Below are 124,770 nucleotides of genomic sequence, written 5' to 3'. Positions count from 1 at the left end.
GTTTTCTACGAAAATTCACATTTTCAAAACACACATTCATTTTTCCCAGTTCGCAAGTCGAACCCATTTTTAACCAGAGATTGGTTCTCTAGGCCGGGTCCGGGACGTCGCGACAAAAAACACAATTTTTCATAAGATGGTCTATCGGTCCCTTATGGCGGTTGACCGGTCTTCCCTCATTTTCCTTGTGTTTGGTCTAGCCTTTTTTGAAAATTTTGGCTTGTTTTCCACAATTGACTAGAGATTTTGGGCTAACCACATGTCCTATTGATGTCAAATGTCAATCTCCGACATTTGCAATTGATAGTTGGTGGTTATCGGTAGTTATTTTCAAATTTGAATTTTTAAAATTCAAATTCAAAAAGGATTTTCCTTCCTTCCATTGAAGGTCCATAAAGGACCTTCTATAGGAGACTTTAGGACATGTCCATGGTGGGGATAAGGTGAGGGTTTTGGAATAAATTTGTGGGTTTCGAGGGGATTTTCATTTGAAAGGGCCTTGGAGTGAGATTCGAAGTGAGGGGTATTCCACTCGATCAATAAAGGACCTTCTATAGGAGACTTTAGGACATGTCCATGGTGGGGATAAGGTGAGGGTTTTCGAATAAATTTGTGGGTTTCAAGGGGATTTTCATTTGAAAGGGCCTTGGAGTGAGATTCGAAGTGAGGGGTATTCCACTCGATCAATAAAGGATTTTTCTTCAACAGATCAGTGACAAACCCTTTGCTTCATTCATTTCCATTCATATGATTGATTTTGACATGTTGAAGCATTTATGTATTTTTTTTAATGTTATGATTTTTGTTTCATGATTTCTCTATTTTCCTATATCAAAATTGCATGTTAGGAATAGTGAAAAAAAAAAATGCTAGCGTGTCAAAGTTGCATGTGTGTGTTGAGGTTTACTTTCAAGCTATTGACCAACCTCTCTCATTTTTGAAAATATAATTGTTGGCTATAGGCAATCAACCGACCCTTTCAAATAATCGACCACCACCTCTTGAGAGTGCTCATTTTACACTCTTTCTTAATTTCATTTGTGATTTAAAGTGCCTTAGCGTCTATACACATCATAGAGCATTTTTGATTGATATTGATTGATCTTTTCTTCATAGTTTGCATTGTTTCTTTATAAAAAAAAAAAATTACCCTTTATAAAAAAAAAAAAAAAAGGATTTGTTTGAGTTTTCCAAAAAAAATCAATATGTTTGCAAAGTTTTCAAGTTATTTGAAGTCATACATCCATAAAGCAGCATTTAGACGTTCTCCAATCTTTTCAATGATGATCAAGTCAGATTTGTGGTTCTATGCCCAAAAATCCACACTTTTTCAAATGCTTTTTGTAGTTTTCTCCTACAATAAAGAAAAATGTCCTTTAGAAAATTTAACTTTTTAATGAACCATTCATGATGCAGTTGTTGAATGGATTTAAAAGTCTATTTTCTAAAAAATAACTCAAGGGATTTCAAGTTGGGTTTTATGATTTTCCTCCTAAAAAAACCAAAATTATGCAAATTCCAAAATTTTTTTCCATAAATAACCCAAAAAATATTTTTTAAACTTGAGTTGAAAATATTTTTTACAAAACTACAAATGGCTTGATTTTTTTTTTTGATGATATGTAGGTAGTCTACTTTACAGATTCAGTCATACCACCAAAAAGCCTAAATCCCGCCCTCATCTCTTCTTCATTCTTCTTTGTTGTTTGTATATCATATGTGTGTTATGTATGTTTGCTTGACAAGATACTTAAGTAGTATGACTTTCATAAGAATTAGTCGTTTTCATAAGTTTTATGAAAGCCTTTTCAAAGGGGTAAGGGTCAAACACTTTCTAAAATGAACAGAATCAAAAAAAGGAAAAATTGCAAAGGCCGATCGACTAGCTTCTACAGGCGTTGGACTGCTTGATTTTCAAACTTTAGTTTTCTTCATTTTCTAAAATTCACATGCTTATTTTCATAAAATTATTTCAAAGATGTACAACACACATAATAAACATGGTGACCATCCAAAGGAATAGGTGATTTAGGGTGTTAATATTTTGAATTCTTATTGGAATGAATTTAAAGTGTTACATTCCTTATTCACAATTGTACTCCCGAATTTAATCTATTTAGAAGTATTTTTTTTTTCCATTTTCAAAAATTAAAATAAAGTAATGACTTTGTTTTAAAATATAAAAAAGACAAGTTAGTGGACCAATGATTTGATACTCTACACTTACTTGATTTTAAATGGTCACCAAATATTGGCAAGTCAAACAGGTCCCTCAAAACCCGATGTCAACAGATATTTATCATGTTTTTTAACTTTTCTTATTAAACAATATTTAGTTAAGGTTTTATAACCAAACGACATCCTCATTCCTAGAGAATCAACGTCTCTTGATTTTTTTCCTTTTAGGAATTTAAGATAATCTCTTTCTAAGATCAAGATTAGTTTAACCATTGAGACATTTCTTTGATTTTCAATTTCTAAAACTACTTTTCATAAGTGTTAGCATAATCAGTGTATTGACAAATATCACATAATCATTCCTATAACTGGTTCTCTAATCATTACTACCAAACAAATATAGGATTTGTGCAAGATCATTTAAATTATTTTAATAATTCAACCTTTTTATCTTTTCCCACATCTGATTTTTTCCAACCTTTTAACTAATTCAATACATCTGTCAAAGTTCTAGCTACATAGTCTAAAATTTTTTTTTGGTCCATCTATGCAAATTCTGTGCATGTCAACATTGAATTTATTTAAATTATCTTAAAGGGTTCTTCCCCTTTCATATTTACTTCATCTCATCTAGTAGTTTTTCATAATTTTTTTCCCAAAATATGGCAAGTTTCTGCATCCATTTCTAGAAAATCTAGATCTTCAACCTTTCTTTTTCCTAAAGTTTTTTCTTAGTAGATCTTTTATTTTTGTATATATTTGTTTAGATTTTGACTCTAATTCTTCAAATTCTTATCTAATTTTGAAGACATTTCCATGTTTATTGCATAGAATTTCTCTCTGTTTTTTTTTTTACTCTATCTCCATATTTGGGAATAATCACATTTTTTAAAAAGATTTTCATTTTCTTCATACAAATGTCGCATCATTTTTTTTTTTTTTAAGAAAAGAGGGCGGCACCTCCATTTATTTACTAATATACCCTCACTTTTAGTGAAAGAATACCGTGATTACAAGATAAAACAAAAGGAAGAGTATAGAAAAACTCTCCCAAAAAACCAACACCGGCAACCAACCAAACTAAGTCAACAAAATTAAACATAACTAACAAAAAAGATAAGAACATAAGCACAACCAAAATCAAAACAAAATACACCAAACGAAACTCTAGAGATAAACTATCGACAAACGGAAACGAGAGCCCACCTATCCATCCAAAGAATACCTTTCAGATAACATGGTAGAATATTTATTTCTTTCCTCTACATTGTCTTCTTTCTTATACCTAGAATTCCAATATTCTATGATTTCCGTATTAGCTTTAGCATCTTTATACATTTTATCTTTCTTAAAATCTATTATTAGGATTTCATCAATAGTTTTTTTTTTCCTTTTTTTTTTTCGTCCTTTGGAATTTTTCCATCATCAAGTGAATTTATTTAAGTAACTGATTCTCCAATTTCGCACAATTTTTTATTGGATACAACTTCCAAGATTTTTTTTTTTTTTTGGGTATTTTCTAGTAGATCTATTAGCTCTATATTTTCTATTCTATTTATCATAAACTCTATTATTTTAGTATGTTATATGACATCATAAATACTATCTACCAAGAACTTTAATATTAATGCTATTCCAGTACTACTACACTCTCTTTGTTAAGTGGACGACGTGTCTTTTATCTCCTTCACCAAGATAAAGTCTTTAACTTCCCTAACAGTTTATTCTCAAGGATCTCACCCAAATTAAGGTTCAAATCTTCCAGACACTACCCAACTTGGCTCACAGCAGACTAATAGTGACCTAAATTTCAACATTTATGGTTTCTTGGCTTAAAATTTTTTGGAAGATAGGAAAATTTTTCAACACTTTTATTTCACGTAAAGGTTTTAGAAATATTTGGTCTAACTATAAATATCTTAAAATGTAAGGGCCTATGACATGTGATGGAGGTTCCTATTAGAGGGCAAGTGGTAGTGGGGCTACCTAAAAATTTTCTAGTAATGACTCCTATTTGCATCCTGTTTCATCTCTTGACTTCCATAGTTTGATAAACCATTTCATCTTGACTTCTTGTTATTTTTCTAAAATTCAATAATCCTTATCACAACATAAGAATAAATAAATAAAACAAAATAAAATTTTATTTTTATAACATTCCTATCCGCAAAACCAACATTAGATTACAGTTGCATTGTTCTATCATGAAATATTGAGCAGTAAGGGCTCTGTATTTTCACTCTTGCAAGAAATTTTCTCCTGGTCATCTTCCCCTTCCAAGAAAGAGTATGATGACATGATAACTTGGACAAGGCCATTTTTGCTGGTGAGCTGAATCCAAAATAAACTTACTGCTTCGGTAATTTTCACATTCCCCTACCTTGAGACTCAGAAGAATTTAAAAGGACACCTACAAAGTAGTTCTTCTAACTAAACCAAAGTTTCAGATAAACAGCAATAAAAGCAGAGCACGTGAGCTTCTCCATCAGTTGCCTAAGCACAAGGAGTCATTTTTCCAAAATTCACCATTGTTGATACTTCTTAGATTTATGATCAATTGTGTTTTCTATTTGATAAATAATTCTGACAGTGCATAGCCAAATTATGACTTCCTCTAAGCATTCTCACGTTTTGGTTCAACTTTTTAACATGAAATGCTTGCAAATATTTTCATCCATTCAATTTACATGATAATCTGAATAGATTTTAAATGTCATCCGCCCATAGGGGCAGGAACTTATTCCCCCCACTAATGTTTAAATCTAAGTTGCACTTTGCATGATGATACCATTGAAATTATAGAAATTGTACATGAATTATAATAATTTACAATGCAAAAATTACAGAACAGGAGAGGAAGATGCACTTCCATTTGTAAATTTTGAGAATTAAGATGCTATGGATTAATATATCATTTGCTTCACAATCACAATACATTTTCTTTCAGAAGAAAACATTATATCTCAATACAACTTCTATTTCATTTGCCTTTCTTGCTGCAGTCATGCTTGCTCCAACCATAATTCAGGGGCGGCTGGAGATGAGCTGAACCTAGTAGAATATTGTCTATTGACTTATCCTACTGTCTGAAGTTCAAAAGGAGTCATTTTAAGAGATGCATTCATGAATTTTTTATGTTCTGCCCCATCATTTTTGAAGCAAATATTGACAACAACTCCAATCAAGAAGACTCCATGTTCAAGTTTGAAATACAACAAAGCTCGACAAGAAAGGTTGAGGTACGTATATATAGGCTATCAGGTAGCAAATAGCAACTTCTTTACATAATTATCATGATTATAACAACTCTATTGAACATTAGTGATGTAAGAAATCTGGTTACTCTAAAATTTCAGACTCCTAACAAAATTTTATATTCATGGGCCTCAAGCAAAAAATGGCAATTTCTGCTCACCTGAAGCATATGAAATGATATTCCTTTTTAATGGTGAGATATGGTGTGCCCCGTGGAGTGCAGCAGCTCGTAACAAATTTAGAGGTCCAAAATCAACAGCATATGCCTTCTGAAACCCATCCAAGATTGCCATCATCATAATATTTGCCGGTTTCCTCTCTGCTTCAAATTTCCTCAACAAAGAAATCTGCATAAATGAATAAAGCAACCAATATCATACAGAAGCTTGAATACTTGAAAAGAGTATAAAGTTGGAAGAAATCATACCTCCCCAATATCCGTGCCTAGGGCAATACCATCTGCAATGACTCTTGAAAGAGCTAATGCATCTCCAAACCCCAAATTGACTCCTTGACCAGCCAAAGGATGAACAGTATGTGCTGCATCACCAATTAGAACAACACGCTTTGACGCATAACTTTTAGCATGCTTTAAAGACAAAGGAAATACCATCCTTCCCGGTAACAACTTGACCACTTCTGGTGGAATTTCAAAGTACTCATTAGCTGCTGAGGTTGAATCAGCTCTAAACCATGAGAACATGCCTCCACTACCCAAGAGGCTTGACTGGGGATGAGGGCCATATCCATAATCCAAAGCATGGTTTACAGCCTTCACAAAATCGTCATCATTCATCAATTTAAATTCAGATCCCTCTTTTGGATTCATAGTCCAAACTATATTACTATATCTATCACCCAACGGCAAAAGTGCAATTGGACCAGCGGGTAGAAATCGCTGCCATGCACCCCTGTTTTCCACAGCATGTTCTACTGTACATATGATTGCATTCTGCGAGTAGTTCCATCCAGTTGTTTGGAATCCTGCTAATTCCCTGACACGTGACTTGGCCCCATCAGCCCCAACCTGTGATAAACATCATTTAATTTGACAGCAATCAATATGTGATGGACAATATGTGGAATCAGATAGAACACTAGCACCCCATAAGAGGAATTATATTGCTTCTGTCATCTTTTTACTTAATATGCTAAGTAACTTCATTTACACGTAATTAAAGATTACCACCAGCTTCGCATATAAGTTACTGCCATCACTGAGTTCCAGCTCAGCTAAATGTCCACAATTGTTCAATGCTGTCCTTGATGTGCTGCTTATATTTGTGGGTAAAGAGCTTGGACGTGAAGTCATTGACGTTAATCTTGAAGGGTAGATTGTCTTCTGGAAATCTGTGTTCTGCCAAGGCATAAGTTGCAGAGATTTAAAATATATATGAAAATTTCCAAGAGGAAAAATAAAGCAAGATATGGAGTGTACCCTCCTCATGGGAAGGATTTCTTGGGTTTGGGATTTGGATTTATTGGGAGTTTTTTTTTTTTGATAAACAAAGGATTATATTAAATGATGAAAGAGGGATTACAATCAGGCAAACAGAACAGGAAAAATAGGGGGAAAAAAAGGAAAGAAGAAAGAAGAAGACGAAGACATGGAGGACAAGATAACCTCCTGTTACAATAAGAAAGCAACTAAACATGAAGTAAATACAGAAGGTAGAAACCAAGTGGCAATTCAAGATAGTAGAACCAGGCAATCCCACTGCACATCTTCCAAAGAAACATGTTGGAAGAATCCATTAGCTGAACACCGAAAAGACCACTTTGCTCCAAAGCATATTACAAGTGGCGACTCCTTTAAATAATTTGGCATTTCTTTCCATCCAAAACACCAAATAAAGCCAGAACAGCAAACCTCCCTAGAACTTTCCTCTCCTTTCTCTTACCAAAGCTTCCAAACATAGTAATGCAAAAACAATCCAAGGAAGCCAGACATTTTCAATTTTCTTGAAATATAACAAATAAATTATTCCAAAGTCCTCAGGAGAAGGGACAATGTAGAATCAAGTGAGAGCAGGATGAAAGTTAGGGTGTACTCCCAAGAGGGGGGTGAACTGGGTATTTTAAAATTCTATATGCGGAAGCTTAACCAATTTATCTTAATTTGTTTTTCACAAGTGATCTAAATATTCTAATCACCACAGAACTATTTTTAGCAAACGACAATACCAATTTTAATATTCCTAAATATGAAACCAAATCATAAGATTTACAATATTTACAGCTGATTAATCTTGATAACTAAATGTTCAGCCACACAAAGCTTGATGCTAGGATTTGAATGATTAATATATCAATACAACGCAATTCCAGCAGAGTAAATTAGATTTAAATCTGTAGCTACAGCAGAGTTTGATTGGTATAGGTATTCAAATCATTCACAACATTTGCAACTCAAAGTAAAACATTCATGGCATTCACAAATCAATGTAAATCATTCACAGCACAAACAATAGACATATTTCAAAATAAATATGCATGAAAAGTAAAGGAGGTAAGGGAAAGAGTGACACCGGAATTTTTTACAAGGTTCGGCAATTGTGTCTACGTCCTTACCTCATGCAACTTACTATGAGGATTTTACTATCCCTCATTCTAGGAGGAGATGCCTCTCTCTTTTAGTAGGCGGAGATGCCTTTACAAAAACTCCTTCAATAGGCGGAGACGCCTCTCTTCTTTACGTAGGTGAAGTTACCTCTCTCCTTTGCATGGGCGGAGCACCCCACTCCTTCACTAGGCCGAGTCGCCTCTCTCCTTTCAGTAGGTGGAGTTACCTTTGAAGCAAGAACAACCCTTTTGCTTGCCAACGATTCACAACCGAACCGTCAGTTTACAAATAAATCAATAGCTGATTTTGTACAAGGAAAAACTCTCTCAATAGAGCAGATTTGTACACCTAAAAAGCACTATTGATACTCTAAAAAATATTTGCTATGAAGCTCAAGAGATTGGCTGGGTTTTCTGGATATTGAAAGCTTTGAACTTTGAAGTATAAAACCAGAAAAATATTTTCAGCAAAGGAGAACGGCACACAATAGTTTTTCAAACGTAAATTCGATGTGCTTTCTTGCCCTAACATGATTAGGGTTGGCCTTTTATAGCTAGGTTTGAACTCTAACCGTTTGTGCGAGTTTTGGTAACAATATATTTTAAAATGGAAAGATATCACACTGTTCGCAGAACATATCGCCCACTTTGGTTGACTAAACTAGTACTTCGGTCGTTCAAACCAATTAAAATTATGAATTTCGAAGCAGGCAGTAGCCTTTCGGTCGACTGAACTCTACGTTCGGTCTCCTGAACCCGTTCGGTCAATTGAACCCTTGGGTCGGTCGCCCGAACCAATACTATCTGGACTTTAAACAATGGCAGTAGCCATTCGGTCGAATGAACCATAGGTTTGGTCGCCCAAACTCTCTGATGCCATACCAGTTTATTCAGAATCTTGCATTAGGTCGACTGAGCATAGACCTTAGGTGCCCAAACACCCTGAAATTCAATGTTCTTTTTATTTTTGATTCCAAAACTTATTTGTAACCTTTTGAAATGATATTGGATTTTGTAAAATTATTTTCCAAGTTATTAAACAGGTCTCTAGGTCCAATAATTAATCCTAAGAGCTTCACAACAAACATAAGTTCAAGAATTACTTACATGAGACTTATTTTACAATACACATGGAATATTATCTAAGTCTTCATGTCTTTAAGCTTGATCTTCATCCAAGCTCTTCTTCAATAGCCAATCTTCATTTTACTTGTATTCTTCATGACTTTACATTTAACCATCATTCACTATGCTTGTAAGTGTCAGATTTCTAGGGAATAAATTAGGAAATTCTATTTTTTTAAATCTAAAATTACTATTTCTGTTTCTAATAGATTCAGTTTCCTATTTTCTAGCCTAGAGATCTGCTAATTTGATTTGCTGATTTTGTGGTGATTTGATTTGCTAATTTTGTGGCCTTCTTAATTTGGTGGTCTTCCTCTACTATTTATCTTGTAATTGTGTCTCTTGAAATTCAATAAGAATGGTTATTCTTCTTCTAAAAAATCCTTCATGGTATTAGAGCCTCGTGCTATTTTCTTCTGATGATGTTGTATAAGTTGGCAATGAACGGCGCCCAAAGAAATCCTACCGGCTCTTCTAGTACTTCTGAAACCATTCCACCCAATCCTCTGAAGTCTATATCTGCCGATCACTATTCCCAGAATTCAGACCTTTATCTCACGATTACAAAACTCAATGGGCGTAAGAAACCATGGTGCAAGCATTGCAAAAAACCGTGGCATACGAAGGAGAAGTGTTGTAAGCTTCATGGTAAACCAACAAATTGGAAGCCTAAATCCAAACGTGACAGTCATGCCTACCAAGCCACTGCTGAAGAGACTCAGGAGCCTTCTACCAACTCAGATGCAGTCCCTTTTACCAAGGAGCAGTTAGAAAACTTGTACAAATTGTTTCAATATCCAAAAATGTCCTTAACTCCGTCTTGTCCTTAATTGATTTTGATGCAACTGATCATATGACTGGTTGCTCCAAATTGTTCTCATCCTATAGTCTGTGTGCGGGCAATAAAAAGGTCAAAATTGCAGATGGTTCACTCTCGGTAATTGTCGGGATAAGAACTATTAAACTCACTTCGTTGTTAACTCTCCATGATGTGCTCCACGTTCCAAATTTGTCCTGCAATTTGTTGTCCATCAGTAAAATTAACTCTGATCATCAATGTCAAGCTAATTTCTACTCTTCTTATTGTGAGTTTCTGGAATTGACCACGGGGAGGATGATTGGCAGTACTAAGGAAAAAGATGGACTCTATTATTTTGACAATGGACCTAACTCGAGTAGACAATGTCAAAGTACTTGCTTAAATTTTATTTCTCTTTTCAAAGATAATGATATCATGTTATGGCATAATATATTAGGCCATCCTAGTTTTCAATATTTAAAATACTTGTTTCCCAACTTATTTCAGAATAAAAGTCTATCTTCTTTTCAATGTGAAGTCTTTCAGTTTGCTAAACATCATCGTGCATCCTTTTCCACCCAACGCTACAAACCAACTACACCATTTACTGTGATTCATAGTTATATCTGAGGCCCATGTAGTACATCTATGTATTCTGGCAAAAAATGGTTTGTGACCTTGATTGATGATCACATGAGATTAAGTTGGGTTTATTTGATAAAGGAAAAATATGAAGTGGAAAAATTTTCAAAAATTTTTACACCATGGTACAAACACAATTTAAAAAAAAATATTCAAATATTGTGGAGTGATAATGGTCGAGAATATTTCAAAAACATTTTGGGCCAATTTTTTCTTGAAAAAGGAATTGTTCATCAAAGCTCTTGTGTCAACACTCCGCAACAAAATGGTTTGGCTGAAAGAAAAAACAAACACTTATTGGAAGTAGCTCGAGCATTGCTTTTGACCAATTAGGTATCTAAGTATCTTTGGGGTGAAATCGTTCTTAATGCTACATATCTCATAAATAGAACGCCTAATAAGGTTTTAAGTTTTGAAACACCTTTTGATGTTTTTCATAAGTTTTATCCAACAAATCGGCTGTCTTCTTCTTTACCACTAAAGATATTTGGTTGTACCGCTTTTGTTCCTATTCATAGTCATAATCGAGGAAAACTTGAACCTCGAGCCACAAAATGTGTGCTTGTTGGTTATACTCCTACTTAAAAGAGGTATAAATGTTTTGAACCCATTTACAAAAAAATGTTTGTTACCATGGATGTTACATTCTGAGTTACATCCCTATTTTACGCCTCATCTTCAGGGGGGGAACCAAAACAAAGATTCGGCCGTGTTTCATGATTTTTTTCCAAACTGAAGACTCACAAAATGATCCTTCTCCAACTTTGATTATTCGACTTGAAAACCCAAGCTTTATTATACTAGGAGAAAGTGCGTCGAGTTTTTAGATATTGAAAAGCCAGGTCTTCCTACAGTGCCATCTCATTGTGTTCATGATTCTATAATGACTAACAAAGGAAAAACAGAAAAAAAAAAAAAAAAAAAAAAAAAAAACAAAAAGAAACCGCCACAACGTTCGTACCATTTAACATTGTCTACTGGCGACAGAGGACAACTCGAAAGAAAGGGTCTTCCAATCCTTTACACTATCCAAAATCCATAAACCCTCCAGGTAATGTCCTTACCGTGCCTTTACCTCACGTTCAGTCCATTTCATCTTCGAGTTCTAAGTCCTCTAGTTCTAAACTCGAGTTTGGTTCCAATCCTAATTTCGATGATTCTGAACTTCCCATTGTTGTCTGGAAGGGTGTGAGGTCATGCACCCAACATCCATTGTCCAATTATGTGTCATATGAAAATCTCTCACATATTTTTCGGGCTTTTACCTCACAATTGCCTTGTATAGAGATTCCTAATACTGTGCAGGATGCTCTGAAAGTTCCCGAGTGGAAGGAGGTTGTCTTCGAGGAGATGAAAGCTCTTGAAAAAAATGGCATGTGGGAGTTAGTTGATCTACCAAGAGGAAACACAATTGTAGGGTGCAAATGGGCGTTTATAGTCAAGTATAAATCTGATGGTTCTCTAGAATGGTATAAAGCTTGATTTTTTGCCAAAGGATTCACTCAGACCCATGGCATTGATTACTTGGAGACATTCGCCCCAGTCGCAAAGCTAAACTCTTTACGATTTCTTTTGTCACTTGCAGCTAATCGTGACTGGCCTCTGCAACAATTGGACGTAAAAAAATGCATTTCTTAATGGAGAACTGGAGGAAGATGTGTACATGGATGCACGTCCAAGATTTGGTGAAAAGTTTGGCACAAAGGTGTGTAAACTGAATAAGTCTTTATATGGGCTAAAACAGTCACCAAGAGCCTGGTTTGAGAAATTCACTCAGTTTGATAAAATTCAGGGGTATACTCAAGGGCAAGGTGATCATACGATGTTTATAAGACATTCACAGGATAGGAAGATAGCGATACTGATTGTGTATGTAGACGATATAATTGTCACTGGAGATGACATACTTGAGATGAACCGATTGAAGACTTCCCTCTCATCAACATTTGAGATCAAGGACTTAGGATCTCTGAGGTATTTCCTTGGAATGGAGGTTGCTCGGTCGAAGAAAGGGATTGTTGTCTCCCAACGGAAGTATGTCCTTGACCTCCTTAAGGAGACTGGGACGAGCAGTTGTAGCCTAGCAGACACTCCAATAGATCCCAATCAGAAACTTGAAGATGACAAGGAAGGTGATCTAGTGAATACAACTCGGTATCAAAAGTTGGTGGGAAAGTTAATTTACGTATCACATACACGGCCCAATATTGCTTTTGCTGTGAGTTTGGTAAGCTAGTTTATGCATTCACCCTACGAGAAACATCTTGAAGCAGTTTATCAGATTCTCAGATACTTGAAAAGTACACCCGGCAAGGGTTTACACTTCCAGAAGACCACACAGCAGAACATAGATGCATACACTGATGCAGATTGGGTAGACTCAGTTATTGACAGGAGATACATGTCAAGATACTATACTTATGTCTAGGGAAATATTGTCACATGGCAAAGCAAGAAACAGAATGTGGTTGCAAGGAGCAATTCCGAGGTAGAATAGAGAGCTATGGCTAATGGAGTTTGTGAGATGCTATGGCTGAAGAGAATTCTTAAAGAGCTGCGGATGCCGGTGAACATGCCAATGAAGTTGTATTGTGACAACAAAGCTGCCATAAGCATTGCTCAAAATCCAGTACAACATGACCGCATGAAGCATGTAGAGTTTGACAGACACTTCATAAAAGAGAAGATTGATAGTGGAGCTGTTTGCATGCCTTTTGTTCCTACTACTCAACAAATAGCCGATATCTTCACCAAAGGACTTTTCAGACCTAGTTTTGAGCTCTTTGTAAGCAAGTTGGGCATGATAGATATCTACGCTCCAACGTGAGAGGGGGGGGGGGGTGGTCGGATTTCTAGGGAATAAATTAGGAAATTCTATTGTTTAAAATCTGAAATTACTATTTTAGTTTCTAGTAGTTTCAGTTTCCTATTTACTAGCCCAGAGATCTACTGATTTGATTTGCTGATTTTGTGGTGATTTGATTTGCTAATTTTGTGGCCTTCCTAATTTGGTGGTCTTCCTCTACTATTTATCCTGTAATTGTGTTTCTTGAAATTCAGTAAGAATGGTTATTCTTCTTCTAAAAAATTCTTCAATGAGCTATAATACCTGTAAGTACACTTGAAAGCACAATCAGATACCTTAGTTTGTCATTATCAAAACGAGATTAAGCCTTGTAAGGCCAACACAAGATTCCCTATTCATGAAGGAAAGGACATAAATATCGAGAGATAGGGCCTTGTTGGGTCTTGGCTTCTGAAGTAGATCATTAGTGTTGATTCTCTCAAGAAGGGGAGTCCAGGAAAAGGCCTTGATCTGTGAAGGAAAGTTAGCTTTCCAAGGTAGGGAATAGAGGCCAAATGATTTGACATTAGGGTCATGGATCAAATGAGTGAAAAAATATGCATGAAAAATCCCCAAAAGAAACATGACTCCATGGAAGGCCGCCCTCTTGCAGTATGAGAACAGCCGCAATAAGAGATTCATGAAGATTAGAAAGACGAAACAAATGAGGGAAACAATTAGCCAAGGGCAAACCCCCTATTCAATTGTCCAACTAGAAACAGATCTCTCCCCATTACCCACTTTAACGGATGTTAGAAAAGAAAGACCAATGTATTTGAAACTAAGGGGCCGTTTGGTATCACTATCAAAAATTAAAGAAACGAAAACAAAAAACCTAAAACATAAGCTAAAAACTAAAAATCAGCAACCTGTTTGGTTAACATTTGTAAAACTAAAACAAATTAAAATTTTAATTAAAAAAATATCATTTTCATCTTTAAATCAAATAATATTATAGAAATATGATTAAAATAATAAAATTACAAATAATGCACATTGAAAAAATTGCTATAATAAAAAGAAATTATTTTAATTATTTTATTTAATTGTTCTACTCTCAAATTTTACTTTACAATAAAAATTTTATTGGTCAGGACAATTGGAAAATAGTGAAAGCATTTTGTAATTGGCTTTATTATTATTTTTTGAAATTTATATATACATTTCTTTTAATTATATTTAAATTCATATGATCATTTAATTTTGATTTTAGTTTAAAAGTGTATAAAATGAATAATTTAATAAAAAAAACTATTTCTGGATATTAAAATGTCAAGCAACAGGTTGCCAAAACAATTGAAAACCAGAAAATCTAGTTTTCAGTTTTTTTGACAAACAACTAAAAACTAGCAACAGAAACAAAAATTTGACAACATAAACAAACAAATTTTTATAATCCGTTTCTTCATTGTGGAAAAACAGAAACAGAAAAAAGAAAAAAACAACAATACCAAATAGACCCTAAATTTCCAAGGATTTGAATATGTGATATTAATTCCTACAATAGCATCCCACAAATTTTGTGAAAGACATAGACACCAAGTTACCTAGACCCAAGCCTCCCTCCTTTTTAGACCTACTCACAATGTACCAACCTATTGAAAATGATCTCTCTTTTGCTTGCCATCACCCGATCACAATTCACAGGAAATTCCTTGTCAACTTCTCTAATATTGCAAGCAACTCTCACTGGGATCCCAAAAGGGAATAAATAAGACGAGAATATATGAGAGACAAGCAGGATTAAGAGTAATGTGATCCTTTGAAGTGAAAAAACAGCTCCTTTTCACCTATCTGACCTCCTACCAATACTCTCAAAAACTGGGTAATAGTCCTTGAAACCCATAGCCTGCTAACCAAGCAAGGGGCTCAAATCTAAGCCTAAACCCACCAGCCTGCTCTTAGAGAAATTAAATTTTAGCTGAAACACCTTCTCAGAAACCTGTAGACTAGTGAGCATACTAGAAAAGCTGTCCCTACCCTCCAAAAGAGACTAGTATCATATGTGAGAAATGGACAAGTCCTCATTGCCCACCTTTATCCGTTCCACCAAACCTCTTTCAACCCCTCTATCAATCAATATACTTAAAGCATCTGCCACAATAGTGAAAAGAGAATAGGGGTCACCATGCCTCAGACCTCTAGAAGCTCAAAACCAAGACTTAGCCTCCTAGTTGAGTAAAAAACAAAAGACCACAAAGGAGAGACACCCACAGATCCACTTCCTCCATCTTCCTTGAAAGCCTTTCTATCCATCACTCTACCCAAAAAACCGTAACTAGCTTGATCATTAGCTTTCTCAAAGTCCAATTTCAAACCAAACCTCTCTTTTTTCTTCCAACTAAATCCTCAACCACCTCATTAGCCACAAATGCAGCATCAAGGATTTGTCTTTCGCCAATAAAAGCATTTTGATTATGGGAGATGACATCCACCAAGACCATTACTAATTTCTTGGATAAGAATTTGTTTACAATCTTACAAACACTTGTAATCAAACTAAATGTCTAAAGTTATTAACTCTAGTAGCACCACTTTTTTATGGACAAGGGTAATAGACGTGGAATTAAGACTCTACCAACTACCCCATTGTCAAGAAAAACATGGACTCTGAAAAGATCAACCTTCAAAAAGTTCGAACAATTTCAAAAAAGTCCATCGTGTACCCATTTGGTCTTAGAGCTTTCCCTGTATGGTTGTATCCATCAAACACAACACCCCTAATCTCTTTCACCTCAAAAGGCCTCTCAAGCCAATCCGCTTTGTCCTCCAAGATAGGGCACCAATCTGATCCCTATCAACCATAGCTATTCCAACATCCTCCTCAGAAAATTAGTCAGCAATCAAACCTACAATACAATCTAGATCCCTCGTTGTTAAACCCCTATCATCCTCCAATTCTTTAATAAATTCCATCTTATCATGCCACTCACTACCCCATGAAATAATCTCGTATTACAATCGCCATCCTTAACCCACTTCATCCTAGAATTCTGCCTCCAACTCATATCTTCCTTTAGAAGAAGTTGATCAAACTCAATAGTCAATTGAATTCTTCTACTAACATCTTCTTTGGAAGCACCCCCTTTTGTGAGACCATCTAACATAACAAGCTTTTTGTGAAGAATGTCTTTTTACCTAGACCAAATATCCCCAAAAAATTCCACATTTTGAGTTTTAAGTTTACCTTAAAAAAATTTTTTTTTTCTTTTTTAGATAACAAAAATTCATTAAAAGCAAGAAGAAAAAAAATTACAGAACAAGGAAAAGACATCCTCCATAAAAACAAAAACAAAAAAAGGAGTTACATCAACACCGCCTTCCAGTCCCTATGGATTATCGGGCGTGAGACCCTAAAATGCCCCAAAAGAATGAATCTAGAAGGAAGCCAAAAAAGTAGCCTTCTACCAAATCAAGTTTATAGGAGTCTTGCGGTCTTCAAAAATTCTAGCATTCCTTTCGAACCAAAGCATCCACAAAGTAACATTTCAAGAATTCCAATCTCCTCATAAAACAAAAACCCTCACCTTCCACATTGCCACCCACCAATCTCCAGCCAACCTCCAAAAATTAGGGTGAGTAAGCTACAGAGTTTCAAATCTAAATGAATTTGAACCCCATATTGGAGGATTAGCCTTATAAACTAAGGGAAAAATCATCAAAGACCACTCTATGGCATAACTCTTGAGTCAAATAAGGAAATGCATCCTCCCACTCAGTATTGAAAAGAAATCTATCAAATTTAGTAGCAATAGGCCTGGCACCATCTGCAAATCCATTTTTGAGAAGAAGATCCTATGAAGCACACTCCTTGATAAAGTTATTTAATCTCTTCATAGTAGAAGTATTCCTAGACCCAGCTCCTCCAAAAATTAAGGCCTTCACTTGGTTGGTTGTGCTCAATAAAATTAATACTAATAATGGGCTATAAATTAGGAGACCTTTGAAGGCTCTCTCTGCCAAAGTATGTGTGCTCCATTGCAAAAATTCTAAGATGGCTTCTCATCTTCTTTTGCACTATCAATTTTCTTGGAGGATTTGGAATATGCCTTTTGATATTTTTGGGGAGCTGGGTTTACCCTTCTTCGGTTGGTGAATTGTTAGCTATATGAACCCAGGTTGTATTGAGACAGTAGGGGCGGTCTTAGTGTGAGTTTGCCTCTTGATCGTGTACCCAGGCATTATTGAGACAGTAGGGGTGGTCAACCCCGATTGTGGGGATTTATACATGGTATAGAGTTTGAGGGCGTGTTCTATCTTGCATATTTGTACATTTATGTAATTGTTGTTATATACTATGGGGCTGTTCATATGATGAAAATGGGCTACGTATTTTACAATTATGGAAACGATGATTATATATGTTTATGTTTTTGTTAAACACTTAAAGCATGCTGGCCACACACTGTTATTAACTTAATCATCCTATCCTGAGAGGTGTCTCACCCTATCATACAAACTGTCTTTTCAGGTCCTTATCGAGGTTGAGATTAGCAAGGACTAGGGCATGGTAGCGATCTGTTTTTGAGTAAGCGTCTCCACGAGCTCGATTTTGTAGGATATGTTATAGGTTTTCAAAACTTGTAAAATGTTGTAAGACTCAAGGATGCGTCGAGTATCATACAGTATTGTATATGGATGTTAAAATAGTTGTATGTATCTATCAGGCAGTTACAACTCTGGTAATAGTTTGATGGATGTTTATGTTTTCCGCTGTGTATATATTTGTTGAGAAGTATATCAAGTACACAAACGTCACTACAGTAACACTCGGGCCATAAGTTGGGACTAGGGCGTTATAGAGTCACTTTGAACTCTAGAACCTAAACCTTTCCAAAACTATTGAGAGTTGCATCTTGGTTCCTAAACACAATTTGAACTTTGTAATGTTATGACTATCTCTTAGTAAGGTCTACTAAATAAATTTAAGTTTGTATGGTTACAACCAATGAGAAGTTCACAATGTATAAAATAAAATTCTAAAAGGCTTAATCCTCACCTTGTTTGGGTTAAAATGCATAGCATTACAACTTTGATACATATACAAATACATACATGTGTGTGTGTGCAGAGTGTGCCAAACTATAAACTTTTTCAATAATGTTCAGCAAATAAAATTGTGAATAGGCTGGTATCATGAATACCTGTATACATGAAAACAGAGAACTATGAAGCACCCTATTCTCCACAACACACCTGAATCAAAAGTTCAAACACTTATATAGCCATTAATAACTAAATAATTAGAAAACAAATTCATATCCTTAATATATTTATGCTTACCCTAACACATCTTTATCCGCATCTCTAGCATTGTATCGTGTGTATCCTAACCCAGTATAATCCCAAACCTAACATGTCATAAGGATACAATGTAACCATCTGAACAAAAGACAGGTATGTAATAGTATATATGCATTTTTCATAAGCTAAGGGCAAAGTTCAGCATTAGTAACTGATAATAGAAACAATAAGAACCTGCAAACTGAAGGCGTTATCATGTTCCAAGTTCTAATGAAAAGGTGAAAGTAACTATGATCAAGTCATACCTAAGGGAGCAACATAAAATTTTTACACCACAACATTGGGAATTGTTTAACGGCTTGATATACATTCTTGGCCACAATTTAACAGCTTAAGCTTTTAGGTCAAGTGGTTGCACAACATGGTACTGAAGCCATGTTTTCCAGCAATTCCTGAGTTCTAATCTTGTTTTGTGTTTATTCTTTGTTTGTTAAGAATTTATCTGTTCTCCATAGTAGGTGCTATTAATTAATTGTTTACCTGTCCACATGCAATCATGCTACATGTGCAGGGGAGTGTTAAAGCTTGATATGCATTGTTGGCCCACACCCTAACAACTAAAGCTTTGAAGCGAAGTGCTTAATGGAAACCAAAATTGTAAGTTAGATAAGATGTGCCAACATTATAAAGAAAGCCTACTAGGTCCAATTTTTTTTTCATATTGATCCCCATTTGCATTTTATACATAGCTAATTAAATCCACATTCTAAAATTTTCAATCATAATTAAATTTAAAAAAAAAAATTCAACACTTAGTAATTTAATTAGCCAAAATAAGTGGCGGCACTAAAGACTAAAAAATTTTAACCGTTATATTATATTATTATAACTTGATAATAATATTACTGTAGTAAAATTAGAGATGAGGAGACAAGAAGAAAAGTAGAGAAGATAGGAGGAGAAGACAACAGAGTAGAGGAAAAACAGGGCAGCAGTTTCCTGGAGTCTACGCACAGCTCCAGGTCTGCCCTCTTATGTAATAATAATAATAATAATAATAATAATAATAATAATAATAAAGTGTTAAGGAAAAAAATATCCCCATTAACAATGCAATTACTAAAATAACATATTCTCTTCTAAAGCTCCCCCATCAAGCTGGAGATGTATAAATATCACCTAACCCCAGCTTGTGACAACCATTAGGCAAGGGGGGCTTAAACAAAGGCTTCGTAGAACATTGCCTATCTAATCCATATATTTTGCAAAGGGAGTCTTCACGTTCTTCTTCAACACAGCATCCCTCACAAAATGACAGTCAACTTCAATGTGCTTTGTCCTCTCATGGAACATTGGATTGCTAGCAATATAAACCGCAGCTTGATTATCACAAACATATCTATTGGCTTCCTTATCAAGAATCCCATCTCTAACATCAGCAACTTCAACCACAAAAGCTCACTCACAGCATGAGCCATAGCTCGATATTCTACTTCAGCTCTAGATCTTGCCACGGTAGTACAAGATTACCACTAACAAATGTACAATATCCAGTAGTAGACCTACAATCCACCCCCCATTGCAAATGATATGTCAAATCTAGTGCCACTCAAGTAGATCAACTTACCAACCAACTGCCTATATCAACGTTTGTCTTCAAAGTCTGATCCAACATCCCTAGACAACTTTACATTGGGATCCATAGGAGTATCGACTGGTTTAGCACCCAACAAGCCAATCTAACTTAGCAAGTCCAACGTATATTTTCACCACAATAGTTCAACCCTTTCCTACACCTTACAATCTCAATACCAAGAAAGTAATGCAGCATCCTCAAGTCCTTGATTTGAAATTTTGCTTCAAGCCATTGCTTAACATCTACAATCCCATTATTGTCACCACCAATGATGATGATATCATCAACATAAACTACCATACTGGTCTCCTTTCTGCAGACAAAAAGTAAATAATCAGTGTAACACTGGATAAAGGCAAATGCAAAGACTACAACACTAAATTTGTCAAACCAAGCTGAAGGAGACTGCTTAAGACCATAAATAGCCTTATTCAACCTACATACTTTCCCCTCCTCCCCTTACCCCCCCCCCCCCCCAAAGCAACATACCCAAGAGGTTGCTCCATGTATACCTCTTCCTACAAATCCCCATACAAAAAGGCATTCTTCATATCCAAGGATCCAATTGATACAACTGCCAATCAATATAAAAACAGAATTTAGTCGAACAACAGGAGAGAATGTCTAAAAATAATCAATACCATATGTTTAGGCGTACTACGTGGCAATTATACAAACCTCAAGTCATTCAATAGAGCCATCAGGAAAATATTTGATGGTTTAGACCCAACAATAGCTAATGAACTCCTTATCAGGATGAAGATCCACCATCCCATGTCCCTTGAATAGTCAAGGCACAAGTGCTTCGACATGCAAGGAAGGGATAGAAATGGAGGAAATAGACAAGGGAAAAGAACGCATAGGATTAGGAAGGTGAAGAACTAAAACAAAATGAGCAATATGATTAGCAGCTAATGACTTCTGAGCACATGTTCGACTAACTCTCTAGTGAGCAATGAGCAAATCAAAGCTACACTGGGATGGATCTCCAAAACCAAAAGTTGAAACAATGATCAACAAAGGAGGGACCTCCATGGTGGTAGTGATGTCTATGCTTACTTTCCCTCATTCATAAACCCTCAGTTGTTTCTCAAGATTAGTGACTGATCGATTTGGAAGAGAAGCATAAGATTTCTTAAAAGGGATAAGGGTAGAAATAGGAGGATCAAAACGACAAGGGGGACCATAAATCACTAATGGAATCAAAATAGATTCATTCAAAGAGGATCCGACACTAGATAAATAAGGAGCCGCCTAAGAAAAGGCTACATCAGCGCTAACATATTCCTGTGAGTGTGGGGATCATAACATCTATATGCTTTCTAAGTTCTCGAGTACCCAACAAAGACACAATAGCACGAGGAGAAAACTTGTCTTGACCAATAAGTTGAACACGAATGAAACATGTGCACCCAAAGACAAGCCACAACAGAGAACATGGATGTTTCCAAGTACACAATGAAGAAGGGAATTTGTCCCCCTAGAACACTTGGGGGCATCCTACTGAGTAGAAAATAGGTTGCAAGAAGAGCATCAATCCAAAAAGTTTTTGGAACATGCATATAAAGGAGTAGAGACTGTGCCATGTCAAGTACATGTCTATTTTTTCATTCTGCTATTCTATTCTGCTAAAGAGTATGTATATAGGATGTTTGATGAATAATCCCTTTAGCTAAGCAAAAATAGTGAAGCTCATCATTTTGAACAAATTCAAGTGCATTATCAGATCAAATAATTTGGATACCAAAGTCAAACTAAGTTTTTATTTCCTAGTAGAATTGAGTAAATACATTCAAGAATCTAGACCTATCTTTTCACAAATAGGTAAAAGTCATACGAGAAAATCATCCACAAAGGACACAAAATATTGATGAGCAATCAAATTCTTGACTCTACACGGATCCCAAATATATGAATGAATAAGAGAAAACAATGATTACTACAAGGTTTGACACTAGATGGAAAAGATGTCCTAATATGCTCTCCAACTGACACACAAAACACTCAAAATGAGAAATAGACTTGAGCATAGGAAAAAGTAGTTGTAGTTTTTGAAAGGATGGATGACTCAAACAAGCGTACCAGTGATCAAGAGAAACACCATGAATAGAAATTGAGAAAGTTGTATGACAAGAATTGGATCCACCATGATCACCATCGATATAGTATAGGCCATCCTTCTCAAGCCCTCCATCAATACTCTTCTTTGCCCTAAAATCCTAAATAAGACAATGAGAAGGAAAGAGGATCACAAAACAATTAAGAGACTCAGTAATTGACTAGCCAATAGTGGGTTCAAGGGAAATTTAGTCACATATAACACAAATGAAAGAGAGGAATAGAAGGAATTGAAAGAATGTTGTGAGAACTAGAAATTCATGTAGCGAAACCATCAGCAAGAGTAACCATAGAGTGTAAGTAGTGGGATTCAATTCAAACAAATTAGGACTACTTGTCATATGGGAGGAGGCACCAAATCTATAACCCAAGGTGAAGAGGATGAAAAGGCAAGAAGCCCGGTTGTACCTGAATGGGCCAAAAATAGCATTAGATGTGAAAGGCCGAGTTCAGAGCTTTTGAACAATGCAAAAAAGATTGTTAAAACTCCTCTTTAGAAATAGTAAATGATGTATTGAACTCCCTAGTGGAGTGGCTAGGTGCATTTGAAACATCAATAGTATATTTTCCCTTCGCAAGAGACTTATTGGCCCAAGTGGGTTTCCAAGGAGATCCCAATAGTGATCAATGGAATGATTTTCCTTGCCACAATGTGTGCAAATGTGAGAATTTCCACAAGTTCCTTGTCCTAACACACAATCACTGTCTTGATCACAGTCCAAACCTCACCCTTGTCCTCCAAAACTTCCCCTGCTACAGTTAAGAGGCAATATGCATGGCTAAAAAATCAGGCAGCACACACCAGCACAAAACAGAACTTTGAGGAACTCAAAAAAATAAATAAATAAATAAAACTTACAACACTTTAGACCTTCCAAAAATCCATAACTTCAAGAGGCAGCTATGAATATAGAAATGAACTTCCAATACCCTAGGAGGAATTACTGAACCACAAAGAACAGGGTGGACCTCTTTATTATTATTTTTTGTTTTACTTCTGTCTTTTATTTTTTTTCCAGGTGGACCTCTGGTCTCCTTAGGTTGTAAATTTTCTTTCTCAATCTAATATACCTTCTTTAATTATCTAAAAAAAATAAACATTTAAACAACCTGACACAGTCATTATGGCAGGCAGCAACTGGAAACTAATTCAGGCAAGAACAGAAAATGAGTCTTTGAACACCAATTGAAACCAACCAGCAATTGATACAAGATTGCAAGAAATCAATGATGAACACACAGCAAAACAGCATCATCAGCAAACCACAACCAGAGTACAACTGATAGCAGCCAGTGGAACAGACGAATAACAACAGCAGTATACTAGAATGCTGCACAACCTAACCAAGAGGAAGGGTGCCCTTAAACAACTCTCAAACCAACCAGATAATCAGTTTCCAAGACTGATTAGTGTAGGATAAGAAAAAAAAAAAAAAAACGAAAAAAAGAGTATGAAACTCAATTAGATAAATCAGATTTGAAGGCGATCAATGCTCTAATACCATGTTAGAATACCACTTTACCTAAAAGCTTAAGATGTTAGCATGATTTTAAATAATGGTTGAGACCGTTACGTAACGCCGTTACATAACGGTTTTTTGGGTTCCCGATACCGTTATACACCTCAAAATTGGTGGGAAGAAAAATCACGGCCATAGTGGCCGTTATGGACCACAACTGTCACGTAAAGGCCACTATAGCCATTATGTAACCGCTGTAGGACTATTACACCAAAAAAAATTATTATTATTATTATTTTTCTTCTCACTTTTGTTTTTTCCCCCCTCTTTCATAAATCATTCTCAATATACTATGTGGCGAGAGGGGGAAAAGATTATAATAAGGATAATAATGATACAAAATTTACTATTTTTTTTAAATACTCACAAGAGATGCATTAATTAACAATTTGAAAATACTAACTTGTTAGGAAAATATTTTATTTTGATAACATTAGCAATTTGATATTTATGTTCTATATTTTTCAACTTCAACCTTCTTTCTTTTCTAGTTATTGTATATTTGTATTATTCATGTCTTATGAGTCTAATAGATTAATGGAGTGTAGAATGCATTTTGTTTTAATAATTAAGTTAGCACACATAAGAATTTATCACGCATAAGAACAATGAGAAGTATAAATGTGCACATGCACGTAATTTTCCTGTCAATGGTGGTTTAAAACAAATGTAAACTTCTTGCCTTTATCGAACAACTTAGTTAGTTGAACTAAGAGATTCAAAATACATTAAAACTCTTTCTAAGAAAGGTTAAAAGATTAAAATATTCAAATACACTAATATGCACAAGGTTGCGTGCATGGTCTTAAATTTCCATGAAATTGTCGAAATTTCCGATTTTCGTCACCCTCGAAATCGAAATGGCAGTCGATTTCCGTCTTGCATAATTTCTATCGAAATCTCAACGAATCATTTGAAATTTATCGAAACCTCAAAATTTTAGCGAAATTTGTCAAAATTTTAACCATGCAATGAAATTTTGTCAAAATTCAAATGAGAGATTCAAGAGTGAAGTGAAATTTCTCTTTTAATTTATTTTATTGAAACAAAAGGTTATCACAAGTGCTTTTGAAATTATATGAAAAAATAAACTTATAGTAATATTTTATTTAACCATTCATGTCTAAATTATCAATATTTGTATAATAAATAATTTTTAAATGATTTATGAATTTCATTTGCATTAACTAAATATATTTAATGTACATTATCTTACAAGCATGTTTGATACACATACTATTTTACGACTTTTCCACTTCATACAAAACATAGATGTATTTAATTTGTAATATATTAGTCTTAAAACTTATATTATTATGTTTGTTAACCATTTCTAAAGTTTCACAAATAATTTCATGCTTTACTGCTAGTTTCTATTATTTTTTCAAATCGAAATCGAAATTGACATCAAAATCGAAATTTCCGTAATTTTGGAGCTTCGAAATTTGAGTCGAAATCAAAATTTAAGACCTTGGTTGCGCGTGCTTGAAAAAAATTCACGACTGTTACACCCGCTTCCCATTATGTAAAATCTGCTACTCTCGCTTCCCGTTACACTCGTTACTGTTACATTACGCTACTCACTACCGATATTTAAAAGCATGGCTGTTAGGTTGTGGGCCAACAATGTATATAAAGCTTTAACAAAAATGAGTGATGGATTTTACAACTGGCTTGTAATGTCATTTGGGCTTTCCAATGCATCTAGCACTTCCACAAGGCCTTTGAACTAGATGCTAAGATCATTTATTGGAAAGTTTATGTCTGTCTACTTTGATGACATCCTAATTTACAGCAAGGCTCCTGGGGCTCACGTTGAACACTTGGGACTGTTTTGCAAGTTTTGAAGCAAAATCACCTATAATATGAAAATATGAAAAAGGCATATTTGTGGTATATAGTTTGGAGTTTATTGGGTTTGTAGCCTCTGCTCAAAGCATAGAATGTCAATAGAAGACCATAAATTATGCCTTGTTAATAGCTATTAATCTAGGCTGTATATACTTTCATAAATAGGAGAGAAGATTTAGCTTACCATGTATAGCTTTCTAAGATCACTCTATGTAAATTAGCTGGCTCACCATATATAGCTTCCTAAGATCACTTTGTGTAATTAACATGTACAGATTTAAGTTTCCTTGTGTAACTGGCAGTCTTGCCTTCATAATGAAAGACTTTCTCAAAAGCGAGGACAATTTGAACCATTCTGTGATGTTATCAGAGCCATTCTCTAAGAAATCTCAGTCCTAGTTTTCTCAGTCATAGCCTCAGTACTTATGGAGAAGTCAGATAATGTTTGTGTCAGATTCACTGGCAAAAATTATGCTGCTTGGGAGTTTCAATTGGAGACCTTTCTCAAGGGTAAAGAGCTATGGGGACATATAGATGGCAGCAGCAAAGGGGAATCTACTGCGGAAAGGTCTGTGGCTGAAAAGGCAGCTTGGAATGCCAAAGATAATCAAATCATGTCCTGGATTCTTGGTTCTATGGAGCCACATCTGATTCTTTCTCTGCGTCCTCATAGGTCTGCAAAGGCTATGTGGAATTATCTCAAGCAAGTCTATAACCAAGACAACAATGCTAGGCGCTTCCAGCTTGAGTTGTTCATTGCTAACTATACTCAAGGGGATATATCAGTTCAAGACTACTACTCTGGTTTTCTGATTTTGTGGAATGATTATTCCGACCTTGTTACAGCCATGGTCTCTGCAGAAGGATTGGAGGCAGGATTGGCAATAGTACAACACGTACACAAAACCAGCCAAAGAGACCAATTTCTAATGAAATTGAGGCCTGACTTTGAATCTATTCGTGCCTCTCTAGTATATAGAGATCATGTTCCGACTTTGGAGGCCTGTTTTGGAGAACTCTTGTGTGAGGAACAACGCCTCAATACTCAGAATATTATGGAGCAGTCTCGTCTTGCTTCCAATACTGTCTCAGTTGCCTATGCTGCTCATGGCAAGGTGTCATGGTCCGCCTTTTTCACACCGTTGTGAAGGGCCGTGCGGCGCTAGCTAAAGCACTCTTGCTTAACTAGCCAGCCTATCGTTTACCAACATTCATCCACGATACACTTTCATTAACATTCAATCAGATAGCAGCGGAAATAATAATCAATTCATGAAAGTCGTGGCAACCAAGCAGTAAATATTGAAGCAAACGTAATTCATTAACAAATCCTCCGTTGACATGTTGTACTTAGCGAGGGAGGCAAGTAGGCTAAGCACGTTGACAATTGCTAGTGAGTTTTACAATGACTGATGAACACTCACCCTCCCCTAAAGAGCTTTCTAGGCCATTCTCACTCTGGCACTAGGAAACATCAAAGTGACTGAGGAGTCATACTGCCTTATTTGGCTTACAATGAAATAAATACTAGAAAATAACCCTACACTAGTATTTACATGATGGAAACCCATCCCAAACACACGAGATAAGCGGTCATAGGCAAGCATAATGCCCTGAACAAGCTTAGCCCGTGACATTCTCCCCCACTTATGCGGTCGACGTCCTCGTAGACTTTTGGCGATAGGTACACTTCAACTTTGTCCACGAATGGCTTCAAATCTTCCGCAGAAATCCAGCTGATTTCTTTGTCATCAAGGCACTTCCACTTCACTAGGAACTTCTGCCGCTTCTTCCTTGAGGATATGAGCTTTCTGTCTGCAAGGATCTGTTTAACATTTGGTCTGTCAGGTTGCACTGTCTTCAACTCTGCACTGTTTGACTGACTTCTGCTCAGGTTGTTGGTGTTGGCGTTGAATGGCTTGAGGCAGTTGACACGAGACTGCGGTCTTCTCTCTTGATCTGCCCACTTCTTCATCTGCTCAAAACCTTTCTCCAGATAGGCTTGGGCAAACTTTGCATTCTGTCTCCCTTCACTGGTGAAGATGTACGCCCTGAGACTCTTTCGTTTGTACGGCTCGCCCACTGTGTGAGGTAACAGTGGCAGCTGGTCTGTAACAAGCTCAATAGGGCTCTTGTTTGTAGTTGAGCGCCTTTGGGCGTTGCCACAGAACGGAGCCACCTCAAGTAGTTGCACGCCACTCTTCTGGTTGTCGTTGACACAATGGCACAAGTACTCATCTAGTAGCTCTCTGAATCTCTTCATCTGTTTGTCTGTCTGTCGAAGATAACTCGAAGAGATGTCAAGGGGTGACCTGAATATCCTGAAAAACTCTGTTAAGAAGTTGTCAGTGAACATTAAATCTTGGTCACAAATAATAACTTCGGGAAAACCCCAATTTTTCACAACAGTCACAAGGAACAATTGTGTCGTCCCCTCTGCCGAACAGTACTTTGGTGCGGCCACAAAAGTACCATACTTCTTCCGCTTCCCCTTGTCTTGTTGGCAAGTGAGACAAGTTTTGGTATAATCAACCACATCATCCCGCGTGTGCGGCCAATAATACCTCCCCGGTAGTCCTGTCATTGGAGTCATTCTCCGCGAATACCCCTTAACGAACTTCCTGTAGAAACTAGTAAGGCCAAGAAAGGAACGCAACTCCTTCACTGTCGTGGGGATCTTCCGTTCTTGAATCATCCTTACCTTCTCCATACCCCTCCGGATACGACCTTGTTCAACGACTTGACCAAGGAATTTGTTGCTCCGCCGAGCGAAAGAGAAATTCTCCTTCTTCACATTCAGACTGTTTCCCTTCAGCCTGTCGAACACCTTCCGTAGATGCTCTTCATGTTTCCTCTGAAACGACATCGATGCTCCCAACGATGTTTTGGAAGGGCGAACACATCCCGCTTCCACTTCATCAAGTTGCTTCCCCAACTCTACTATCTCTCTAGGCGCAATCCAACATGGCCTTTCAGCAGGTGGTTTCACTCCTGATAACAACTCGATCTCTTGCTCCACAGTCCGTCGTGAAGGCAAATTTTGAGGCAGCTTATCCGGAAACACCTCCTTATCCTCATCCAACACCGCTTGGATGGTCGTAGGCTCCAGCTCTTGGCCTACTTCTTTGTCTACCACCACCGTGGCTAGACGTGTTTGCTCACCTTGACCCAATCCTTCATTGAGTTGTATGGCTGAAAGGGACTTCCCTTCGTCTCCTTTCGTTGCAACGACTTGCACCATGCACGAGTGATCTCCCATCAGACACAGGGAACCAGCCGAAGGCATCAGCACTGCCCTCGTCCCCATTAGGAACTCCATTCCTAGAATGACTGGATAGTCATCCAATGGCACCACTGTGAAATTCGCATGACCTTCCCACTGTCCAAGCTTTATAACCACTTGCTTGGCTACTCCCAGAGTAGGCTGGGCTACAGAGTTAACTGCTTTCACGCGTCCTGTATCCTTCTCTAAGGATAAGTTGAGTCTTCCTGCTTCCAACTGCGAAACAAAATTATGAGTAGCTCCCGTATCCACCATAGCGCGAGTACTCTTCCCATTTATCCTCAAGTCCACAAACATTAACCCTTTTGCTCGTGTAACTTTCGGTATTTTTTCCTGCTTTTCCAATGCGTTCACCAACCGCACTGAACCCACCCTTGGGGCATCATACTCTTCCCCATCGTCTTCCATTGCCTGTTCTACAATGGAAGCTTGTAAGGCATTAAGTGATGCTTTGTGAGGGCACTCAAAAACTCTATGAGGACCCCGACACAAAAAACACTCAATTTTACTCTTCCCCTTTCCATTGGGTGTGTTGAACCCTTGAGACGACGAAGCTTCCTGTGAGGTTGATGATTTAGAGTCGGCTCCCCCACTCTTGGGTTTGCCATTCTTGAAAAACTTTCCACTGTTTCCCTCTCCGCCAAACCGTTTGGACAAAGCGGTCTCATCACCAGCGTAGTCTGTCAAGCGCTCTGCAGCGGCTTGTGCAGTTGACAAGTCTTGAACCCTTTGCCTATGAAGTTCAGTTCTTGCCCACGGTTTCATCCCCTCTAGAAAATAGAACAACTTGTCCTTCTCCGACATATCCCGAATATCCAACATTAAAGCAGAAAATTGTTTCACATATTCACTGATTGAACAAGTATGCTTGAGATCTCTCAGTTTTCTCCTTGCATTATACTCAACATTCTCAGGAAAGAATTGGGCCTTGAGCTCTCTCCTCAAGTCTGCCCAACTATCAATCACACAGTTTCCATTTTCAATTTCTCTGTACTTGGTACGCCACCACAGTTTGGCATCACCAACCAAGTACATGGTTGCAGTATCCACCTTTGCCTGTTCTGAGGCCATCCTCACAACGCGAAAGTACTGCTCCACATCAAACAAGAAGTTCTCTAACTCCTTGGCATCTCGGGCACCCCCATACGTCCTGGGTTCTGGCACCTTGGTCTTGCTAACTCCCGGAGTGTTGGAGTTCCCCATAGCAAGAACCATCACATTTACCTTTGCATCCAGATCTGCCATCCGGGCTTGCAAAGTTTCCACAGTGTGGCGAAAGTCCTCTGACATGTCGCCTATCAAACCTGCTTGATGTTTTTGTGATCCCCTCACTTCATCAACAAGTTCTCTCATCTGGGCCACCTCCGCGGCCATAGTGTTGGTTGACTCTTCAACCTGTGCTTCCAGCACGCTGATCCTCTCAGCATTGTTTGGTGCCATGGTCACTTACCAAAGCTTCCCAAATCCAACAACGAAGGCAATCGAATTCACGTAGCAACTCAACCTTGGGCTCTCACCAAGTGTCACCGACTTGGGCTCTAATACCAAATGTCACGGTCCGCCTTTTTCACACCGTTGTGAAGGGCCGTGCGGTGCTAGCTAAAGCACTCTTGCTTAACTAGCCAGCCTATCGTTTACCAACATTCATCCACGATGCACTTTCATTAACATTCAATCAGATAGAAGCGGAAATAATAATCAATTAATGAAAGTCGTGGCAACCAAGCAGTAAATATTAAAGCAAACGTAATTCATTAACAAATCCTCCGTTGACATGTTGTACTTAGCGAGGGAGGCAAGTAGGCTAAGCACGTTGACAATTGCTAGTGAGTTTTACAATGACTGATGAACACTCACCCTCCCCTAAAGAGCTTTCTAGGCCATTCTCACTCTGGCACTAGGAAACATCAAAGTGACCGAGGAGTCATACTGCCTTATTTGGCTTACAATGAAATAAATACTAGAAAATAACCCTACACTAGTATTTACATGATGGAAACCCATTCCAAACACACGAGATAAGCGGTCATAGGCAAGCATAATGCCCTAAACAAGCTTAGCCCGTGACACAAGGGGAAGGGTCGTGACATGAGCACCACACAGTGCTATAGTCGCAAGAAATATGGCCATATTGCCCCTAACTGTCATCAGAAATTTTGTAATTACTGCGAGCAGCCAGGGCACATTATTAAGGTACTATTCGTCCTTCACGCTCCAACAAGGTCTATCGCGATGTTGTTACTGGTGACTTACAGCCAGCTATGCCTGCTGCAACTTCTGCTGTTGCTTTACAGCCTCCAGCACCTTTTCTAACTCGAGAAACAGTGCAAGAGATGATTGTGAGTGCATTTGCAGCATTGGGTCTTCAAGGTACTGGTTCTTCATCTCCCTCTTGGATCTTAGACTCAGGAGCTTCTAATCATATGACTAATTCTCTCCATGGTTTAAGTAATGTCAGAGAATATTGTGGCTCTTAACATATTCAAACAGCTAATGGTAGTGCTCTACCCATTGTGGCAATTGGTGATGTATCTTCTTCCTTTAAGGATGTTCTTGTATCGCCTAATCTCTTTGTGAATTTAGTTTCTGTTGGCCAGCTTGTGGATCAAAATTATAATGTGCATTTTACTCATGGTGGTTGTGTTGTGCAGGAACAAATGTCAGGGCAATTGGTAGCGAAGAGGCCTAAGCATGGATGTCTCTTTTCTCTACAACTACCTCTTCCACAAAGCTTACCTTCTTTCTCCGTACTGTCTTTACTTTGTAATAAGTCTAGAGTGTCAAATGAATCGAGCATAAGCGCCTTGGTCATCCTAATTCAAGGATTCTATCTTATTTGTTGAAATCTGGTCTATTGAATAATAAAGAGCATTCTTCTTCCACTACGTTTCCTGATTGTGCAACTTGTAAACTTGGCAAAAGTAAGACTTTACCCTTTCCTTCTTAAGTAGAGCCACCCACAGTTTTGAGATCATTCATAGTGATGTCTGGGGTATTAATCCTATTATTTCTCATGTCCAATACAAATATTTTGTGACATTTATCGATGAGTACAGCAGATATACATGGGCGTATTTCTTGTGGCACAAATCAGAAGTTTTTCATACATTCAAACTGTTCTTAGCTCTTGTTGACACTCAATTTTCAGCTGCTGTTAAAATTCTTCGGTCCGAATCGGGTGGGGAATATATGTCTCATGAGTTCCAATCTTTCTTGCAATCTAAAGGTATTATCTCTCAACGTTCTTGTCCATATACTCCACAACAAAATGGAGTAGCTGAACGAAAGAATCGTCATCTTTTAGATGTTGTCTGGACCATGCTCTTTGAGTCTTTGGTTCCTCCTATATTTTGGGTAGAAGCACTTACCACAACAACCTTTTTTATAAATAGACTTCCTTCCCAAGTTTTGGATTTCGAGTCTCCATATTTCAGGCTTTATCATCACAATCCTACCTATACAAATCTTCACATTTTTGGGTGTGTATGCTTTATGCATCTTCCCCCACCAGACAGAAACAAGCTTTCAGCCCAATTCATCCGTAGCACCTTCTTGGGATATAGTGTCACACAAAAGGGTTATTTATGCTATGATCCAAACTCTAATCGGGTTCGTGTTTCAAGGAATGTGCCTTTTTTTGAAAATCAATGGTTCTTTCCTATGTCTTCCTCACCGGAGTCTTCCGTTGCCTTCTTGCCTTCTTTTTATGACACTTTTAGTGCTCCTAGTACTCACGTTGAAAGGTTCCAACCAGGCATGGTATACCAGCGGAGACCTCCAGTGCTGCCCCCTTCTGCTCCTATCTTGCCATCTGCTCCTTTGTGCTGCTCCTCTAGAGTATCTGGTCCTCCTGACTGTTATTGATTCCCATTACGTATGGCACGTACTACTACTTCTGCATTGTCTGCCACTCTATCTTCTATTGCTATTCCTACTGGTTACTCACAAGCAGTCAAAGAGAAATGCTGGCAGCAGGCCATGCAGGAGGAACTATGTGCTCTTGAGGCTAATAAGACTTGGGAAGGGGTGGATTGTCCTGCAGGTGTGACTCCACTTGAATGTAAGTGGGTCTATTCTATTAAGGTTAGTCTGATGGTAGTTCGGACAGGTATAAAGCTCACTTATTAGCTGTTGGAAATAATCAAGAACATGGAGTAAATTACAAGGAGACTTTTGCTCCGGTGGCCAAAATGACCACCATTCGCACAATTTTGGCTATTTCCACTTCTCAAAATTGGGGTTTGCACCAAATGGATGTGAAGAACGCCTTTCTTCACGGGGATCTCAAGGAAGATGTTTATATGCATCCTCCTGCAGGTTTACTCTCCATCACTACTTCGGCAGTGTGCAAGTTGCGTCGCTCCTTGTATGGTCTCAAACAGGCCCCTCATGCATGGTATGAGAAATTTACTTCTACCCTACTCAATTATGCTTTTCTCAAAAGCAAGTATGATGCATCTTTGTTTCTTCACAAAACTGAGATTGGTGTTGTCATCCTCTTGGTGTATGTTGACGGCATAATCATCACAGGTACTGATTCGGTTCTGATCTCCCAATTAAAGCAGTATTTACAGGACTCTTTTCACATGAAGGATCTGGGATCTCTTACGTACTTTCTTGGTCTAGAAATTACTGCTGGTTCACATGGTATTTTTCAATCACAGCACAAGTATGCCCAGGATTTGGTGGCTACTGCGGTTCTCTAGGACTCTACCCCTCTTAATACTCCCATGGAACTTAATCTCAAGCTGCGCAAAGAAGAGGGTGACTTGTTATCAAACCCTGTAGCCTATCATAAGCTGGTTGGCAGCTGGGTCTATCTTACAATTACTAGACCTGATATTTCTTATGCAGTCCAACAGGTTAACCAGTTCATGGCTTCTCCTCGGCACCTTCATATGGCTGCAGTTCGATGAATCATTCACTATGTCCATGACACAGCTTTGCGGGGACTTTTCTATCCTTCTGGTACTTCACTGAGGACTTTTTTATCCTTCTGGTACTTCACTTGATTATGTAGTGATATGAACCAACAAGCTCCGATTGCACAGGATGATCTACACATGCCAAGCGGACCCATCACCAGAGCTAGAGCCAAGAAGGTCAAGGAGGCTACGCAAGGACTAATTGAGAAGTTGCTTGAGCAAGAGTCAATGAGGGTCATGGAGACTAAAGAAAAGGACTTTCTTGAAGAGCCTAAGATAGTAAATTGTCTAAAGACGTGTGAAGCTGGAACCTTAAGCCAATAAGGACTGTTTGGGGAATTTTTATGGGCTAAATAGTGAGCCAATTGTGTCAATTAAGCATGGCACGTGACTTGCACATGTTTCATTAAATTACATGGCATGCTTAAGGTTATGTGTGGCTATTTTATTGACCAGATTGATGTCATAGCCTATTTTTATTGGCCGAATTGATGTCATGGGTTTCTTTTATGTTCTATAAGTAGCCAACTCTCTGTTGTATTAGGAAGGAATATTTTTTTGGCTGAATACAATTCCAAGTGAGGTTTATTTCTCTTCAAGTTCTTCATTGAACTTTCACCGAACTTATCAAAGGTGCTACCTTTGTGGCGTACATCCATTAATTTGATATTCTTGGTTTGTGCTTCACGTCAAGCAATAGGTCAAGGATCCACTACCATGTCGAATCTTATTTTGGGTTTGGGGTTTTGATAAATCTGATTTGGGGTCTCCGGACGTTCATTCTTGGGGTTTTGCATCATTTGGTATCAGAGCTTTGATTCAAATCATCAGGTTTTATCTATCTTATTTTTCTTGTTTGCTTTTGAAAATTCTTTTATCTTATAATTATTTATCCTTATTTCATATTCTTCTATCATCCGATCTACCAATCTTGTTTTCTTGTTTTCGAAATTTTCCATCTCTTCTTAATATCGTCCATCATCAAGATTGAATCTTTTGTGGCTGAAAATTGCAAGAAACATAGCAACGCCGATTAGAGCACATTATAAATAAATAAATAAATAAATAAAGCCATTTTGGGCATTCAAAAAAAAAAGAAAGAGAAAAGGCAATATTTTGCATTAAAAAAAAAAAAAAAAGGAGACGACGGCTTTAAGGTTTGTGCAATTTGTGGCTACACTTAACTTGGATTCTCCTTTGGCTGTATATTAGTCCATTCTAAAATCTATTCGATTTATTATTATGATTTGTGTTTGAATATATCCTTGGTCGAGTTGGTTATTTTGTTTCATTGAATTTCTTCTTATTTCATTTGCGTCATTATTGTTTTCTTGACTTCTTTTTGTCTTTCCTTCGTTATTTTGTGTCCTGATTTAGTTGTTCTATTGTTATTTTCATTGATATCTTGTTTCTAATTCATTGATTCAATTACTGCGTTTGGTTGAACTATTGGTTTGTTTGGGATTAGTTCATTAAAAAACTAAAAGAGAAATCCTAAGTGGTAAGAGGCACGTGTGTGAGCGTATCAGAGGGGAAAAGCCAAAAAAAAAATTGTGTCAAAACACGAGCGTTGAGTGTCATTTTTTGGAGGGTAAACACGTGAGGGAGTGAATGAGGAATTTTTTTTCTCTCTAATATCCTTTTTGCAGGTTTGAAATCATGAGTAGAAAGGCGGTTGGCGCTGAAACTTCCAACAAAGGTAGCGAGAATGAGAACCCTCCACAAGACTCATTCTTCACCTTACAAGCCATTCAATAGCAGTTTGAAAGACTCAATATGGTTTTTGAGGAGTTCAGAGATAAATTGGATAGACAAGACGCTACAATTGATGGACTGAGAAGAGGGCAATCCAATGAAAGGCGGCGAAGGCCACATACTCCTCTAATTGCTGAATTTGAACATGATATAGGTAGCAATGAAGCAAGTAATGATGAACATGACGGTATGGGCAGATTTGCTTATCGAGGTGCTAGGCAAGAGCGGCAACCTCAATAGGAGCCAAGGGGTCGAGATAACATCGATAGAAACATCGGAAGCATCAAAATGAAGATCCCTCCTTTTCAAGGGAAAAATAACCCGAATGTATACCTTGAATGGAAAAGGAAGGTTGAGCTCATTTTTGAGTATCATAACTACTTCGAAGAAAAAAAGGTGAAATTGGAAGTTGTGGAGTTCACTGACTATGCACTGGTATGGTGGGATCAAATTCTTCTTAGTAGGTGTAGAAACATGGAAAGGCTTATTAAGACGTGGGTTGAAATGAAGGCGGTGATGAGGAAGCGATTTGTACCAAACCACTACTACCGAGACTTACACCAACGTCTTCAAAACCTTACCCAAGGTACCAAAAGTGTGGAGGACTACCACAAGGAGATGAAGATGGCTATGATTTGGACAAATATTGAGGAAGATAAAGAAGTTACAATGGCACGATTCTTATGTGGGTTGAACCGGGAAATTGCTAACATAGTGGAGTTGCAGCACTATGTGGAGTTAGAGGACATGGTGCATATGGCAATGAAAGTAGAGAGGCAACTCAAACACAAGGATGGAAGCAAGCATGCTACAACTTTGGCTTTCCATTCCACATGGAAACCAAATTGGGGGAAATCAAAAGAAGAAAGGGTTGTTTCCAAATCCAAGGAAGAGAAGGAGAAAGGCAAAGACAAAGTGGGCAGCCATGAAAAAGGTACAACTTCTTCTCAACCTAGTATGTACAGAAATATCAAGTGTTTTAGGTGTTTGGGGATTGGCCATATTGCATCACAATGCCTAAATAAAAGAACAATGATTATGAGAGATGATGGTACTATTGAGACCGATGATGAAGAGAGTGATCATGAGTCCATGCCTTCACTAGAAGAGTCTAGTGATGTTGAGTATGCTGTCCATGGCGAGGCATTAGTAACTAAGAGAGCTTTAAACATGCATGTGGTGAAAGATGAAAATGAGGAGCAGCGTGAGAATATATTTCATACTCGATGTTACATCCATGATAAGGTGTGTATCATCGATGGAGGGAGCTGCACTAACGTAGCTAGTACTGCATTAGTAGAGAAGTTGGGGTTGCATTGCATAAAACATCCTAGGCCTTACAAACTTCAATGGTTGAATGAGTGTGGGGAGGTTAGGGTGAATAAGCAAGTGCTGATTGTATTTTCAATTGAAAAATATTCTGATGAGATTCTATGTGATGTGGTCCCTATGCATGCTAGTCACATCTTATTGGGCAAGCCATGGCAATATGATCGACGTGTCACTTATGATGGGTTCAAGAATAGGTATTCCTTTATAAAATATGGGAGGAGTGTGACCCTTGCACCATTGACCCATAAGCAAGTGTATGAAAATTAAGTGAGATTGAAAAGAGCAAATGATGAGAAAAACAAAAAAGAGGCTGAGAATAAAACAAAAGGAGAGGCAGAGGGCATTGAAAAAAAAAAAAGGAGAGAAAATGAGGGCAAGAGAGGAGCTGAAATTAGAAAAAAAAAGTGGTAAAAGTGAGGGAAAAACAGTGAGAGAGGAAAAAGTGAGTTTGTATGCAAAAAAAAAAAAGTGTAAGAAAGCTTTTTATGCACAAAGACCTCTAGTCGTACTCAAGTACAAGGAGGCATATTTGAGCACTAACGAACTCACCTCTTCCTTGCCTAGTGCTGTTGTTTCTTTGCTGCAGGAATACAAGGATGTCTTTCCTGCAGACGTGCCCAATGGTTTGCCACCGATTAGAGGAATTGAGCATCAGATTAACTTCATCCCCGGGGCTACGATTCCAACCCGTCCGGCCTATTGGAGCAGCCCCGAGGAGACTAAGGAACTTCAAAGACAAGTTAAGGAGCTGCTAGCCAAGGGGCATGTGAGGGAGAGCATGAGTCCGTGTGTGGTACCCATGCTATTGATAGCGAAGAAAGATGGATCATGGAGGATGTGCGTGGACTGTAGAGCCATCAATAAAATAACTGTAAAGTATCGATATCCTATCCCTAGACTAGATGACATGTTAGATGAACTGCATGGCTCTTGCATCTTTTCTAAAATTGATTTAAAAAGTAGCTACCATCAAATAAGAATGAAACCGGGTGATGAATGGAAAACAGCATTTAAGACAAAGTACGGTTTGTATGAATGGATGGTTATGCCATTTGGTTTCACCAATGCACCTAGTACTTTCATGCGCTTGATGAATCATGTGTTGTGTGCATTTATAGGCAGATTTGTTGTTGTCTACTTTGACAACATCCTAGTGTACAGCAAGAATCTTGATGATCACTTGGATCATTTGAAAAGTGTAATAGATGTTCTTAGAAAAGAAAAATTGTTTGCTAACCTAAAGAAATGTAATTTTTGCATGGAAAAGGTTATTTTCTTGGGTATAAGGTGAGTGCTAAAGGCGTAGAAGTGGATGAGGAAAAGGTGAAAGCAATAAAAGATTGGCCAACACCTAAATTTGTGACTGATGTACGTTGTTTTCATGGGTTGGCTAGTTTTTATAGGCGGTTTGTGAGAGATTTTAGCACCATTGCTGCACCTTTAACTGAAGTGATAAAAAAGAACATGGGGTTTAAATGGGATAATGCACAAGAACATGCTTTAAAATGCTTAAAGATAGGTTATGTTCTGCTCCATTGTTGTTTTTACCTAATTTCACTAAAACTTTTAAGATTGAATGTGATGCCTCCGGGATTGGTATTGGAGCTGTTTTGATGCAGGATAAGTGTCATTGCATATTTTAGTGAAAAGCTCAATGGGACAGCATTGAACTACTCCACGTATGATAAAGAACTGTATACCTTGGTGAGGGCATTGAAGACGTGGCAGCACTACTTATGGCCTAAAGAATTCATGATCTACTCTGATCATGAATCATTAAAGCATTTGAAGGGGCAAGGTAAGCGACATCATCGCCACGCCAATTAAGTAGAGTTCATCAAAACCTTCCCATATGTCATTCGGTACAAGCAGCGGAAAGAGAATATTATGGCTGATGCGCTTTCTCGCAGGTATGCCTTAATTACTACACTTAGCACTAAGCTATTGGGTTTTGAGTACATAAAGGATTTATATGCTAAAGATTCTGATTTTGCTAATGTGTATGAGGCATGTGATAAAGATGTGTTTCATAAATTCTATAGGAATGATGGATATTTGTTTAGGGAGAATAGATTTTGTGTGCCTAACTGCTCCTTAAGATAATTGCTTGTGCGAGAGTCACATAGCGGGGGTTTGAAGGGACATTTTGGGGTACAAAAGACTTTAGATATTCTGCATGAACACTTCTTTTGGCCAAAAATGCGTAGAGATGTAGAGAGTGTGTGTTCTAGATGCATTTCATGTAAACAAGCTAAGTCTAAGGTCTTACCTCATGGCCTTTATACTCCTTTGCCTGTACCTAGTGAACCTTAGGTAGACATTTCAAAGGATTTCATATTAGGTTTGCCTAGGTCCAATGGGGGTATGGACCCTATATTTGTGGTGGTGAATAGATTTTCTAAAATGGCACATTTTATTTCTTGCCATAAAACTGATGATGCCATAAATATAGCCAATTTATTTTTTAGGGACATTGTGCGATTGCATGGCATTCCTAAGACAATTGTGAGTGATAGGGATGTTAAATTCCTTAGCTACTTTTGGAAGGTTTTGTAGGGAAAGTTAGGAGCTAAGCTATTGTTTTCTACTACTTGTCATCCTCTAACCGATGGTCAAATCGAAGTAGTTAATCGGACTTTAGCTACCTTATTGCGTGCGGTCATTCAAGGGAATTAAAAATCATGGGAAGAATGCATACCACTTGTTGAGTTTGCTTATAATAGAACTTTGCATGCTTCTACTAATTTTTCTCCATTTGAAATTGTTTATGGTTTTAATCCTTTGACTCCATTGGCTTTGATGCCGCTACCTGTGAATGAGAAAGCTAGCTTAGATGGACGACACAAGGCTGACTTGGTGAAGAGGATCTATGAACAAGCACGGCAGCACATCGAAAAGAAGAACCGACAATATTCATCTCAAGCTAATAAGGGGCGCAAGTTCATTACTTTTGAACCGGGAGATTGGGTATGGGTGCATATGAGAAAAGAGAGCTTTCCTACTAAAAGGAAAACAAAGCTACACCCAAGGGGTGATGGACCTTTTCAAGTGCTAGAAAAGATCAACGACAATGCATACAAGTTGGATCTACCGGGTGAGTATAAGGTCAATGCAACTTTCAACGTTCCTGATTTATCCCCTTTTGATGTAGGTGATGATTCGAGGACGAATCCTTTTGAGGAGAGGGGGAATGATATGAACCAACAAGCTCCGATTGCACAGGATGATTTGCACATGCCAAGCGGACCCATCACAAGAGCTAGAGCCAAGAAGGTCAAGGAGGCTACGCAAGGACTAATTGAGAAGTTGCTTGAGCAATAGTCAATGAGGGCCATGGACACTAAAGAAAAGGACTTTCTTGAAGAGCCTAAGATGGTAAATTGTCTAAAGACGTGTGAAGCTGGAACCTTAAGCCAATAAGGGCTATTTGGGGAATTTTTATGGGCTAAATAGTGGGCCAATTGTGTCAATTAAGCATGGCATGTGACTTGCACATGTTTCATTAAATGACATGGCATGCTTAAGGTTATGTGGGGCTATTTTATTGGCCAAATTGATATCATAGCCTATTTTTATCGGCTGAACTGATGTCATGGGTTTTTGATGTTTTATAAGTAGCCAACTCTCTGTTGAATTAGGAAGGAATATTTTTGGCCGAATACAATTCCAAGTAAGGTTTATTTCTCTTGAAGTTCTTCATTGAACTTTCACCGAACTTATTAAAGGTGCTACCTTTGTGGCGTTCATCCATTAATTTGATATTCTTAGTTTGTACTTCACGTCAAGCAATAGGTCAAGGATCCACTACCATGTCAAATCTTATTTTGGGTTTGGGATTTTGATAAATTTGATTTGGGGTCTCTGGACATTCATTCTTGGGGTTCCGCATCATGTAGCATATAGTGATACTAATTATGCCGGGTGTAGTGACACTTAACGTTCTACTACAAGTAGGTGTATGTTTCTTGGTTCGGCTCTTATTTCTTGGAAAAGCATGAAACAAGATTGTGTTTCTAAGTCCTCTACTGAGTCCGAATAGAGGCCATGTCCCAAGCTTGCGCTAAGATACATTGGCTTCGAGGGCTATTGGCTGAACTTGGCTTCTCTCCAAGTGGTCCTACTTCTCTTCATGCAGATAATACTAGTGCCATTCACATTTCAGCCAATCCCATCTTCCATGAATGCACTAAACATATCGAGGTTGATTGCCACTTTATCTGTGAGGCGTTTGAAGCTCAGAATATCTCTCTTCCTCATGTGTCTATCAATCTTCACGTGGCAGATATTTTCACCAAGGCTCTCACACAGCAACGGCATAATTTTCTTACAAACAAATTGATGCTTATGGATAACCTACATCAATTTGAGGGGGGATGTCAATAGAAGGCCATAAATTATGCCTTGTTAATAGCTATTAATCTAGGCTGTATATACTTTCATAAATAGGAGAGCAGATTTAGCTTACCATGTATAGCTTCCTAAGATCACTCTATGTAAATTAGTTGGCTTACCATATATAGCTTCCTAAGATCACTCTATGTAATAAACATGTACAGATTTAAGTTTCATTGTAAAACTGGCAGTCTTGCCTATATAATGAAAGACCACCTCAAAAGAGAGGATAATTTGAACCATTCTGTTATAGAAGTGGGTCCAACTAAAGTCCAGGCAATTGTGGACTGGCCTACACCAAAGATCTTGATTGTAATTAGATGCTTCCATGGATTAACAACCTTTTACAAAGGATTCATCAACAATTTCAGTAACATCATAGCACCAATGAGAGAGTATTTTAAAAACAAGACTTGTTGCTGGACTCCTGAGGTAGAAGAGAGCTTTCCATTTGTTAAGGAAATAATGACACGGGCTCCTGTGCATTAATAGACTTTGAAAAGGTTTTTGGAGTGGAAGTGCTCCATCTAAAGTGGGGATTAGAGCTCTTCCAAATCGAGAAGGGCATCCAATCTGTTATTTTTCAGAAAGAAACTTATTGAGACACAACAGAGTTACTGCACCTGTCATTTGGAATTCTATGCTATTGTCCAAGCCTCAAAGGCACCATTACTTGATTCAGTGAGAGAGTTATATTCAGATCATGAAACTTTACATTCTTGAAACCCTCCTAAAACTGATACCGTAGACATGTAAAGTGGGTGGCCTTCTTGTAGGAATATACTATCATATTGCACTACAAGGCTGGTTCACCAATCAAGGTGGCAGATGCACTAAGGAGAGTATGTTTGCTGGTAACCATGTCCATGACTAACAGTGTTGTTGTGGTGGAAGCTATCAATGATCAATGCATGGAAGATTCCTGTTTCAAAGGCATCTTAGAAAGACATGAAGCCAGGGACAATGTGGTACTTGCAGAATTTGTCTGACAAGATGGATATTTATTCAACAGAAACAAACTGTGTATTCCAATTGGTTCTTTAATAGAGTTTCTATTTGCTGAATTGCATGATATTGGGCACATTGGTTGGGATAAAACGCTGAATTTGGCATTTGAAAGGTATTTTTAGCCTTCTTTACATCGAGATGTTTACAACTATGTGGAAAGATGCTGAACATGTCGAATTTCCAAAGGCAAGCAGAAAAATGATGATTTCCATACATATTTACCAGAGCCTACCGCTCCATGAGTTAGTGGAAGTACGGATTTTGTGGTACGATTGCCAAAAACAGGAAGAAGTATTGAGTCAAAATTTGTCAGGGTTGACTGCTTCTCAAAACTGGGACATCATAGCATGCAAAAAGGAATCGATGTTAGTCATGTGGCGCACATATTCTTCAGAGAGATTGCGAGATTATATGGCTTGCCAAAGACAATAACATCGGATAGAGATATAAAGTTCTTCGGCCACTTATGGAGTTGGGAGATTGCTAGCAACTAAGATGCAGTATAACGGTGCCTGCCACCCCCAAACAAATGGACAAACCGAAGTTGTGAATCAAAGTTTGGGCCATTGGGCAGAGGGATTTAACCCTACAAAGGGCTGAATTTGTTTGTCAACTTATTAACAGGAGCACAAATCAGGTTGTGGAGGTAGATGTTACCAACCAATCCCATGTGAGTGATGATACTATTGCTTATGCTGAAAATGTGAAGGCAGTGCAGAAAGTGGTACACTGAAAGCTGAAAGGGATGAACTAACATCATAAAGAAGCCGCCTATCGTCATCAACAGCACAAAGAGTATCAGGAAACTTGGTGATGGCCTTCCTTAGGAGAGAGATTTTCACAGTTCCTATCACACACTAAAGGCTAAGAAGATTGGACAACACAGAATTTTATGGAAATTAGGGCAAATTCTTAAGAGGTGGAGCTTCATAAGGGGCTTGAATTCTCTCCAATTTTTAATGTTTCTGACATTTACACTTATCATGGTGATATTAAAGATTTTGACAGACTTGAAGATGAAGGAAATGGTACATACTTCTAGAAAGGAGCAGGTGGAGCAAGTAATGAAAGTAAGGCAGGTTCAGACCTGAGGAAAGAAATATTACTGTGTTCTTGTTAAACGAGAAGGGGAACAAAATTCATGGATAAGTGAAGAAGAATTTAAGAAAGATGATCGTGGCAAGTGTGCAGCTGCAAAATTACGCCACTCACACTCTCTTCTCACAAGAAGGGAATGATGCAGAGTAAAATCATAGTGGATATTTTTAGTTGTAATATTTATGAATTACTGTTATCTAAGTACGTTATTATGGTCCAGTCAAGTGTGCCATTCCCTAAGTCAAAGTTTATAATTTACGAAGTTCATTTATGAGACTAGTTCTAAATTTATTTATGAGCTCTTTGAGTCCAGAGAAGTCAAGTCAGCAATAGTCATTTCTAAGCAAATTTAATGTGCACGGCTGTCATGTACTTGTATTTATCTTAGTCCAGATAATGAAGAAGCAGTATAGACTTTTCGGATCTAGAATTTCCTGACAACAGGAGGTATGGTAGAGAATTCACTCAATGGCACCTTCCATTCCCTCTACTGTTGCCTTTCCGCACAAGAGGATCTCCTTTTTCCACTAATATTGCTGCAATGATCTCTAATCTGTTAGATTTCTGATCTGGCTGACTCAACCTAGCCTTCCCTCCACACATGCTGCATCACTAAGCCACTAATATTTGGTCACGTCCTTAAATTACAAAGTACAAACCTCAAAAATGATTGAATGGAGCTGGCACTGTAGCATCACTAACAGTGAGAAGGCAATACAGTTTAAATGTCCCCTTTCACTGTTCAAAGAAATTTCTACAATTGATGAATGTAGTGTTGCCCTATTCACTTTGGCAGTTTCAAAGAACAATTTTGCTGCATTGGTTTAAATTATCAACAACGCATATTAATATTTCTCTCTTGGATGCTGCATGTTTACTATTACATGTTCAGCTCTTAAGTCTGAGAACGTAAAATCATACTGCAATACAAGCACCACAACCAGTTTCTTTTAACAAGACTAGCAATCATGACCAAACCATATACAACATCGTTGCCTTCTTCAACTCAATCCCTTCCCTAGGTTCACAATATATATTGCATACTATGGACTGTTGCGAGATATTCTCCGTGTAGCATCACAACTATCCAAAACCATGGTTTTGAAAACTGAACCAGATTGGCTGGCCCAACCAGGTTCGACCTGTCCCAGTCACCTACCCAGTCCAGTTGAAACATGAAACTCGGAAATGAGGTGACCTGCATCAAAACCAGCCGACCTGGTGTTATGAACTGGCCTGAACTGGGTTCAATGCCAGGTCAGCCTGAAGCAGGGGCAGCATCAAGGTTCTGCAGCGGCAGCATCAAGGTTCTGCAGCAATGGAGAAATTAGAAGAGAAGAAGGGGAAGGAAGGAGAGAGGGGATACCAGGGGGAAACTCACGTTCACTTCAATTCAAATTCATCAACAACTGCCTACAACATGGCTTTCACACACTAGTTATAAGAAAGCCTCTTTACATGAAATTACACATAAACCCCTAAAACTACATTACATTACAAACATACCCCTACTTTTACACAAATATTACAAACAACCCCCAAATACACATAATCTTACACTAATTAATACTAAACACACATAATAAACTACTAACTTAACCCAACTCTTCTCAATTATTTCCAGCAAAGATCTTCCCGAGGTCTTACTTCTTGTCCTACATCAACCCTCCCCCAATTAGAAATTTTGGCCTCAAATTTCGAAATGTTGGAGAATCAAAAGGTAGAAGCAAAATTGGATTCCAGCACTTGAGTGATACAAGAAACCACGATCCTTTGGCAGCATCATAGACTTGAATTGAGAGTTAGCATCAATAAGCACTTCAGGAATGATAAACTCAACAATTGTAATGTCTAAAGAACTCTGGATGTCTTTAAACACATTCATTTCCTCCTTGTATTGTCTTCAATCTGAGTAATTATGACTGATTCTTTGTCTTGGTTCATTGGTAAAGCGGACTTCAAAACGATTTTTTTCCCATTATAGTGAAAGGCATATGTGTTCTCATGTCCTTGAGTCACACCTAAATCATCCAGCCAAAGAGAACGAAGAAGTACACGGCCAATCTTCATAGGTAGGATATCACACCAAACATTAGCCAAATATTCACCCATTTGGAGGGAACCAAACATCTTTCATAAACATGTACAATAGATTTATCAAACCAAGATAAAACATAAGGCTTTGGGTGAGGTTCCGGATGCAGCTGCATATGAATGACTCCATTTATGGAAACCACATTCACTGACATCTTCCATCAGTTACAATTTTGCAAACCTTTTCTCTGCATTAGAGAAAGGTGTTGAAAAGCTTATAATTGCCCCCAAAGTTTGGTAAATGACATTTCTTTTCGCTATAATTTGTCACCATGTTACTGAATTATGCATATACGTATGCAGCATCTATCTATCACAACCCTTTAATAAATTTCCCAGAAGCCTTACTCCCAATTTCTCAAAAACTATCTTTAATCCACCTTGATATTGATTGTCCTGCTGAAATGAAACAAATTCACGAATTACAGCAAAAAAAACCTGTTTTTTTATGCTGGCAGTGACAATTTCTAGGGTTTCATGCCAAATTATCATGCTTGCTTGCAATGTAGTGTCTCTAAAACTAAAATATCTCCTGGCAGCTCAAAATATTGCAAATAAAATCCAAATTATTATGGCTAAGTGATTACGCGCTTAAATTGCGTAGTTAAGTGTTTTAATTCATGCATTGAGGCGTATATTTTTAATTAAATACCTAATTACTCTCAATATTTTAACATTATGTCTTATTTATAATCTTTGGGCTTTATTGAGTAAATTATGAATTTTTGGCATTTTTTTATCGTAGGGAAATTATTGGAAGCTAAAACCGATGCTACATGTAATATGTGCGTAATTTTCTCGTCCGAACTCTGATCGAGACGATTCGAAATGCTGTGAAAAGCTGAGAAAATTGTCTACAACTTTCATATTTTAAGCTTTGAGAGATACGGGCTCTAAGACAATCAAAATTGCCCTCGTTCGCCGGGAAACGGAATTAAGAGGAAAAGAAGAAGAAAAAAAAAATACATTTATTACCTTGATTTGACCCGGCCATGCAGCCGGGTCCTTCAAGTTCATGCGCTGAGTAGGTTTGCTGGGGGTCTCTCCCTCTTTATAAATTCCTTTTTTTTCCTTCTCTACAGCTCCAGCCCCGCCCCCTCTCTCATGCTCTCACTCTCCTCTCTCCTTCCTTTCTCTAACTCTATCCTCTCCTCTCTTGTCCTTCTCTTCCCTTCCTCTTCTCCTCTCTCTCCCTTTTCCTCTTGTTTCCTCTTTTCCCAGCCGCTGTTTCCTGCCTGTGCTGCCAGCCGAGAGCTGTTCTGCTCTCTCCTTTTTCCCCTCCTGCTGTGTGTTGCCGCCACCCTGCTGCGTGTTCCTGGCCACAGCCGCCTCCATTGCCGTGTATGCTGCCTTCTTCTTCTCCATTTGCTGCTGCTGTCATGAAGACCCCCCTACCTGCTGCCCCTGCTTCCTCTGCTGCTGTCGTGAGCACCAAGCCGAGAGACTCCACGGCTGCTGCTGCTGCTGAACCCCCCTACGGCCAGCTCCATATCTTTCTCTCTTTTCCTTTCTGTCTTCTTTTTTCTTTTATTTTAGTTTCCTTTTGTTAATTTCTTTTAATTAATTGAATAATTGTATTTTTTTTAGTAGAATTCTAATTACAATTTTAACTTGTTAATCTTGTTTGGGTATTTTTAATAAAGTCAATTTCGTTTCCTTTTATTCGTATTTAGTTAGTGTTTGGTTGAGTATTAGTTTTAAGTTCGGTTTAATCTCCTAAATACAAAAAGGAAAAATATATATCTTCTTTAGGATTTAGATTAGTTGTCTTTTTAAAAATTGAATTTTTGTTGAGTTTAATTTAATTTAAGTTTAGTTTTATTAAAATCCGATTTTTTTTACCGTGCTTAATTATTGTTTAGTGGTTAAAGTTCTAATTTTGGGTTTGAGTGCTTGAATGCGTTAGAAATTTGGTATTTATTGAATTTGTGTTTGATTGAGTTTTTTTTGAATTGCATGTCTTAATTATGTATTAAAGTTATCATCTTTAATTCTTTTTCCGAAGTCCAAACGCATGTTTCGATTCTTGCTTAGCTATTAGACGTAGGATTTCTATTTCTCATTGTTAAAAATTGGTTCGTGTTAGGATTTAGACTTTAATTTGCGTGATCTTTTAATTCGTAAAAAAAGAATCTCAAACATCCTAAGACTTAGATCTGAACTATGTTCAGTGACTTTTGTGTTTTTATTTTCTGATTGGAATTACGTAAAATTTGGAATTAAACTGCATTCCCTGAGGAGACGATCTAGCATTTGGGCTAAATATTACACGACAGAACTCCTATACTTTGGATAGCTTCCGAACTACTCATTTTTCGAGTGAGTCACTGAGCAATTTCTCGCTAGACTGGAAATAGGAGATTTTGGCAGATACTCTCACTCGCAATCGCCGGCACGTGAGGTGTGTGGGCCACCGGCAATGGTGCTCCAGCGATGAATTTTCAGGCAATGGTAGATTTTGAAGGAGCTGGCAACTGGAGAAGTTTGGCAGGCACATGGAGCCACACGAATGGTCGGATGATGATGAATTTTTAGGGAAAGGGTTTCGTAGGGTTTTGGTTTTGGTGGTGTGGGTGGTGTTGCAGGATGATCGCTGGAAAGTGTTGCAGGATGGTCGCCGGAAAGTGGTGTTCGGGATTTGGGGACACAACTGGAATTTCTGAAAAGTTCAGAAACTGCCTTTCGGTTGTTTTTTTTTTTTTTTTTTTTTTTTTAATGCTGAAGTTTCATAATATAAATAATGAGATGAGAGAGTAACAGAGAAGGAGATATCAATGGAGATAAGGAAGAAAAGCAGAACAGAGGAGGGAGGATTAATACAAAACACAGGGTGATTGAACAGAACAGAGAAGAAAGAAGAAGAAATGAAGAAAGAAGAGAAGAGGAGAAGAGTGAGGGAGAATGGGTGGACTGAAAGCTAGAGAACAAGAAGAGAAGAAAGAAGAAGTAGCAGCAGATAGGAAGCAAGAAGTTACAAAACAGGGGAGAATGAAAGAAGAAGTTGCAGCAGAGGGAGATAGAAGTTGCAGAACCATGGGAAAGAAGAGAAGAGGAGGGGAGAAGAAGAAGATTGAAAGGAAAAGATGGGGAAATTGAAATGGAAGAAATGGATCATGGTTGGGCTCTGCTACCAAATGATGCAGGGGCAGAATCAAGATTCTGCAGCCATGGAGAAATTAGAAGAGAAGGGGGAGGAGAGAGGAGATACAAGGGGGATATTCATGTTCACTTCACTTCAAATTCATCAACTGCCTAAAACATTGCTTTCACACACTATTTATAAGAAAGCCTCTTTACATGAAATTACGCAAACCACTAAAACTACATTACATTTCAAATATACCCCTACTTTACACAAATATTACAAACAAACCCCAAATACACATAATCCTATACTAATTAATACTAAAGACGCGTAATAAACTACTAACTTAACCCCACAATTCCTTAACCCAACTCTTAATAATTTTCCAGCAAGGATCCTCCCAAGATCTTACTTCTTGTCCTACATCACATCCCAGCCTATTTAAATCGAAAAAAATAAAATAAAATTCTAGTGCACGTTGCTCCTGCTCCTCCCTCTCAAGTCATCTGCAGTCATGCTCCTCCCTCCTCCCACAACTTCTTCAGATCAACTTGCAATTCTTTTTTGCCCCTTGCAGATTCAAGCCATAGCTTTCTAGTTATCTCAAGGCTTCCGCATGGCCAGATTAAAAGAGGGGAGGGGGGTGAGGGGGAATCACCTTTTTGCTGGGGGGGGAGAATGGAGAACTTTTTATTAGGAAGACTTAACCTACCCCATGAGCGTTTAGTGTGTTGAAATATTTTAAAATTTTTAATTTATTAAGTTGACAATTAAAAGATAATAAATCCTCTTTTTAAGGTCACGAGGAGCTTTCCTTTTTAAGAACCATGACTTTCTTTCTTTTTAAAAATTTGAATGTAATAATAAATAAAAAATTTACGTTTTTAAATTATCATGCACAGTAGTTGTAGTTGAAAAATTCCTATAATATATTTATGTTCTAATAATTAATATAAAGTATCTATAATTAACTTTACTTATATATATTTACATTTATATTTATATGTAGTTATAATTAATTATATATATGACATTATGCTTATGTCACCGATTCAACCACTAGGTTAACCCACTGGTCTAACTGGTTTGACCAACCTAGTCCGGTCCAGTTTTTAAAACTGTTAAAGCTTGATACACATTGTTGGCCCACACCCCACAACCTAACAGCTCAAGCTTTTAGGTTAAGTGATAAACTAACATAGTACCAAAGTTGGTCACCAAGACATCCTGGGTTCTAGTCTTGTTGCTCATGTTTATTATGTGGTATTTAAAGATTATTGTATTCCCTAAAATGGGTGCTATTTATTGTGTGTTTATCTCTCCACATGCTGTCAGGCTGCACGTGTGGGGGAGTGTTAAAGCTTGATATACATTGTTGGACCACAGCCTAATAGCTTAAGCTTTTACATTAAGTGGTAATCTAACAAAAACCATGTCCAAAACTATTCAAAAATCGATATGGTCTTTTTACATGAAAAGAAAATGTATCAAGAAAGGAAAGGGATAATAACCTAAGCAAGGACAAGAAAACCTCCAAAATAAAAAAATAAAAAATAAAAATTGAACAAGAACAAAACAAGAAAACCCCTCTTTAAACCCTTAATGCAACCTATTTCCTCTTCCTATGAAAACTCAATAACCTCAAGCAGACAGTTTATCCAGTTATAATATCATATAATTCATAGCAGCACCTTAATAAACTATCTAATTCTTGTCATTGCACCCTTACATGGGAAAACATTGGCACCTCATTTGTTACATCTCTTAAAAGTCCTTTCATCTTAATGGGCGTTTCAAGAAAATGACTGATAATGTCCTACAAAGTTGCAAAAGTTTATCTCAAGAAGATTCTGCTGGGATGCTCAGCCCAAACAATGGTAGTGACCTTCTTGTTATTTGTTCATCTAATATATCCACATACATGGTAATATCATACTCCCCAATAAAATACTTATTTGGAGTAATGTCCACTAATAAACTTTATATTGGAACTCAGTATTCTTGTTACTCATTGATTCATAAACTTGCATTGTGCCCTTGTACAGAGGGGAAAAAAATATTCCCACTTAATATATGAGCGTGCAGATTTCTTCATATGAGATTTTTCGCGTATCTCTTAATTTATCTTATTTCGGTACACAGATTTTTTGCAGCGCTACATCAGCAGAACATGGAAGCATGGCTGCCAATTTAATTTTCTACTTGTTATTTTCACCATTTCAGTTCTTTGTCAAGGAAAATTCGTAACATTATCCAACAATGTTCAAACAGGTTGTGACCTCTCTCGACTTTCATCATCAGTAGCCCCTCTCTCATGTGTCCCAGGGGCCCCAGCAGGTTATGTTAAAACGATGGAGGCTAATGGCATTTTTGGAAAACAAAGAGGCATTTCCAGGGTAGAAAATCAAGTCTTTGCCATTATCATATGGAATTGGAGGCCAATACATGGTGATTTAATTACAAATTCCTTCAATATCCTTCTCAAAGATTTTCTAAATATATTGATAAGGAAATTTTTGGATCCAAAAAAAATTAGGAGACAAACAGCTACTTAGCTGTGCTTAGTATAAATAGAATGTAGAAAAATGGTGGGATCTAATGTAAGGAACAACCTTTGGAGTGTTCTAGCATATTTAGATTATATTTAAGAATTAAAATTTTTCAAATTTTTTTTTGAAAAAAGAAAAATTGAGAAGATGGAAATGAAGAGCTCCAAGAAAATGCCAGGAAAAAAAAGAAAAAAGCAATCACCTGCATCTCCTGAAAATATGTATGCCGATGCTGTTGAACATATTTCCATGCACCAATATCTGCATAGTATAGCTACTATTAGAAGGTCAAAAGTACGTAAAACTTTTCTTTCTCCCTTCTTCTGGAGAAAGCTGATTTTCAGACATGCTCAATGATTCTAACTATGACACACATTGACCATATAACCTATTTGAGGCAAAATAAAAAAAGCAAGAACTACAGTTGATTAACCAAAAGTTGCTCTAAAGATATGCAACCAGATGACATCCAAAATAAACATAGGTTCTGAGAAATTTTTTTTATATAGCAACACCTGAAAACATGAAGAATACAACACAATGTATGGAAACTCACACTACAGCCAACGTAGTCCTCTGTAAGTGACCAAACTTAAAACATCAAGATGCTGTTAAGAGAAACCAATACCGGTTGATTGAGGAGAAGCTAACTGCTTACAATTTTTGGATTTTTTTTGGCAAGTTTGGGGATCTCTAAGTTCAGAGTCATTCATAAAATGTACCTGATATGTTGACTTCATGAAACCAATAGAATGTAAGCATGGTCTTAAATTTCCACGAAATTGTCGAAATTTCCGATTTCCATCACCCTCGACATCGAAATGGCAGTCGATTTCCGTCTTACATAATTTCCATCGAAATCTCAATGAATCATCCAAAATTTATCGAAATTTCGAAATTTGTCGAAATTTTAACTATACAATGAAATTTTATCAAAATTCAAATGAGAGATTTAAGAGTGAAGTGAAATTTCTCTTTTAATTTATTTTATTGAAACAAAAGATTATTACAAGTTCTTTTGAAATTATATGAAAAAATAAACTTACAGTAACATTTTATTTAGCCATTCATGTCTACATTATTATTATTTGTATAAGAAATAATATTTAAATTATTTATGAATTTCATTTGTATTGACTGAATATGTTTAACGTGCATTATCTTACAAATATGTTTGATACACATACTATTTTACAATTTTTCCACCTCATACAAAACAAAGATGTATTTAATTTGTAATATATTAGTCCTAAAACTTATATTATTATGTTTGTTAACCATTTCTAAAGTTTCACAAAGAATTCCATGCTTTACTACTAATTTCCGTTATTTTTTCAAATCGAAATCGAAATTGACATCTAAATTGAAATTTCTGTCAAAATTTCCGTACTTTTGGAGCTTCAAAATTTGAGTCGAAATAAAAATTTAAGACCTTGAATGTAAGTACTGGTTTTAAGTTACTTTTAACTAGATAATATGAGTAGCAAAAGCCCAATATAAACCACTTCAAGAAATTTCCAAACACCAATTTTTTTTTTATAATAAAAGAAGATATATCAAGAAAGAGAATGTACAATCAGAGCAAGGATACTAAATCCTCAAAAAGAGAAAGAAAAACAACAGCAAAAAACAAAATAAAAAATAAAAATGAAAAACTGCACTTATCCAAGAAAGCCCCTCTTTAATTCCTTCCCAGCATAGTTCACCAAAAACTTCAAATTTGCAAATTCCCTCTGACCCTTCTTCACCTTAGATTTACCACCATCAAACCTAACTTCATTTTCTCCATGATCAAACAACGTGAGGCCCAAGCTATCCAACAAATTCTGAGTTTGAAAGTCTTTCTCAGCAGATTATTGAACAGGATTGGGCAGAATTCCATCTTTTACCTTCAGTTATTCTCCAGAAGCATTCTCCTCAAAAATATAGTTCCATCTAAACCTTCTAGATGAGGAGGCAGTACATAAGATAAATTCCTGAAACAATCATAAGAAGTGTTGGAAAAAAATCCTTGCTTCTCCCAAGTTTGATCCAAAAGTAAACCCTTGTCACATTTGAACTCACTACTACCTACACTATCATCCTCTGAAACATTCCTCCATCCCTTACTATCCTTACTTGTATTAATCGTCTCAACAATTGACTTATCCACTATACTTAAAATGCCATTACAATCTCTCTTAAGAATTTTTTTTGTTCTGTCACCAGATGAATCCTGATTTTCTTCAAAATACTTCCTCCTTTCAAAACCCAATCGCACTTCTTTATGGCAAGCATAAACCTTTCAACTCTTCAGATTATCCAAAATGACTCCCTTAACATCTGAATTCCCTTGCAAACCAACAAAAAAACTCTTGATTTTCAACTCCACAAGGATTAAAATTCTTCGAATAAGATCCCACAAACTCAATCCAGGAACCCTGCCTACTACCATTCTTCTCCAAAATAGGACATGATCCACTCTCTAGAAAATTAGTAGACTTTTTAGCAGCCCACGTATCTGATTCCGCCTCTTTTTCTTTTTTGTTTTCAGAGCAACTGCTTCTCTCCTCTTGAACACCATAGATCTTGTTACGAGACAATCAAAGCACTCAACTGCATGCGTCTTTCTTCTGAAATCAGTTTTTCCTGATACTATTTGACTCCAGGATTGATTCTCATTACACTTTTTACTATCAACTCCATCAATGCCTCACAAACAAGAGCTCACTAAAACATTGAACTCTTTCCCCAAACCAAAACCACCCAGCTCCTTTGGGCCTTTCATGGACAAAGATAGAATATCTTTTTCCTCTCCATCCATGCTCTAATTCTAGGAATTTCCCTGCCCTCGTTGCAAGAATCACTAAACATTAATCAACAAAACCCACAAAAGAACTACGAAAACCCCTGCTTAAGCTTCCAGCAAGAGATGAGAATCCCTGTGAGAACCATTTTGCTGCAGCTGAAGAAAATTGAACTGACCAATTGTGCTGCTGATTCTTCTCAAGAATGAACAAAGTTCCAACCTTCCCTACTTTATCCAATCTCAGGACTGAACGAATCCCCATCATCAATAACTAACAGCATCTCAAACAAGAGAATGAGAAGAGTGAGTGAAAGTCCTTTGCCAGAGATGGAGAGAGAGAGAGAGAACCATCATGAGTCCTCAGTTTAAACTTTGCTATAGTTGCGGCTAGGAAGCATGAAGAGTCTTTGAGAGTTCCTCCCCTTCCCCATCGCTTTGGCCTTTGAGAGAAGAGATCTCGACAGCAGCCAAGCTCGAAGTTGAACAAAGGATGAGAAACAGCAAGCCTTTGAGAGAGAGTAAGGGAGCTAGGGCTTCAAGCTTTCAAGAGAGAAGAAGCTTCAAGCCTTTGACAAAAAGAAGAGGGTCATGAGTCTCACTAAGGTTCCAATGAATCTCTGCTCGAGAGAGATTTTCAGTGGGTTGCGAATCACACTAGGGCTCCGAGGAATCTCTTGAACAATGGATGAGATTGACTAGCTTCAGGTCTGACAAGCAAGCGAGTACTGATGACTGCAGGTGACTGCAGATATCAGTGAAGAAGCGAACTGCTGTGTGAAGAGTCTCTAGAGGCCCAATTTCCAAACACCAATTAACATTCAGACTTCACTGAACTTGAATAAATGCCAGGAAAAGTAGTTCAAAACAAAACACTAAATGCATTATTTTAACTTAATTTGAGCATCAGAGTCAAGAAAGAACATTGACATAAAAATTTATGGATTGAAAGTGCATAGAATAGGAACAATAGAGATATTACTTCTATACATTCTACATTATTTTCTTGAGAAATGTAATAATAGAACTTCATTTAAAAGATATTTACCCAAGTTACCAACAAGAAGTCATTTACAAGCATTTGCATGTGATACCAAGCATCAATTTTTAAAAGGCCAGAAATCAAGAAAACTATGTCCTCTATATAAATGTCATGTTTCAAAAGGCAAAGGCATAAGGAGAACTGTATTATCCCCAGGCCCCAATGAGGCAAGATGTTAGACAAGGAAAAGGACTGGCGGAGGGCGTGAAGTTGGAGGACTTTATCACTTTGAGTCGCTATCTCCTTCTATCACCTAGCGTACTGCTGCCACACCTCTCCAAATACATTGTTGCCTTGGTCACCCTTCTTCGGAAAAGTTGGAACGTCTAGTTCTTCATTTGAGTTCTGTGTCTAGTTTTGATTGTAGGTCTTGTCAGTTGGGAAAGCATCATGAGGTCCCTTTTGCTCCCCGAGTCAATAAACAAGCTGCAAGCCCTTTCATGTTAGGCCATTTTGATGTTTGAGGTCCTAGTAGAGTTGTGTCCAAGTTGGGTCTCGAGTACATTGTAACCTTTGTAGATGATTATTCAAGGATGACTTGGCAATATTAATAAAAATTGTTCTGATTTATTTCATATATTTTGTGCCTTTTGTGTTGAAATAAAGATTCAATTTTGTTTGGCAATTTGAATACGTCGGAGTGATAATGCTACAGAGTATTTTAGTACTCAATCCACTATTTATATGACTCTGATTGGTATTGTTCATCAATCATCTTGTGCCCACACCCCTCAACAAAATGGGGTTATAGAGAGAAAAAATAGACATATCCTTGAAATCACTCGCACTATACTTTATCAATTGCATATATCTAAAGTGTTTTCAGAGTGATGTTGTACTTACTGTGTGCTATCTTATCAATAGGATGACATCCTCTATTCTTAGTGGTAAAATTCCCAACTCCATTCTCTTTCCTAATTCACTTATATTCTCTCTACCTCCTCGTATATTCGGGTGTGTGTCCTTTCTTCATCAACTAACTCTTGGGATGGATAAGTTGGATCCTCGTGCTATAAAATGTGTTTTTTTGGGCTACTCATATACTCAAAAGGGATCAAGGTCTTAAATTTCCACAAAATTGTCGAAATTTCCACTTTTCGTAGCCCTCGAAATTTTAACTATACAATGAAATTTCCTTAGAATTCAAATGTGAGATTTAGTCACAGTCAAATTTCTCTCTTCATTTATTTTCTTTTTAATGAAACAAAAGATTATTAAAAGGGCTTTTGAAATTATGTGAAAAATTAAACTTACAATAACATTTTATTTAATCATTCATGTCCAAATTTTCTTTATTTTTATAATAAGTAATATTTAATTAATTTATAAATATTATTTATATTAACCGAATATATTTAATGCACATATTACATTATGAATATGTTTAATACACATTAAACTACAGATATATTTAATAAACATATTAAATTACAATTACAACTATTGCACCTCATACACAACATAGGTGCATTTAGTTTGTAAGATATTAGTCCTAAAAGTTACATAATTATGTCTATTAGCCATTTCTAAAGTTTCATAAAAGAATTTCATACTTTACTATTAATTTCCATCATCATTTCAAATCGAAATCGCAATTTCCATCAAAATTTATTTGCTCCTAGAGCTTCAAAATTTTAGTCGAAATCGAAATTTAAGACCTGGAAAGAGATATCACTGTTATAGTCCTATGCTGCATCGCTTCTTTGTTTCCGTAGATATTACCTTCTTTGAGTCTACACCTTGCTACACTTAGTCCCTGAGTGCTTCTAATCTCAATGAGTCTCTTCCTTTGGCTAATCTTCCATATTCTAGTTTGTTTGTCCTTATCCAATCAACTACCTATGTCTCCATGTAATTTGAGTCCTCATCATTTTGATAATCCTAATTTACTGGTGTATTCACTATGGCGGCTCCAAGGAAGAGAGTCCCCTCACCACGTCTTTGGTTTCCTCATCTAATGGTCATAGTTCCTACGATGTTGATCCCCCCATTGTTGTCTAGAAAGGTAACGTACATGTACAACATCCCACCTCCAACTATGTTTGTTGTAATTTCTTATCACCCTCTTATTATTGTTTTGTTACCCTTCCTAAATCTATTTCGGAAGCCATAGCCCACTTTGGGTGGAGGAATGCCATGGTTGAAGAGATGAATGTTTTGCAGGACAATGATACTCAAGACTCAGTATCTCTTCCTCCCGACAAGTCTGTGGTTAGTTGTCGCTAGGTATGCACTATGAAAGTCAACCCTAATGGTTCGGTGGCTTGTTTGAAGGCACATCTTGTTGCTAAGGGGTATACCCTAGTGTATGATTTGGAATATTCTGATACTTATTCCTCAGTTGCCAACTTACATCAATACATCTGTTCATCTCTTTCGCTACCAATTGTCAATAGCCTTTACATCAATAAGATGTGAAGTATGTCTTCTTGCATGGTGATCTTGAGAAGGAGATCTATATGGAGCAACCACATAGGTTTGTTGCTCAGAGGGAGTCAGGCTTAGTGTGTCTGCTCAAGAAGGAACTATATGGTTTAAAAGTCTCCCACAGCATGGTTTGGTCGATTCAATGATATCATACTTGAGTTTTGGCCTTTGATGGTGTGCAGTGGATCACTCTGTGTTTTATCATCATACTTCATCGAGTAGGATCCTTCTCCTTGTGTATGTGAATGATATTGTAATTAAAGGTGATGATGATCAAGGTATCTAGAGCCTTACACATTTTTGACAAACTAAGTTTCGAACCAAAGATTTGGAACTATCGAAATACTTATTGGTTATAAAAGTATCCAGATCTCGTATAGGAATTGTTTGTCACAAAGGAAGTATATTCTTGATCTATTGGATGATACTGGGTTGTTGGGATCCAAATTGATTGATACTCCCATGGATCCTAACAACAAGTTGGTGTCGAATATGGGTGATTTGTTGCCTAATCCTAAATGATACCGAAGACTTGTTGGAAAGTTGAATTATCTCATAGTCACTCGACTAGACATATCTTTCGCAACAAGTATCATGAGTCAATTTCTAGATTCTCTAAGGACAAGTCATTAGGACATAGTAATTCGCATCTTGAGATATCTCAAAAGTGCACCTGAGAGGCTTTTCATATCGAGATCAGGGTCACACTTATATTCAAGGATACGAATGCAAATTGAGTCTAGTCGACTTCTAACCAAAGATCCATAACTAGGTACTATATCTGGGTTGGTGGTAATTAGGTTTCTTGGAAGAACAAGAAACAAGGTGTGGTGGCCAAGTAGGTCAAATGTTTAGTCGAAGTATAAAACTATGGCTCGCACTATGTGTGAACTTAAAATGTTGGAAGAATTGGGTTTTCCACATTTTCAGTCTATGGAGTATATGCATGATAATCAAGTTGTTATTCATATTGCCTCCAACCGCTCTTCCATAAGTGAGACGAAACACATTGAAGTTGACTGCCATTTTGTTCAGGAGAAACTTGTGTAGAAGCTCATTACTACCACTTACATGAAGTCCGATATGCAGCTTGTTGATCTATTAACCAAAGCTTTGGGGGGCGCTCATGTTAAATTTATTTGTAACAAGCAAGGAGCATATGATATCCATGCTCTAGCTTAGGGGGGAGTCTTAATGGTTATTTTAGTCTTTTAGTATTATTATTAAGTATGTTAATGTTATGTTAATTAGTGAGAGTTAGTAAGGGTATTATGGTCATTAGAATGTATTTGATTTGTATTAGAATCTTTGAGTTAGGTAATTCATTTAATCAAAATCTCAACAAACATAATACAAACCATTCGGCAAAAAAAGATAAAAATGCAGTAATTGCAATGAAGGACAAAATGCGCTACATGTCCAAGTCCAAACTAATGGCTAACCAAATGTCTCCTAAAAGGGCCAGGTGCAACAAGTTGCAAGTGCTAGCAGTGCCTGATTGAAGAGGTACCAATGTCTTGTGCAACTACTAGCAGGGAATGATGGAAGTCCAGCAGAGCTTGGCACAACCATTAATAGAGTCTAGGACTCTGGTGCAACTAGTGAGAGGATATCTGATGGAAAATATAGTCTTGCTCATCAGGGATGCAAAACATAGGAATGCAGTGTATAATCCCAATAAGTGAGGATCTCAAATCTACATATATTAGGATTATTAGATTAAATGTTTTGACTAGCTTTTGGACAAAAAAAATTTAAATTGAAGAAAGAAAAACAGAGGGTAATACTTCCTCCAATTACAGGAGAACAAGCCAAACAAAGAGCAAAACAAAAGAAAAACTAAACAAAGGCGGGGGGGAAAAAAGTTCATAACTTGAATTAATTTTCCCAACCACACCAAAAATTAGTGAACTTGAGAATTCCAGAGGAATAAGGCAGCAAGGAGGCAGGCAACCCCCAATAATTACCAAAAAGATCAAACAGCTGCAACAACTACAGAATGTCACAAATTCTAGATGCAAAGTCCATAGGGAAAAATTACAACAAAACCAAGCCTTAAATCCCACTAGGTGAGGTCATCTATATGAATCATTTTACGTCAATTTAGGCGATCATGGACCATTTCTTTTGACAAATTCAGGGCTATTCAATCTTTAATCACTATCTCATTTCAAGTTATTTTAGGTCTACCCCTATCCCTTCTACTGCCCCCCACAATAATTATTTCACTCTTCCTCATTGGTGCACTATGTGGCCTACATATGAGTCGTCCCTCCATTATCTTATCTTCTATAGGAGCTACACCTGACTTACCGCAAATATATTATTCCTTAATTCATCTTTCAATGTTATACCACTCATCCATCTAATCATTCTCATCTCAGTAACTTTTACTTTTTAGATATTCTATTTCTTCATCGCCCAACATTCTAATCCATATAGCATAGCTGGTGTTATAGTCGTCCTATAAAACTTCCCTTTTAATTTTAAGGATACTTTTCCATTTTACCCAACCTGCTTTAACTCTACGCATTACATCATCTTCAATTTCTCCTTCAGCTTGCATAATAGATCCAAAGGTATCGAAATCTACAAGTGTTTTTTATTTCTTCATCATCAAGTTTAACTTTGTCTCCAATATTTATCCTAACATTACTGAAATTACATTTCATATATTATGTCTTATTTCTACTTATCCTCAAGCCTCTAGATTCCAAAGCTTCCCTCCATAATTCTAACTTAGCCTCTACGCCGCCCTTAGTTTCATCAATCAATACAATATCATCTGCAAACAACATACACCATGGAACTTCATTTTGAATGCTCTAAGTCAGTTGGTCCATCACTAAAGCAAAAGGATAACGGCTCAAAGTAGCTCCTTGATGTACACCTATGATGATTGGAAATTCTCCAGTTTCTCCATCTATAGTCATTACACTAGTCATCAGTCCATCATATATATCCTTAATGACATCAGTATACCTACTACATACACCATTTTTTTCTAAAACTCACCATAGAACCGCCCTAGGTACCCTATTATAGGCTTTTTCTAAGTCAATAAATACCATATGCAAGTCGCTCTTCTTTTCCCTAAAATTTTCCATTAATCTTCTTAAAATATATATAGCTTCTGTGGTAAATCTCCCAAGCATAAAACCAAATTGATTTTCTGAGAGCTTCCTTTCTAGCCTTAATCTTTGTTCAACTATCCTTTTCCATGGTTTCATTGTATGACTCATAAGTTTAATTACACGATAGTTATTACAATTTCGAATATCTACTTTATTTCTGTATATTGGTGCTAAAGTGTTTTTCATCCATTCATCTGACATTTTCTTAGTTTTTATAATTGAGTTGAATAAATTAGTTAATCATATAATTTCGTTATCACCTAAGCATTTCCAAACTTTAACTGGGATGTTATACGGTCCTAAAGCTTTTCCATTTTTCATTTTTTTAGTGCAAACTTAACTTCGTTAACTCTAATTTTGCGAATAAATCTCATATTTTTAGTCTTTTTCCCCATTTTTCAATTCTAAGTTTAAGCCTTCTATTTGGTTTTCATTAAACAACTTACTAAAGTAACTTCTCCATTTATCTTTTATGTCTTCGTCCTTAACCAAGACAATATCAACCTCACTTTTTATACATTTTACATTTTCTAAATCCTTACTCTTCCTTTCTCTAGCTTTAGTAAGTTTCAATATATCTCTTTCCCCTTCTTTTGTATCTAATATATCATACAAACTATTAAATGATCTGTGTTTAACTTCACTAATGGCCTTTCATGCATCTTTTCTCGCCTCTTTATACTTTTCAAAGTTATCCATGTTTCTACATTTTTTGTCACGTTTTATACCAAATTCTTTTTATCTTTACCAATTTTTGGCATCTTTATCCCACCATCAATTTTCTTTGCTATTCAAGAATCTTCCCCTTGATTCACCTAAAATCTCTTTTGCTATCTTTTTAATAGAGCTAACTGATCTACTCCAAAGAGTATTTATATCTCATCCTCTATAGTCCAATCCCCATTTTGATCATTTTACCTTCAAATTTTATTATATTTTCTCCCTTTAGGTTCCACCACCCAGTTCTCTTACACTGGTTCATTGTATCCTTTTTCTTCCATTTTTTTAATACATATATCTAACACTAAGACTCTATGTTGTGTGGTTAGGTTTTCACCTAGAATAACTTTACAATTCTTCCATGATAAACGATCTACCCTCCTAGTTTAAAAAAAAAAATCTATTTGACTTCTATTTTGTCCATTTTTAAAGGTTATTAAGTGTTATTCTCTCTTCTTAAAGCAAGTTTTCATTGTAATAAAATCATATGACATAGCAAAGTCTAAGATCATCTCCCCGGGCTCATTTTTGTCTCCATATCCATATCCTCTATGTATCCTTTCATAACCTTTATTATCCCTTCAAGCGTGTCCATATAGATCTCCTCCTATGAATATTTTCTCAATCCCTGGTATGCCTTGTATAATATTATCCATATCTTCCCAAAATTGTCTCTTAAGATTTTCTGCTAAACCTACTTAAGGAGCATAAGCACTAATGATATTTATTATCTCTTGCCCTAATACCATCTTGATTTTTATAATTCTATCCCCTACTTTTTTTACATCAACAACGCTATCTTTTAAGTTTTTATCTACAATAATTCCTACTCCATTCTTTTGTTTTTCTTTTCCAGTGTACCCAAGTTTATATCTAGATTTATCAATTTCTCTAGCTTTCTCTCCCAATCGCTTAGTTTCTTAAAGGCAAATTATATTAATTTTTATTCTAATCATTGTGTCCATAATTTCCATGTTTTTACCCATAAGTGTCCCTATATTCCAAGTTGCTAATCTAATCCTAGTTTCCTGAACTAGCTTCCTTACCTGCCCACATTCAGAATGATGCAGGAACCTTCGCATATTTGACACCATACTTGGGTGCTAACACGGCACATCGCTTCGGGCGAAGACCTAGCCCACCCTCACCACTTTTCGCTACATCAGATGGTATAAGTGCAACGCGTCACTCGTAGGGGACGCCCCGGCAAATATTCAGTAAGGATTCATATCATAGTGATCTGACAAATTTTACATTGGCTGTCAGCTACCTAACAGCACTCTTACACGATTTCTTAGCTCTACTTACCCTCCCAAAACCTCTAAAAGAAGTAATCAAAAGAGCCTCCAAAGAATCCAGGCTACCAAAAAGATCAAGCTTACTCCACACACACCAGGCTACAGAGCAATGCAAAAAAGGGAGAGAATTAGACTAACAGCTGCAAAAACACATCATCAGACATGTTCAGCCTCCTAACTTGCAACATATTTTGGTGTTGAGTTTATCAAGCAACCGAACCATAAATTGTTTCTAGCTTCCAAACTATGCTTAGCCAAAGATACGGGAATAGGATTTGGTAATGGTAACCAAGCCAGTAGACCTCAGCCTAGCCGAAAAGAAAAAATTAAAATTAAAAAATCATTAGGCCTCAAACCCTTCACCTTAATAAAGCAATCTTTCTTAGGAACAACGGTAATTAATGTAGAATTCATGCTCTTGCCAATCACTCCATTCATAAAGAAATTCCAGAAAACCTTAAATAAATTACTCTTCACAATATCCCTAGTCATTATCAAAGTCCTAACATCCTTCTTGGGTAAAAGACTGCTGTAACAAGCAGTGATATGTTTAGCAATCAAACCAGAACCCTGCATAATCTCCCCAAAATTGTTCTCCGGCACTTCAACCAAACTCTTCCACATCTTACCGCTAGCAACCCTGTGAAAAAAACTTAAGTTATCACCATCCTCACCTACCCATTTTGAGCACAACATAATCTTCTATTTCCAAATAATTTATCTTTTTCCAAACCAGCTCCTTTGATTCATTTTTAAAGGAAAGTCTTCCGCTAACCTGATCTTCACTCTTCAGACAATGACCCATCTTCCTCCAACTAGATAAGTTGTTGATCACCTTTAAAATGCTAACCTTCTGACCCTGCCACCACCAAGCATTCACCCATTCCATATGTTCAGAGTCTCCTTAACATTCCTCAACTCCATAACCTTCTAACCTTCCCATCCCTACACAGAACACTCAATCCAAGAACATTTCACACTGGACTGCTCGGGAAAGAATTGAATATTGCTTTTTAAATTTAAGAGGAAGATACACAAATACCCAAATTCCAATCAGGCTCCCTCAAATTTTGATCAATTGAATACTCTCTCTTTTCATAGAAAAAGAAGGGATTTTATTAAGAGAATAGAAGAGTACAAAAAATGAGCATAAGAAATCTCCTTTGAAAATAAAAGAACTAAAGGACATAAAGATTGAAACAGCAATATCCGCCAGTCACACTGCAGATCTGAAAAGGATAATCTTCTGAAGCAACCAGGAGCAAAAGCCAAAAACGAGGCCAAATGCTAGATCCATCCCAAAGCATGAAAGAATACATCTTCATTTCTGTGAAAATACATGCGTTCTGCTCCAACCAAATTCCTCACAAAACAGCAACAAACCTGCACCTCCACAACATTGAACCTCTCTACTCCCAAATCCAGCCAAAGAGAGCCAAAAGATCCTCCAATTACTCCAGGCACACCCAATTCTCTTCCAAAAAAATAAATAAATAAATAAATTATTCCACACCCTCCATGAGAAAGAGCAATGAAGAAACAAGTGAAACAAATTCTGGACTGACAACACGTGAGCAACATACATTCGGAGACAAAGCCTTAAAAGGCCTCCTACTCTGCAACAGATTGTACGTGTTGACTCTATTAAGAAATACCAACCAAATAAAACCCTTAATCTTAGACAGAACTTTGGCTTCCAAATAACACATTAAAGCATAAAAAAGATGTTTATACATGTCAAATGCTCAAAAAAAAAGTCTTGCAAGATTACTCCTAAGAATCAAGGACCCACAAGGGATAGTCCATCCATGAAGAAGGACAACTACCCTCCAATAAACATAAGGATATTAGATCCAAACCTACTGTTAGACAACCAGTTCATCTAAAAGCTTAAGCTTTTAGGTTGTGGACCAACAATGTATATCAAGTCATAACACTCCCCCACTCATGCAGCTCAACAGTACGTGGGAAGATAAAAACATGATAAATAACGCCCATTATAGGATGTACAATAATTTTTTAAACATCACACAATAAACGCAGGCAACAAGACTAGAACCCAGGACCTCCAGTAACCTGCTCTGATACCATGTTCGATTACCACTTTACCTAAAAGCTTAATCTCTTAAGTTGTGGGCCAACAATGCACATCAAGCTTTAACATTCCCCCGCACGTGCAGCCAGACAGCATGTGAAGAGAACACAATAAATAACACTCATTACAGGGAATAAATAATTTTTTAAACAGCACACAATAAAAATGGGCAAGGAGACTAGAGCACAGTACCTCCTAATAACCAGCACTAATACCATGCTAGATTACCACTTCACCTAAAAGCTTAAGCTATTAGGTTGGACCAACAATGTATATCAAGCAATAACACCTACCTATAATTAAGGGACCTAAGAGAAATCATCACAATCAAATAGGAGGAAATCGGTTCATAGTGCAAAGAGAGCAGCCTATACAAACGAGGACAGCCTGCACAAAAGAGGAAAAGAAGTGCAAAATGATGAGTCACCCACCCAAATGCATTCCCAAAACCGAATCCAGAACCCATTGCCCAGAATAAATTTAGTGTAAGGGATAAAAAGAAGTATCTGCAAAATAAACTTCCAAGGGCTCTCCGAAGAACATCTCAACCAACATTAGCATTCCGCCTATTTTCCCTATAAGCCATATCTACTTTTCATAAGGGAAGACTTCTCTAAAGGAAAACCTCAAAGCCATTTACCCATTAAAGCAATGTTTTTAGACACCAACCTACCAAGACCTGAACCTCCCTCCTCTTTAGACCTACAAACTAACTCCCAACTCACCAAATGATCTATAGAATACTTTAAACTTACTAATTTTAAACTTCATCTATCCACCTAAACGCCAATAGAGATCCGACTTTGGGATCCATCTAGAACCAACAATGAGTGCATGCTAATCTACGTCCAATGGAAGGGGGTGTTGGATTTCTACAGGCGGGGCCCATTCCCAAACAATGTGATATGAAGGGAAGGAAACATTCCCACCCCACCAACACCCCCCCCCCCCCCAAAACAAAAAAAAAGAAAGGAGCTTTGTCACATGTGCACTACATGCAAGGAAGGCAGTCAGGAGGAAATCATTTTCCTTCTTCTGATTCAAGAACAAAGGGGGGAAGCCTTCCCACTCATTATAAAAAAAATCCCTCCCATTTCCTCCCGGTTTCATACTCCTTTAAAGCTGTATTGCCCCTCCTAAAAGCAAATAGAAAGTGTATTAAACTAAAAAAAAAAAAAATTAATATGAATCATGCGCACAATAGTAATAAATATAACATTGTAATATGTATATATTAATTTTTTACAGAAAAATAAAAGAGAAACTTCATTAAAAAGCAGAAGAAAAAGTACAAAACAAGGAGAACAAGAAGTCCTATAACAAAAAAAAAAGGTAAAACTACATCATCTTAATACAGCACTCTCAATATATGCCAATATCTTGAAAAGAGCCCTTAAAACAGCCAGCACCATAAGAGAGAAGCCAAGTAACAAAACCTGCCCCAAATGAATCCCAATGGACAACTCTTCCCTAAAAGATTCTAGCATTTCTTTCCAGCCAACTTCTCCCCACAATACAGCACAGTGCTTATCTCCACAACCTTTTAGCATCCTTCCCTTTCCCAAACCAGAAAAAGCAATAACTAACGGATCTTGTACTGATTTTGGGCAAACCCACATTTCACCAAGCACCTCAAGAAGAGAATTTCACAAATCCCAAGCAAAAGAACAGTGAATAAACAAGTCAAAAATATCCTCTGAACTGTTTCCGCACATAAAACACATCCAGCGATAGAGCTTTAGAGGGCCTCCTACTCCACAACAGATTATTGGTGTTAACTCTATTACGGTCACCAATCAAACAAAACACCTTTATCTTAAAAGGAACTTTGGCCTCCCAAACACCCTGATAGAGAGAAAAGATTGCATGAATCTAGTAAGATGAGAAAAGAAAGAATTACAAGAATATTCCCCAAAGTGCACAAATACCAAACTCTACCATCACTCCTACTAGAGAACTGACAACCCTCCAGAAAAATGAATAAAGAGGACAGCTTCTCCACCTCTCTATCACTCAAATCCATTCTAAAACGACAGTCCCAAGAAGAAGCATCCCTCCCAATGGTAAGAAAAAAGGAAATCACACCATTATGACAAGAGGAAACGCAATATAACCAAGCAAAGGAATAATATATGCTCCGCCCCCCCCCCCCCCCCCCCCCCCCCCTCTCTCCAACCCATCAAAACATCTTCACACGACCTAATACAATTACCTCACCCAAATGGAACTTACCAAAGGAAGAAAAAGAGGATAAACCTGAAAAATATACCTTGATTTAAGCCAAGAAGCAAGACCTTGGGAAGATCCTTGCTGGAGAATAATCAAGAAGAGCTGGTCAAGGGATTGTTGGGTTAAGTTAGTAGTTTATCATGTGTTTAGTTTAATCAGAAGAGTATTTTGTGTATCTGGGGTCTTGTTTGTCTGTGTATTCTAGGAGTATGGTAGTAATGTAGTGTAGTTTTTGAGGTATATACGTAATTTATTATGAAGAGGATTTCTTATAAATAGTGTGTGAAAGCCATTTTGTAAGCAATTGTTGATGAAATTGAATTGAATTAAATGTGAGTTTTCCTCCTGGTATATCCTCTCTCCTCCCTTCCGCTTCCTCCCTTTCTTCTAATTTCACCATGCCTGCAGAATCTTGATGCTGCACCTGCATCATTTGGTATCAAAGCCCAACTTCGATCTCCATTCTTCCATTTCAATCCCCCCATCATCCCCTTCTCTCTTCTCTTCTGCCCTGTTCTTCTCCCTCTCTCTTCTTCTTCTCTTCTTCTAGTTTTCTCTCCTAATTCTCTCAATTCTATCTATTTCTGATTTCTTCTCTTCTTCTCCTCCTCTCTTCTTCTTCTTTCTTTTCTCTATTCTGACCCCTGTTTTGTCCCTAATCCACTGCTGCCCAGCAGCCTTCTACCCTCTTTCTTCTTCTCTGTTTCTCTTCTCCTTCTCTTCTTCTTCTTCATTGTCATCTTCATCTTCCATTCTCTATATTAATCACTCTCCCTCTCTGTTAGTTTCTCATCTCATCATCCTTTCTAAAATTTCACAAAAAAACAAAAACAAAAAACAAAAAACAAAAAACAAAAAAAAACAAAAACGCAGTTCTGCAGTTCTGAACTTCTCAGAAAATTCCAATTAAGTTCCATTTTTTAAAACCCTAATTTCCAGCCTAGATTTTACAACACCACCCACACCAACAAAAACAGAACCCCCAAAAACCCTAGACCCTGAAGTTTCTTCGCCATCCGACCATTGGAGGACTCCCACACACTGGCAGAATATTTCCCAGCCATTGGCCCTTCAAAACTCTAACTTCCTAATCTTTTTTCATCACACGACCACCACCACTGTAATACTCACTCCCTGATCTAGCATCACCTGGAGTTTTATCGCTGGAGGTGCCTCAACAGCAGCACACGCCCCCCACACACCGACAACCTGTGACAAGGAAACTTCCAGAGTGTTATGCAATTTGCAGTCTTGCAAAAAATTGCTTCAGCCACAAGATTTTGGATTTTCTCCACATTATTTTGATCTGCAAGGAGATATCCTGATCGTATGCAATATATTGCAAGCTAGCACGATAATTTGACACAAGACACCAGAAATTGAAGAATTATTGTACCATCAGCACTTTGGAGCGTGGATTTGTCACTGCCAGCAACAACAAATCAGTTTGCATCGCTGCGTTTGTGAGTTTTCTTTGTGAATTTGTTTCATTTTTTAGCATGAAAATCAATATCAAAGGTGAATTGAAGATACTTTTGAGAAATTGGGAGTAAGGCTTGTGGGAAAATTGTCTTAAGGCTTTTGGTGGTATATAGTTGCAGTATATATGAATAAATCCAGCAATATGGCAACAGCTTACTAAAAAGATGAATGGCTTTTGTCATACTCTGAGCATAATATCAGGCCATTCCATACCTTTCTTAAGTATAGGAAAAAAAGTATGCAAATTCATTGTTGATGGAAGATGTCCTATAAATGTGATTTCTAGAAAAGGAGTCATTCGTTTGCAACTTCATCTGGAACCCCATCCAAAGACTTACGACATATCTTGGATTGATAACACTACCATATATGTCTATGAAACAATGAAAGATGTTTGGTTTCTATCCAAATGGGAGACTATTTTGATAATGTTTGGTGTGACATCATACCCATGAACATTAGCCATGTACTCCTTGGTTCTCCTTCGTTGGATGATTTGAGTGCAACTCAAGGGCATGAGAACACGTCTTCCACTATGATGGAAAGAAAATCATTTTGAAGCCTGTTGTACCAACCAACCAGGACAAAAGATTATTGATCATGTCAAAGTTACTCAACTTGAAGATACTACAAGCAAGGAAATAAATGTGTTTGAAGAAATCCAAAGTCTTTCAAACATTCCTATTGTAGATTTTGATTCATTGAAGCTAATTTTCAAGTCAAGTCTATGGTGCTGCCAATGGAACGTGGTATCTTGTCTCATTCAAGCGTTGTTTTTCAAAGAGTCCAAGTTTGCTTCACTTTTGATCCTCCAACATTTCAAAATTTGAGGCCAAATTTTGATGTAGGACAAGAAGCAAGACCTTGGGAAGATCCTTGCTAAAATAATTAAGAAGAGTTGAGTCAAGGAATTATTAGGTTAAGTTAGTAGTTCATTATGTGTTTATTAATTAGTAGAGTATTATGCGTATTTGGGGGCTTGTTTGTAGTATTTGTGTATTCTAAGGGTATGTTTATAATGTAATGTAGTTTTAGGGGTTTATATGTAATTTCACGTAAAGAGGATTTCTCATAAACAGTGTGTGAAAGCCATGTTGTAAGCAGTTGTTGATAAATTTGAATTGAATCGAATGTGAGTTTTCCCTCAGTTACCTCCTCGCTCCTCCCTCCCTTCCTCTCTTCTAATTCCTCCATGGCTACAGATCCTTGATGCTGCCCCTGCATCACACCTCCAAGGACTTTCAAAAGAGCCTCCAACACCCCAATTAGCATCCAACCCATTATTTTGCAAGCCAAACTTTACTTTTTATTACTATGTGCCAAAGAGGATTCACCTCTAAGGGAAACCTCCACAACCATTTAGCCAGCAAAGAAGTGTTTTCAGACACCAAATTAGCACAACCCAACCAACCTTCTTCCTCAGACCTACACACCACCTCCCACTTAACCAAATGATCTCTCCTCTCCCCTGCACCTGACAAAAGAAAATCCCTCATAATCCACTCTATCTTTTCATATACCCTTCCCAAGATCCTAAAAAGAGGCAAAAAAATATAATGGAATATTCAAAGGGACGGTCTGAACAGAAGTAATTCTACCACCTAAAGAAAAAAAAGCTCTTTCCAACCATCCAATGACTTTAAAACCTCCTACAAAGCTAATGAACAAGGCTTTCCCACTCAAAGGAACTCCTAAATAGGTCAAAGGCCACTCTAAAACTCCACACTAAGCAAGGAGGTCATCCAAAATCCTCTCAGGACTAAAATTAACTTGCCCAACACCATTTTTTCCCAGATTAATTCTAAGACCAGAGACATTCAATTTTGCAGAATAGTTAGAATGCCAACAAAAAGAGTCAACATGATCATCTAAGAAAATAATGACATCACTGCAAACTGCAAATGAGACACTACAACCTCCTTACCCACCTTAAGTCAGAAACCCCCATCTACCCCTTATCTACAACCCTATCTATCATTCTCCTCAACACATTCATCACAAGGACAAAGGGCAAGGAAGAAATATTTAAGCTGGCAAGTGATAATCACTGAAAGGTAAGCAATTGAAACCCCCTAATCCAACTTCTCCACCTAACTCCAAAACCTTTCCTCCTAAGTACCCTATCAAAGAAATTCCAATTATATCTATCAAATGCCTTTTCATAATCTCATTTAAACACGATGCCACTCTTCTTCCTATAACGAACATCCTTCACAACCTCATTGTTGTGGAATAAAACATTGATTTATAATTCTGTAATCTCAGCTCAAAATCAAAATAGAGACCAAAAATTGATATTTTTTTAAAATGAAAATTGAAACAGAAAATTGAAATGGAAATGAAAAATGGTTCTGTTTCAGTCTGATTATTGGTCTGTCGTACACTCCTGCATAAAATTTGATTATGATTAATCAACAAAGAGATAACATCAGATAGCATCAAATATGTCAAAGTAGGTTGAATCATCTTCAAATCATCACGCATTTGCCTTTAAAATTAACAACTAACATTTATACTTACCAAAAAAATATGCAAAGAATATTAATAATTTATCTAATTATCTTGGTCTCATGTGCAGTCTCCGTCAATGAAATATTACAATATTACTAGGCACACTCAAATATCAGTAAACAACAATGTGACAGTTCAAACTAGCAGTGCATTTCAACACATAGAGTAATCCAAAATTTTATAGATTTATTTCTTAAGTTTCAATTTTCTCTATTTTATTAGCATAGGGAATCTAAAATTGAGCTCACCCATTATAGAGCTAGATCAAATCCAAAAATGTTGAAAAGCAGTAAAGATTTCAGAGTCAATACCTTTGAAAAAAGAAATAGTTGCAGGAGTGATCGTACTGACCCTGGGATCAGGGGGATCATCTTTCATAATGCTGCCCATACACCCAAGAGCAGGATTACTATCAACAATGGCAACATTCAACTTTTTTGTCAAAGGCATGCTTGCTGCAACCACACAATCAGTTATTATGTAGCTGAAAAATATTAACGTCAGTAAGATGAAATTGTATCTAGCATCACAACAGCATAAAAATATTCTAAGCATTGTTTTTGGTTTGTTTCCTCACCCTCTTGTACAGACTTTAGTGGTAAATCAGTAAACAATTAATGCTTAAGGTGTGGATTGCTTTTGGGGGGGAGGGGGGGAAGGTGAAGACATTGTTGTTGTTGGGAGGGAAAAAGAACAGATGGAAACCTTTATTTTAAAAATACATTAGAATATCAATAACATTGTAGGAGGGTTCTGAGAATCAGTAGCTCTGAAAAACCGGTAGATTGCCTGCAGGGGCCCCTGCATTTCAGCCCTGTACAACAAATAAAGATTGTGCCATAGTACGGGTCCGTGCAAAAGTCGTCGTAGGATTGATCTCTTGTTCGAGGGCAACTTGCCTCCATGGCAAGCTTCCTCTACCCTACCTATCTCCCCATATCATCTACCTGCCTTCAAGTGACATTACATCTTATGCTCTTCCGAATCTTTGTTTATCAAAAATAATAATAATAATAATCTAGAAGGACAATTTTTTACTTCAAAACTCTAATTTAGTAAGATAGCACTGCAAATTTGCAAGCCATTTCAACTCAAAAAGATAATCCCGTTCTGAATTTTCTTTAAACAACTACTAAAATGTACTCAAAAAGATACTTTTGGGCATAAATACTTTTTAAAATCAGAGTGTTGGAGTATTACCAACATAACATCTCAGCAAGATTAAGCTTCCCTAGAAAACCATATCTTCAAGACACTTCTTGACTGATATAGATGTTATATACACAGTTGGAGATTATTCAGGCTACAACAAGAATTTTTTATAATCAAAAGTTGCAACCTGCAAGCATGCTACACAATAATTCAGGCTGCAGTAGGAGATTACACCAACTAGCTCAAGAGCTGTCATAAAAATGTTCCGGATTGTGCTTATTATAAAATATTGGTACCGAAACAAATATTTAAAATATAATATAGATACATTTATACATTCATTAAAGTTATTGTGCCTTAATGCCTATTTGAATCTAAGGTATATTTTCATTCAATTATATCTATATCTTATAAGGTACCTAAAAAATAGGCAAAAGATTACTAACCCAAGGAACAAGCCAGGGCCATGCCAACCATGCCTCCTCCAATGATAGCAATGTCATATTGGTTAAACTTATTTGTTAAACCATGCTTCTCCTCATGCCCCTATGATGTTGAAACAAGATAATTATTCAATAAACATTTGACATAATTAAACTCTTGGAGGGATGATAATTGTTCAAAGAGTTGCACACCAAGTGAATGCAGAAACATCCAAAAAAAAATTAAACTAGAATCTCCTATTTGATGTTGAGTTAAAATAGTCCATAGATTTATAAAATCTGAAAGCTTTATTTGATATATGGTTTAAAACGAGGATTATTTTCTTCTTGTATTTGTTCCTTTCTAGTTTTTCTGGGATTTCTCAGTATCCCCTTGTATTCTTTTCCGTTATAAAGCATTCTGTTTCTATCCAAACCATCAACATTGACAACAACAATAATTATTAGGTGTTGTATGACATAAAGGAAACAGCATGAAAAAGCCAGGTAAACAACTCTGAATAAGTATATCCCATGAAATGGAGTATATACCAGTCCCACACAAGAATTTGAATATTTGATCAAATGAAACTTATGCAAAGGAAAATCAATGGCCATCAACTCATACATTGCAACATATTAGGTTGCATGCATGCATCATTTGCATAAATGATCGATTTGTTTGTATTTTAGTGGCTTTGACATCAAACCTGTGGTTTGCATTTCATCAAATCACCTGCATACTGGGAATTTAGACTTTTTTAAGAGTTGGAAAAGCTGGATATGGAACAAAACTCGGTGGTTTTTGCACCTTCAGCAATATTTAGCAATGGAACAATTTTAGCAAGACTAGCTTGTAATGGATTCTTGGCCCAGTGAAAGAGTGTACTTCAAAACTATCTATACTTTTGGGGAATTTGGTGGAAAGGAATGCTAAGTTTTTGAGGGATTTTCTCTTGAATGCAACTGGTATTTGGCTTCTCTTTGGGCTTATAGTGCAGGCTATTTTGCTTTCTGTATTTAGCTTATACTATTTTGGGCTACCGTTTTGACGATGTTAACCACAGTGGATTTATTAAGTTGATGCTAGTTTTTTATTTTATTTTTTTATGTTATTATGTTTGAGGACTTCTTGTTCCTTTCTATCAAAAAAAATTCTAAATATTGATTTTTAACTATTTTTAATGAATCCAAATGAGAGGTTTTTCATTATTTACACATAATAGGTATGCTTTGAAGTGAGCTGTGAGCCATCTTTGCTGCTCATTCTACTGCAGGCCCATAGATTTTTTTTGCTTTCCTTTCTATATGTATATATGCAACCACCAGTAGACAGGGAGGATCCATGCCACACTAGGAGACCTGTCGCCAATGACCAACGATCAAAGCGTCAGAAGAGAAAGGAAGGTGTGATACCTGACCATGGAGTTGCCCCATACAGATTGTTAGAGAGAGTACGAAAGAGAAAGGGGGTGGGTAAGATTTTTCTGATGAGTGACCGACTTTGGTAGTCCAGAAGAAGTATGAACAGAACACTACAGAGTCCAGAAGAACCGGATGAATGATGCTACATCATCGGGCAACAGATTCAGTGAATAGAATGACTTATCCTTCGACTGATTCATACAGAAACCACTTTTTCAACAGAGCTGCAAATCATATGATCGATTCATAATTTTCAGACATCCAATTTGGAACAAATTGCATATCTAAGCTACCACCACCTCCTATAAGACCTACTTCAGCTGCTTCCCTCGTACACAAATGACCTAAACAAGAAATTTGCTTGTCTTTACTTCAAAAATTTGCAGGAAACACATAGAGAGACAAGAGGTCTTTCAAAATCCAAGAAGAATTCCATTAAAATTCAAGGAGAAATCATTGAATTCGCCTAGAAGGCTCTTACATGGAATTACAGATTGTTTTGTTGTTAAACTCAATTCTAGGATTTTGAGTTATTGATTTATAGGAATTATTTGTTTGTCATGGCCTATTTTCCTTGGAATTATACTTGAATTCTTATAGAAGCTTTATCAATCTTAAATAGACATTTCACTAGAATTACCCCATGAACTGTAGAATTTTTGTGTAGAGTCATGCTTGAGTACGTTCTAGACATATAAAGTTGATTATAGCATATATGGATCTTCAGAATTACACTTGAACATTCTAGACAAACAATATGTTCTTCATGTGAACGTACTGATTTATTCCTTGTCCTTTTTTATATAGAAAAAATACATGTATTTTGTTATATGCTAACATTCCATGCCGAACCTAAAAGGCTTAACTTGCTCTGAACATGACATACTTGTATTTTGTGGTTGAATATGGAGTATATGAATCTGGAAGGTATGTAGGAATTTGAAGGCGACATGTGTACACTCGTGCAGTGGCTTTCACAAGTTTGGGATAGTGTATAAAGGAATATGCACTTCACAATGTGCTAGCATGACGCATTTTTTGGGAACAAAAAGCCACATCTAGAGTCCCACAACAAATAGTGTGATAACTAATAAGGGAGTGCGTGCAGAGGGATAAACTGGTGAAGTACGCACTCATATGGCCACATCTAGAGTCCCACAACAAATAGTGCCATAACTCATAAGGGAGTGCGTGCAGAGGGATAAACTGGTGAAGTACGCACTCATATGGCCACATCTAGAGTCCCACAACAAATAGTGTCATAACTCGTAAGGGAGTGCATGCAGAGGGATAAACTGGTGAAGTACGTATTTATATGCTTATGATTCAGAGCTCTGGATGGGTTTCACAGTTACCCACATCATGTTCATGTTCAAACAATAAGCAATAAGACAAGTACACATTACTTGAGTGTTACTTATATTTTAATCTGGTATTTTGTACTTTAATGTGTTGGCGAGAGTTATTTCTCTTAAATTATACTGTTCTCATTTGCACTTGCATGTAGATAGAGTAATTCTCAGAGCAAGTGAGTTGACTCATTCTTTGGATGGTAACATTCTAAGTTCCATTGAGCACAAGTGTCAAACAGGGTAAAATAACCAAGATGGAGTTTTGGGTAGCCTTCTACCACAGAGGTTTGCTTGGTTTCATAGTAAACACTTGTAAATAAAAAGTAATGTATGTGTACAGACATGGTAGTGTTACCTCTTACATGTGAAGTCAAATTATGCATGTTAATCTTCTTAAAGTTGTGCTTTGACTTTTTTTATTTTTCATAATCCTTCATGACTGTCTACTTACTATCCTGTCTTGGGGTGCATTTAGGGTCTCAGGATAAGTTTGTGCAGTTTAGTATCAATTTCTATAAGTTTAAGCAAGTGACATTATATAACTATAACAAACTACACACTTTCCTGCATCAGTAAACTTTTCATGTGGTTGGAATCAAGGTCTTAAATTTCGATTTCGACTCAAATTTCGAAGCTCCAAAAGTACAGAAATTTTGACGGAAATTTCGATTTCGATGTCAATTTCGATTTCGATTTGAAAAAATAATGGAAACTAGTAGCAAAGCATGGAATTCTTTGTGAAACTTTAGAAATGGTTAACAAACATAATAATATAAGTTTTAAGACTAATATATTACAAATTAAATACACCTATGTTTTGTATGAGGTCCAAAAGTTGTAAAATAGTATGCGTATCCAACATGTTTGTAAGATAATGTACATTAAACATATTCAATTAATGCAAATGAAATTCATAAATCAATTAAATATTATTTATTATACAAATATTGATAATTTAGACATGAATGGTTAAATAAAATATTACTACAAGTTTATTTTTTCATATAATTTCAAAAGCCCTTGTGATAACCTTTTGTTTCAATAAAATAAATTAAAAGAGAAATTTTACTTCACTCTTGAATCTCTCATTTGAATTTCGACGAAATTTCATAGCATAGTTAAAATTTCAACAAATTTCGCTAAAATTTCGAGGTTTCAATAAATTTCAGATGATTCATTGAGATTTCGACGGAAATCAACTGCCATTTGGGTTTTGAGGGTGACAAAAATTGGAAATTCGACGAAAATTTTGACAATTTCATGGAAATTTAAGACCATGGTTGGAATGAACAATCCCTATTCACAAAACCCATAGAAATGTAGCGTTTGGCTATGGTGTGAATAGTAAATGTTAAATTTAAGCCTAGCAGTTGGACTCTTGAGAATTATAAAGGCTCAATGTGAGAAAAAATTTTCGATTTCCATGGAGGTTGATTGGCCACCTACCTCACCTCCTGAACTTCTTAAAGTGGATTCCAATTATCTGTTCTCATAAACACATATATTTATAGTAAAAAAAAGAAGTTGAGTAGAAAAAGTATATGATATCATGAAAAAAGACACTTTTTATCTCCCAAGAACTTAGAAAAGAGGAATAATCCATTCGTGACAAAAAGGGGTGGAGGGAATTAATATATGCTGTTATGGTCTGTTAGAACATGTGGAAATAGCTAAACTGATTGCAGAAAGCATAGAAAAACATCTTGTAATGTATTTAACCAGAAAATTGGTTATGCTACTGCAAAAGTATCTACTTTTCATGGAATCTTAGGTGTCGAAAGTGTGGATCATATATGAATATTGTAAAGGTAGATGCAGCTCTATTATTCAAATTGAAAACAAGGAGTCCACTGCAGCCATAATGCCAGTGAGAAAAGCAACAAAAGGTCCAAATGGTCCAGTATAAAGGATATTTCTATTTAAATTCTAGTAGAAAACTATCTTAAAGATGCCACAACGCACTGGCTTTGATTGAACAGTCTGGCAGAGCCAATTTAGAGGAAGGGCATGAAGTAGCATTTTTTACCTAAAATTAAGGTAAGCTAAGTGAAGATTTCTCTGATAGATATTATTGAGATTTTTTTTTTTGTAAAACAAGAAATTTATTTATGAAGAATAATAAAAAAGAAAAATGCAGAGACAAGTATGAGATATATCCTAAATACTTAAAGTACTAATCACAGTTACCATCATTGCCCTCAAAATTAAGAAACAGCATGGAAGAGGGGAAAAAAAAAAAGGCAGAAATATTGAGAAGTGAAGGGTTTTCTTTTTTCTTTTTTCCTTTTTTTCTGTTTTATCAACTGAGAAATTTATTGGAGTACTTAATTAAAACCTTGATAAAATGCATATGAACTTTAGGGAAACAGTTACAAGAAATGAAAATGAAAGGGTACTAATGAAAAGGAGTTGACTAAGATTGTTGAAAAAATTGCATAATCCCTCGCAAAAAAGGAATTGTTCGAAAGAATAATTCAATTTTAAGGTTACTTTTGGTTTGCGGAATGTCTATTCTCAGGAATAGATTAGTTTTATTAGATTAATCATAGTTAGTTATATAAGAAATTATGTTGTTACTATAAAGCAAATAAAAATATGAAACATTTTATGAGTTCATAACAAGGAATAGACAAGGAATAAATATCCCCAAATTTCAATATGGAGATGTCTATTCCTTTCTTATTTAATGTTGAATGAAATACTTAGGAATATGTAAGGAATAACAATTCCCTTGATTTCCAAAATTTAAACTATATTCCATCTTATTCAAAGGAACGACCATTACAACAAACCAAACGAGCCGTGAGTGTTTGGTTAAAATGTTGTAAACTAGACCCAGATTTACGTTTACAAGTTAACAATGAAAATAAAGCTCATTTTACCATAATCATAGAACCTGAAAATTTTAAGCTATAAAGAAAATTGGAGGAGAAGAACGAACATTTAACAGAAAACAAAGAAAACCACAGTTCTAAAATCATGAAAATCATTACACTGTTTGGTTCACCACAAGTAGAAGTAGATACTTCGGCAGCTACACCAGTACAAAAAGTCTTCTGCGGAACCTTCAGTCCGTAAATATTCAAAGCAAGTTTTCTTGCGATCACCCTATTTCCAGAAACTAATGCATTAGAGCACAACCACAAGATGTCTGCCTCGTATAACCATGTATAGAATAAGTGAATGTGAAACAACTGATTGCACATTTTATCAAAATAAGCATTAATTTTAATAGTCCAGCTAAAAAGGGAATTTGAATTAAAAGCTACATGGTTTTACTGAAAAAAATTTAACATGGTTTTACTGAATATGATCAAATTGTCAACCACATGGCGTTGCAAAATTGAACAGAGAAACACAGACATATTCAGCAAGATTGACAATTCCGAACATTTTTTTGTTTGCCAATGTTTTCCGTACCAGCAATGGAAGAAATTAAAAAAAAAACCTCAAAATGCAAAACAATTATCCTCAGACTGCATCGATCGCGGAAACAGAAATACCTATTCATTCTTGGGTTTGTTCGAAGCAGGAGCTGAGTACCTGATTCTGAAATCGAGAGAGAGAGAGAGAGAGAGTGCCACTAAGTTAGAGTTTCCCCCGTTTTATCTTTAATTTTAAATAATTTATTTTCCGTAATCTATTTCTTGGCTCAGCGAGATTTGATTTCTATTTTGATGCTAACAAACTACCAGTATTTTATGTGTGCATTTAGTATATAAACAAATTTTTATTTCAGTATATACATAAGATACAAAAAAATGAAAGTCAGCAGGAACTTAAAGTTCACATCAATCTGGCGCATTCCATGAAACTAAAGAGTAAGACAAAAGAAAACATACATTTTCTATTGTAATTGCATTTATTTTTATATTTTGATCTATAATAATACATTACATGCATGATGTGAATAGATAGTTCAGAACAACCATAGATAAATCCTAAAGACCAACACTTTACACAGAAATTTATTTCTTCGATAACTAACTAGTTTGGGTTAAAGATTAGGGTTAAAATGAAGTTTACAAATTTAGTCGACCGATACCAGATTTTTGCAACAAATTAAAAAGTTTAAAGACCATAAATTGACTTTAAGTCCCAAATTATCACATGAAAAGTCCCTATAGTGTTAGAATCAATTATCATGTGAATAGGGATAACTTCATAAGAAGAATAGGGTTAAATTGCACAAGTTTGGTGTGTTTGGTCTATCGAAGCCCAACACACAGAGAACTTCGGTCAAGCGAAGTTCCCAAAGGTCAAAACTTTGACCAGTCGGTCGACCGACCAAGAATGTACTCCAACTCCCTAGTCGACCGAACCTCCTAGGGGTCAACAAGTTGACTCTTCGATCGACCGACCAGAAATGAGCTGAAACGCTCTGGTTGACCGAACCACCTCGGGGGATGTCCCAATTGTCTGGTCGACCAAACCTTTAAGTTCAAAAGACCTTGGTTGACCAAACCTCGGAGATAAAAAATCGCCTCAAGTCTGGTCGACCGAACTCGTATTCAAATTCTCCCTGGTTAACCAAACTAGGCACCACGGTCGACCGAACCATCAAGATGGTCGATTGACCCTCTCAGGTTGCCCAATTTTTTACAAATTTAAACGAGATTAATTTTAATTAAACATCATTAATCTTTTTATAAAATGACCTTTGTATCCCCAACGGTCATATTTTTCCCTAAGTCTATATATACCCCTTCATTTGTCTTAATTAGGGTGAGATTAGCAAAATCATTAAGAAAATTTTCTCTCAAATTTTTATATTCATTTTGGTCATATTCTTTCAATCTTTTTCAAAGTATACTACTCATACTTCCTCTCTCTTTTACATATCTTTGAAAAAATCATTTTGAAAGAGAGCACTTAAAACCTTGGGCATTTATTTTCTTCAAAGCTTATACTCTCACTTATTCTTTGTTTGTGAAAATTTATTTTTGAGAGTTAGCTGCTTGGATCTCTCATATGTTTTATTGATAAATATCATTGGGAGAAAATTTTTATTAATTATTTTTGAAAGACTTGAGCACGTATAACTTGTGCTAGAAAAGTCTTATTGCAATCGTGCTTACACTCACACATACTATTTTGCAAGTTTATTTGTAAGTAAACAAAAACCCTAGATTCTCCTATGCTTTATTTGAGAAAAACATATTTGGAGAAATATTCTGTTAGGATTTAAATCCTTGAGCATCCATTATATATATTTTTATTTAAGGATTATTTTTAGCAAGAAAATCACATACTCATACTGAACTTATTTTCACATCATACGTGAGTGTATCTTGAGTTGTATCGTTGTACACATCTGCTTAGTGTAAGAAGCACATTTGGTTGTACACAAAAATTTGTATTTTATTATTGTATTCCAGGCAAGGGCCTGAAGAGGAAGACTAGCCTTGTCAAATAGTCCCGAATTGACTTAGATCCGGTTAGTAAAATTAGGTGCACCATCCTGGTAAGGTATAGGTTGAGGTCGGCCCCGTTAATTGACTTGATTGTAACTGGTACCACTCCACTCGTTAAGTAAGTGAGCATTAGTGAAATCCTTGTGCTGGTGAGCCAAGGCGGGGACGTAGGCGCAATTGGCTGAACCCCGATAACATATTCTGTGTCGACTCACTCTTTCCCTATACTCTTTATATTTCTGCAATTTAATTTATGCACATGTATGTTTATATTTGAATAGTTATATAAATATTGTGCATGCTTTAAATACTGTAAATGATTTGAAAATATCGAGTCTACTGCATCTATTTTATATATCTGCTCAGTATTATTTAGTTAGGGTATTGGTATGTGCTTAGACAGACCCTAGGTTGGGAATTACTGATTATGGAATTGAAATCAACCTAGGAAATTTTAATTACCCAATTCACCCCCCCTCTTGGGTATACACCAAAGCTAACATTAAAAGTTTAGGCAAATCGAGTGTTGACGCGTGTCAAGGCAAATATCGCTAGACCAAGCAACAAGATTTGCCTAGGAAATGAAACGGTCGATGATGCATGGCAAATCTCGCTGCTTGGTCCAGCGAGATTTGCCTTGACTGCCTCCAACTCCTCCTTTCTCCTTCGTTTCACTCGCAAACCCACAGAAGGGATAGGGATTAGAGTCTGATAGGGAGGAGGACAGCAGCAGCAGCAAGTGATCGTTCGGGGAGTTTTGCAGGCGACCATTCAAGTAAACTATAAAAGGGTAGAAATGGGATATGTATTTTACCCTAAATCTATTTTATTTGCATTGAATCTTCTTGATTTTTTCGTGGTCGTTCGTATTGAAGATTTGTTATTATAGATTCACAATATAGTATTTTGTTTTCGATTTGTTGTTTGGAAGGTGCATCCCGAACCCTTATCTAAGATAAGACTTTTATTTCATTATTTGTATTTTATTAAATTAAAATTGTCATATATTGATTTATTATGTATTGTTGAGTAAATTCATCTCCATCTCCATGAATATTACACTGCCTATAAAAATTTCCAAAATATATATATTTTATCATCTCAAATTTTGAATACAACAGATTGAATATGGTAGTTTGAATATGCTTGAGCTTTACATTTATTCTCAATATATAATTCTTCATTAGGGTTGAAAATTTTATATGTATATTTTTAATCAACAATCAATCACAAATATTTTAATATTAATTGTAATAAATATCTATCCTTAAATTATGTTCAATTAAGTTGTAAACTAAGACGAGATAAGTTTTTGCTTCGGACATTGAAGTTGTTAAAATTTTAAAAATTATTATTTTTATTGTGACTTAATGGATTCATAAAATTTGACACTGATATATGGAAAGAATGCAAAAATGAATAAATAAATAAATAAAAATCGATGCATAATGCAGTAATATGTTGTCTTGGAACCTACTTGTTGTGTTTTGGAACATGTCTTTTTTTCAGATTTGAATTCTATTGAGTTCGTATAAATTTATTTCAACATATATAGTATATATATTATATGTTATTCAACTTCACATAAAATTAAATTTAAGATCTGAATATTAACAATTATACTATCATGATTTGTTTGATTTGTAAGTATAGAATTAAATTGTATAATTATATATATTATATAATTTTTCATTTTATATCACTCCCTATTTATTTTATTGTAAATTATTAAATATTATGTTAAGATTATAGGTGCATAGGTTGCAGCTATTAGGTAGGAGGGAGTGAGAGATGTTGCTGTAAATAGTTACAAATAAATTGCAAGTGTTGAGGTTGAGATATGGACATAATAAATAAAAGGGTGGTGTTCTAGGAGAAGGTAGAGAGACATAAGCATCAAGCCAGGCTGTTCTTTGAGATTTGAAACCCACACAGAAGACATTAAATAAGCAATATAAAAATTAAAAATATTTTGTATAGTTAATTATAATTATTGCATAATTTGCATTCAATCAAGCAGAGCCATAGGCATAAATCTATAACGAATATATATATATATATATATATATATATAAATAAAAAACCTAGCTGCTCTTGATAAATTTAAATAAAAAATAAATAACTATTTGAAAAACTAATTCTTAAATAAATTGACTAATAAATATTAGTTAATAATTTTAAACAAGTATACTTATACATGTTTACAAATATACATATGAAATCTCACATTCACGTGCACATATGTGTATTGTTGTTAAATAGGAAGTAATAACAAAAATTAATAACGAATATACATTTGAATATACTGTGTAGGCATGATTAATCTAGAACGTCAACTGCATGATTAATGCAATATTGTGAAATGCATGCTGGTAGGGGATTAGAAGTGCATGCTGATTGAATTGAGTGCCACCTGCATGGTAGTTTCAGTGACTTGTGAATTGCATGCAGTAGAAACTCATAAGATATCTGGTGCATAGTTTGTGATATTGTAGGATGAGAAAATGTTCTGTTTATAGACGGTATGCTGCCGAATTTTTTATAAAATTTTTCCCACCCAAAATATTCAAAGTGTATAAACCATGTGCCACATGATTAACAAATGTTGCATGCTAAAGCTGTTATGCATAAGCCTTAACTAAAAAGGCGCAAAAAGCGTTCTTTTTTTGTAAAAAAGCGTTGACCTCAGTATGTAATGCATTACCCTTTTTCGAATATGGTATTTTAGATTGAGCCTCAATGCGTTTTAAGCATGCCTTATGTTGAGGCGAGCCTCGATTGAGCCTTGTAAAATATTAAAAAATATTATTAACAAAAATTAATAACAAATATATAGTTGAATATACTGTGTTCCGGTGACAGTGTTTTGTGCATGGTTCGTTATATATAGAATGAGAAAATGTTCTATTTATAGATGGCATGCTGCCGAATTTTTTTATATAATTTTTCCCACCCAAAATATTCAAAGTGTATAGACCATGTGCCGAATGATTAACAGATGTTGCATGCTAGACTTTATTTTAAAGGATTACTGCATAATTAATGTAGTCATGATTATAATTAATTAGCCTACCATGAATGAAAAGAATTATTATGTCATATTCTTACATATACAATTTTGTTTTTTGTAGGTTTTTTCTATTTCCCGAGGGTCGATCTAAGTGGCAGGAAGCTCAAGCAGTGTTCCAGTGACGGTGTTGTTGTATATAGGGGGAAATTATCACCAGAGTAGAAGGTGTTAGTTATAGTACTCAGCTGGTTCAACCAATTCGAATTGGCCATAGGTGTAAATTAAATAAACTGTATTCGAAGATATACAAATATTTGCATATTGATCCAGATCAATATGCATTACAGGTGATCACAAAATACCCTATGCGAGACTTCAATGGTACAGTCTTCTATGAGATTGTTCCTGTAACTAATGATTACACTCTACGCATTGTGTTGGATGCACACTGCGTAAGTCCGACTTATTTAACTATGTAGTTATATGTCAAAATCATTCCTCAAATGGGTGTCACCCTGGATAGGTAGCTGGGGGCGCCGCTGGAGCATTTAGCTGAAGTGGAGGAAGAGACCCAACAAACACGTTATATTGATATAAGTGCGGAGGTTGGTGGTATTCCTATGGTCGATTTCAATGAATGTCTGGGATCTTCATTCAAGTCGCCGACGTACGAAACACCCGTTCTTGACATGGATAATCAGGGAGGTTGTGAAAAAATTCCGACAGAGGGTCTAGGATCGTTGTTCGCCATTGCGTACGACCCATTAGACAAGGGGATGAACATTACAAATGATGTTAATCTTCAAGATGATGACACGTACGAGCAGGAAACGAGTGAAGGGTTAATTGAGTTCCTTGATGAAGTGAACCCACCCCTTGGTGAACTGAATGATGCCACGTACGACGCCCAGTTTATGGACGAACCTTCGATATACGGTTATATTGATGTAGATGCTACAGATTTAATTGTGGAAGAGGAGTTTCCTATATGGGCGACTCGTTGGGATGAATCCTCTAAGCTGAGTAGGGGAATGCTATTCGGGTCAAAGGATCAATTGATAGTGGCAGTGCAAATGTATCACGCTCGAACCCACTATGACTTCCACGTTGTGCGATCTACCCCAGTGTTATGCGTTGTTAGGTGTAAGAAGATCGATTGCGGATGGAGAGTGCGTGCAATATATCGGATGAAACACTGATTATTCAAAATCACCCAATATGGTGGTCTGCACACGTGTTTGAACGAACTTCTCTTACAAGACCATAACCAAATCACATTGTCCCTCATTGCTAAGGAGATAGTGACTATGATAAGGAGAGATGCGTCAACATCAATCACCATATTGAAAGAGTTTATAGATTGTTGCTTCGGCTATTTAATCTTGTGTAAGAAGGTTTGGTTGGGCAAATAGAAGCAATTGCCCAAGTATTCGGCGATTGGGAGTGTTGGAATTGGTGTATTTCCAAGAGGGGGGTGAATTAGGTATTTAAAAAATTTCTTCCTAGGTCTAATTAACCAGAAGCAGTAATACACAACCTAGGGTCTGTCTATGTAATCCCAATCACCCTAGTAAATAACTGAACAAGTATTTAAACAATTAAAGCTGACTTAGTATTTCTCAATCATTCACAATATTAAAAACATGGACATTCAAGTGCAGAAAATAAATTGCGGAAATTAAAATCAGACACAAGAAATGTTATTGGGGTTCAACCAATACTGCCTACGCCCTCGCTTCTAGCTCGCAAGCTCGAGGATTCCACTATTGCTCACTTAATGGGTGGAGCAGCACCATATACAATACCAGGTCAAATTATCAGGGCTGACATCAACCTTTACAATCAATCCTTATGAGCTAGATTAACACCCACTCAGGCCATGCCTGGAATACAACAGATATTCAACTTAAATTTCGTGTACAATATATGTGCTTCTCCAACAAGTAGATATGTACCAATATGCACAATCAATCACACTTTAGTATGATATGGATGTATAAGCTCAGTGAAGTCTAAATGCCAACTCTCAGTTATATGCAACAATAACAATTTATATGTGAGAGTGGTGTGAATATATCTTTGAGTTAAAAAATATGTATGTCAATCACAAGCAATAACCTTAAAGATCTCAAGAGCACACTCAAATATTTCTAGGACAAATATCAAGTATAAAATATAGGAGATATTTGAAATCAAACTTGTTTGAAAAGTATTTCACAGATGCACCAAAACAAGCTCAAGAATCTTACAACACAAATGCAAGACTCTCAAGCCTTTGAGAGTTATTCCCAATGAAGACTTATGAATTAAATCACAAGGGAACACTCAAGCTTACTCTCAATAAAATCAATTATCAATCAAGCAATTTGAGAGTGTAAGCTAATATGAATAATCTCCAAAATATTCTTACCAAATGATTTTAGTAAGAAGGATTAGTGAGACTAGGATATTTGGTTTGTATATGAGAAAATAAGGATTTGGAAATTTAGAGAATTTTTGGCTAATGATGTTTTCTAATCTGTCACTAATCAAACCAAATGAGGGAGTATATATAGACACTCCAAAAAATATAACCGTTTGGGAATCATCTGGTATTTTTGAAAAAGTTTAAGTAAGGTTAATAAAAAATAACCCCTGTTTTACCTCAGTAAAAATTGGGCAACCCGAAAGTTTTGGTCAACCATATTCAAGGTTCGGTCGACCGTATTGCTGAGTTCGGTCAACCATGGCCATTTTGAATTGGAGATATGGTCCACCGTATTAAGGCGATTTTGAATCGTTCGAGGTTCGGTCGACCAACAAAGAGGATGGTCAACTACTCATACAGTTCAGTCGACCGTGGCCAAAGAGAACTCAAATTTGGTTGATCGAGTGTATGGGGTGTCAGGCACGTGGCGGTTCGGTTGACTGAGGACACTGTGTTCAAAACTGGATAGTTGACCGTACGAAGTCAAAATGTTGACTTTCGTACGGTTCGATCAATCGTATCATTTATACTGCACAAGTTCGGTCAACCAAGGCTTAATCTCCTCAGCCAACAGTGGTTCAGTCGACCAGCATAGTATAACTAGACTGGTTTGGTCGATCGAGGCCCTTTCCATTGTCATTTTAAGTCCTGATTTTTATTTGAAGTCACCCATGTTCATATAATTATAACTTCTGAGTTATAGGGGATTTTTTTTTAGGTGCTTGGGGACCTAAGGTCAGTTTATGGCCTAGGCTTTTAAATTAAGCCCAAGAATCCGGCGTCGGTCGACCAAGTTAGGTTTGGTTCCCTACGGTCCGTCTATGGTCATTATTGAGCTTTCATTCATACCATGCATGCGATGCATTATTAAACACCAAATAGAAAAACTAAATGTAATACAAATGAAATTTAAATATCTTCAATCTTCTTTGCTCTTGTGACTTCCTTGGAATGCATAAGATGATGTACATGTTCTTCGAGTTTCTTTTGGCTTCCATTTTCAGTCTCCTTATGTGTGTGTTATGAAATGTTACCTATTCAAGCACTAAATACACACGTAAGAAACTGGTGGTTTTTCAGCATTAAAATAGAGATCGGACTTAAAAAGTCAATAGGGAGATGGCCTACCAAACGTTTCTTAAGTGGATGGAAGCGATGTGCGCGTACAATCCTGGTACTATAGTCAAGTGGAGGTGGACTCCTATTCTAGGTAGCGATAACACTGCAACATTTGTATCCGTATTTTTGTCATTTGTAGCATGTATTTAGGGTTATCATCACTACCCTCCCATCATATGTGTGGATGGGACACACTTGTATGGTAAGTACAAGGGGAAACTCTTAATTACGACATGCCCGGATGCAAATAGGCAAATATTTCCTCTTGCATTTTCTATTTTCCAAGAGGAAAGCTTAGACACATGGAATTGGTTTCTGTGTTGTCTTCGTTCCACTACCGATAGGGATAACATTTGCCTTATATAAGATCGACATCTAGGAATTCTCACTATAGTGCAACGCAATCCTAATTGGCAACCACCATGTGCCCACCACCGATTCTTCCTTCGATACATGGTCAACAACTTTAATACGAAAGTATGGAGTGTCAATCTTAAGCGTATGGCTGAGCGAGCAAGAATGGAGCATCAGATAAGAAAATTTGACAAGTGGATGGAGACAATATTCGATGGGGGTGGAGAACCAGCAAAGTCATTTTAAAATGAGATCCCTCCTCATATGTGGATTCAGTGCCATGATGGTGGAAGAAGGAATGAGAACATGACCACTAACCTCGTGGAATGTTTCAATGCCGTCTTGAAAGGTGCTCGTAGCCTCCTAATAATGGTCCTTGTGCAACTAACATTTTATTGTGTTGCACATTATTTCAATATCTGACAGGAGGCTGCTCGTAACATAATGTCTAGAGGAAATGCATTCACTCTGCACATGCCGCTAGCAATGGAACGAAGGAAGCTGAAGGCGACGAACATTGAGTCACGGCGTTCAACCGGTCTAGGGGTAGTTTTAGTATCACAACCACGTAATTGGGGCCACATAAAGAAAATAATGTCCAAACTTTGAGCATTCATGGTAGATGCGAATGCTCTTGTGGGAAGTGACAAGTTTTATACTTTCCTTGCTCCCACCTTGTCGCTACATGTGCAAAGAAACAGTTAAATGTTGTCCAGTATGTTGAGTCATGTTGGAGCACTGCCGAGCACTGTGCGACATATGCCGCAAATTTTCATCCAATTATGCATGAGGTGTATTGGCCAGCATCCTCGTTGCCGACTTTACAGACAAATCTTACATATGCTTGACATAAAAGTCGGCCTAGAAACTCATGTATACACAATGAGATTGATGCAAGGGAAGGTAGGAAGAATATCACATGCAGCATATGTCATCAAGAAGGACATACCCGTACAAGGTGTCCGAGAAGGACACAACTTGGGGATGCAGCTAGGCCTTCCCACTGACTTATCACTTATAGGGGTTCGTGTAGATGTCATTATATTGATTGTATTTCACTGGTACCTTTTGTAGGATTGATTTAGGGTCGTCTGATGCTAGTGTCTTAACGATGGGCGATTAGCACCGGTCTAGCTGAGCATGGGTTGATTCTCACGTCGACCCTATATACTACTGAAGGGGCACACAGTTAGTCCACGACCAGATAGATGCGGACGTTAGCATCATTAGATGAATACGATATGCGAGCTTTTATGAGATATATCAGATTGGCCATATCCAGTTGGACTGGCATTTAGTGACAGCCTTTGTGGAGTGATGGAGACTAGAGATGCACACGTTCCACCTATTGCATGAGGAGGTGATTATCACCTTCCAGGATGTTGCGGTTTTGTTTGGACTGCCGATTGATGGGAGGCTCATCACTGTTCACACTGATGGACCAGTAAAGTAGGGGGCAGTCGGTCGGGGAGGAGCACTGCGCCATATGTGTGAGTGATTGTTAGGGGTGGTGCCACCTGATAGTGATATGGTTGCTGCCCGCATCCATATGTGGTTTCTTGAGGGGGAGATGTTTTGCTAGCTCCCAGAAGACTCATACTATACGTGGTATAGGTCCATTAAACAACACTTTGTGACTAGAACTGCTGCTGTCTACATGAGTCTCATAAGAATACTTTAACGCACACCTACTTTTTTACTGTCTACGTTACGATGTCAATGTGGTAACCAATTTTTTTCATATGCTGCAAGTGGACATACTACATGAGGTTGATCTGCTCTCTTCATATCTTGCTGTTCAGAGTCTAGCAAGAGCTGGATTGGACCTTGTCCACAAGGACGGCCGACGAATCCCCATACCTCGATGGCCTCGCCTTCACGAGGAGGTTGACCAGCTCCAGTACGAGGAGGTCAAGCAGCTTCCTCTAGTCGTCCATCAAGTCCGGCCTTCTCGCCGCCCGTTGTACAAGAGGAGTACGTATTCGGCCCGTTCACACCGTATGTGCCTTCGATGGGGGCCAATATTGCGGGTTCGTCTAGCAGACAGGTAGACGCCTCGTCTGAATTTGCTGCCACCCCCTTGATGTCATACCTATTAGATGAGCTTCTCGATGCAGAGGAGGGGGATGCACCTGCTATGCCACCTTGGTCTCATCCAGAGCCTTTATATGCGTTATCTCCCCATCCACTTCACATGGTTGTAAATGATGCAGTTCCTATTGACGGAGATGCTGGACATACAACATATTGATGGGATAGGACACCAGATGTAGAGGAGATGCCAGGAGAGGGCAGACACAGATGATAGCTACCTCGAAACTGGAGATGAGCTCTGTGCGGCACCGAGTAGTATGATCGATTATTTTCATTTCATTTGTACAACATCTATTTTTTTTTTTCATTTGTATATCATCATTGTACTATTTATGTATATAATTAGGAATATTTATTCATTTTCCACAGCATGTATATGTGAATGAAAGTTATATATGATGGGTGTGAATGAAAGTTGTAAATGAATGTTGTGACCATTCCCACCTTCCTGATTAAAATTATTTTCTTTTAGTAGTTGTATGGATTTGAACAGGTGCTCTTTGAATAGGTGCATGGATGGATATGATCATTTTTAAAAGGAGACTGGCAAAATTTTTACATTAATTTGATACTTTGAATGTGTATGAAAGTTGTGAATGAAATTTGTAAACATACTAGTATCAATTATCTAGGAAAAATGTTTTCTTTGAACATGTGAATGGATGGGATATAGTCATTTTTTAAAAGGAGACTCTATCAAAATTTTTACAGTAATTTGATACGTTGAATGTGTATGAAAGTTGTGAATGAAATTTGTGAACATACTGGTATCGATTGTTTAGGAAAAATGTTTTCTTTTAACAGGTGCATGGATGGGACATAGTCATTTTTTAAAAGGAGATTGCCAAAATTTTTACAGTAATTTGATACGTTGAATGTGTATGAAAGTTGTGAATGAAATTTGTGAACATACTGGTATCGATTGGTTTTAACGCATATCATTTGAGTGTCATGCATTATTTATTGTGCCTTATGCTACTAATGTTTTTAAAGAGGTTTATATCTTGTACTTGTAGTGCTAAGGTATTTTGGGAACATTAAGAAGCATGGAAAAATCAAGAGAGGGTAGAACACCACTTCAAGGATTTCAGGCTTAAACGACTAAGAAGGAGTTAAATCAAAATAGGTACATCTTCCTCCTTAAAATTTATTAAATATTCTATGCCATGATTCATGTGATATTTTTTGCGTTAAATTTTTTATGAATCATGCGATATTAGTATACCATCTTATGAGATGCTGCATAGGAATATTTTATATACTCATAAGATTTTAGGAAATAATATAAAAGGGGTTATAATACTTAAAATGCTTAAGTAGTGTTTTATGCTTAAAATTTTAAATTTTAATATACACTATTGTTTTATTAAGAACCATAGAAGAGCATGCCAATATAAGAATTTTAGTGAAATATCCAATCTAATAACTTAATATATATATCATGATGATTGGTTAGTATTTGATTATATTGGCTATAGCATGCTTAAATAAATTATCATTTCTTGAATTGAATCTTAGAAGCATGCTTAAGTGAAACTCTCTTTAAGTGGACATATGTGTTCTTATTTCTTAAAGCTATATATATGCTTAAGGTCTTAATTGTTGTCCACCACATTGAATTGAGTTTTAGGGAATCAATCATTGCTATATATCATATATACCCAAACTCTTCATTGAGCTTAAATGATCAATCATATTCAAATGCATTTAAAACTCAACCCCTAGTAGAAAATATTAGTTATGCAAAATATTGCTAATTGAATATATAATTCTTTGGCTAATGAGTTGAATGAAAAAGGGGAGCAACATGATTTAAAATTTATTCTCATAAAACTATATATATGCTTGTATAACTATAACTTGGTCTAAGGTCATATTGCTGTATGTATACATAACCTAGTATAGATTCACATTTCTGTATAAATAATCATATCTCTATACGATGTTGTTGAATTGTATTACTGCATAAAATTATTGTAACATAATTCTATAATAGTTTGCCATAGCATAATACTGCATAGATCTGTCATATCCTAACACTATATAAAATTGTCGTATCATATTTTTATAATAATTTACTATACACATCCAAATGCTGACATGTATACGAGGAGGATACAACCTCATGCTGGCCCGTGTACAGTGAGGGACTCTGACATACTCATCCTCATGCTGACCCGTATATGAGAAGGGACTCTACTATACTCTATACTCATCCTCATGTTGACCCGTGTATGAGGAGAATGATCTCATGCTGGCCTGTATGAGAGGAGGGACTATACTCTGTACTCTATACTCTATACTCATCTTCACGCTGACCCATATACGAGGAGAATAATCTCATGTTGGCTTGTATACAGGGAGGGACTCTGCTATACTCATAAAAATGTCATATCATAATACTGTATGGAACTGTCATATCATAGCTCTATAATATTCTGCTATACACATCCTCATGCTGACCTGTATACGAGGAGGATAACCTCATGCTGACCCATATACAAGGAGGTACTCTGCTATACTCATCCTCATGCTGACCCGTATACGAGGAGGATACAATCCTCATGCTGGCCCGTATACAAGGAGGGATTCTACTATACTCATCCTCATGCTGACTCGTATACGAGGAGGATACAATCCTCATGCTAGCCCGTATATGAGGAGGGACTCTACTATACACATCCTTATATTGACTTGTATACGAGGAGGGTAACCTCATGCTGGCCCGTATACAAGGAGGGACTGTGCTATACTCTATACTTATGCTGACCTGTATATAAGGAGGGTAATCTTATGCTGGCTTGTATACGAGGAGGAACTATGGTATATTTATCTACGTAACTTTGTATACAATCGTTTTTCATACTGATCACGGCATAAAGCTGGCCATATCATAACTTACTGAACCTAACATTTCTGCTCTATTAACATAATATTTTTAAATCATAGTTCCTGTACTATTTTACGATTTTCCTAAAAACTTGCTATAACATATTTATTCTGGGAAATAATAGTATTTCGATATAACATAATTTTCATAGAAAATCATATCATGCCACACAAGTATAAGTAATATTTTAAACATAAAATCTACCCTGATATCATATTCTCTAATAATACATATTAAATCTATTTTCCTGTTCAACAACAGTATTCCCAAATACTGTACTATAACTTATATAATTTTTGAAAATAAATGTTATATCATATTTATTTACTTATGCCACACAACTTGAGTGATAATGCAGGTATAATGATCTGCCTAGAATACCTACATACTTTTACTAGAAATAATCATATACTCAATTCTTGAATCATACTTAAATTCAACAACTGATTTTTCCCATGACATACATATAATAATTAAGCCTGATAATTCAGAAAAATCATATTTAGTATTTCCATAAGCATAAGCTCTATTTAAATCAGTTAATCTTCTGAAAATACCTGACATAATTTATTCCCCTTACTTGACAATTAGGCTCGTTTGCTAAATTCTGACTCACGCCCAAATGTCCATAATACCAAAAATCTTGATATTACACATACTTCCCTGTCAATCAACTAATTTCCAGAATAGTTCTCAAACTCATATTTCTTCAATTATAAACTATTTATTATTTACCTAGGTTCCTGAAAACACCCACTAGATTCCTCAACTTGCTTGCAGTAAAAGCCCGGCCCAAAACCCTGAAATCATAACATCCTAATTTTACTCCACAGAATTCCCGTATATTCTCATACAATACAAAATTTGAGCTCAAATAAGTCTGATAATATTGAAAATACCTAAATAATATACTTACTATGATTTTGGGATGCTACCTAAATTGACCTAACCAACAATCTACTCCAGCAAACTTGAAGAGAATCTTCCCAGGAGTAACGTGGCGGCTTTCGATCATCAAACCAGCGAAGAATGAAGCTGGAATCGTAAAGAGAAGGAGGGGGAGACGAAACTCAGAGAGAGAGAGAGAGGGGGGATTTTTGCATGCAGGTTCTCACTGAAGCTCGGATTTGGTATATTTATAAAGTGTAGATTCATTGACGAGACACGTCACCTTGTCAACGAGTCCTTGAAGAGGGTTCATCAACGAACACTTAACCCTCTCAGTAATGTCTCGTCAACGAGACAGGCGTCCATGTCGATGAGCCCAAAAGCCTGTTCATCGATGAACGCGTTGCGCTTGTCGATGAGACCCTACTAAAAATTCTTTTTGAAATTCCCTTTATCGCCCTCATTTAATTTTTGAGTATGATCTTGACTGGCTATCAAGCGCTAATTGAAATGTAATATGTTATACCTATATGCTAAAAGTCTAATATTTACTGCATGTTGAAAATCTCTTGAAGGATGAATATATGATGAGGGCATGTAAATGAACATCATCCTTGAAGTAATTGCAAGTATGCGTGCATGCAAATATACAGGGGAGTTATACAGGGGAGCTTGAGTCCCGTCCTTAAGAAAAAGGATTAAATTCACCTGCCCCATGGACTTATATGCACTGTTATTCTATTGGTTTTACTTTTGAGTCCTGATGGTATTTTGGAATACCTCTCATGCCAAATGCCTATAATCTCTTGCATGCTAAGTCTTATCATGAAGGATGAACATATGGCGAGTGTTCTTAAATGAAACTCATCCTTGACCATAAATGCACTTATGTGTGCTTGAGAATATACCGGGGAGCTGAGCCCCATCATTGGAGAAAATAAAAGCTTTAATATAACATTCTTGTGGATATCATATGCATCAGATCATCATTGTTTTTGTTTTTGAGTCCTAGGCTCGTGTGAAAACCATGAACATCATATCCTGCTTTTATAGATTTATAAGATGATATAGATTGTTCTTGGTGTTTATGATCACAAAATGGTTTAATATCATTTTCTGATGCATATGTGCTCTATAGGAATGATTCTACTGTTGTATAAAATTATTTTAATCAATATCCAGTAGAAACATTTTAAAGGTATAAGCAATTTATTGCATCTAAGCTAGCACTCAAATTAAAAGGGGGAGCCCTTGAAATTAAATTTCCATATCTTGTTGTGCTCACCCACACTTTTTTTTTTAGTTTAGATCTATATTAAGCTTTATGTGGCATATACTTAAAGCATGATGATTTTATTGAAATTTATAAGTGATAACTTGTTGCTTGCCACAATCTTTTAAAATTTGCCATATGATCTTGTATTTAAATTTATGATATTTTTAGGATCTATATGGTTGAGTTTTATGGTTAATTTATGAAATGTTTGTGCTTAAATGACTACCAAAAAAATTATGTTTGCTTGAACTTTAGTGATTGAAATTATTATATTGCAAGCATTGTCCCCAGCAGTTATTGTTAATATTAAAGGGGATTTTTTTTTTGGCAAGAACCGATTTTATAAAAGACATGTCTTATCTCTTGCCTTGAGCTTAAAAGCATTCATGACATATGTTTGTAATTTCCTTCAATTCGTTTTGTCCTGATATTTCTAAAATTCAAGGGCAAAGGGGGAGAAAGTTTACATGTTCTCTTTTTCAAAGAAAATTTCTTTTTACCCTTTTGCTGATGACAAAAGGGGGAGAAGATCAATGAGAAAAATTAAAATTCATTTATTCTCCTGCTTTTGTTTTACAAAAATGGAAATTGATAAATGTGCTTAATTGAATATTTTTTACATAAGCTTCAAACATATACTGCACATTGAACCACTAACCTTAAATGTATAACTTGGAAATTTCTAAAGTCTTCATTTGTAAAAATGAACTTTATTGAATATCTTTTAAATTATGCACATTGTTAGGGGGAGCCTTGTCAGACAAACCCAATTTTTTTTTTGTGTTTGTCATCATCAAAAAGGGAGAGATTGTTGACTTTTTGAGTCTGATCCCTATTTTGATCATGACAAACAACAGCATCTCACTTGTGTACTTAATGAACATACAAATTTATAATTCTGGAAACACAAGTGAATGATGCAAAATGGAAGCTTTAAATGCACTTTAAGCTTGCACCAATCGGCGTATTATATGGGAATTAGGAGAGCAAGCTTGAAGACTTTATTTATTTTTGGATTGTAATAATTAATTAGGTTTAATTGTACATGCATCTCATGATTTAATTTGAAGCTCATACTTGACATTAGGCACTCTATATTTCATGGAAAATCATTTTACAAATGTGCAAAAATTATTTCAAGTGCAAAAATATTTTTTTTTTTTGAAAAGCAAGCTTTTCAAAGACCCCTTCATGTTTCTTCTAGCTCATTGATGAGTGATTTTCTCGATCAATCTATTCTTATCTTAAAACATATTCAACATGAAAGTTGTGATATTTTCTCTTATCTTTCTGTTTCCACTAAGAACATTCAATTTGAAGTCATATAGAAAAATCTATGGTCAAAACACTAAAAGATATCCATAGTAGAAAAATTCGCTTCATGTTTCTTCTATCTCATTGATGGGCATTTTTCTCAATCCATAACTTCTTATCTTAAAAAGTGTTCAACGTAAAAGTTGTGGGATTTTCTCTTAGCTTTCTATTAATACTAATAACTTTTAATATGGAGTTGTATAAAAAAAGTTATGGGTAAAAAACTAAAGGGTGTCTGCGCAGGAAGCTCCCTAATGGCCAAAAAACGTCTAGTTTTCAAATTAAATCATATTTTAATACCCCAATGACCATAAAATGGCTAGTTTTGGTTTTTGCCTATAAATAAAAGCCAAAGATACTTGAAAAATTGAGGAGAAATATCTTGGAAGCATATCTACACATTCTTTGTTTCTCCCTCATTTTTCATACCCCTTTGTGAATTTTCATATTTCTCCTACTCTTTCACTTTGAAAATTCTTTTTGGGAAAAAATATTGTGGGTTATTGAAGGAAGCTTGGAGAATATATTCACTCATATATTTTTGCTTCACAGGCTACTTTTTCTTGAGGCATGGCCTGAAAAGGGAGACTCACCTTATCTAGAGTCCCAGATAGACTTAGACCCAGTTAAAAAAGTCTCGGATTGGTTTAGACCCTGTTAGGAGAACTAGGAGCACCGTCCTGTAAGGTGTATTGGTTGTGGCTCAGCCTTGTAATTTGAGCCGAGGAGTGTCCACCCTGTAAGGACAGTGTAAGTGGCGTTGCTCTGCCAGGTTAAAGTGAGAACTTAGTGAATGCTTGGGCTGCTGGCTTAAGGCGGGGATGTAGGCTGGTTTGGCCGAACCTCGAAAACAAATTTGGTGTTCTTTCTCTTCCCTATACTCTTTACATTCCAGCACGTGCATGTTATGTTTAAATTTATTGTGCATGGTTTAAATATTCACATATTCTTTATACCTATGAAATTGGTGAATGCGTAGAAAGACCCTAAGTTGTGCTATACTGATTATGATTTGAAGTCAACTTATTCACCCCCCCTCTTGATAATACACCATTCCTATCAACAACCATCCTTCAAAATTATGTTCAGCATGCAACACCTTATAATAGTTTGGCACATGGTTAATAGATTTGGGAAAATCTAACAAAAATTTGGCAGAATTCTGTAAATGAAATATTTTCCCATAATGATATGCACCAAAAACCTGATAGATTCTAGCAAACAATTTAAAATAATCTACATAAAGCACATACCATTCAATTCAAGCATGCAAGAACCTATTTCCACTACCAGCATGCAATACACAATATACTGCATCAACCATGCAGTTGGCGTTTCATACAAACATGCAAGTACATAAATTTTTGCACAGCCTTGTAAATGGCGTTCCATGCAATCCAGTATTCTCAATCAGTATATTCAACAATAGTTCACAATACCAGATAATCACTAATCACTATCCATCAAAGTAATTTAAGCATTTAATTATAATATGGACGGTATGCTCTAGTGCAGTTGTTATAAGGCATATGGGCATGAAAATAGAGCATTTAATTAAGTTATAGTCATGAAATAGAAATGCTCTCCTGAGTTATGCACTAAACCATCTTATGCCTTATTCATTTTCTAAGATCTTAGTCAAGTGTTTTAGATTTTCAATGATTTAGACTTGGCGTTGAACGCTTTAGGCTTAACGGACCAAAAAGTCACAATGATTGTTCTTTTAGATGAATATGAATTTAAACTCATGAAAGGCTTAAATTTGAATGAGTTTGAATTTTAATTACACGTGCACAGGTCTCCTTCACTTTTTATTCCATCATCTAGATTTGAAACCTAGTGCAACAACCTTAGTCATTCAACATCATTTAAAGCTCTAAAGATTTGACTTAAAGTTTGAGAGCTTGTGAAGGGAATATGAATAAATACTCTTAGAGATGGAAAATTTTCGTTATGTTCATAAGAGTATACAGTAGAATTATGAGTGGACAAAATTCAAGATGAATTTGTGGAAGAGAACATGTCCAAACAGATTAGGCAAAAAGCATTTATGAGTACATAAATTTTGTGAACAATGCTCTTTTGAGATTGGAAGGTATCCTTTAAATATGATCACAATGTAGAGCAAGGATACGATCCAATGAATATGTAAAATCTTTACCGAATGTGATCGTGGTATGGTAAAGATTTCTTATGGAGAATATGAACCAAAATAGAGACATTTTATATTTAAAGTTCAAAGGGAATATTTTGATTTAACAATAAAACTTGAATCCCTTAGTGAATGCCTCTAATTTTGATTATGAGAAGGATGTCTTTTAGTAAGCACCAGAAGAATAAGGAATTTATGATTAATAGTGCTTAAGCTTAGAGTGATGACTATCTTTTAATCAGGGCCTTTATGTTCATAAATAAGTTTAGGGATAAATGAGATATAACAAGATGGATCCCCTAATACTCGAATTTGTGCAATGGACAAAATATGCTTAAGTTAATATTTTTATATTTAAGCATGGGTTAAGCATTAAGAATTATATACTAGACACAATTGCTTTGCCCATTTTGAAGTGGATATCATAGAGTATGCTTATGAGATTTTCTTCAAGATAATGATTTATGGTTTAAATCTCAGAAATAAAAGGTTCTAGATATTTTAGCTGATAATGCCTTGAACCTTTTCTTTTGACAATATGGAGGAATAACATTAAATATATAGAGACAAACGTCCCATCTAAGCAGGTGAGATACCCATTCCTTTCTCATTCAAAATTAGCATGCTATAACCAATATTTTTACATTTTCACCAATCAATATGATATGAAGCGTTTGGATTGGATATATTACTTAAAGTTTTGTATTGGCTAGTTTTTCAAGATTTTTAGTATACAAAATTGTGTATAGTGGTTGCAAATACTAAGTTTTTACATTTTACGCACAAACCACTTCCTAAGCCCTTTAATCATCACAACCCCTATACTTGAGACTAAGGGAGGATTAACTAATTATTTATTTCCTATTGGAACCCATCCTTCCTCAAGTCCTAAGAGGTTTGCTTTCAAGACAACCCACTCCATTTTTTTATCCATGCCTCTGTGTTGACCTTATAGGTCATATCCCATTTTGATTATGCAAATACTTTGGTATTTAATGGTTGATGAGTTTGTGTGCAGGACTAATCGGAAGTATCATATGGTGCATGCACATGGGCTTAAAGAAGACAAAGACCCAGAATGTTTACTCATTGTAATTTAATTAAGTTGTTATTTGGGTCAGTAATAATTAAAGTTTAATGGTATGTAATAATTAAGGCATTACATGCATGATAGGATAGATAAGCTCAAATGACCTTAGGGCACGGTCGACCGACGCCAGATTTTTTCGATAGACTCTTAAAGACTTTAGGCTAGCCATAAGACACTATTATACATGAAAATGTTCCCTATTGACTTAAAATTAATCATCATATGTATAGGGACACCATTATAAGTGGAATAGGACCGAAATGCCCAAGGATGGCATGTTCGGTCAATCGAATTCAGTTACACTGAGATCTTCGATCGACTGAACTCCTATCGGGTCAACAGGTTGACCTCTTGGTCGACCGACTAGATATATACAGTCAAGAACTGGTCGACCAAACCTCCTCTAGTCAACAAGTTGATCTCCCGATCGACCAACCAAAATTATATGGGCAACGCCCTGGTCGACCGAACCCCCACGTGGGAAATGCCAACCGCCCGGTCGAGTGAACCTCATAGTTTAAAAAGACTTGATTGACCGAACCGCATAGATTTGGAAAATCACTCTTGAACCCTACATGTTCGGTCGAACAACCTTCTAGTTCAAATTTCTCCTGGTCAATCGAACCCGGCGACTTGGTCGACCGAAACTTAAGTTCGGTTGGCTGGTGCTCTCGGGTTGGCGAATTTTTCCGGGGTTAAAAACGTTTTTATTTTTACTACTCACTTAAACTTTTTCTAAAATGACTAATATGTCCTGAACGGTTATAATTTTGGGGAATTCTATATACACCCCCTCATTTGCAAAAATTAGTCAAGGATTAGCAATCTTAATTAGCAAAAATCCTCTGAAATTCAAAACTCCTACTTCTATTTTTAAGCCTCCTACACTCATTCTTACTCACTTTTATTGCTTAAATGTTTTTGTAAGTGTGCTTGAGTGTTCTCCTCATAGGTTTAAGCTCTCTCTTGTTCTTGTCGATTGAAAGTATTTTATTAGAGAGCAAAACTTTAAGTTTCCCTAGGAAGCTTTGTTAATAAGTCTTCCTTAGGAATACTTCATTGGACTTTTGGGTTTTGCATTGTCATTGCAATACTCAAGGAGTTCAAATTGAATTTTGATTGCTAAAAATATTTTAACATCATTTTCAAGAATATCTCTTGTGCTTGTCTTTGAGAAATACATTTTGAGATATTTGCTAGAGTGTTGAAAAATCTTTGTTGCTATATCATTTTGTTTGATATCATCATCTTGACACAAAAATTAAATAATTTTTTACAAATCATTTTTTAATATCTAACTTTTGTTGAGATATTTGAAGTATAATTGTGAACTTTGCTGGTACTTTGTGATTGAGAATATTATTTTTGACACAAAGATCCTATCACCTACACTCTCACGTACTGATTGCAATATTTGCATAAATCTTTGAGAGTAGACACTAAGACTATATTGAGCTTATCATATCTTATCATTTGGTAGTGTGCATTGATTTTTGATATTGTGCATAGTGGTACATATCTGCCTGTGTAAGAAGCATTTCCTTGTACGCAAAATTTTCATATTCATTGTATTCCAAGCGTGGGCCTAAGGAGGGAGACTAGCCTTGTTGAATAGTCTCGTATTGGTTTAGACCCAGTTAGGAAAGCTAGGTGCACCATCTTGGTAAGGTGTAGGTTGAGATTAGACCCGTGAATTAACCTGGTTGTAACCGATGCCGCTCCACCCGTGAAGTGAGTATTAGTGGAATCCTCGGGCTTTCGAGCTAAAGGAGGGGATGTAGGCAGTATTGGCCGAACCCCGATAACATATCGTGTGTGCATTTTATTTTTTCATGATTTATTTATCGTACATGTATGTTATATTGTGAATGCTACACATGATTTAATTTTTGCACGTTTTATTTATTTGCGCATTTAGAACTGTATAGATAGAGCCTAGGTTGCGAATATACTGTTGTTAGATTAGCTAAACCTAGGAATAAATTTTAAAAATCCAATTCACCCCCTCTCTTGGGAATACACCAAAGCTAACACTCTGGTACCTCCAAGTAAATAAGTATATTTAATGTGCCCTTTCTTTCCAATGTATAAGCATGTTTTATGTGCACGTGAAAAATTATGCTTATTTATCCTGCTTTTACTCAAAGAGGCATTTTTTTGATTATGGGACTTATAATATGAACCCTTTTTGAAATATTTATTTATTTTAATTCCTAAAGGTTTATCGTCTTCTATTTTTCCTTCCATGTAGATAATTTTCAAGATTTTCTCAATCTTTTTCCTCTCTAGGATGGCATAATACTCTTTTAATTTGTCTAATTGCTTTTTCATCCTGTTGTTCTTGTTTTTCAGAAAAGCTTTATGATTAGATATTCTAACTAGAAACTTATGTATTTTAAATGAATCTTTTTCTAGTTTTCTATTGAATGTCATGCTTTCATCGTAAAACTCATGGCATGATTCAATACAAGATTTGATAGAAGAATTATTACATGAATCAATGCATGAACTGTCAGCCAAAACATCACAAGAGCTATTAGATGATCCATCACAAGATATACAACAATCTATAACATAAGAATCATCAGTTGAGGTAGATAGAGAATCATATACCTCATTATCTATTAATGCAGTTAGCTCATGATTTGCTACTACTTGATCATTTGAGCATGGAGCTCCTGGAGTGGCAATTTCTTTCCCCTTAAGCACTTCATACCTCCTATCCAGCTCTTCCCAAATATCTCTCGCATAATTACACGCCATAATTTCACGAAAAATATTAGAATCTAAAGCACAATATAGCATATCCATGACAAAATCATGAATTATATGAAAATATCCTATACTCAACTTTGATTAAAATATGACAAGTGTTAAGTGGTCTTAGTATTGTGAACTTTAATATACTTGGTCCGAGTTGAGTCAAAACTATTTTTATGTACGTAAACATTCAATTAAATCAAGTATATTTTCATAAGGACAAATTCTAAATCATATTAGTGTTATAATCTTTTACAAACTTGGTTTTGGTTAGGTTTAAAACCTCAATTATGCACCTATCTAAAACCTAAGGTGTAGTCCTAAGAGGGGAGGGGGTGAATTGGGTTATTTAAAAAAAATTCTTTAGAGTCTTTTTAAGAGTTCTTGATTTTTTACAATCTTTTAAAGACTTAAAATTCTTGTTGATTAGGCAGTCTACACAAACATTTACTTCAACTATTCAATCCGCAACCACAACAACCAATTTAATAACCATTCAAGCCAAACAAACACCATACAAGTAATTAATATTGGTTTTGCAATATTCAGCAACCCTGTTTATGAATGTGCAAGTCCTGTAGTTGACTTTTGACTTGAAGATTAAAATAACATCCAAACACTTTTTAAAGATTAGAATTTAAATAAACCTTCAGCTAATAGGTTTTGGGTTGTTAACCAATCAACGTACTCCCTTATGGTTTCCACAAAAAAATTTGTTGACTCTATGAGTCCAATCTAGTTTTGATAGTGACAAATCACTTGGTATTTGATCTGTGCATTGAGATTGTGAACAGGAACAATATTTAGCATGCACGGAAGGATAACAAGTCATGGAAGCTATGAAGATTAAAACATACTTATCTTGGCACAATCCATGGAACTAAAAGAGTATAAGAATAAAGATGCAAATAGTCAGTTCAAGATCGTCATGGGAATGGGTATTTAGAACTAAATGTATTTACATTTCATATGATTTAATTTGAGGCTCAACATATATCCTAGAATGACCTTAGGACTCATGCATCCCACGAACGTCATTAGGGGACATTCATGGACTTATAGATATTTTTAAAACCTTGGAAAATGTTTTATAAAAGAGCCAAGAAAGAAAGAAAAACATATTTTTGAAATTAAAAAGAAAAATTTCGGACAGGTTCAGTTCAGAAGACCAAACTTCAAGTTTAGTCATCTGAAGAGTGAACTTTAGAAGACCGAAGTTAAGCTCAGTCGTCTGAAGAATTTCTTCAAAAGATCAAAGATTAAGTTCAGTCGTCTGAAGAATTTATGGTGAAACACAGAACCTGGCAGAAGCACCTCAGAAGACTGAACTCAAACTTTAGTCGTATGAACCCGACACTTCAGAAGACTGAACCCCAACTTCAGTCATCTGACCTTGTGTCTAGGTTAATTTTTTGAAGCTCTAAGGAACTTTAGTCGTCTGGCCCTTAACCCTTATTCATCTGAACCTGCGTAAAAGTTTAAAAATTTAATTTTTAATGAGAGAACTCGCAAATTATTTTTTAATCCAATGGTTGAAATTTATTCTAAGGGCAAGATACCTATATATTGAACATTTAAACCCTAGTGCTAGAGCGAAGATCGAAGAGAAGAGAAGAACAAACCTTTGGCATACAATTGAGGAGATTGCTCATTTAACACAACTTTGAACACACTACTCAAACTTTAGATTGGGTTTTCAAAATTCTTACATCAAATATGAGCTAAGGCTATCTCGATTTTCAAAAGACAATCTAGAAATCATTGTGCACTCCTTTTGGTATTGAGGTTTGGTAAATCGATCTGCGCGTTAATACTTATTCTCATAGAGTTTTTTCATATAAATTGATTTTCTTGTTGATATATATATACATATTTGTTAAAGAACTTTTCATCTCAAAATTAGTTATTGAACATAAGCTGAGTGATTGATCTTGAGTGTATTTACTTATAGATTATTTAAATAAGATTACTACTCAAGAAAGGTCTTTGTCATTGGTTAAACAGTTTTGATTCAAGGGTGTATTCAAGCTCTATATTTTAGATATCTTAAAACCACTTGATTAAATATCCTTAGTGTTCATAACTGTTTATTTTATTAAGGATATTTTCTGGAAAACATTATATTTAGTTTTTGATCTTTGGAAATCATATTATATATATATATATATATATATATATATATATATATTTGCATATTACAAAAATCATTGTGTTATTGAATATTTGAAAGAAAGTTTTTGATTTTGATCGACAGAATATTCAAGACAAAGTTTTTGATAAGTTCACATTTGATATTCGTACATTTTTGCAAAGAGAGTTGGAACCTTAATTTTCTCCAAAGCTTTTACATAAATCATTACTTGGGAGATTTGATAAAAGGGAAATCGGTTGAAGCATTTCATTCATATAACGATTGTATTGTTTCATTCATACTAAGCTTCAAGTTTCATCATATGGATATGTGTTAGGAATTTCGATTGTACTCACTAACTTTGTTAGAAGCGAATCTTGAGTTGTTTTGCATATTTGAAATTTTAATTGTGATCCCGGTTCGAATTGTGAACCGGGTGAGGAGAAAGTTATGCCTCTTGTAAGCAGCGGATGTAAGGGAAGTTTCGTCCCAATTTAAGGAGCAGAGATTTAGTGGAATCCTTGAGTGGGTTGATCAAGGCAAGGACATAGGTTGAGTTGAGTGAACCTCGTAAAATCGTGTTTGCCTTCTCTCTTCCCTTATTTTTTTATTTTCCGCACTGTATTTCATTACTCGTATTGCACGTGTATGTTGAATAACTTCACATGCACTTAATTGGGTAAAAATAATTCATTGATAAAATAAATTTAAATCAGCCTCAAACTCTTGCATTTAATTTGTTAAACATAGAAATCAGGATTAAGTGGTAATTAATCTGAAAGAATTTAAAAATACCCAATTCACCCCCCTCTTGGAATTACACATAAATCAACATTTGGTATCAGAGTAGGTTTACATAGACGTAATTGTTCATTTGTAAAAAGATGACATGGCACACATCGGTGTAACTCCATTCGGTGAGGGACACTCGTCCACTAGACCACCAATTTTCTATGGTTTAAATTACGCCTATTGGAAATGTAGGATGAACATATACCTGTTAAATGTAGATTGGAAGGTATGAAAAATAGTTACTAAGGGAAATCATGTTCCCATGAAAGTAATTAATAAGGTAAATGTATCTAAAACTGAAGATGAGTATACTGAGGAAGATTGGAAATTGGTACAAATAAATGCTACTGCAATGAACTTGCTTTTCTTTGCACTAGATGTAAATGAATTTAATAGGGCAATGACATGTAACTCAGCTAAAGAGATTTGGGAAAAATTAGAAGTTACATATAAAGGCACTAAGGAAGTTAAAGATAGTAGGATAGACATGCTCACCAGTGAGTATGAAGCATTTAAAATGACGGTAGATGAATCTATTCAATCCATGCACACTAGATTCACATACATCACAAATTCTTTAAATGCTCTTGGTAAATCTTATCCTACTTATGAGTTGATCACGAAAATACTCAGGGGACTACCTCTAGTTTGGGAAGCTAAAGCTACTGCAATAGTAGAAGGGAGAAATCTCAAGGAGATGTTTGTTGGCGAACTCATTGGATCGCTTATCACCTATAAGCTTGCAATAAATAAGAGGAAGAATGAGCAAAACAAAGTAAATAAAGCCACAACACTTAAGGCATCATCAAATAAATCTAGTGAATAAAGTGATTCTGATATAGAAGATGACATGACCTTGCTAACAAAGAAGTTCGGGAAGTTCTTGAAGAAAAATAAGAAGTTCAATAGAAAATTTCAAAACTTAAAATCAGAAAGAGGAGAGTCAAGCATAAACAAAAAGAAGGATAATCTGCCAACATGCTACAACTGCAGAGAGGTTGGACACATCAAACTTGAGTGTCCTAAACTAATGAAAGCCTCCAAGAAAAAGAAGAAGGCACTAAAATTCGGTTGGGATATGCACAACACAAGTAATTTAGAATCTGAATCTAGTGATGACGAGATTGCAAATCTGTGTCTAATGAAACAAAATAACTTTGAGATATGCTTAAAATCATCCTCCTCAAAATACAGATGGTATATGGATAGCAGATATTCACGTCACATGATCAGGGATAAAGCGAAGTTCACATCCATCACACCCATAGATAGAGGATTTGTCATTTTTGGGGATAATGCTAAGGGAAGGATCACAGTTGTAGGTAAAGTTGGTAATGATTCATCACTAATTATCGATGATGTTTTACTGGTTGATGGTTTAAAGCACAACTTATTGAGTCTAAGCCAACAGTGTGATAAAGGTTACAAAGTGTCTTTTGAACACGACAAGTGCATTGTGGAACACAAAACTGATAATAAGGTATTCTTCACTGCTGAGCGTCATGAAAACGTATATACCACCAGTTTTAATAACTTAACCTCACAAAGTGTGACATGCTTCTCTGCTATAAATGAAATTAGTTGGATTTGGCATAGGAGACTAGGGCACGCAAACATGGACTTAATATCTAAACTAGTTAAGGGAGACTTAGTTAAGGGACTGCCTAAGATAAAATTCGTCAAACATAAAATTTGTGAGGCTTGTCAACTAGGAAAACAAGCAAAAACGAGCTTTAAGAAGAAGAAAGAAATCTCTACTACTAGGCCACTTCAAATGCTACACTTAGATCTATTTAGTCCAAACCCAATTTAGAGTTTAGGAGGAAAATCATATGCATTCGTCATAGTTGATGATTTTTCAAGATATATATGGGTACTATTCTTAGGTCACAAAGATGAAGCGTGTGAACAATTCATAAACCCGTGCATAAAATCCAAAATGAAAAGGGATATATTATCACTAAAATTCGAAATGATAGGGGTAGAAAATTTAAAAATCAAGGCATGGAAGACTACTACAATTCATTAGGAATAACTCATAATTTTTCGACTCCTAGAACACCACAACAGAATGGTGTAATTGAAAGGAAAAATAGGTCTATACAAGAAATGGCCAGAACTATGCTTAACGAACATAAACTACCTAAGTACTTGTGGGCTGAGGCAGTAAACACCGTCTGCTATGTTCTAAGTAGAGTTTTGATTAGACCATCTCTAAATAATACTCCGTACGAATTATGGAATGGCCATAGACCAAACATATTATATTTTCATGTCTTTGGTTGTAAATGTTTTGTACTTAGAGACAATGAACATTTAGGAAAATTTGATGTGAAATGAGATGAAGGTATCTTCCTAGGGTATGCCTTAGATAGTAAAGCCTATAGAGTATATAAAAAATGAACGTTAACGGTTATAGAATCTATTCATGTAGTGTTCAATGAGTCAAATCCCTTTTCCAAAAGAACTGATGAAGATGAAATTGAGATAAACAAGGAATTTGAGAAACTATCTATTGAGAATGATTTAGAAAAGAAAAATGAAATTAAGGAACCATCCACTGAAACTAATCAAATTGAAAATGAGGTTAATGAACCACCTAGAGAATGGAAGTACATAAAGAATCATCCAATTGATCAAATAGTAGGTGAACCATTACATGGAGTAGCCACACGATCCTCACTTAGGAATATGATTAGTCATTTTGCCGTTCTATCTCAAGAAGAACTGAGGAATGTGAGTGAAGCAATTGAGGATGAATCATGGGTGTTTTCCATGAAAGAAGAGTTAAACCAGTTTGAGAAAAACAAAGTATGAACATTAGTTCCTAAACCTGAGGATAAGACAATCATTGGTGCAAAATAGATATATAAGAACAAGAAAGATGAACATGGGATAGTTGTTCGAAATAAGGCTAGACTAGTAGCTCAGGGATATAACCAGGAAGAAGGAATAGATTTTGAAGAAACCTTTGCACCTGTAGCTAGAATGGAAGCCATTCAAATGCTTTTAGCCTATGCAGCTTTTAAGGATTTCAAGTTATATCAAATGGATGTCAAAAGCGCATTTTTAAATGGCTACATAAGTGAAGAAGTATATGTAGAACAACCCTCAGGCTTTGAAAACCATAAGAATCCAGATCACGTGTATAGACTGACAAAAGTCCTGTACGGTTTAAAGCAAGCTCCTAGAGCTTGGTATGAAAGGTTTAGCGGTTTTCTACTAGAAAATGGGTTGATCAGAGGAAGGATAGACACAACTCTTTTCATAAAGTCTAAGAAAGATGACATGCTCCTAGTTCAAGTATATGTAGATGATATCATATTTGGAGCTACAAATAATGACTTGTGCAATGAGTTTGCAAACACTATGCAAAATGAATTTGAGGTGAGCATGATAGGTAAACTAAATTTCTTCCTAGGTCTTCAAATCAAACAAGCGAAACATGATATGTTTATAAATCAATCGAAGTACATTAGAGATCTGCTCAAAAATTTTAATATGGAAGATGGAAAAATGCTAGGAACACCTATGAGCACTTTTTTGAAATTGGACAAAGATGAACAAGGTATACCAGTAGATGTCAAGCTTTATCATGGAATGATTGGTAGCTTACTATATCTAACTACCAGCTGATCTGACATAATGTTTGGCATATGTGTGCGCGCAAGATTTCATGCTACACCAAAAGAGTCACATTTGCTAACTGTTAAACGAATACTTAGATACCTGATAGGAACCGTGGAACTTGGGTTATAGTATCCTAAGTATACATCTTTTGAGATTATCAACTATTCATATGCTGATTTTGCTGGTAACAAAGTGGATAGGAAGAGCACGAGTGGTACATGTCATTTCTTAGGACATTCGTTAGTTTCTTGGTTTTCCAAGAAGCAGAATTTAGTAGCTCTTTCCATAGCTGAGGCTGATTACTTAGCGATAGGAAGTTGTTGTGCTCAAACACTATACATTAAGTAACAAATGACAGATTTTGGATTAAGCTATGACACAATACCTATAAAATGCGATAATACGAGTGCAATAAATATCTCAAAGAATCCTATATTACATTCATGAACTAAACATATAGAAATAAGACATCATTTTCTTTGTGATCATATACAAAAAGGAGATGTGACACTTGAGTTTGTATGTACAGATGAACAATGAGTAGACATATTCATGAAAGCACTTACGGAGGACAGGTTTATCCAAATTAGGCGTGAATTAGGTCTGATGCATAGTCAAGAGGTTGACTAGAATTATATTAGATGACATAATTCCGGGGGAGCAACATCACTTAATATTCACAATTTGTTAAAAATTTCATAGTCAGCTCATTTATTCTCATTCAACATCACATTAATTAACATTTGGTATTATACTCACATCATAATAAGAATTTATTTACTTACACATGTTAATCATCACATTATCTTTGAAATTTCCCTCACTGTGTATGATCACAATGCAATTTACATTCAATAACACAACTTTATGCATTAGCAAGGAGGAGAAGTAAATTTTTCAAATCTGATGGTTGAACAAGTTTAAATCTTTAAGATTTCAAAGGGGAGAAGAACATAAGGTTATGTCCACTCATGTATTATTATACACCTTTTTGTTGATGTCAAAAGGGGGAGAAAAATTAGGAGCAAAAATTGTTGGGAAAACTAATTGTGCAAAGGGGAGAAGAATGGTATAAAAAATTGTTGGCAAGACTAGTTGTGTAATGGGGGAGAAAAATCAGGCCATAGGAGAAAAATCAGGCTATAACACTAGTTGTGTAACGAGGGAGAAGAATCAGGCTATAGGAGAAAAATCAGGCTATAGCAAGCAAAAATGGGCAAAAATGGTTTGGCAAAACTAATTATGTATGAGCATGAGCATATTTTATTTGACATGAGCATATTTCATTTGGCATAAGCATATTTCACTTGCTGAATATTTAATGCATTATTTGAAGGGGAGCCTTGTTAGGCGTAACACATTATATATTTTCGCTCGTGTATTTGTCATTATCAAAAAGGGGGAGATTGTTGACGCTATGACTCAAATATGGTTTTGATAATGACAAATCACTTGGTATTTGATCCGTGCATTGAGATTGTGAACAGGAACAATATTTAGCATGCATAGAAGGATAACAAGTCATGGAAGCCATGAAGATTAAAGCACACATATCTTGGCACAATTCATGGAACTAAAAGAGTATAAGAATGAAGATGCAAGCAGCAAGTTCAAGATCGTCATGAGAATGGGTATTTAGAACTAAATGTATTTACATTTCATATGACTTAATTTGAGGCTCAACATATATCCTAGAATGACCTTAGGACTCATGCACCTCATGAACATCATTAGAGGACATTCATGGACTTAGAGATATTTTTAAAACCCTGAAAAAGGTTTTATAAAAGTGTCAAGAAAGAAAGCAAAACAGATTTTTGAAATTAAAAAGAAAAATTTAGGAAAGGTTCAGTTCAGAAGACCGAACTTCAAGTTCGGTTATCTGAAGAGTGAACTTTAGAAGACCGAAGTTAAGCTCAGTCGTCTGAAGAATTTCTTAAGAAGACCGAAGATTAAGTTTAGTCGCCTGAAGAATTTATGGTGAAACACAAAACCTGGTAGAAGCACCTCAGAAGACTGAACTCAGACTTCAGTCGTTTGAACCCGATATTTTAGAAGACTGAACCCCAACTTCAGTCGTCTGACTCTGTGTCTAGGTTAATTTTTTGAAGTTCTAAGGAACTTCAGTCGTCTGGCCCTTAACCCTCCATTGTCTGAACCTGTGGGAAAGTTTAAAAATTTAATTTTTAATGAGAGAACTCGCGAATTATTTTTTGATCCAATAGTTGAAATTTATTCTAAGGGCAAGATACCTATATATTGAACACCTAAACCCTAGTGCTAAAGCGAAGATCGAAGAGAAGAGAGTATAACAAACCTTTGGCATACGATTGAGGAGATTGCTCATTTAGCATAACTTTGAACACACTGCTGAAACTTTAGATTGGGATTTCAAAGTTCTTATGTCGAATCTGAGCTAAGGTTATCTCTATTTTCAAAAGACAATCTAGCAATCATTGTGCACTCCTTTTGGTATTGAGGTTTGGTAAATCGATCTGCACATTAATACTTATTCTCATAAAGTGTTTTCATATAAACTGATTTTCTTGTCGATATATATATTTGTTAAAGAACTTTTCATCTCAAAATCAGTTATTGAACGTAAGCTGAGTGATTGATCTTGAGTGTATTTACTTATAGATTATTTAAATAAGATAACTACTCAAGAAAGGTCTTTGCCATTGGTTAAACAGTTTTGATTCAAGTGTGTATTCAGGCTCTATATTTTAGATATCTTAAAACCACTTGATTAAATATCCTTAGTGTTCATAATTGTTTATTTTATTGAGGGATATTTTTTGGAAAATATTATATTCAGTTTTTGATCTTTGGAAATCATATTATATATATATTTGCATATTACAAAGATCATTGTGTGATTGCATATTTGAAAGAATGTTTTTGATTTTGATCGACAAAATATTCAAGACAAAGATTTGATAAGTTCACATTTGATATTCGTACATTTTCGCAAAGACAACTAGAACCCTAATTTTCTCCAAAGCTTTTACATAAATCATTACTTGGGAGATTTGATAAAAGGGAAATCGGTTGAAGTATTTTATTCATATAATGATTGTGTTGTTTCATTCATAATGGGCTTCAAGTTTCATCATATGGATATGTTTTAGGAATTTTGATTGTACTCACTAGATTTGTTAGAAGCAAATCTTGAGTTGTTTTGTAGATTTGAAATTATAATTGTAATCACGGTTTGGATTGTGAATCGGTGAGAAGGAAGTTAAGCCTCTTGTAAGCAGCGGATGTAAGGGAAACTCCATCCCAATTTAAGGAGTAGGGATTTAGTGGAATCCTTGAGTGGGTTGCTTAAGGTGAGGACGTAGGCCGAGTTGGCTGAACCTCGTAAAATCGTGTTTGCCTTCTCTCTTCCCTTGTCTTTTCATTTTCCGCACTACATTTCATTACTCATATTAAACGTGTACGTTGAATAACTTCACACACACTTAATTGGGTAAAAATAATTCATTGATAGAATAAATTTAAATCAGCCTCAAACTCCTGCATTTAATTTGTTAAACATAGAAATCGGGATTAAGTACAGTACCTAATTCACCCCCTCTTGGGATTTCACCTAAATCAATAAAATTGATTAACCAACATACTCCCTTTTGGTTTCCACAAGCCCAAGAATAAATTAGGCTTTGGTTTATTTAATTTCCAATATGTGTTATTTTTATAATTGAAAAAATTACAACATTCACGCAGTTTATATTTTTGTTGAAATTTAAAAAGAGTAAGGGAAAGAGAGTGACACCACTGTTTTTACGAGGTTCGGTTTACTCCAACCTATGTCCTCGCCTTAGGTCAGCCACCTAAGGATTTCACTATACCTTGTTCCTTCCGGGTGAAACAAAAGCCTTTACAATAGCCAACCTCTTTTTCAGGAAGAGAAACCTCTCCAAGCAACAACCAATGCTTGGTCCAACAATTCAACAATACCTTGAACCGTCAAAGATCAAGTAGAACGGAATGGATATCTATGTACAAAAACACTCACAAACACATAGTAAGTTGTATAAGTTAAATTTCAAATCGTACTTCAAAACCAAAACTAAATAGAAAATGTGGAAGTTAAGGTTTAGAAGTCACCAAATGTTCTTTCTTATTGATATAAGAATTTTAGATGCAACTTAGAATCAAAGCCCTTTTCTAATCCAGCAATTTTGTAGAGTTTTCCCCCCCAGCATAGGTGTGATCAGGAATGGGTTTTAGGAGAGTTTTAGCATAGAAATCATGTATTGCTTGAATGTATTCTTCATTTAGCAAGGAAGGTATTTATAAACCTTTTTAAAGGAAAATTTTTCTCATTTAATATGAAGCATTTAGGTAACTTTTCAAAAAATATTAAATTATAAAATTAATTTTGAAAATCTTCCATTTAGGTAACTTTTTAAAAAATATTAAATTATAGAATTAATTTTGAAAATCTTCGATTTAGGTAACTTTTCAAAATATATTAAATTATAAAATTAATTTTAAAAATTTTCCTGCAAGTTTGAAATTCAAAAATTCTCCACAGAGTCAGTCGGCTGACTCACTTGACTAGGTCACCGACTCACTCGACTGGGTCACTTTTTGCACTAGTCAGTTGATTGGGCAGTCTTCTCTTTTCAAATATTTTCTATTTCTAAGTTCTTTAAAATCTAGTTTACTTGAAAAACTTAATTATAACTTTTTAAAAACATTTTCAAGAGTTTTTTTTTTTTTTTTAAGTGCTAGTTTCTAAGTTTTTGTATCTTAAGGAGCTTCACATATCTAAATAGTGATGACTTGAAGTACTTACAAATATCCTTCTAAGCATGATCTCCTTAATCACTAAGTCTTGCAGCCTCTTGAGGTTCAGTCTTTGCTTCAAGGTCGGCTTGACCTTTAGGCTCTTTATGTATCTTTTATTTCTTCAATGTTCTGAGAAGCTTTCATTTGGTTGACTTTGATCTCCAGCTTACTTCCATGATTAATTGTGAGTTTCCTTTACTTAGACCTGAATTAAAACCACTCAACAACGCATGTTAAAACATCCTTCATTTTGTTATCATCAAAACAAGATTGAAAAGTCCAATTAGGCCAATAATCTCCCCCTTTTTGATGATGACAAATGAGGAGTAAAAAAAATATGAGTGAGCCTTAAAAAGATTCCCCCTTACAACAAGCATCATTTTATTCTCTATAATATTTATAGTTTCAAGATCAATTACAATATCATATAATCATGCTCATCATACAATATCATGCTCATTTCATTATTTAAGTTCAAGATCATTCAATATCAAATACTTCTCCCTCTTTCTTTTAATACATATCTCATGTTCGAATTTTTCACTGGTCAATTTTTTCATGCTCATTTTTTGCTCAATACTACTCCTCCTTTTGACATCAATCAAAAAGAAAAAAAAAAATGAAGTTCAAATGAACAGATGAACACACACTTCTCAATATATTGCAATATAGTATATGTATAGTGTGCTTCGATAGTCATATTTCATATTTGGCATTCTTATTGCATATATGTTGTGACATATTTGAATTTTCAATCATGCATATGGTGCCCAACATTATATTTGTGAAAAAAATACTTCAAAAATCACATTTGTCATGCATAATGCATCATTCAAAATACCAAGATCATGACAATGTTACCAATATCGTTACGTGCTCATAATTATGCTGTATTGCTCAAAAACCAAGTGATATATTCATGGATACCATTATACTTCTTTAGTTACTAATGTTGATTTCATATCATGCACTGCTCATGGATGCCAATTTTTTATTTATTCATGTGATCCATTATAAGCATACATGGTCAAGTCATTTCAAAACTCATGTTTCTAAAACATGCCTAATAACTTTATGCTCATATTTTCAAAACTATAGTAAGTCATAAATCATTAATATTTTTGCATCGATATTAAAGATTTCAAGATACCAATTTCAAGATATACACATGTAGCATATAACACATAAGCATGAAGTCTATTATTCAAGAAACAAGGGGAAAGAAAGCAACCAAACTAAGTGTTGTATCATTCACCATATCAAAGTACATGCCAAAACAAACTAAGAGCGTATGAAGAGACAAACCCTAGGTCAGTTGACTGACTGTAGATTTTTATTTAAGCTTTGTTCTTTCAGTTAGTTTCTCTACTATGTAGTAGACCAAGCTCTCTTCTAATGGTTGTAAATCTATCTTCCGAGAGAGGTTTAGTGAAGATATCAGCCCATTGATCATTTGTATTAATGAGTTTTAGAATGATGTCTTCTTTTTAAACATGATCTCTTAAGAAGTGATGTCTTATGTCAATGTGCTTGGTTCTTAAGTGTGATATAGGATTTTTAGATATGTTTATCGCACTTGTATTATCACACTTAATTGGTATAGTCATGTATTTCAAATTGAAATCTCTTAATTGTTGTTTCATGTAAAGTGTTTTTGCACAACAACTCCCGGTTGCTATATATTTAGCTTTAGCAGTTGACAAAGCCACAAAGTTTTGTTTCTTAGAGAACCAAGAAACTAAAGATCTTCCTAAGAAATGGCATGTGCCACTTGTACTTTTTCTATCTATTTTACACCCTCCATAGTTCGCATCTGAATAACTAATCATTTCAAAGTCAGTATCATTAGGATACCATAGTCCTAAGTCCATAGTGTCTATTAAGTATCTTAGGATTCTTTTAACAACTATTTGGTGTGATACCTTAGGTACTGATTGAAAACGTGCATACATACACACACTAAACATTATATCGGGTCTACTAGCTGTTAGATATAGTAAACTCCCAATCATACTTCTATAATACTTTGTGTCTATAGATTTTCGCTTTTCATCTTTGTCTAGGCTGATGGAGGTACTCATAGGTGTTCCTATCGGTTTACTATTTTCCATGCCGAATTTTTGTATCATGTCTTTTATGTATTTGGATTGACTTATAAAAGTTCCATGCTTGGCTTGTTTAATTTGCAGTCCAAGAAAATAGTTTAACTCTCCCATCATGCTTATTTCAAATTCTTCTTGCATACATTTTGCAAACTCTTTACATAGATGTTCATTAGTGGCACCAACTATTATATCATTTACGTAGATTTGAATTAAAAATATGTCATCTTTCTTAGTTTTAATGAACAAGCTACTATCTACTTTTCCTCTTGAAAAACCTTTCTGAATTCGAAATCCACTAAGTCTTTCATTCCAAGCCCTAGGGGCCTGTTTTAATCCATACAACGCCTTAGTTAATCTAAATACATGATTAGGATTTTCTATATTTTCAAAACCAGGGGGTTGTTCAACATATACCTCTTCATTGATATACCCATTTAAGAATGCACTTTTGACATCCATTTGGTATAACTTAAATTCTTTGTAGGAAGCATAGGCTAACAGCATTCTTATAGCTTCCATTCTAGCTATAGGGGCAAAGGTTTCATCCTAGTCTATCCTTTCTTCTTGGTTATACCCTTTTGCTACAAGTCTAACTTTATTTCTAATGATTATACCATTTTCATACTTTTTATTTCCAAATACCCATTTAGTTCCTATGATCAAATGATTTTTTGGTTTGGGTACCAAATTCCATACTTTGCTTCTTTCAAATCGGTTTAATTCTTCTTGCATAGCAATTATCCAAGATTCATCCTTAAGGGCCTCTTCAACATCTTTAGTCTTATTTTGAGATAGGAATGCATAGTGATTGCATAGGTTCTTTAGATAAGATCTAGTAGTTACACCTCTAGATGATTCACCTATAATTTGTTCTTGAGGGTGATCTTTCTTATACTTCCATTCTCTTGGTAATTCCAAATTTTCTATAAGTTCATTTTTTGGGTTTTCTTCATTTATTTCATTTTCTTGATTTCTATCTCATCCTCCTTTTTGAAAATATCACCATTTTCTTCATTTTTGACTTCTTTTGAAAAAGGATTTGATTCATCAAAGTTTACGTGAATTGATTCAATTATGGTGAGTGTTCTTTTGTTATAAATCCTATAGGCCTTACTATTTGTGGAGTATCATAGGAAAATACCTTCATCCAATTTAGCATCAAATTTTCCTAAGTTATTTTTGTTATTGAGTACAAAACACCTACACCCAAAGACATGAAAGTAAGTTATGTTAGACCTTCTTCCTTTCCATAATTCATAGGGTGTTTTATTTAGGTTTGTTCTAATAGAAACCCTATTAATTATATAGCAAGCTGTATTTACAGCTTTGGCCCAAAAATACTTGGGTAAGTTATTTTTGTTAAGTATAGTTCTTGCCATTTCTTGAAGGGTTCTATTTTTCCTTTCCACAACTCCATTTTGTTGTGGGGTTCTAGGTGCTGAAAAGTTGTGACTTATGCCATGTTCATTGCAAAATTTTTCAACGTCTTGATTCTTAAATTCTCTTCTTTGGTCACTTCTTAGATTTGAGACATTGTACCCTTTTTCATTTTGAAGCTTTTTGCATAGAGTGATTAACGAATTACAAGCTTCCTCTTTGTTGGCTAAAAGCAACACCCATGTATATCTAGAGTAATCATCAACAATTACAAAGGTGTATTGTTTTCCTCCTAAACTTTGAGTTCTAGTGGGACCAAACAAGCCTGAGTGTATGAGTTCTAAGGGTCTACTAGTTGATATAGGTTTCTTCTTTTTGAAGCTTTTCTTGATTTGTTTTCTTAGTTGACAGACATCACACACTTTATCCTCGACAAATTTGGTGTTAGGCAAGCCTTTAACTAAATTTTTTTTAGAAAGATTGGATATAAGATCTATGCTTGCATGTCCTAGCCTTCTATGCCAAAGCCAACTATTTTCACTCATGGCAGTTAAGCAAGTTATATATTGAGAGATCAAACTATCAAGGTTTATGTAATATACATTGTTCATTCTATGTGCAGTGAATAGTATCTTATAATCCTTAGAGTTATGAATTATGCATTTGTATTTCTTAAATATTATTTCAAATCCTTTGTCGCTAAGTTGACTAATGCTTAATAAATTATGCTTTAGACCATCTACTAACAAGATATCATCTTAGTGAGTGAAGAGTCTTTACCTATTTTACTAATTCCGATGATCTTGCCTTTTGCATTGTCACCGAAGATTACAAATCCTCCATCCTTTTGAGTGAGAGAAGTGAACTTAGATTTATCTCTCGTCATATGCTTTGAACACCCGTTATCAAAGTACCATTTATCTTTAGATGGAGTGGCCCTAAAGCAAACCTACAAGAAAGGATTTATGTTGTTACTTTAGGAACCCAAACTTTCTTAACTTTCTTTAAATCTTGTCTAGTTTTAGCATTTATTTTCCATTCATTTTTTACTTTAATGTACTTTTTCTTGAGTGGACAATTAAACATTATGTGACCTTTATTTTTACACATGTAGCAAGTAGTATGCTTATAAATGTTTGTTGATGAAGTACTTGCATAATGTTTAGATTGATTTACAAAATATCCCATAAACAAGTTTTTCTTTCTTTTGTTTGGTGTTCCATTGTAACCAATTCCTTCTTTGTTGTTTGCCATCCTTTGTTGTCCTACCATTTTTTCAAAGTTATCTTTACCTTTGATAAAGTTGTAAATGACCTTTTCCTTTTCTTGAATTTGGTTTTTAAGATCATTTATTTCTTGTACTCTTTTGCTATCTTCATTCACTTGAGACTTAGCTAATTTTTGAGACAAGTTATCTACTTTCTTCTCAAGCTCTTCAATCTTTAAGTTTTTTTCTTCTTCAACAAGTTTTGAGGATTCAAGCTGATTTCTAAGTGTTTCGTTTTGTTGTTTCAAGCTTATGTTCTTCTTTGAGACCTTAATGAACTTATTATGCAGAGAGAATAATTCAACTTGAAGTTCTTTATAAGAAGGCATGCTTTCACATGAATTACTACATGATTCATCACACGAATCTTCAAAGAGAGAGTAATAAGAGTTTACATCTTCATTGTGTGCCATGAATCACATGTTTGTTACTTCTTGATCACTTGACTCGCTCTCCGATTCACTCGAACTTGTGTCATCCCAAGTTGCCTTCATTGCAGGATTTTTTTCCTTTTTTCTTTCTTGAGTTGTGGGCAGTTCGGCTTGATGTGTCCGACCTTTTTACAATGATAGCAAGTGGGAGGTTCATTTTTGCTTTTATATTCCCTTTTATTACTTTCACCTTTTTCAGCTTTTGATCCGCTGTATTTTCTAGTAAAATACTTGTTTCTTTTGAAGAATTTTCCAAGTCTGTTAGTTATGAAGGCTAAGTCTTCAGTCTTTTAGTTTTGAAGGCTAAGTCTTCATCTTCTAATTCACTAGATTCATTATCTTCTTCATTTGAACGTTTTTTCAAGGCTTTTAGAGCTATAGACTTCTTATTCTTATTTTCAGTACTTCTTCTTTCAAAATCATTTCATAGGTTAGAAGTGATCCTCTGAGTTCATCTAAAGAAGTTGTTTTAAGGTTTCTACCCTCTGTTATGGCCATTGCTTTTGGTTCCCAAATAGGTGGAAGTGCTCTTAGAATTTTGCGAATCATCTCATGGGTGGAACATGTTTTTCTTAAGGCACTTAGTCAGTTTATGATATGTGTGAACCAAGTGTACATGCTTGTTATAGTTTCATAGGAATTCATCCTAAAAGCTTCGTATTTACTAGTTAACATATCAATTCTACTTTCCCTAACATCTACTGTGCCTTCATATGTCACCTCTAATTTATCTCAAATTTCTTTAGCTATTTTACATGCCATTACTCTATTGAATTCATTTGCATCAAGTGCACAGTATAGGGCATTTCTTGTACTTGAGTTAATTTGCAACATTTTGAAATTTGATTCGGTTAGTTCTTTTTCCTCTTTTGGTACTTTTTTTCCATATACTAGTTTAGTGGGGATCAGATTTCCATTTGTGACTACATTCCATGCCTTCCAGTCCATTGTTTGAAGGTAGATTTTCATTCGTTGCTTCCAAAAAGTATAATTTAGTCCACAAAAAATGGGTGGCCTAGTTGAGGATTAACCCTCACCAAAGGGAGCTATTCCTATTTGTGTCATTTAGATCTTTATATAGCTACTTGTTAGGTTTTTTTATAACCGTGCTCTGATACCAATTGAAACCTAAGGTGTAGTCCCAAGAGGGGGGTTGAATTGGGTTATTTAAAAAATTCTTTAGAGTCTTTTTAAAAGTTTTTGATTTTTTACAATCTTTTAAAGACTTCTTAAATTCTTGTTGATTAGTTAGTCTACACAAACACTTACTTCAACTATTCAATCCGCAACCACAACAACCAATTTAATAACCATTCAAGCTAAAAAAAATACCATACAAATAATTAATATTAGTTTTGCAATATTCAACAACTCTATTTATGAATGTACAAGTCCTGTAGTTGGCTTTTGAACTGAAGATTAAAATAAAATAAAAACACTTCAAGATCAGAATTTAAATAAACCTTCAGCTAATAGGTTTTGGGTTGTTAACCAATCAACGCACTCCCTTATGGTTTCCGTAAAAAAATTGATTAACCAACATACTCCCTTTTGGTTTCCATAAGCCTAAGAACAAATTAGGCTTTGGTTTATTTAATTTTCAATATGCATTATTTTTATAATTGAAAGAATTACAACATTCACGCAGTTTATATTTTTGCTGAAATTTAAAAAGAGTAAGGGAAAGAGAGTGACACCGTTGTTTTTATGAGGTTCGACTTACCCCAGCCTACGTCCTCGACTTAGGTCAACCACCTAAGGATTTCACTATACCTTGTTCCTTCCGGGAGGAACCAAAACCTTTACAATACCCAACCTCTTTTTCAGGAAGAGAAACCTTTCCAAGCAACAACCAATGCTTGGTCCAACGATTCAACAATACTTTGAACCGTCAAAGATCAAGTAGAAAGGAATGAATATCTGCGTACAAAAACACTCTCAAACACAGAGCAAGTTGTACAAGTTAAATCTCAAATCGTACTTCAAAACCAAAACTAAATAGAAAATGTGGAACTCAAGGTTTAGAAGTCACCAAATGTTCTTTCTTATTGATATAAGAATTTTAGATGCAACTCAGAATCAAAGCCCCCTTTTAATCCAGCAATTTCGTAGAGTTTTCCCCCCAACAAAGGTGTGATCAAGAATGAGTTTTAGGAGAGTTTTAGCATACAAATCATGTATTGCTTGAATGTATTTTTCATTTAGCAAGGAAAGTATTTGTTAAAACTCCCATGAATCATTTAGGTAACTTTTTAAAAAATATTAAATAATAAAATTAATTTTGAAAATCTTCCATTTGGGTAACATTTCAAAAAATATTAAATTATAAAATTAATTTTGAAAATTTTCCCGCAAGTTTGAAATTCAAAAATTTTCTGCTGAGTCAATCGGCTGACTCACTTGACTAGGTCACTGACTTACTCGACTGGGTCACTTTTTGCACTAGTCAGTCGGTTGGGCAGTTTTCTCTTTTCAAATATTTTCTATTTCTAATTTTTTTAAAATCTAGTTTACTTGAAAAACTTAATTATAACTTTTCAAAAATATTTTCAAGAGTTTTTCTTTTTTTAAATGCTAGTCTTTAAGATTTTGTATCCTAAAGAGCTTCACATATCTAAATAGTGATGACTTGAAGTACTTACAAATATCTTTCTAAGCATGATCTCCTTAATCACTAAGTCTTACAGCCTCTTGAGGTTCAGTCTTTACTTCAAGGTCTGCTTGACCTTTAAGCTCTTCATGTATCTTTAATTTCTTCAATGTTCTGAGAAGCTTTCATTTGGTTGACTTTGATCTCCAGCTTACTTCCATGATTAATCGTGAGTGTTCTTTACTTAGACCTACATTAAAACCACTCAACAACGCATGTTAAAACATCATTCATTTTGTTATCATCAAAACAAGATTGAAAAGTCCAGTTAGGCTAACACTATCAAATTTCCTAAACATCCTTCGGTATTTGGGGCATAACTTTTGTTAGAAAAGAAAAAAATAAGGATGATCTTGGTATCTATGGAAAGCTAGGAAAAAAACCCACAACTTTCATGTTGATGACTTTTTATGATTTGGGGTATTCGTCAATGATTTAGGGTAATTCATCGACGATTTTAGGCAGAATGTTAATAGTCAACGAATGGGGGCAATTAGTAGACGAATGGGGGCAAATAGTCGACAATTGACATCGAGATTCACTCCCCAACGACTATAAACGACTAGTTTTCAATTTAAACATTTAATATATCACCCCAATGACCATAAAACGTCTAGTAACCCATTTTGCCTATAAATACAAATCCAAAGACTTGTTTTATACATTGATTTAGTAGTTCATATATCATTCTCAAGTGCACAACATTTTAGGTCATATTTCAGGTGCTCAACTTCTCTCTTGCTCCTTAACTTTGTTGTGAATCATTAGTTTGAGAGAGTTGTGTGAGGTTTTGGTTGTATTAATTATCAACTTATTCAAGGAGCATTATTTTTGTATTCCAACTACAAGTTGTAAAAGGTTCTTGGTGAACCGGATCGCAAAGGGTTCTTGGTGAACAGTGGTTGAAGGTTTTTGGTGAATTGAAGTGCAAGGATTCTTTGTGAACCTTGTGGTTCTTGGTGAGCGAAAGGGATTTGTCCCCAATTGTTAAGGCTTTTATGTTGGTGAAGGATTTCCTTAGTGGATTGTGGAATCCTTGAGTTGGTCTTACGGCGTGGATGTCGGCTTAGTGCTGAACCACGTTAAAATACCCGCGTTAGGCTTTCTCTTCTCTACACTCTTTATTTCATATCTTGTGCATGGTTTATATTTAATTTATTGTAATATAATTGCTTGCATCTTGCCAAGATTATTATTTTGTTGAAGAAAACAAAATTATGCAAAAGAGTTCATTCACCCCCACTCTGATTCTATATGCCCGTGCCGAGAAGTGGTATTAGAACATACCATACTTTCACAGTAGCTGTTCAGTCGACTGAGAGTGATGGGTCAGTTGCCTGAAGTTATGAAAATTTTAATTAACTTGAACTTTTTACCCATACACTTAATGAATTACTTCCTCTCAAATCACTTGCCTACTATACAATAATCCTAATTCTAGTCGTATTGATATGAAACGGTCCTCTTGAAGAGGTTTTGTAAAAATATCCGCCCATTGTTTATCCGTGCTTACGAATTGGAGAGTGATATCCTCCTTTTGTATGTGATCTCTAAGGAAATGATGTCTTATGTCAATATGTTTAGTCCTTGAATGAGAGATTGTGTTGTAATTTGTGTAATCCCAAGAGGGGGGGGGGGGTTGAATTGGATATTTAAAAAATTTTCTCCTAGGTTAAGTTCAAATCCACAATTAGTATTACACAACCTAGGGTCTTTCTAAGCATTTACCAATTCAACAGATAATGAAATATGCAAATATTTAAATCATGCACAACAGTGTAAATATGGCATTCAAGTGCGGAAATTTAAAGTGCGAGAAATAAAAAGCAGACACACAAAATGTTATCGGGGTTCGGCCAAGCTTGCCTATGTCTCCGCCTCAAGCTAACAAACAAGAGGATTCCACTAATGCTCACTTAACAAGTGGAATATCACCGATTACAACATCCTCTCCTTACTAGGCGAGGAATACCGCATGCCACATTACATGGCTGACCCCAACCTAGCCACACCTTATTGGACGGTGCACCTAGTTCTCCTAACCGGGTCTTAACCAGTCCGGGACTTTCTTGATCAGGTCTAAGTCTATCCGGTGCCAGTTATAGGCTAGTGCAATCCTCTTCCTACCACATGTTGAGAATAAAATAGATATACAATAATATTTTTGCGTACAAATAAATGCTTCTCAAAAGTAAGGATGTACAAGTTGAAGCACAAATGCACTCACGTATGATATGAAGTAAAGCTCAACTGAGTTTGTATATTTTCTCAAAATATATTGAAATCTTTGAATAAGATATTTATGATAAGCACTTCAAATATATAACCCTAATAATAATTTTCTCCCAAAAATATATTTCAAAAAAAATAGGAGAACCTAGGGTTTAGCCTTCAAAGGATTTTTGCTCAAATAATAATATATGATCTTTGATGAAATGCGAAATGAGAAAATGTATGATTTTTCAAAGATCTTGAAATCCCAAAAGCTTTCTTCCAAAAAATTGATATTCAAAAATAATGTTTAAGAAGGCTAGGCAAATTGCTCAAAAGGATTTTTGCAATGAAGAACAAAGGAGCTTTTGAAATCTTGCAATAGATGTGCAAGATTCACAAGCAAAGAAAGTTTACTCCCAAAGATATTCATCAAATAAAATATATGGGAGAAACTATAAACCTACTCTCAAAATCGAAGTTTAAAAGAGAGTAAGTGCTTTTATTAATAAATGCCTAAATGAATGAGAATGCTCCCTTTCAATAAAGATTTTTCAAAAGAAAGATGAAAAGAGAGTATGTTGGCCTAACATGGCTTTCAAATCTCGTCTTGATGATAACAAATGAAGGTTGATTTAACATGTTTTGTTAAGTGATGATATTTCAAGGAAGCTTAAATGACAAAGTTCAAAAGATCAAAAGAAATGCAAGTTCAAGATCACCAAGGATCTCAAAGCCACACTCATCTTGAAAGTGATCCAAAGTAAGCTCAATTGGACCCAAAATGATCAAAGCATATGGAAACCTAAAGTTGACTCAAGCTCAAGTCTAAAAGGATTCAAAGCAAAAACTCAAATAAAGACTTCAAAGCTTAGAGTATTTTAGGCTTTAGGTTGTACTATGTAAGTACTTCATATTGAATATCATATGGAAATGTCTTGAAGCTCATTAGGGGTTATCATGGATTTAGAGACCTTGTTTTAAAAACTTGGAAAATGTTTTTATAAGTAACAAAGCAAGAGAGCTAAGTGTTTTTGAAAACTGAACTGAAAAACAGAAAATTTGCCTGTTCAGGCGACTGAAGAATAAGCTCAAGCGCCTGAAGATTTTCTTGATGAATTTCTAAAGAGCCAATGTAGCATCAGGTGACTGTCCCTTGTCACCTTAGGCGCCTGACCCTA

General features: G+C 35.8%; 1 protein-coding gene across 3 annotated transcripts; it reads right to left on the bottom strand.

The window, feature by feature from the left end:
* Positions 1-4,974: 4,974 nt before the first annotated feature.
* On the bottom strand, positions 4,975-78,997 carry LOC131152154 (uncharacterized). Of its 3 annotated transcripts, none has more exons than XM_058103838.1 (11): positions 78,874-78,997; positions 78,364-78,478; positions 72,618-72,717; positions 71,331-71,474; positions 51,499-51,557; positions 18,690-18,757; positions 18,551-18,602; positions 6,620-6,790; positions 5,861-6,460; positions 5,594-5,780; positions 4,975-5,264 (listed from the first exon to the last, which is right to left on the bottom strand). In XM_058103838.1, the coding sequence occupies exons 1-11, from the start codon at positions 78,879-78,881 to the stop codon at positions 5,245-5,247; spliced, it is 1,524 nt and encodes a 507-aa protein (XP_057959821.1). In that variant the 5' UTR covers positions 78,882-78,997; the 3' UTR covers positions 4,975-5,244. The 3 variants fall into 3 exon arrangements, with proteins under 3 accessions (XP_057959821.1, XP_057959819.1, XP_057959820.1); XM_058103836.1 differs by having other exon boundaries at positions 4,975-5,229; XM_058103837.1 differs by lacking the exon at positions 4,975-5,264 and having other exon boundaries at positions 5,402-5,780.
* Between the last annotated feature and the right edge of the window lie 45,773 nt (positions 78,998-124,770).

Source organism: Malania oleifera, chromosome 3, assembly GCF_029873635.1.
Source record: "Malania oleifera isolate guangnan ecotype guangnan chromosome 3, ASM2987363v1, whole genome shotgun sequence".
Lineage (NCBI taxonomy): Eukaryota > Viridiplantae > Streptophyta > Magnoliopsida > Santalales > Ximeniaceae > Malania > Malania oleifera.
The sequence above is the reverse complement of the archived record's forward strand: the minus strand, read 5'-3'. Positions and strand labels throughout refer to the sequence as shown.

Coding starts and splice junctions, on each gene's coding strand:
- LOC131152154 (XM_058103836.1), bottom strand. Junction 72,718..78,363: donor CTTGTGGTGAACCAAACAGT/GTAATGATTTTC, acceptor TCAACATCATAG/GGGCATGAGGAGAAGCATGG. Junction 6,791..18,550: donor CTCTGTTTTCATGTATACAG/GTATTCATGATA, acceptor ATGCCTTGGCAG/AACACAGATTTCCAGAAGAC.